We start from the raw sequence: 144,179 nt of genomic DNA, 5'->3' as shown, positions 1-144,179 counted from the left end.
GTTTATAAATTGCGAATCAAAACAAAGAACTTAACCACATGCCCACGCGCATAGTTAACCAAAACTTACGCGTATGCGTAGGTACTGCGTAAAATAAACCAATACTTTAGCAATTTTACCTTTAACAATTTAGACTCAAAAGCTACTGCGTTATTGCTTTGTCATGTTCTAGAGGTGCACTTTAGCTGTATGGTAAGCAACGCAACTAAAAACAAACCAATGTTTTTATACTCTTGAGTTCCTCAAGCAAACCAATGCAAGAGTAATCACGCACAAGCAAACCAATGCTTGTATTTTTAAGTCGACTTGGCAGCCATCTAGTCTGCGTGGCGCTTGGCTAGGGGAAAACCAATTCCCTTCGCCTGTCGTTAATGTCTAGCCTTGTAACCAAACAGGCTTCTGCCGCACGGGGGCTAGAGGACACCCCTTAAGTAGGCAGGAACCGCATACAAAAAGAAATAAACAATAAAAGTATGCGCGAGTAAATATTCATTTGGCATTAATAACGATTACAACCGCGACACATCCAAACGGACGGAAAATACATAGAAAAAATAATGTGCTAAAATAAATTGGAGTGATCAGGTCCATCCAGCTACATATAACATTTTTTCAACAATGTCGCGTGCCAAGTGCGTTTCACCGGTTTTCCATCTAACGTCTCGAGATGGTATGTAGTGACCCGAACTTTTCCATGTTTATATATATTAATTGAGATTGATATTTACATGATTAAATATTTCCAACATGTTAAGCAATCAAACTTGTTAAGACTTGATTAATTGAAATATGTTTCATATAGACAATTGACCACCCAAGTTGACCGGTGATTCACGAATGTTAAAACTTGTAAAAACTATACGATGACATATATATGGTTATATATATAGTTAACATGTTTTTATTATAAGTATGTATCTCATTAGGTATTTTAACAATGAGTTATATACATAAAAATGAGACTATTAATTTAAGAAACTCGAAAACGATATATATAACGATTATCGTTATAACAACGTCTTACTAGGTACATATGAATCATATTAAGATATTGATACACTTGGTTAATTATGTTAAATGATAAGTAAATATATTATTAAGTGTATTAACAATGAAATACATATGTAAAAATAAGACTACTAACTTAATGATTTCGAAACGAGACATATATGTAACGATTATCGTTGTAACGACATTTAACTGTATATACATCATACTAAGATATATTATATATCATAATATCATGATAATATAACAATTTAACATCTAATTTGTTATAATAAACAATGGGTTAACAACATTCAACAAGATCGTAACCTAAAGGTTTCAAAACAACATTTACATGTAACGACTAACGATGACTTAACGACTCAGTTAAAATGTATATACATGTAGTGTTTTAATATGTATTCATACACTTTTGAAAGACTTCAAGACACTTATCAAACTACTTCTACTTAACAAAAATGCTTACAATTACATCCTCGTTCAGTTTCATCAACAATTCTACTCGTATGCACCCGTAGTCGTACTCGTACAATACACAGCTTTTAGATGTATGTACTATTGGTATATACACTTCAATGATCAGCTCTTAGCAGCCCATGTGAGTCACCTAACACATGTGGGAACCATCATTTGGCAACTAGCATGAAATATCTCATAAAATTACAAAAATATGAGTAATCATTCATGACTTATTTACATGAAAACAAAATTACATATCCTTTATATCTAATCCATACACCAACGACCAAAAACATCTACAAACACTTTCATTCTTCAATTTTCTTCATCTAATTGATCTCTCTCAAGTTCTATCTTCATGTTCTAAGTGTTCTTCATATATTCTACAAGTTCTAGTTACATAAAAGCAAGAATACTTTCAAGTTTGCTAGCTCACTTCCAATCTTGTAAGGTGATCATCCAACCTCAAGAAATCTTTGTTTCTTACAGTAGGTTATCATTCTAATACAAGGTAATAATCATATTCAAACTTTGGTTCAATTTCTATAACTATAACAATCTTATTTCAAGTGATGATCTTACTTGAATTTGTTTTCGTGTCATGATTCTGCTTCAAGAACTTCGAGCCATCCAAGGATCCGTTGAAGCTAGATCCATTTTTCTCTTTTCCAGTAGGTTTATCCAAGGAACTTAAGGTAGTAATGATGTTCATAACATCATTCGATTCATACATATAAAGCTATCTTATTCGAAGTTTTAAACTTGTAATCACTAGAACATAGTTTAGTTAATTCTAAACTTGTTCGCAAACAAAAGTTAATCCTTCTAACTTGACTTTTAAAATCAACTAAACACATGTTCTATATATATATGATATGCTAACTTAATGATTTAAAACCTGGAAACACGAAAAACACCGTAAAACCGGATTTACGCCGTCGTAGTAACACCGCGGGCTGTTTTGGGTTAGTTAATTAAAAACTATGATAAACTTTGATTTAAAAGTTGTAATTCTGAGAAAATGATTTTTATTATGAACATGAAACTATATCCAAAAATTATGGTTAAACTCAAAGTGGAAGTATGTTTTCTAAAATGGTCATCTAGACGTCGTTCTTTCGACTGAAATGACTACCTTTACAAAAACGACTTGTAACTTATTTTTCCGACTATAAACCTATACTTTTTCTGTATAGATTCATAAAATAGAGTTCAATATGAAACCATAGCAATTTGATTCACTCAAAACGGATTTAAAATGAAGAAGTTATGGGTAAAACAAGATTGGATAATTTTTCTCATTTTAGCTACGTGAAAATTGGTAACAAATCTATTCCAACCATAACTTAATCAACTTGTATTGTATATTATGTAATCTTGAGATACCATAGACACGTATACAATGTTTCAACCTATCATGTCGACACATCTATATATATTTCGGAACAACCATAGACACTCTATATGTGAATGTTGGAGTTAGCTATACAGGGTTGAGGTTGATTCCAAAATATGTATAGTTTGAGTTGTGATCAATACTGAGATACGTATACACTGGGTCGTGGATTGATTCAAGATAATATTTATCGATTTATTTCTGTATATCTAACCGTGGACAACTAGTTGTAGGTTACTAACGAGGACAGCTGACTTAATAAACTTAAAACATCAAAATATATTAAAAGTGTTGTAAATATATTTTGAACATACTTTGATATATATGTATATATTATTATAGGTTCGTGAATCAACCAGTGGCCAAGTCTTACTTCCCGACGAAGTAAAAATCTGTGAAAGTGAGTTATAGTCCCACTTTTAAAATCTAATATTTTTGGGATGAGAATACATGCAGGTTTTATAAATGATTTACAAAATAGACACAAGTACGTGAAACTACATTCTATGGTTGAATTATCGAAATCGAATATGCCCCTTTTTATTAAGTCTGGTAATCTAAGAATTAGGGAACAGACACCCTAATTGACGCGAATCCTAAAGATAGATCTATCAGGCCCAACAAGCCCCATCCAAAGTACCGGATGCTTTAGTACTTCGAAATTTATATCATATCCGAAGGGTGTCCCGGAATGATGGGGATATTCTTATATATGCATCTTGTTAATGTCGGTTACCAGGTGTTCACCATATGAATGATTTTTATCTCTATGTATGGGATGTGTATTGAAATATGAAATCTTGTGGTCTATTGTTACGATTTGATATATATAGGTTAAACCTATAACTCACCAACATTTTTGTTGACGTTTTAAGCATGTTTATTCTCAGGTGATTATTAAGAGCTTCCGCTGTCGCATACTTAAATAAGGACGAGATTTGGAGTCCATGCTTGTATGATATTGTGTAAAAACTGCATTCAAGAAAATTATTTTGTTGTAACATATTTGTATTGTAAACCATTATGTAATGGTCGTGTGTAAACAGGATATTTTAGATTATCATTATTTGATAATCTACGTAAAGCTTTTTAAACCTTTATTGATGAAATAAAGGTTATGGTTTGTTTTAAAATGAATGCAGTCTTTGAAAAACGTCTCATATAGAGGTCAAAACCTCGCAACGAAATCAATTAATATGGAACGTTTTTAATCAATAAGAACGGGACATTTCAGTTGGTGTCCGAGCGTTGGTCTTAGAGAACCAGAATTTTGCATTAGTGTGTCTTATCGAGTTTGTTAGGATGCATTAGTGAGTCTGGACTTCGACCATGTTTACTTGAAAAATGATTGCTTAACAAATTTTGTTGGAAACTATATATTTTTAACATGTGAATATTATGTGATATATTAATCTCTTAACGCGTTTGATATTATGTGATAGATGTCTACCTCTAGAACAAGTCCCATTGACTCACCTAATAATAATGAAGAGTCAAATGTAAATTGGAATGATTCGTGGACTGATTCACAAGTTCCCGAAGAGGAACCGGAAGAAGAGTCGGAACCGGAAGAAGAATCGGAACCGGAAGAAGAATCGGAACCGGATGAAGAAATAGAACCGGTGGGGGAAATAATAAAACGGTTAAGTAAAAGAAAATCCTCAACCAACCGACCAAGGTTAATTATGGTCAATGGTGTTTCCGCCAAGGAAGCAAAATATTGGGAGGATTACCAATTCTCCGATGAATCGGATTCCGACGAGAATTCCGATGATGTTATAGAAATTACCCCAACTGAATTTAAAAAGGCAAAAGAAAATAATAAGGGAAAGGGCATAAAAATAGAGAAATCTAATTCCAACCCCGATGAACTTTATATGTATCGTCAACCCCCAAAGTCCTTAAGTTGTAACAATGACCCGGGAACCTCTAAACCACCAGGTTTTTCTAAACCAATGTGGATCACAACGGCTCGTATTAGGGGAACATCATATATCCCTAGAAACTTGGCAAAACGAACCAAAACCGAAGAAGAAGAAACGAGCGAGTCGGAATAAGATAGTTGTATTCGTGTGGTGTAATATATGTAATATAGTGTTCGTATGCTTTATGATATATGTAAAAATTGCTTGTATTAATAAGTATTTTTATGAATCTAACTCTTGTCTATTTTACAGTTTAAAAACACAAAATGGATAGACAACCCAATATTTTAAGAGACCTACCCGGAGACATGATTGATGAAATCTTGTCTAGAGTCGGCCAGAATTCCTCGGCACAACTATTTAAGGCGAGATCAGTTTGTAAGACATTCGAAGAACGTTCCAAGAATGTCTTGGTTTATAAGAGACTTTCGTTTGAAAGATGGGGGATATCACATTGGGAAACCCATAAGTTACGATGTGTTTACTTTGACGCATATATTGCGGGGAACCCAAATGCTATTTTACGCAACGGGTTAAGAAATTATTTTGACTCAATATATCCGAATATTGGACTTCGTGATTTAGAAAAAGCGGCTAACATGCAACATAAAGAAGCATGTTATGCTTACGGATTAGTAATGTTCGCTTCTCACCAAAGTGAGAACAAGAACATCGGGCTACAACTATTAAACAAAACGTTTCCACAAGTGACGGAGTCGGTAATTGGGGTAAGAAATGAGGTTTTTAGATTATTACGGGACTGTTGGACATTACGTAACCCTCGTCCCTTTTACGACGCTACAACACGCTGTCTTATCAACGGCCATAACGGTTATGTTGCACAAGACCAAGGATGGGAAGTAGTCCTAGTAAAACCAGAATGCATGACTTGTTTCTGGACGTATGAATTACGTGTCTTTATTGCCTTTGCTGAACGACTTGTGTACTAGCTAGAATTATCTTCACAACTATCTTGTATCAAAGTTATTGTGTGCTATATTTCATGCTTTATGTAAAATAAGCGGTATTGTAAGTTTGTAAAATATTGTATAAAAGTTTGAACGCGAAATATTATTATAATCAGTTTTTCATATAGAATTGTAGTAGTTGAATTGTATATTAGCTACTAAGTATGAACTTAACGGGTAGGTACTACCCGAATTTAAACTTATAAAACGCTAATATGAAGAAAAAGCTTTTATAAATGAGTTCATATTATGCTACGAAATACTATTAACTACTCTTAATATTCTGTATGATTAACTTGTTCCATTTAACTATTTTGAAGGAAATGGCACCGACTACTCGACACACCGTGAATATGAATGAAGAGGAATTCCGTACTTTTCTAGCTTCAAACATAGCCGCAGTACAGGCTGCGCTACATACCAACAATAACCTTAGATCTAGCAGTACAGGAAATCGTGTAGGATGCACCTACAAAGAATTCACTGCCTGCAAACCTTTGGAATTTGATGGAACCGAAGGACCGATCGGATTGAAACGGTGGACCGAGAAGGTCGAATCGGTGTTTGCCATAAGTAAGTGTACTGAAGAGGACAAAGTAAAGTACGCTACGCATACCTTCACAGGTTCTGCGTTAACATGGTGGAATACCTATCTAGAGCAAGTGGGACAAGACGATGCGTACGCACTACCGTGGTCAGCATTCAAGCACTTGATGAACGAGAAGTACCGTCCCAGAACCGAGGTCAATAAGCTCAAGACAGAACTTAGAGGGTTACGAACCCAAGGATTTGATATTACCACGTACGAAAGACGATTCACAGAATTGTGCCTATTATGTCCGGGAGCATTCGAAGATGAGGAAGAGAAGATCGACGCGTTTGTGAAAGGATTACCGGAAAGAATCCAAGAAGATATAAGTTCACACGAGCCCGCCTCCATACAACAGGCATGTAGAATGGCTCACAAACTCGTGAACCAAATTGAAGAAAGAATTAAAGAACAGACTGCTGAAGAGGCCAATGTGAAGCAAGTCAAAAGAAAGTGGGAGGAAAACGGTGATAAGAATCACCAATACAACAGCAACAGCAATTACAACAATAATCGCAACAATTATCCCAACAATCGCAACATCAATCGCAACTACAACAAACGGCCCAACAACAACAACAACAGCAGCAACTACAACAATCATCCCAACAACAATAATAACCGGAACAAAAAACAACAATCAGAAGCAGCTATGCCAAAGGTGTGAAAAGAATCACTCGGGGTTCTGCACCAAATTTTGCAACAAGTGTAAAAGAAATGGTCATAGCGCGGCGAAGTGTGAGGTCTACGGACCAGGGGTTAATAGAACGAAAGGAACAAATGGTGTCGGAACGAGTAATGGCGGAGCAAGTAGTGTCGGAGCAAGTTATGCCAATGTAGTTTGTTATAAATGTGGAAAACCGGGCCACATTATTAGAAATTGCCCGAACCAGGAGAACACGAATGGACAAGGCCGTGGAAGAGTTTTCAATATTAATGCGGCAGAGGCACAGGAAGACCCGGAGCTTGTTACGGGTACGTTTCTTATTGACAATAAATCTGCTTACGTTTTATTTGATTCAGGTGCGGATAGAAGCTATATGAGTAGAGATTTTTGTGCTAAATTAAGTTGTCCATTGACGCCTTTGGATAGTAAATTTTTACTCGAATTAGCAAATGGTAAATTAATTTCAGCAGATAATATATGTCAGAATCGAGAAATTAAACTGGTTAGCGAAACATTTAAGATTGATTTGATACCAGTAGAGTTAGGGAGTTTTGATGTGATAATCGGTATGGACTGGTTGAAAGAAGTGAAAGCGGAGATCGTTTGTTACAAAAATGCAATTCGCATTATACGAGAAAAAGGAAAACCCTTAATGGTGTACGGAGAAAAGGGCAACACGAAGCTACATCTTATTAGTAATTTGAAGGCACAAAAACTAATAAGAAAAGGTTGCTATGCTGTTCTAGCACACGTCGAGAAAGTACAAACTGAATAAAAGAGCATCAATGATGTTCCCGTCGCAAAAGAATTTCCTGATGTATTTCCGAAGGAATTACCGGGATTACCCCCACATCGATCCGTTGAATTTCAAATAGATCTTGTACCAGGAGCTGCACCAATAGCTCGTGCTCCTTAAAGACTCGCACCCAGCGAGATGAAAGAACTACAAAGCCAATTACAAGAACTTTTAGAGCGTGGTTTCATTCGACCAAGCACATCACCGTGGGGAGCTCCTGTTTTGTTTGTCAAGAAGAAAGATGGTACATTCAGGTTGTGTATCGACTACCGAGAGTTGAACAAACTTACCATCAAGAACCGCTACCCACTACCGAGAATCGACGACTTATTTGATCAACTACAAGGCTCGTCTGTTTATTCAAAGATTGACTTACGTTCCGGGTATCATCAAATGCGGGTGAAAGAAGATGATATTCCAAAGACTGCTTTCAGAACACGTTACGGTCATTACGAGTTTATGGTCATGCTGTTTGGTTTAACTAATGCACCAGCTGTGTTCATGGACCTTATGAACCGAGTGTGTGGACCATACCTTGACAAGTTTGTCATTGTTTTCATTGATGACATACTTATTTACTCAAACAATGACCAAGAACACGGTGAACACTTGAGAAAGGTGTTAGAAGTATTGAGGAAGGAAGAATTGTACGCTAAGTTTTCAAAGTGTGCATTTTGGTTGGAAGAAGTTCAATTCCTCGGTCACATAGTGAACAAAGAAGGTATTAAGGTGGATCCGGCAAAGATAGAAACTGTTGAAAAGTGGGAAACCCCAAAAACTCCAAAACACATACGCCAGTTTTTAGGACTAGCTGGTTACTACAGAAGGTTCATCCAAGACTTTTCCAGAATAGCAAAATCCTTGACTGCATTAACGCATAAAGGGAAGAAATTTGAATGGAATGATGAACAAGAGAAAGCGTTTCAGTTATTGAAGAAAAAGCTAACTACGGCACCTATATTGTCATTGCCTGAAGGGAATGATGATTTTGTGATTTATTGTGATGCATCAAAGCAAGGTATCGGTTGTGTATTAATGCAACGAACGAAGGTGATTGCTTATGCGTCTAGACAATTGAAGATTCACGAACAAAATTATACGACGCATGATTTGGAATTAGGCGCGGTTGTTTTTGCATTAAAGACTTGGAGGCACTACTTATATGGGGTCAAAAGTATTATATATACCGACCACAAAAGTCTTCAACACATATTTAATCAGAAACAACTGAATATGAGGCAGCGTAGGTGGATTGAATTATTGAATGATTACGACTTTGAGATTCGTTACCACCCGGGAAAGGCAAATGTGATAGCCGATGCCTTGAGCAGGAAGGACAGAGAACCCATTCGAGTAAAATCTATGAATATAATGATTCATAATAACATTACTACTCAAATAAAGGAGGCACAACAAGGAGTTTTGAAAGAGGGAAATTTAAAGGATGAAATACCCAAAGGATCGGAGAAGCATCTTAATATTCGGGAAGACGGAACCCGGTATAGGGCTGAAAGGATTTGGGTACCAAAATTTGGAGATATGAGAGAAATGGTACTTAGAGAAGCTCATAAAACCAGATACTCAATACATCCTGGAACGGGGAAGATGTACAAGGATCTCAAGAAACATTTTTGGTGGCCGGGTATGAAAGCCGATGTTGCTAAATACGTAGGAGAATGTTTGACGTGTTCTAAGGTCAAAGCTGAGCATCAGAAACCATCAGGTCTACTTCAACAACCCGAAATCCCGTAATGGAAATGGGAAAACATTACCATGGATTTCATCACTAAATTGCCAAGGACTGCAAGTGGTTTTGATACTATTTGGGTAATAGTTGATCGTCTCACCAAATCAGCACACTTCCTGCCAATAAGAGAAGATGACAAGATGGAGAAGTTAGCACGACTGTATTTGAAGGAAGTCGTCTCCAGACATGGAATACCAATCTCTATTATCTCTGATAGGGATGGCAGATTTATTTCAAGATTCTGGCAGACATTACAGCAAGCATTAGGAACTCGTCTAGACATGAGTACTGCCTATCATCCACAAACTGATGGGCAGAGCGAAAGGACGATACAACCGCTTGAAGACATGCTACGAGCATGTGTTATTGATTTCGGAAACAGTTGGGATCGACATCTACCGTTAGCAGAATTTTCCTACAACAACAGCTACCATTCAAGCATTGAGATGGCGCCGTTTGAAGCACTTTATGGTAGAAAGTGCAGGTCTCCGATTTGTTGGAGTGAAGTGGGGGATAGACAGATTACGGGTCCGGAGATTATACAAGAAACTACCGAGAAGATCATCCAAATTCAACAACGGTTGAAAACCGCCCAAAGTCGACAAAAGAGCTACGCTGACATTAAAAGAAAAGATATAGAATTTGAAATTGGAGAGATGGTCATGCTTAAAGTTGCACCTTGGAAAGGCGTTGTTCGTTTTGGTAAACGAGGGAAATTAAATCCAAGGTATATTGGACCATTCAAGATTATTGATCGTGTCGGACCAGTAGCTTACCGACTTGAGTTACCTCAACAACTCGCGGCTGTACATAACACTTTCCACGTCTCGAATTTGAAGAAATGTTTTGCTAAAGAAGATCTCACTATTCCGTTAGATGAAATCCAAATCAACGAAAAACTTCAATTCATCGAAGAACCCGTCGAAATAATGGATCGTGAGGTTAAAAGACTTAAGCAAAACAAGATACCAATTGTTAAGGTTCGATGGAATGCTCGTAGAGGACCCGAGTTCACCTGGGAGTGTGAAGATCAGATGAAGAAGAAATACCCGCATCTATTTCCAGAAGATTCGTCAACACCTTCAACAGCTTAAAATTTCGGGACGAAATTTATTTAACGGGTAGGTACTGTAGTGACCCGAACTTTTCCATGTTTATATATATTAATTGAGATTGATATTTACATGATTAAATGTTTCCAACATGTTAAGCAATCAAACTTGTTAAGACTTGATTAATTGAAATATGTTTCATATAGACAATTGACCACCCAAGTTGACCGGTGATTCACGAATGTTAAAACTTGTAAAAACTATACGATGACATATATATGGTTATATATATAGTTAACATGTTTTTATTATAAGTATGTATCTCATTAGGTATTTTAACAATGAGTTATATACATAAAAATGAGACTATTAATTTAAGAAACTCGAAAACGATATATATAACGATTATCGTTATAACAACGTCTTACTAGGTACATATGAATCATATTAAGATATTGATACACTTGGTTAATTATGTTAAATGATAAGTAAATATATTATTAAGTGTATTAACAATGAAATACATATGTAAAAATAAGACTACTAACTTAATGATTTCGAAACGAGACATATATGTAACGATTATCGTTGTAACGACATTTAACTGTATATACATCATACTAAGATATATTATATATCATAATATCATGATAATATAACAATTTAACATCTCATTTGTTATAATAAACAATGGGTTAACAACATTCAACAAGATCGTAACCTAAAGGTTTCAAAACAACATTTACATGTAACGACTAACGATGACTTAACGACTCAGTTAAAATGTATATACATGTAGTGTTTTAATATGTATTCATACACTTTTGAAAGACTTCAAGACACTTATCAAACTACTTCTACTTAACAAAAATGCTTACAATTACATCCTCGTTCAGTTTCATCAACAATTCTACTCGTATGCACCCGTATTCGTACTCGTACAATACATAGCTTTTAGATGTATGTACTATTGGTATATACACTTCAATGATCAGCTCTTAGCAGCCCATGTGAGTCACCTAACACATGTGGGAACCATCATTTGGCAACTAGCATGAAATATCTCATAAAATTACAAAAATATGAGTAATCATTCATGACTTATTTACATGAAAACAAAATTACATATCCTTTATATCTAATCCATACACCAACGACCAAAAACACCTACAAACACTTTCATTCTTCAATTTTCTTCATCTAATTGATCTCTCTCAAGTTCTATCTTCATGTTCTAAGTGTTCTTCATATATTCTACAAGTTCTAGTTACATAAAAGCAAGAATACTTTCAAGTTTGCTAGCTCACTTCCAATCTTGTAAGGTGATCATCCAACCTCAAGAAATCTTTGTTTATTACAGTAGGTTATCATTCTAGTACAAGGTAATAATCATATTCAAACTTTGGTTCAATTTCTATAACTATAACAATCTTATTTCAAGTGATGATCTTACTTGAATTTGTTTTCGTGTCATGATTCTGCTTCAAGAACTTCGAGCCATCCAAGGATCTGTTGAAGCTAGATCCATTTTTCTCTTTTCCAGTAGGTTTATCAAAGGAACTTAAGGTAGTAATGATGTTCATAACATCATTCGATTCATACATATAAAGCTATCTTATTCGAAGTTTTAAACTTGTAATCACTAGAACATAGTTTAGTTAATTCTAAACTTGTTCGCAAACAAAAGTTAATCCTTCTAACTTGACTTTTAAAATCAACTAAACACATGTTCTATATCTATATTATATACTAACTTAATGATTTAAAACCTGGAAACACGAAAAACACCGTAAAACCGGATTTACGCCGTCGTAGTAACACCGCGGGCTGTTTTGGGTTAGTTAATTAAAAACTATGATAAACTTTGATTTAAAAGTTGTTATTCTGAGAAAATGATTTTTATTATGAACATGAAACTATATCCAAAAATTATGGTTAAACTCAAAGTGGAAGTATGTTTTCTAAAATGGTCATCTAGACGTCGTTCTTTCGACTGAAATGACTACCTTTACAAAAACGACTTGTAACTTATTTTTCCGACTATAAACCTATACTTTTTCTGTATAGATTCATAAAATAGAGTTCAATATGAAACCATAGCAATTTGATTCACTCAAAACGGATTTAAAATGAAGAAGTTATGGGTAAAACTAGATTGGATAATTTTTCTCATTTTAGCTACGTGAAAATTGGTAACAAATCTATTCCAACCATAATCAACTTGTATTGTATATTATGTAATCTTGAGATACCATAGACACGTATACAATGTTTCGACCTATCATGTCGACACATCTATATATATTTCGGAACAACCATAGACACTCTATATGTGAATGTTGGAGTTAGCTATACAGGGTTGAGGTTGATTCCAAAATATGTATAGTTTGAGTTGTGATCAATACTGAGATACGTATACACTAGGTCGTGGATTGATTCAAGATAATATTTATCGATTTATTTCTGTATATCTAACTGTGGACAACTAGTTGTAGGTTACTAACGAGGACAGCTGACTTAATAAACTTAAAACATCAAAATATATTAAAAGTGTTGTAAATATATTTTGAACATACTTTGATATATATGTATATATTGTTATAGGTTCGTGAATCAACCAGTGGCCAAGTCTTACTTCCCGACGAAGTAAAAATCTGTGAAAGTGAGTTATAGTCCCACTTTTAAAATCTAATATTTTTGGGATGAGAATACATGCAGGTTTTATAAATGATTTACAAAATAGACACAAGTACGTGAAACTACATTCTATGGTTGAATTATCGAAATCGAATATGCCCCTTTTTATTAAGTCTGGTAATCTAAGAATTAGGGAACAGACACCCTAATTGACGCGAATCCTAAAGATAGATCTATCGGGCCCAACAAGCCCCATCCAAAGTACCGGATGCTTTAGTACTTCGAAATTTATATCATATCCGAAGGGTGTCCCGGAATGATGGGGATATTCTTATATATGCATCTTGTTAATGTTGGTTACCAGGTGTTCACCATATGAATGATTTTTATCTCTATGTATGGGATGTGTATTGAAATATGAAATCTTGTGGTCTATTGTTACGATTTGATATATATAGGTTAAACCTATAACTCACCAACATTTTTGTTGACGTTTTAAGCATGTTTATTCTCAGGTGATTATTAAGAGCTTCCGCTGTCGCATACTTAAATAAGGACGAGATTTGGAGTCCATGCTTGTATGATATTGTGTAAAAACTGCATTCAAGAAAATTATTTTGTTGTAACATATTTGTATTGTAAACCATTATGTAATGGTCGTGTGTAAACAGGATATTTTAGATTATCATTATTTGATAATCTACGTAAAGCTTTTTAAACCTTTATTGATGAAATAAAGGTTATGGTTTGTTTTAAAATGAATGCAGTCTTTGAAAAACGTCTCATATAGATGTCAAAACCTCGCAACGAAATCAATTAATATGGAACGTTTTTAATCAATAAGAACGGGACATTTCATGGTATGCCCCGGTGTTGCTTGCTTTTGCTACCCTATACGGACCTTCCCAGTGGGGGCCCAATTTCCCAGTATCCTCCGCATGACTTGCGTCATTCTGACGCCAAACTAAGTCCCCACACTTGTAAGAGCGCGAACGCACACGCTGATTGTAGTACTTTGCAATTCTCTGCTTGTTATTTGCTTCGTTTACCGCCACAGAGAGTCTGCGTTCTTCAAGCAGATTAAGATTTTCTCGCAAAGCTTCTGAGTTATTTTGTTCTTCAAAATTCTGTATGCAGAACGTTGGTACCCCAATCTCTGCGGGCACAACAGCTTCTGACCCGTAAACCAAACTGAACGGAGTTTCGCCAGTACTTGCTTTTGGTGTTGTTCTATGCGCCCACAAAACTTTTGGTAGTTCGTCCACCCAACCAACTCTGCCATGGCCCAATCTAGCTTTGATTCCGGCCACTATATCCCGGTTGGTGACTTCGCACTGGCCATTCACCTGCGGATGCGCAACAGAAGTAAATGTTTGCTTAATATTAAGCTCCGTGCACCAACTACGAAAAGGATCCCCCGCAAACTGTGTACCGTTATCACTAACGATTTCGTTTGGTATGCCGAACCGACAAACAATGTCTTCCCATACAAAATTTTGCACCCTCTTTCCTGAAATTTCTGCCAGAGGTCGCGCTTCAACCCACTTAGTGAAATAGTCGATTGCAACAATTAAGAATTTAATGTTTCCTGCACGTGCAGAGTATGCGTAAGATACTGACATAAGTAGCATATGGTATAAAGTAAATGATAATATTACCTCGGCCTTTTGGAAATGGTCCGACTATGTCAATTGTCCATTTGCAGAATGGCCATGGTGAGGAGACCGGTATCATAGGATGCGCAGGTGCCCTGCTGATAGGTGCGTGTATTTGGCAAGATTCACATTGCTTCACTATTCGCGCTGTATCTGCGTACATAGTGGGCCAATAATAACCTAGCCGCATAATTTTTGACACAATAGACCTGTGCCCCGAATGAAGAGCACATGCACCTTCATGCACCTCGCGTATAACCTCCTCTGCTTCTTTCGGACCAATACATCTTAAGTGCGGCCCTAAATAATTCTTTCGATATAGGACGTCACCCTCAAGGGCATATAGTGGTGCCTTGGTGCGGACCTTCTTCGCATCAACGGAATCCGCAGGTGATGTACCGTCCCGCAGGAAAGCAATAATAGGTGTCATCCATGTTGAGCCGGATTCCTCAACAGGTGCCACCAAAGACATCATAACAATGGATTTCGCATGCAGTTGTTCTATAAGAACTTTCTTCCCCAGATGATCAAAAGCCAAAGCAGCCAATTTGCTAAGCGCATCTGCTTTCTTATTTTGCCCCCGCATTATGTGGGAGATTTGAAAAGCTTCAAACTGGTCAGCGAGGTTATGAACAAGCGATAAATATTGCTGCATGGCAATGTCGTGAGCTTCAAAGTCCCCGCTGACTTGACTACATACCAGCTTTGAATACACATAAGCGTGCAGAATTTTAACATTCAATTTATGCGCAATGCGCATACCTGCTAACAGAGCCTCATATTCTGCTTCGTTGTTCGTAACAGCAAAATTAAATCGTAGCGCATATGTATGCTCTTCACCGTCTGGACCAGTTAAAATTACACCCGCACCCGCGCCAGCTGCACTGCAAGCACCATCGGTATATAACTCCCATGGTGACAAAATTGGTGCAGGCATATCTTGATGTTCTGCTGATGCCTCGACATCTGCAGGTAACTCTGCAAGGTAATCCGCAAGTATTTGACCCTTAACTGCGCTTCGCGAAGAAAAATTTATTTCATGCTCTCCTAACTCGACTGCCCATTTAGCCATTCGGCCAGAAATCTCAGGCTTGTACAACACCTGAAAGAAAAATGATTGCATTAATCAATGCGGTAACCCCGGACATTACCGCAAATTAGGCATGTACCAACCTGTTTGATTGGTTGATCAGTTAGAACCACAATTGGATGTGCTTGAAAATATCGGCGCAAACGCCTCGCCGTATGGACCAGCGCGTATACTAGCTTTTCCATTGGTGAATAGTTTACTTCGCTTGATGTCAGCGTCTTGCTCACGAAGTAGACCGGCATTTGCGTATGAGAAAACCTCAGTGTTAAATTTCTGTGAAATAAATAATGTAGATAAAAGTAGATTACCTTTCCGTGGTCTGCGATGAGGACTGAGCTGACTGCCTCTTTCGATGCCGCAAGGTACAGCGTAAGCATTTCTCCTATTACTGGCGCGGTGAGTGTTGGTAATTCAGCAAGCACCTTTTTCATCTCCTGGAAGGCTGACTCTGCCTCCTGAGTCCATACAAAGTCTTTTTTCTTTAAACAATTCTTCAAAGTATTGAAGAATGGCAATTGTCGCTCTGCGGCCTTCGACAAAAACTGCGTGATCGCCGCGAGCTTCCCGGTTAGACTCTGCACGTCTTTCTTTGGCTTCGGAGATGGCAAACTATCAATGGCTTCAATCTTTTTGGGATTCGCCTTGATTCCCCTCGCTGTCACCACATGACCTAGAAACTTGCCTTCTTCTTCCCCAAAACTACATTTGAGGGGGTTAAGCTTCATGTTTATCCTGCGCAGAGACGCAAACGTTTCTAAGATGTCCGCGAGCATTTCTTCCTCAGTGTTGCTCTCAATTACCAAGTCATCGACGCACGCTTCAAGATTCCTACCAATTTGGTGTTTGAATGCCGCATCAATTACCCGTTGATAGGTTGCGCCTGCATTTTTCAATCCAAAGGGCATCTTCGTATAACAGTAAATACCTTGCGGTTTATGGAAAGCAGTCTTGTCCTCATCTTCCGCAGCCATTAAGATTTGATGATAACCCTTGTATGCGTCCAGGAAACACTTGTACCGGAAACCTGAAAATGATTCCACCTTCTAATCTATCTCCGAGAGAGGATAGTTGTCCTTGGGACATGCTTTATTAATGTCTTTAAAATCAATGCACATCCGCCAATTACCATCAGCCTTTTTGACTAACACAGGATTAGCAACCCATGTCTGATAGCGTACTTCCCGCAGAATGTTTGCTTTGACTAAGTTATCTACTTCCACTCACAACCAATCACTACGTTCAAGAGCCATATGCCGCTTCTTTTGCCTAACGGGCGTAAGTAATGGATTAACATTCAATTTATGTTCCGTAATATCTCGCGGAACCCCAGTCATGTCTGATTCGCGCCACGCGAAAACATCTGCGTTTGCGGATAATATTCCATGTAGCTTAGCCTTGGTTTCAGCTGACAAACCTGCGCCGATTTTAATTCTCTTATCCGGATGTAAACGATTCGCTATGACCGCACAGTTTGCGAGCTGTTCCCCCACGCTGGGAGTGCTTATAGGCACAACTGAGCCACACAACTCGGTTGTTTGATGTGACGCAATCGTGGCAACGCCTCCCACTGTAGGAAACTTAATCAAGCCATGCATTACTGACGGTATAATGTTAAAACGCCGTATGAAGTTTCTTCCTAACAGCGCGTTATAACGCGAAGTCGATCGGACCACATAAAAATCAACCAACTCACATCTGACCATCTGTGGATTCCTGTCATTCGCAAGCTCAACCATCAGCTCTATTCGCCCTATCGGCCATGAGCTTTCTCCGAAGAAACCAGATAATGTAATATCAGACTGGCATAGCTGCGTCTTAACTTCTGTAGAAAGGAAACGATAGCAATGCTCGTACATAATGTCAACGCCACTCCCAGTGTCAACATGCATGCGTTTAATTTGTACTTCGCAAGTAGGGATGCGACACTTGATGATAATCGGCTCATTAATTGTGTCGATTGACATGACAGGAGGGAAAGTAATTGGAAGAAGTACCCAATCCTGCTGATCATTGTACTTTCTCCGCTGGCTAACTTTCTCTACGTCGACCATATTGATGGTTAAGTCAGCACTTTTTGTTTTATCAACTTTTTCCATGCGAAAGTTTTAGCCTTTGAACCTTCCTCCGCAGTTTTTTCCTTATCCTTCTTAGGTGGTTTCAAATGATCCAACTTGCCTGCACGCAGTGCTTCGAGCACTCGTTCCATTAAGTTTTTACACCGATTAGTTTCATGACCGTAGTCGTCACGGAATTCACAATACTTTGTTTTATCCCGCTTACCAAATTCTGTAAGCGGAGTTGGAACCGCAAAGGTTGCGCACACTGGTTCGGTTGCCAAAATTTCTTTTGGCGTTTTAGACAAACTTTTAAGCAGCGCATAGTTCTGATTATTGATTCCGCGCTGATTATTGTTTCGATAATTGCCACTTGATTTCCCTTTATCATTCCTAATAGGACCACCGCTAGGATACCTTCCGCGAGAGTTGTTGCCACGATTTTGATCACGCGAACGATCATCATCGTCTTTCCTCTTGTTACGTGAACTAGCCGTTGGAATATCATTATCTTCGCCACTCCGCATATAGTCATGGCATTCATTAAGCGCTTCAGCATAAGTTGTCGGGACCGTATGGCGCAGACGCCTTACCAGTGTTGGATGACGTTCTGAGTTTATACCATGTATGAGTCCGGAAATCTGTTGCTCTGGCTTGAGATTCGGTATGCGCAGACACTCATTAGTATATCTTGTGAGAAATTCACCCAAAGATTCCTTGGACTTCTGCATAATATCATGACATTCGATATGAGTGCATTTGCGTGGCCTCTGATTCTGATATTGCAGCAAGAATTTCATCCGCAGATCCATAAACCCGGCTATACTACCCGCCAGTAGTTTATTAAACCATTCACGAGCAATACCCTGCAGTGTCATTGGAAATATCTGACACGCAACCGGATCCACCCAACCTTGAGTGCGCATTGCGCCCTCAAAACGCTGCAAGAAGTCATCTGGATCAGTTAAGCCATTGTAAGTACCCAACGTATGAGGTATCTTTGGCGCAGATGGAAACGGATACGCAGTTATATGCGGAGGAAACTTATCAAAGGTAGTTGGTAGCTCAAAAGGTGGTTTAACAGGGTCACCTTTGAGCCCTGCGAAGAAACGCCTCATCATATCCTGAACAAAATCAGGTTGTGAAAATAGGTGGACCATGTCAGGAGGTGCTGCCTGCATAAATTGGCTTGCGAGATTCGCCTACCCCTGAATATTTTGCCATGGCTGCCCTGGCGTTTGCGGATACAGCCAAGGCTGATTTGGAAAAGAAGGCAGGCTTACAGGCGCAGAGTATACGGGTATCTGAAAAGGTGCCGAAACCTGTGGCGCAGATGCCTGCGATACCTGAGGATATGCCGCTATAAGCCCAACTGTATGCGCAGTGCTTTGCTGTTCTGCGGTTACCGGCGTCCAATGAGAATTGGCATCCGGAATGACACCAAACCCCCAACTATTAAGTAATGCATGCGCATCCGCAGGAGTCAAAAACTGCGAAATTGGACGCGGTGGTTGCCAAGGTTGCAGCGGTGTAAACGATGAATTCTGCTGCACACTCTGTGTCTGCAGAGGGATTGAAACCGTGGTACTATAAATAGGTACCTGGCCACAGCATACTACGTGCGGACCTACTGTTTCCCCGCTAGGGCCTACCAAGATGACCCTTGGATCCACTGCAGAAAAATCTAACCACGTGGTGGTAATTGGCGAGTTTGCCCTTGGCGGTGTAATTCCATCTGGATATATCGGCTTATACCTCTGAAAAGGCTCGCCGGATACAGGTGGAAGATATGGCGCGTATCCCGCCCCCGTAGTCATAGCCTGTGTATGCTGACTGCCAGATGGCGCGTTCTGATTATCCGTTTGAGTACGTTCCGACGAGTCCCCGGAAGTCATGACACTGTTAAAAGAAAATATTCAAAAAATTTCGTGAACAATAAGCCTTATAATTCAAAACCTTTTAAAATAAAAAGCAATTAAACAGTCTTGAACTAGTTCGGCTCTCAATGAGAGCACCACTTGATCATGCATGTTTTCACCATAGGGTTTAACATGCCTGCTCAATGCGTTAGGGGGTTTAAGGATCTTAGAACGTGGCTCTCCGATCCGGCTACCGTGAATTACCCTGGCCGACATGATGATGTCGGCGGGGTGGCCAAGTGATTAAGTCCACCTCCGATAGTGATCGCTGATCAGAAGGCCCCAAATAAGGTCGTAGGTGCTAGCTTAATGAAGAACTAACCTGTTAACCTTGAAGAGACGAAGAATGATGCTTAATTACGTAAGGCGTGTGGCAGATGGTAGTTACGTAATGTGATGATGTTTAGAATGATAGTTAGGGTTTGTATATATAGGCAAGCCCTAATTCTAGAACCGACTACGATTGTTGCAATCCTTTCCATAACTAACTCCCCCGAATCTCGGATATAATTATGGAAAAGATATTAACTTGATGACCAAGTAACCGCTGCACAGGGAACAAAGGCATTCGATACGAATCCGTATACCGCATGCCGCACGTGACTTAACACGTACGCATGCCTCATTGCGTCTGCGGTCTGCGGTATCATTAGTGATCTACTTTTTTTATTTATTTTTTTATTTTGGTTTGTTGTTTACTTTGGAGGTAGTTATTCCTCTTTTTAATGGTGGTTAAGTGATTTAACAAATGATGCCAAAATACATTATAAGACTTGCATATTGTAGTACGAATCATAATATTAAAACATATATTACCTTTACAATTTACCATAAAATTTTTGAAGGTCTCTGTTTATGACTTCATATGTGACAATAATTAGATACATAATAATTGAAGTACATAAAAAAACTTCTAAATATAAACATGAACCGTTACATATTAATACATCACACAATTGATATAAAATTAATAATTACTGATTTATTAACTATTATAATAAAAATATGTAACACCACCAAGAGTAGTAAACCTTATAAACTTTTCAATAACTGTTATCTTTTTATTTTCCTTAATTTAACTTTAGTTATAAATATTCATTTTTAATAAATAAAATTTATATGTCATAAATTATATGATTAATTTCAAATTTTTCATTTTCTTTATCATAATTTTGTCATAAATTTAAAATTAAGCTATGACATAAATAATAACAACAGTTTTAAAATTTTTATTTTTCATATTTACGTTGATATATATATATATATATATATATATATATATATATATATATATATATATATATATATATATATATATATATATATGATCTATATATTTACATCGATAAAAAAACATTACACCTATAATCATACTTATATGTAAATTATAACTAAAATGTAACTAAAATAAAAATAATTATTGTATTATTAATCATAATCGTAATCATATTCATAATTATAATTATAAATTATAGTCATAATAATTTCATTGCATATATATTTATATATATATATATATATATATATATATATATATATATATATATATATATATATATATATATATATATATATATATATATATATATATAAGTAAACATTATCTATACATTTACATGTATAAAAAACGTTACACATATAATAATCATAGTTATATGAATTATAACTAAAATATAATAATAATAAAAAATAATAATCGTAATCATATTCATAATTCTAATTATGAATTATAACCATAATAGTAATCATAATCTTAATTATTAATCATATAAGTTGTACAAATATACAATATAATAATCATAATATCATAATAGTAACATTAAAAAGAGATCTTTTGATGAATCGATCCAGCATAGAGTCAACCACGTTTCTTTTTGCCTTGTTCGCGGTTTACAATATTTTAAAATTGGTGTTTCTTCGATACCTACAAAAACAAACATATATTATGATTAATAATATATATGTATAAATAAATAAATATATATATATATATACACACACACACACACATTCGGATATATATCATTTCTTCTTCTTTTCATCTTAAAAAAAATCGAGAATACAACATTAGTAATATGGTATGCTCTTTTGTATGATTGGTATGAAAAAATGGAATGGATATGACATATTTATAGGCTAAAAAAAATAACTTACCTTACTTAGAAGATGAAAGATTTATATATTTATTAATCATTAATTACTTAAAATTTATTATGACATTTTTATTTAATGTGGTCTTTATTTTTATTTTTATTTTATTTTTTTACTTTTTTACCATAATAATTTTTAACCTTCTTTATCCATCTATTAAATTACATGGATAAATTTTATTGAGTTAACCGTATTTAATACACCATACTTATGATTCTAGGACTCAATTACTATAGATATATAGATAGATGGATAGATTACTACTCCGTATTACGTTAATCATAAGAATGACATGTTATTAAGCCTGTTGATAGTATTCGATTAGGCAGCCACATCTAAATTTAAAATCACAAAAAACAATAAGTGCACCAAAACAAGCGGTTTCAATGAATTGGGAATGATGGTCATATTTTCGGGATTTGGTTTTTAAAAGTTATGGTCATGAATTGGACTCAAAAATTTGTTATCGAGAAACTTTTCACTAATCGACCTTTTATCTAAGCACATCGTTGTATGTTATGTGAAGTATTCAAGGATCTATACGCGTGTGCATCCTGAAATGGGCTATAATTATAACATCGTGTGTCTTCTAAAAAATCCCCACAACATTGATACTTGTCTAAATGTCTTTAGTTCAGTGTATGTGCCATATTCCAGCGTATGTCATATCTTCCTATATATAAACACAATGTTTTTACTATTGCGTATCTAATAACGAATTTGGGCCGTGCTTTAGCACGGCATAGAACTTCCTAGTATATATACATGATGTTGGCCTTTCATGTTTTTCACAAAAATGTTAATGCATTTTCTTGGATTTTTTTTTTTCTTTCGGAAACTCAACATAAATTATATTCACAATATATATATGATGTTTATAACTTTGAACGCATGAAGTCATGTTGAGAGCGCACATCGATACTACTAGGGTGCTAAAAATCAATTTATAACATAGCATAATGCAATAAGGTAGTTCCATGCTCAAAAAATATTAAGGGATAATAGATTGGAACGGCACTCAAATTCATATGTTGATCAATGTATGCCAACAGTAGAACCAAAAACTTTTTTCATCGGGGTCGATTTTTTTAAAAGCCTTCACGTCCACTACAACTTTTATGGGCAAAATATGGAGGTTTTTGGACAAAATATGAAGCCTTTTGAGCATAGTATGGAGGTTTTGAGTGTAAAATATATAGACTTTGATGACAAAATATGGAGACTCTGATGATAAAATATGGAGACTTTGGAGACGAAATATGAAGCCTCTGAGGGTAAAATATGAAATTCAAAATTCTAGGTCTAAAAATTGCAAATCCACTGATGATAGCGGGCGCCCCAACCCACCCCGCCCCACTCCGTTTCTGCTCCTATATGCCAAATTTGCATAAAAAAATATTCAGATAAATGTAAATACACACAAATTTAATTAACACATTTTTTACTATTTATATTTTCTCCAAATATAAGAGTATTTACATTCTTTCACATTTTTATGATGATTTTTAGCCACATTTTGTATGTATGAACAAAATACAAATTTTGGTAGCCTATAAAATCGTTTTCAAATGTACAATTCTTTTCTGCTCCTATATGCCAACCCACCCCGCCCCACTCCGTTTCTGCTCCTATATGCCAAATTTGCATAAAAAATTATTCAGATAAATGTAAATACACACAAATTTAATTAACACATTTTTTACTATTTATATTTTCTCCAAATATAAGAGTATTTACATTCTTTTACATTTTTATGATGATTTTTAGCCACATTTTGTATGTATGAACAAAATACAAATTTTGGTAGCCTATAAAATCGTTTTCAAATGTACAATCCCAAATATTAATATCGTTTTGGCTGATGAAAGGTAATTTTGATTGAGGTGTCTGATCAATCCTAGATTATCCTATGAAGGCTAATCAAGGATTGAGTGCAATGAGGGGGTATAATGGATGTCGATTAGGATTTTGGGACCTTATTGTCATATTTCGTTAAGTGCTAAACGATCAACAACCATGTCCCGGTCTTCTTAAATTACCTTAACCAACAAAGATCAAGTCTCGGGCAAACTCACGAGAGAGATCAATATGGCTAGAGCAATTCTTCCAGAATCAACAACCTCAAATGAGAGGCCAAGCTCCCTATTTATAGGTTTGAGGCTTACGCGGAAGTAAGATGTGCGTGCACTTAGGCATTCCGCACAAATACTGCGAGAACCCTACGCACTCTTTAATATTCCGCGCAATCTCACCGCATTCAATAGCATTCTCCGCGGTTTACTTTTTTTGCATCATTTGCCTTTGAGTAGCTTTCCGCATTAAAAATATACATATACATATGTATGTATATGATCAGTGTCTTAGTGTCTTACATTTGCAATCGAACTCCTCTAGCTGATTAAGTTTGGTGAAAAAGGTTCATTTTGAGACGGGTGAGCTGGTCTTAATAATAGACACTCAAATTTTGATGATTATCTCTTTTTTTTCTCTTTGTATATTGCTTATGGAGCAGCCAAAGTTAGCAATAAACAATATTGATGCCCTGAAAAATGTTGTGTTGGTGGATGATTCATCAGTCTCTGCATCTATGTATTATGACAGTTTGATATGGAGATTGATAGTTTTAGGTGCAAATGAGATGTGTTTGCCGGTTATTCTCGTATCTTCTGACAGGTAACATTCAATATCAGAACACATAATCACCTAATTATTACACACCATGCTTCATATTGTTTCTCTAATTATTTTCCACCTATTATTCATATGTAACATATATGGATTTTGGATTTCCCGACATTTTCATTTCTCACAATGATATATATATATATATATATATATATATATATATATATATATATATATATATATATATATATATATATATACATACATATATAGTGGTAGGATCAAGAGGGAAGTAACTATTCGGGGGAAGCGAGGGGAAGCCAAAACTTTTTTTTTTTTTTTGAAAAAACTTTGTTCACGAACATTATAGATGAGATGAAAATATGAACATTTAGTAGAGGCACTTTGTGATAAATGTTTTTATTTTGACGGGAAAACGCTCGAATAAGTAATATATAACAATTGTCGTGTTTTTCGAGCGTATTTCGAGGTTTTAGCTATTGGGGTATAGATATTAGGGTTTAGATATTAGGGTTTTTAGGGTTTAGATATTAGGGTTTAGGGTTTAGATTTAGGGTTTAGATTTAGGATTTAGATTGAGTTTTTAACACGAACGGTTTAGAGTTTAGGGTTTAGGGTTTAGAGTTTAGGGTTTGGTGTTTTGGGTTTATGGAATAAACCCAAAACACCAAATTCTAAACCCTAAACTCTAAATTGGGCTAAATTTTACTTCACAAAACATGAAGAAAAAAAACGTTCATATTCTTCATGAACAATATTATCTTGAATGTTATTTTTGTCGATCGTTTTTCCGCCTAAATAATAACATTCATCACGAAGTGTCTCTTCTAAATGTTCATATTTTCTTGTGATCTTGTAACACCCCGGATTTTAGTGTATCAGAAAATGTTCCTGAAAGTGTCAGTAAATGTGCGCAGCAGAAAGCGCCACTAAAAGTGAACCTAACACTTATGCATTTTCAGAATTTACAGCAGAATCAGAGTTAGGCAAGTTCAGTCCCTGAAATTCAGAGTCAAAATCAGACTGTGCAGAAAGTCGCGGCGCGACAGAGAGGGCCGCGGCGCGGCGATTAACTAGTTTCAAAGTCAGGAGGCATGTCAAGGCAACCACCAGACCACGTTATATGTCGCGGCGCGACGATGAGGGTCGCGGCGCGGCGTTCTGGGCGGACTGGTACCAGATTTTAGTAATTTTAAATAAGGTTCAAGGGCATTTTGGTCTTTTCACGTGTGAGCCAGATTTGAGATCTTAATCTCATCCACTCATTTCATTTCTTCATTTCTTTTTCCTTTTCTTCTCATTTTCCTCTCAAAAACTTCAAACCCCAATTGGTTCAAAGGGATTTTTGGAAAAGGAAGAAGCGGGTTTTGATCGAAAGCATAAGAGACAAGTTTGTTCTCCTCGTTCTTAGCTACAAGGTGATACTATCGGTAAGCTCTAACCCCGAATTTCATTTTCGTGTTCATCATTCAAATTTGGGGCTTTTGGCTTGTATGTTCATAGATGGAACCCATTTAGTTGTTAATTGAAGATTAACACCAAGATTCGGGTTTATTGTTGTTATTGGCGGGTTTTGGGTTTGGTGAACAAGTGTAAGTTTGTAAGACTTGCAAATGGGTGTAATCACTAGTATTTAGTGATTATTGAGGTGTTGAAAGCCTTTAGGGTTCATGTGGTTGACTAATTTTGATTAGAGTCAGATGATTATGACCCAATTGTCGATTTAATAAGGTTTATAAACTTAAAATGGATTAAGTTGAAGTATAAACCCGAGTTAAATATGTTTTGGTGTCAAAACTTGTTCATGGCGAAATGTTGACTTCTTATGGGTCAAATTAGGGTTTATGGGCGATTTTGAGAATGATAAGTGTTTAACACTTATGATTGGGTTTAATTGGTGTGTTAGGACCATTGTCACTATTGTTAGTGATTATTGGTTAGTTTGGGCGCGGTTTGAGCTTGGAAGTGCAATTTGGGTCGAAATCGCACTAGTTGTCAATTTGGGTTGATTTGTAAATCCACCCTAATTGTGTTGTTGTATTTGTGATTAATGGAATAGGTACTTTCCATTGACGTGTTGCGAATTTTGGATTTCACTTCATCGAGGCGTTTAAGGTGAGTGTAAATTTACTATGCACATGTGTATGTGTAGAATGGGTGCGTGTGTGTAGAGTAACCCCTGCTTGGGTTTACTCTATGTTGTTGTGGTTGAATGGACTCCTCTTGTGCTTCGGGTCCATGTGATACGCTTATGCGTTGGGGGTTTTTACCCATGGTGTTGTGAATTGGCTAGCGCTTTGGATAACCCTTTTGGCGATGGATTGCTAGCATTGTTGTTGAGGAAATGAATCTCGGTTAGTGCGAATTCATGATGACTCGGGTTGTTTCGGTCATTTTGTTGAAGTGGTGAATTTCGGGTTGTGCGAATTCACTAAGGCTCGGGTAGTTCGGCCAACCTCGGTTGTTGAAGTAGCGAAGGAAGTGAATCTCGGGTAGTGCGAATTCACTAAGGTCCGGGTAGTTCGGCCAACCTTCATGTGGTTTGGGTTAAGGGGTTAACCTTATCGATATTGTTGATTATATACTTATTGTTGTGTTGTAGCTAATCTTGTGGCGTTAGCTTGGTGATTTCGTAGCACGTAGCTACTTTGTGTATTGTGCTCTTTTGTAGTTGTTTACCATGCGGATACGGTATGTGTTATTTTGATGCTTGGTGATGCGTAGCCATTTTATGCATATGTATATGTATAGTATCTTTACATTCACTAAGCATTAGCTTACCCTCTCGTTGTTGATATTTTTATAGGTTCGTGTGATGGCGGCTCGGGTAAGCATGGGGATATATATATTTTCTAAATGTTCATCACGAAGTGTCTCTTCTAAATGTTCATATTTTCGTGTGATCTTGATGCCGGAAAAAAAAAATTCAAAAAAAACAAAAAAAAAAAAAAATTTGCTTTCCCCCGATTGGTTACTTCCCCATTGATCCTGCCCCTATATATATATATATATATATATATATATATATATATATATATATATATATATATATATATATATATATATATATATATATATATATATATTGTTGTGATAAAGTGAGTGGATGACAACTAATTCAATAAGTCAAAAAATGTACAGTATATTATGTATTATAAATACCCCTCATCGGATGTAATCAAAATGTGCACACATATAATATATTTCATATATCACAATTCTTTCTCTCTCTTATTTTAAGTTTATGAGTAGCCTATATTCAAGAACAAACCCACTAAAGGTAGTTATAAGCCTACTGAATTATAACACGTTATCAGCACGATTATCTCAACATTTATACTAAATATGGTTGGCTCTGCCACCTAACTAATATGGTCGGTTATACCACCTAAATGATATATGGTCGACACTGTCGCCTAATTTACATTTTATGTTATCTAACATTTATTTATGTATACTAACATTTACATTTATGTTATCTAACATTTACAGTTATGTTCACTAACATTTATATTTATGGTCGGTTATACCGCCTGAACTATATTTCTGTAATTTAACTATTATTAACTTCACTAACATTTATATTTATGTTATACATGGTCGGTTATACCGCCTGAATTATATTTTTGTAATCTAACTCTTATTAACTTCACTAACATTTATATTTATGTTATCTAACATTTATAATTACTTATGCAATTAATCATTATTTATTTCATGCATACTAATGTTTATTTTCATTTGAGCCTTCGGTGTCACATATACACCGAGACGTCAAATAATATATATATATATATATATATGATGTATATATATTACTCAAGTAACAAAATAGTAAATCGAAATTAATTCATTTACTATTCATATGAATAGTAAATGAAACGAAATTAATTAATTTACTATTCACATGAAAGTGACATGATAGAAATTATTAATTATAAGTTACATAACATACCCCTAAAGTATTTGATAAATACGTCTTTTTAAATACATAAGATTTTCAAAATCAACAAGTTGATAAATTGATCTCATATATATACTCCGTATCTTTTTGAAAGATTTTGTCTTTTGTTCTTTTTTCCTTACGTTTGATATAAAAGAAAAAAAAAAATCTTGTCCTTTATATTACTCATACGCGTTTTGATATAGTGACTTTATTCGTTAACGTCAACTAACGACGTTACAACGCTCATATATACATAAGGGTTGTTAACGTCAACTGACGACGTACAACAACTATATTTTTCAGATATAAAATAAACATCTCCGTTTTCATTTTTTCACAAATCAATCTTCATTTTTTTCAGATTACTACTCTCAAAAAGTTTTTGTAAAGATGATTCACACAAGGATGATTTTTCCTATTGTATTGGTCATATTAACTATCATCATTGTTGCTAATATACCACCGGGTGAACCTATATTCTATCCTGCCCTTGTGGTTTTATTATTTGTAATCATACCATTATTCTGTTGTTTGCTACTTATGAATTTAAAATGATTCTAATTTCATTTTATTATTTGTCTATGAATAGAAGTTGATTATGATTATGATTTATGTTATTCATTTTTTTGATAATAGAAAATGTCGAATTTGAAAAGGCTTAAATTTGCTCCTTTAGAATCAAGTGGGAACAACTACTTAACATGGGTTATGAATGTAGAAAAACATCTCGAGTCAATCGGTATTTTAGAAACCCTGAATGAAAATAACAATTGTTCCGAACAAGAGAAAGCAATGGCAAGTATTTTTCTTAGCAAACATATTGATGAGTCCTTAGAATCTACATATTATATGATCGAAGATCCAAGTGTATTATGGAAAATACTCAAAGATAGATACGATATTAATTATCAAGAAATAACGGTGATCCATGAAAGAATAAAATTGAAGATGTTAGTAGACGCTCTTATAAGAATCCCGGAGATTCTTATTAATGATCTGGTAACATGGATCATCAGTCTAGTATTTCTTGAATACATGAACATCTTGTTTAGCTCTACAAATAAGTCCCAAAAGAAAAGAAAACGAGAGTGAATTTTTTGAAAAAAATCTTGATTAAATAAACCCCGAGCTACCTTGAGACTTGAATGGTTAGAATTTTCTAAGATGCCTAGCTTGTTATATATCACTCATAAATAAATGGTTTTAGACCATAACGCATATGTTTTATTAAGTGTTATCTTTTATGTACTTCAGATTATAACTTGTTTGCAGGTAATATAATTTGATTATCTTGCTGAAATATAACTCATTATTTGCTTATCTTATTTGAAGTTTTAGTATGAATCCTGCTGAAATACAACATCAATTAAATGGTAAAGACCTATGTATTGCAGATAGTGGTAACACACACACTATACTCAAATCTAAGAAATATTTCATTGATTTGAAATCATCTGAAAGAATTATAAATACTATATTAGGTCCTGCAAAAGGAAATGGAAAGATAAAATTCATATTACCAAATGGTACGAATTTTCTGATAAACAATGTCTTGTTTTCTCCCAAATCAAAGAGAAATTTGTTAAGTTTCTCTGATATATATCATAATGGATATGATTATCAGTCAATGATAATCGGAAATGAGAAATATCTATGTAGCACTGAAAAGCTAATATAATGAAAAGCACAGCGCATATGATTAAAAACGCATATGGTGAAAAGGATATATGATTAAAAGCGCATATGATAAAAAGTGCATATGATAAAAAGTGCATATGATAAAAAAGGCGCATATGATTAAGAGCGCATATGATTAAGAGCGCATATGGTGATTAATGAAAAAGCACATATGGTGATTAATGAAAAACACATATGGTGATTAATGAAAAGCACATATGGTGATTAATGAAAAGAATATTGAGAATGAATCACCAATGTTTCTTGAAAGAATTCAAGGTTATATATATGGACCAATTCATCCATCATGTGGACCATTTTGATATTTCATGATTCTAATAGACGCATCTAGCGGATGGTCTCATGTTTGTGTGTTATCAAGCCATAATATGGCATTTGCAAAATTTCTTGCACAAATTATTAAATTGAGAACACATTATTCTAATTACACCATTAAAAGGGTGAGACTTGATAATGCTGGTGAGTTAACATCTCAAGCATTTAATGATTATTATATGTCTACAGGGATTGTTGTTGAATATCCAGTTGCTCATGTGCATACACAAATTGATTTAGCTGAATCAATAGATAAACGCTTGCAGCTAATAACTAGACAATTGGAAATGAGTACAAAACTCTCAATATTTATATGGGGACATGTAAATTTACATGATGCGACATTAATTCGCACTAAACGAAGTGCAAGTCATAAATATTCTCCATTACCAACTTAATTTTGGTCGAGAGCCAAATATTTCCCACCTTAGAACATTTGGTTGTACAGTGTATGTTCTAGTTGTACCACCACAACGCATTAAAATGGGTCCTCAAAGGAGGATGGGAATGTATGTTGGATATGAAACATCTTCAATCATAAGAACCCATGATGGGTGATGTTATTACAGCACATTTTGCTGATTGTCATTTTAATGAAATATTGTTCCCTAGATTAGGGGGAGAAATGAAATATAAATAAAATGATGTTTCATGGTGTGAACATCAATTAATGTATGTTGATCCTCGCACAAAAGAATGCGAAAAGAAAGTTCAAAAATAATGCATATGCAAGAAATTGCAAATCGATTACGTGATGCATTTAAAGATACAAAAAGGAGTGACTAAATCATATATAATAAATACTTCAGCTAGAATTGAAATTTCAAAATCTGGCAATAATGTCACTCATGAGTCTTTGCCACATCTGAAACGTGGAAGATCAATTGGTTCCAAAGATAAAAATCCTCGAAAAAGAAAATCAGCTGATAATGAGGTAAAATAAAGTGTTCAAGAAGAACCAAATATTAATACTCCTTCTGCAGAGGATATTGATAAATGTAAATACATATATTGCGATAAATTATGCAATATTATGGAACCGAAATGGAATGACAAATATTGATGAGAATTTTTCATATAATGACATCATGAATAAAGATGATGAGCTGGAACCAAAATCTGTCATTGAATATCAAAATAGACATGATTGAGCTCAATGGAAAGGAGCAATACGAGCTGAATTAGAATCGCTCGATAAAAGAAAGTTTTCGGATCAATCGTTATCACTTTTAAAGATGTGAAACGTATGGGATACAAATGAATTTTTATCCGAAAAAATGTGCAAATGAAGTTACAAGGCAAAACTAGACTTGTAACTCAAGATTTCCCACAAAGACCAGAAATGAATTAGGAGGAAAACTTATCCTCCTGTAATGGATACAATTACTTATTAGATACTTAATCAACCTGGTAGTTATTTAAATGCATCTCATGAATGTTGTTACTACTTATCTGTATGGATCACTTAATAGTGATATATATGAATATACCTGAAGGGTTAAGGTATCATAAGCATCTAATGCAAAACCCAAGGGAATATATTCCATTAAATCACAAAGATTTCTAAATGGGTTTATACAATCGGGACGTATGTGGTATAACCGATTAAATGACTACTTGATAAGAAAAGGGTATACATATAAACTTATTTGCATATGTGTTTTATAAAAAACAATGTTCGGATATGTGAACATAGTTGTTTATATCAATTATCTTAAATAAAGAAATCTATGAAGTCATTCAACTTCTAGAGAAAGATTTTGAAATAAAAAAAAAATCAAGTAATACGTTGATTTACATATTGAGCATATGACTAATGACTTACTTATACATCAAACAACTTATACCGAAAAGATTTTTAAAACATTTTAATATGGACAAGATAAAAACCATTAAGTATTCCTATGGTTGTTAGATCTCAATATTGATACTGATCCATTTCATCCTCTAGAAGATCACGAAGATCTTCTTGGTTCAGAAGTTCCATATCTTAGTGCAATTGGGGTTATTATGTATTTTACAAATTGTACAAGACCTGACATATCTTTTGCAGTTAATTTGTTGACAAGGTTCAGCTCAACCCCTACCAAAAAGACATTGGAATGAGATCAAACACATATTTTAATACCATCGGGGAACTACTGATTTATAATTATTTTATTCTAACAACTCGAAACAAGATTTGTTTGGTTATATAGATGCAGATTATTTATCTGATCCACATAAAGCTAAATCTCAAATTGGATATGAATTCCTAAATGGAGGCACTCAATATCATGGCGTTCTAAAAAACAAACACTTGTTGCAACATCATCAAATCATGCCGAAGCGATTGCATTACATGAAGCCACTCCGGAATGTTTTTGGTTGAGGTCAATGACACAACTCATTACTGATTCTTGTGGACTAGAACGCGATAAAAGTTCAACAACTATCTATGAAGATAATGCAGCTTGCATAACACAGATGAAAGAAGGGTATATCAAAAGTGACCGAACAAAAACACATACATCCTAGATTATTCTCATACACTCAAGATCTCATTAAGGACAACTAAATTGAAATGAGATATGTTCAATCCAGCAAAAACTCTGACGATCTTTTCACCAAAGCACTTCCAACTGCTATTTTCAGAACGCATGTTTACAATATTAGCATGAGGCATGTTCAAAAGATGTAACGACTCAGCGATGTCTACTTGAGGGGGAGTCAACTCCATGCTGCACTCTTTTTCCCTTAGCTAAAGTTTTTTCCCACTGGGTTTTCTTTAGCAAGGTTTTTAACGAGGCAGTACTAAGTTGCTCTTTAAAACAATTTTGTCATCCAAGGGGGAGTGTTGTGATAAAGTGAGTGGATGACAACTAATTCAATAAGTCAAAAAATGTACAGTATATTATGTATTATAAATACCCCCCATCGGATGTAATCAAAATGTGCACACATATAATATATTTCATATATCACAATTCTTTCTCTCTCTTATTTTAAGTTTATGAGTAGCCTATATTCAAGAACAAACCCACTAAAGGTAGTTATAAGCCTACTGAATTATAACATATATATATATATACATCAATATTTGTTAATATTGATATATATTTAAAAAATTAATGTGTCATCTAAAATTTGCATGCGTCAGAATCTATTGGGTTTACGTATTACGTGGATCACCTTTTAATATATTGATTGATTGATAGGGTATTCAAGTCAAATAACCACCAAAAGCTCTTCTACATTTATAAACGCTACATCAGAAAGCGTTTCCTCCAAGAGCTTATAGGAGCTTTTTGCATCCTAATAAAAGCTCTAAGTTGTGTTAAACAAACAAAGCTATTTGATAAGTAGGAGCTTTTTCTTAAAATTCAAAAGTTAGAAGCTCATAAAAGCTCCTTGACAAACATACCTGAAAAGTATAATTAATGGCTAGTTACTTATTTATATGTTAGCCCCTTATTCAAAATAATATTTCTTCAAATGGGTATATTTTCAAAAAATATTTTTTTGGTTGGCATGAATAATCAAGTGCTAGCACACTTTGGATTATAGGTCCATGTTCCAGCAGTCATGGCGAAATTAAGTGGGGGCAGGGTGGGGTGACCGCCCCAGTGGATTTTCAATTTTCAGTGTGAAAATTTTGGATTTTTCGACTTTGTCCCCGGTGAATTTTTTTTGCCCCAAAACTAGGGATGGCACCCGCGGGCGACGGGCACGGATTCTTAATACCCGCGACCCGCCCATCAAAAATTTTCTTTACCCGCGGGTACACGTTTACCCGCCAACAGGTAAAATGTTCTGCACGTACCCGCGACCCGCGGGTAAACCCGCGGGTTTACATAATGTGCACTTCTAACTAATTTTTAGTCACGGATACACGCTACCCGCGGGTAAACCCGCGAATAATTATGAAAATATATTAAAAAATTAAATTATATAATATATTATTAAGTATATGTATGCGGGTAAACGGGTATACCCGCGGGTAGCTCAAACGGGCATCACAGGTTGACGGGTCGGGTTTTACCCGCGACGGGTATGAAATACCCACGACCCGCCAGCGGGTACAAAATTTTACCCGACCCGTGCACGCGGGTACATTTTTACATAAATACCCGCCCGTCACGGGCACGAGTACCCGCCCGTCACGGGTTTTTTTCCGCCCATTGCCATCCCGCCAAAACTTACATATTTTGCCCCAGAACTTTCAAATTTTGACAAAATTCTTCAACTTTTGTCTTAAAACCTTCAAATTTTGCCCACAAACCTTTAAATTTTGCCCAAAAACCTTCATAATTTTTCTAAAAATCTCTATTTTTTGCTCCCAAAATCTCCATATTTTGCCCAAAAAAATTGCTACCGTTTAAAAAAAAATTTCGCCCCAGATACAAAAGTCCTAGTTCCGCGTCAGCAGTCTTATGCTTTATATTGCAGACATTTGGATGGACCCCACCACAAGCAAAAGTACATATGGTGCCAAGTTATTTAAGCCTGTCAGAGGTGAATTCATATATTATTTCTTTGACTATTTCCTTGGGCTGTTATAGAAAACTTCTGTTGCTTAAGTATTTAGATTTGAACAATTAATAGTTGTTTTTTCGTTTCTTTGTAGTGGGAGTTGATTATTGAGGTCCTTGGTCCCAATGCACGACATCTTTATGAGATATATTCTCTTAAACAGAGCAATTATTACCAAGCGTAAATATTGTATAACTATATGCAAATTCTGCATAAATGTTTGTACAAACTTTTTTATATACATATGTATATGTAATATGCATTTCTCTATGCAGGCTAATGGATGATAAAGAAAGTACATTCGAAGACATCATAAATGCATATCTGGCATATTTGCAAGTAAGATTCAGACCTTATTTGATCTATTAGAAAACATGTGCAAATTGTTAATGATCATCCATCAAGGTAAGAATTTAAAGTTGTGTTTGACCCATTTGTTTAAATCTCTGTTTATAATGGTAACTGTTGTGAATCCCACCATGGATAGAGCACTCTTACGCTTGCAAAAGTTTGCATATGATGCTCAAATGGGAAAAATACCAAAAGATAAGTTAAGATTTGGTGCTCCATGGAGGCATCCGCCAAAAAAGGATGACCCCTTACAGCGTTCAGAATGGGCTAAGCTTCAACTTATGGATTTTATTCAATGTTTAGTCAATGCAGAGTTCGGGGTAATTTATTTATTTTCTTTCTCAATTTTGTCTTTCATGTAACCTGTTTGTGGGTGTGAAGACTACACATATATAGACAAATACATTCTCTGTGTATGATTATTGATTTATTGTGATAAGTATGATTACAAGATCTAGATTATTACAATAAAAATATGATTGTTTCCAAAGATGTAACTTAGTGTATGCGTTGAAAATACTTTTGCCTCATTTTTTAAGCTGAATTTGATGATTTTACCCTTTTTAATTTGGTTGAGGAGAAAATTACATGGGTTGATGCATGTACTGTTTTGCCTCTTATAAAGATATAGCAACTCTAGCTTAACTTGTATGTCATGCACTCGGAAAATCAAACTTTTTAATTTAATTTCCATGGTCATGGAAATCGTATAAAGAAGTTCAATTCAAATGTGTATCTGCATTGCAATCTGATTGGCTATGACTTTTTATTTTATTTAATTTCCCTTGGTTATTAACAGGAAGTGTTGATATGTGAGTGCATTTTTCTATATGCATTATTATTCAGTATTATTTGTACATACTAATTCGTTGCATAAAACAAGTGCAAATTAACTATTTCGCTGATTGTAGTCTTGAGAGCTTTGACGATCCTTCTGTAAATGCAATGATCGAGGTAACCTTTCATTCTTTGCAAACTTGGTCCTTTCATTTATATTGGTGTGTGCTACTCACTTGTGTTGTCTACCGAGTTTCATGTCAAAGGTCCATTTGTTCAAACAAACATGTGCAAAACACATGCAGATTAACTACTCCGTATTTCACAGATTAACTATTGGTTAACGATGTTATGTTACATTATGTTGAATTTTTCAAACATACATAATGTTCATTTTTCTATATTCTATCACTTCAAATGTTAGTACAATCATCAATATCTCTATTCCAAAGACAAAAAATTGCGTTCTAATATGTTTAACTTATTGGTTGTCTTATGGTAAAAAAGTAGGTTAAACTGTCAATTGGGCCGAGTCTCTCCCAAAGTATATTTCCAATACATATATACATATAACTTTAGAAAAAGTTCACTGCATAGTTTGTTAATAAATAATATATCTTTGTAATCAACTTCGAAAACGATAATTCTTAGGGCTAATATGAGGTCTTACTTTTTCAAATTTACAGGTTGGTTTACTTTATGTACAACGTGATCCATCCTTTTTTTTGCTTAATATCTCGGGCTATTCAGCGATGTCTTGTGAGGTGGTAAAAAAATCCATATTTATCTCAAGTTACCTTAAATGAAGCAAAAAGTTACCATAAGCTGACAATCCTTTTTTACTGCAGGCTTGTACAATAGAGAATTCAAATGAGCTTAAAAAATTCCCTACTTTTCGAGTGGCACCGAGTTGTAAGGGGACGCAATTATCGACATCTTATGTTACAAGTAGGCAATAAGTAGAATTCATATATGCTTACAGAAGCTTTATCACTGACCTCAATGAAACAATGTAAGATATCATCTTCCCTTTTTAAGTTTTACAGTATAATACATCAAGTTGTCTTCTTTAATTTAACAAGTACCGTTTGATACAAATTATTAGCACTATTCTGTTGTTTGCAGTTGTGTATTCAAATCTGCCTGGTGATACGACATAAATAAATTGTAACATATAAAACTGCTTGTCCTTATGAATGACAACTATTCTTGTATTACATTCGGGATTTTGCGAAGAACTACTTGTAATGAGTCGAGCTCTAGTTAGTCGTCAAATATATTTTTGTCGAGGTACCTTACGAGTAGGTGACATATTTTTTTGGGTGTTTATGGCGTATCACGGTTTTAAACTAAACAAATAAAGCTCATGTATCACTCTTCTAAGATCTAAGATCTAAGATTTAAGAGTAAGGGGTTACTTTTTTTTTTTTTTTTTTTTTTCCTTCAAGTTTCATATGAATATAGATATAGATGGATGGTAGGATGGATATAGATGACAATGTTTGATTTTATTTAATTAATACTCCATAACAAACTGTAACTTACAAACTAGTTTATTAAAATATACGGAGTAAAATGTATGCAGCAAGTCATTTCAATCCATTATACAAATAAATCCTCACTTACCCCATTATACAATCCACTTCCAACTCATCTTCATCTGCTCTCTTTTCTTGCTTCAACTTTTATATTCATCATATACATACGAAATCATATTTCTAAATCACAAGTTACAATCAAAATTTCATATTCATCTTAATTTCGTTTACACGAACAGATCGGGTATGCATATAGCCCCATTATACAAATCATATTTCTAAATCACAAGTTTCAATCAAAATTTCAAAACCCTAAATCATCATCACTACCAACAGACTACAAGCCCAAATTGACAATCTATTTTAAAATCCCTAGTTTTCTTCTAGATCGGAAACCTAATTTGAAATTAAGAAATGATGTCAACAGAAAATAACAAAGCTTAGAGATACCATACCATTACATCTTAAACTAAAACGTAATTTCTCACATCAACTTTAAATTTCTTGTCACCTTCAAACTTCATTCCATAGATATTAATTATCACACCCAATAAACTAAGAATTAAAACAAAAAACAAAGTTAGAACTAAGAAAACAATTAAAATGAAAATATATGTTAAATACAAGTGTCTCAATTTCAGTTATATATATTTAATTATAAACTGAACTAATACTACCTCTAGGCCTGCCTTTCTGATTGCCTTAATGCAGAAGTTGTTACTTGTTGGCACATGTGTGAACATGCGTTGCATGCCCTCGTCTTTCACAACGGTTACCCCTGTCTTGCAGAGATTAGTCGCCACCCCGTTACCTTTGAAATGCCTATTCGTAACGAGCATGGACAGGTATGCATCACGGAAACCTAACCCGGGTGGGACCCACTCATCACGAGTGTCCTGTACAAAAAAATCGATTAGTATAGTTCCAAATTCATGTATGCATCCTACTTACTAAATTCTAAAACATCAATGCCTGATTGCTAAAATAGCTGCCATTACCGAAAATCTTCCGAAATGTGTCAACAACACGCAAGTAGACAACAAGTCCTCCCGTGCCCTCGAGTATCACAGGTTTTTGATTCTTTCCGATGTCGCTTTTGGGAGTTTTGGCAACCGCAACCAATAGTACACTGTGAAGTTTGTCGTTGTCTGCTTTTCTTAAATGGACAGCCAACTGTTAAATAAATATGAAATATAAGAAGTGTTTTATAATTACGATTAGTAACAATTGGTTATAATCCTATTGGTTATATGTTTCTTTTCACTTTTGTCATGAACTTGTTGAATTTTGTGTGAATTGTTAGAAGAATGACTCTGGAGTGAGATCAGGAAATGTGGTTTTTTATGTGATTAGTTCAGCATCTCTTTTCTTAATTCTTTTGTTCGAAAAATTGGGACAGGAGACTCAACGATGTTTTCGAAACGATAAATGGCTTCCTGGTTCAAATGAATATCTCAAAAATAAATTTCCCAGACTACATACATGCGTTAGACCCTTATGGAGAGAAACTTTAACAGTTGTTGGAAGGATTTGAATAACACACCCAATGGAGTATCCAATCCTATTAGCTCGACTTACTAGAATTCGGGTTCTAAGACGGTAAATCTTTTATGTCTAGCAACATGTTACATATTATTATGGCTTATTTGGAAATGGAGGAATAAAGTGGAGGGGTTCATGCTATAGTTAAGAAAAAAGGAGGACTAATTTAAATGAGGACATAACGACAAGTCTTCGAGTATTATCACATACATCTATGGATCTCAAACAGATGTTCCAAGATTAGTGGAACATCTTGGATGTTGGTTGACTTGATGTCAAATCTTAGTTTTGGTAGGTTTTGTTTTACAAACTTAAGACTGAGCCTGAAAATGTTTTAAAGGAATGAAAATTGATTTCTTTTTTTGAAAAGTTATGAATTTATAAAAACAACACCAAGCCACAAAGAGAAATACACCTCAACTCCCATAGATACATATATGAACGAAGAGAATACAAAAGCAAGGACTTGAAAATACACGATGGCAACAAGGACTTGAAAATTGATTTCTGTCTAATTTTGTTTAGTCATAGATTCAAACTCTGTAGATTAGATTGGTGCTGGTCTCTTAGTGCTAAAGGTGTATTCTCAGTCAAAAATTTATCAGCTTTACGTGATCAGAATTATACCAGTCCTACTCCAGGTTGAGTTTAAATATACTTGTTGGTTATCTTGTTTGCCCATTAAAGTCAATTTCTTTATTTCGAGATTAAGTATGAACAGAATTCCTACTCACTCGAATTTGTTACAGAAAGGGGTTCTTATGTGGCGCCTATATGGAGGAATTGTGAAGGTTAATTGGTGGAATGTTACTATACCATCAACTCGTTTTAATTGGTGGTACGTATGACCGCACTATCTCGTTTTAATGAGCTTTCTTGGCCGGAGGTCTTTTAGGAAGCAATCTCTTGGCTCTCGAGTAGAGGGAGGGACGATCTTATCTAGTCGCGGGTTCTATACCCGCGGGTGGAGTAGTAACTTCCCTCTAATCTAGGGTTCGAGGAATGATTGTCTACACTCCACCTCCCCATACCCTACATTCGTGGGATTGGATATTGTTGTTGTTGTTACTATACCATCAACTGTTAAATTTATAATAAGAAATTAAGATAAGATTAATATTTTATATAATACAGTTTACTCCGTAAATGGCAATCTCAAATAAATATAGAAGTCTAAAGATCAAAATTATAAAAGATTACTTTCTTTTATGCGGTATATAATAATAATAATATAGGTTTAGGGTTGGGGTTGGGGTTTATTTTTCAATTGCATGACTCTTTTTATGTTCATCTGTTTGGGTTCGAAAAATGGCTACTTGATAAGTGTTTCTTTTTAAGAAATTATCATTTTTTTTTCTATTCTATGTGTGATGTGTAAATGAAATTCGATTGTGCTTCAGGTGATAAAGAGTTGGAGATCATGGAGTACACAATCAAGGATGATTATTAGTTGAATTTTTTGGTCAAAAGGCTATTGGCAGGATTGGGATGGCCTATAACTTTGATTTGGTTTATGTTGCTGATATGTGCAGGAAATTCGGGATTTGGTGGTATTTTGGTGCAAATTTTGACTTTTGGTAAACTATGCAGGTTTATTTTGGTGGAAAAAGGATTTAAATTTGATTAATGCTGAGCTTAAATGTATTTAAGTGGTATATGGATGCTATTTTGAGTTTTAGATGTTTTGTGATGGCATTAGTCTTTGATTTGCTAAAGATGGTTATCGGTATTTTGAGCAGTTTCACTTTTAAAAGTCAATCTGTTTTTTGGTGCAATATGAATCATGTGATCGTATGTGAGGATGGGTGTGATGATATTTCATGGATTAAGTGTAATATAGAAAGTGTTTTGAGTTCCAGTTAGTTATATGATGATATTCTCTATTTTTGATTTGATAATGAGAATTTGGGGTTTTTTAAACAGGTTGACTTTTAAAAGTCAAACTGCATTTTGGTACATGGATATTCTTATGTTTTTTTTAGATGTGTGAATGGGGGTATGAAGGGTTGTTTTAATAGTGGTATAAATGCAAGGAATCGAGTGGTTGATGATATGGGTATCTGGCTTACGGTATTGGGCCTAATGGGCCTGTTTGAGCCTAACAGGAAGTGGAAGATGGGCTTGGAAAAAATAAAGAAACTACGGAATTTTTTGGTGTATTTTGATAAATGTAATTGCAATAATCGTTTATATCATTGTATAGGTTTAGAGCTAATCTTTTTTGAAAGTTTTGATGTACAAAAAAAGTCTCCTCGGATAAACCCGATGTAATTGTACAATCTTAGTTTTGATATCTGATATTTTACTGGGGGCTTGTCCCCTTTTTATCAAAACCAAAAAAAAAAAAAAAAAAAAAAAAAAACAATCAAGGATGATTAGGAAGGTACTCACAATCAAATAGAAACATGGATGTTGTTAAGGGGTTCAGGTTTTGATATGCATCAAGTAGTTGGCTAGTATAGAATTGTATACGCAGTATCAATTTTGTCACATATTGAACCTCGATTTGTAAGTTGAGGTGATGCTTAATTTTTGAAGGGCTAAAACATGGAATTTGTTTAATAATATAATAATAATTAATTATAATTATATAAAAAATAAGATAAAATGAATAATAATTAATTATATAAAAAATGTTACGTGTCTTTTGTTTGTGAATTCATTTGTAACACGTGGCAAGATTGCAAGTTAGTCATTTTCTGGAAAAACAAATAAATTAGAGAGAATCAAGTCTTTTTTTCAAAATTATAATATAATACTAACAAAAGATATAACAAATTAATGTCTAAAAACTTACGTCGATATCGGATGGTCCGCTGGCTTTGCGGATTAAGTAGTCAGCGCAATCTTTTATAGTCGAAAAAAGTCTTCCATGATTGGGCATCACACCTCTCATCAATCTAGCAAACATTGTGCCTATGCAAGTCCAAAATAGATATATCAACAATAACTCGAATTTATCATTTATAGTTCATATATAACATTCAATGTGCATGAAACTATAAAATTATATATCTGCGAACTCTAAAAGTTACTCTATGTAAACTGACTTTTTAATCAATCGATCCTAACAAAACAAATATGAAATATAAAGTAATACAGACCCCAAATATCAATATTCGTCTTCTTCAATTCTCATCTACAACTAAAAAATGGGGATTCATAACAAAACTACTTTTTTTAGTTTTTCATTTATATCAAAAACATTAGATCATTATAGATTTTGTAAAAATCCTTGCAAAATTAAGGTACAAATGAGATGGCCGAAACAAAATAATTGAAGGAAGTTCTTTCCAGAAAAACGAGGTGACCGAAACGGAAAATCCAGTGTCGTCAATCTCGTCCGGAAATTAATCGAATAATAATACAGTACCTATGGAGAAACTTTAAGATATTCACCATTTTCAATCTTAGCTGAAATTAATTATAACAGATATAAAATAGTTTCTCCGATATAGATAGATATATAACGGATGAAAACGACCGTTAAAATAGAATATACGAAAAAATATTACAGAGTAAGTACCTGAATGTTGGGAGATATTCCACTGAAGAAAAAGGGTTGCAGAGGACAACAGTAAATGTTGGGTATTGACACTGGCGTCAACTTTTACTTATATAATAAAGCGGTAAGAGAAGTTTGTTGCAGCAAAATACAGGTGGAATTATTTGATTAGCCGAGGGAACGTGCCATTTTAGCGGGCTAGTCACTCACCAGAGTAATACGATCGTACAACAAATTATATATACGAATCTGCTAAAACGTACATGTTTTAATGCATACTTTACAACTAATATTAAGTCACACAAGACGTCATGCAGTTTTTACGGATACTTTACAAGAAATTTTAAGTCTCACACGTAGTGTTATAAAACTAGGGTATTAAATTGTATATGATACGTGATCGAACCAAATTTAACTCGTTCAGTTTCGTCTCGAGTTTTATTGTTATAGCAATATGTTGGACCGATGACCAGATCATATATGTTGGTTTATAATCATATGCCCTAGTTATATAACAGTGACTTAAAATTTCTTATAAAGTATCCATAAAAACTGCACGACGTCTTATGTAACTTAATACTAGTTGTAAAGTATGCATAAAAACCTGTACGTTTTGACATATTCGTATATATTTTGTTGTACGATCGTATCACTCTGGTGAGTGACTAGCCCGATAAAATGGCACGGTCCATCAGCTATTCAAATAATTCAACCTGTATTTTGTATTTTGCTGCAACAAACTTCTCTTACCTCTCTACTATATAAGTAAAAGTTGACGTTAGTCTCAATACCCAACATGTCCTCTGCAACCATTCTTCAGTGGAATATCTCCCAACATTTAGGTACTTACTTTGTAATATTTTTTCGTATATTCTATTTTAACGGCCGTTTTCATCCGTCATTTATCGATTTATATCATAGAAACTACTTATTATCTGTTATAATTAATTTCAGCTGAATTTAATGGATGATTTTAAGATTGAAAATGATGAATATCTTAGTTTCTCTAAACGTGTTGTATTATTTTTAAGTTAATTTTCGGACGAGATTGACGACACCGAGATTTTCGTTTCGGTCACCTCATTTTTCCGGAAAGAACTTCTTTCAATTCTTTTCTTCCGTTTCGTCAGCTCATTTGTACGTTAGGTTTGCAAGGATTTTTACAAAATCTATATTGATCTAATGTTTTTGATATAAATGAAAAGCTAAAAAAGTAGTTTTGTTATGAATCCCCATTTTTAGTTGTAGATGAGAATTGAAGAAGACGAATATTGATATTTGGGGTATGTATTACTTTATATTTCATATTTGTTTTGTTAGGATCAATTGATTAAAAAGTCAGTTTATATATAGTAACTTTTAGAGATAGTTTCATGCACATTGAATGTTATATATGAACTGCAAATGATAAATTCGAGTTATTGTTGATATATCTATTTTGGACTTGCATAGGCACAATGTTTGTTAGATTGATGAGAGGTGTGATGCCCAATCATGTAAGACTTTTTTCGACTGTAAAAGATTGCGGTGACTACTTAATCCGCAAAGCCAACGGACCATCCGATATCACCGTAAGTTTTTAGACGTTAATTTGTTATATGTTTTGTTAGTATTATATTATAATTTTGAAAAAAAAAAGACTTGATTCTCTCTAATTTATTTGTTATTTCCAGAAAATGACTAACTTGTTGGTAGCGGATTACTTGCCACATGTTACAAATTAACTCACACAAATTAACTCACAAACAAAAGACAGGTAACAATTTGTATATAATTAATTAATTATTCATCTTATCTTATTTATTATATATAAGTTAAACATTCACAATTAATATATAAGTTAAACATTCAATCTTCTGTACAAACGAATAAATTTTGGAAAGGCTAGAATTTTATTGCAAAAGCCAAACATATACAACACAAACGCACAAGGAGCTCGTAGAACCAAAACATCTTAAATATAATCACCAGCTTATAATGTTAAAGAACAATGTCAGGCCTCATCTTTATAAAGAGATCGTGGATTTGATCTCCAATCATCGGAACTCTTATGAATCTCCAGCCCTCGATTTGACATCCACAAGTGCGATAGATCTCTTATACAACCAAAAATGTCCTTGTTTAAGATTGAGTTCTTGTCTTCCGACAGAGCATGTATTAGCTTGTGTCGTCATTTCCATATGTACCGTAGTATAACATAACAAGTAGCCCGATATGCCAATTTACTTCATCAGGCCCAATGTTAGGAAATGTAATGTTAATCCAATTCGATGTCCCACCAGTTGATGGTATAGTAACATTCTACCAATTAACCTTCACAATTCCTCCAAATAGGCGCCACATAAGAACATTCTGCAAACAAGTGATCAAGCCCTTCCCCAGAATGGACAGATTATAGAGTCCATAATAACCTCTTTCTTTAACAAATTCGAGTGAGTAGGAATTCGGTTCATACTTAATCTCCAAATAAAAAAATGACTTTAATGGGCAACCAAGGTAATCAAAACAAGTATATATAAATTGAACCTAGAGTATGACTGACATCCAGCAAATTCTGATCATGTAAAGCCAGTGTTGTTAATCTCCCGAGATCTCCCCCGAGATCTCGTTTTTAGAAGACAACCGAGACGAGATGTTCATCTCCCGAGATTTCTCGGTCAACGGGGTCAAACTTAGTCAAAGCCACGATTTCTCGAATTTTCTTGCTAATTTGTAAAAGTTTCTTGTAAACATTGTAATTTCTAAGATTTTCTCGCTCATTTCTCGGATATTTTTGTAAAATCTCGTAAAAACGTATATACATATATTTATGTTTTTATGTATATTTTTATTAAAAAAACTATAAAGTCAACGTCCGAGATCTCCCTAAAAAAGTCCAAACGAGATCTCCCGAGATCCGAATTCTCCAACCTTGCATAAAGATGATAAAATTGACCGATAATACACCTTTAACATTAAGAGAGCATGTATAGTACTGTAATTTTTACTCCGTATTACAAATAAAAAGTTATAATGCGTTTTAGATTCTCCATTTGAACGCAATATACTCCATAATCATGTAGGCCCCCTTCATCCCCGTCATAATATATCGCAACCTACGTACATTAATGTAAAACAAACCTATAAAAATATACATATGTCTATTTTGATGGAAAAAAGTTCAAATTTGTAAACCAAACTTGTAACTTATGCATCAAAACCTGGCCATAGTCTTAAAAAACTACTCGCGTGACTTCATATTTCTTGTAGAATATGCATCAAAACTTGTACGTCAACTGAAATTCGTACACTTTCTGTTGCAGGATGTCACCCTCGTGAGTGACTAACCCATTACAATAACATTTTCCATCAGGAAATGAAGTAATGACATGTCTACATCTTTAACAAACTATACATCCGCTTCTATATAACAAGGTACGTTTACGCCACTTTCATCTATCTTCATATCAAGCATTCCTGTTTTCTCTATGCAGTCTCTCTATCATCACAAAATATCTTGCTTTGAGGTAATTATTCACTGTTTCTTAATTTAATCGTTCGTCACTTACCTCAATGCAAGATATTTTGTGATGATAGAGAAATTGCAGAGAGAAAACATGAATGCTGGATATGAAGGTAGATAAAAATGGCGTAATCTTCCCTTGTTATATATAGTAGACGTATAATTTGTTAATGCACATGTGTCATTACTTTATTTGCTGACGGAAAATGTTATTGTAATGGGTTAGTCACTTACGAGGGTGATATCCTGCAACACAAAGTGTACGAATTTCAGTAGGCGTACAAGTTTTGATGCATATTTTACAAGAAATATAAAGTCACGCGAGTAGTGTTGTAAGACTATGGCCAAGTTTTGATGCATAAGTTACAAGTTTGGTTTACAAATTTAACTTCTTTCCATCAAAATAGATATATGTATATTGTTATAGGTTTGTTTTAGATTGGGGTACGTAGGTTGCAGTAGCTATGACGGGTATGAAGGGGGCCTACATGATTGTGATTATGGAGTATAACGCGTTCAAATGGAGAAACTAAAACACATTATAGTTTTTTATTTGTGATGCGGAGTAAAAATTACGGTAATATACATGGTGTCTCTTAATGCTAAAGGTGTATTATTTGTCAATTTTATCAGCTTTACGTGATCGTGATCAGAAGTTGCTGGATACCAGTCCTACTCCAGGTTCAGTTTATGTATACTTGTTGATTACCTTAATTAACTATTAAAGTCATTCTTTTTATTTGGAGATTAAGTATGAACAGAATTCCTACTCACTCGAATTTGTTAAAGAAAGAGGTTATTATGGACTATAATTTGTCCATTCGGTGGAAAGGCTTGATCACTTATTCGCCGAATGTTCTTATGTGGCGCCTATTTGGAGGAATTGTGAAGGTTAATTGGTGAAATGTTACTATACCATCAACTGGTGGGACATCAAATTTGATTAACATGACAATTCCAACATTGGGCGTGATGAAGTCAAATTGGCATGTCGGGCTTACTTGTTATGTTATACTATGGTACATATGGAAATGGTGAAACAAGCTAATACATGCTCCTTAGGAAGACAAGAGCTCAATCTTAAACAAAGACATTTTTGGTGGTACAAGAGTTATATCACACTTGTGGATGTCAAATCGAGGGCTAGAGATTAATAAGAGTTTCGATGATTGTAAATCAAATCCACGATCTCTTTATAGAGATGGGATCTGGCATTGTTCTTTAGCATTATAAGCTGGTGATTATATATAAGTTGTTCGCGCTCCCTGTGCGTTTGTGTTGTATACAATTGGCCTTTGACACTCTTTATCCGTTTATACATGTGTTGTTTTTGTTATATGGTTATTGACATTTTATGTTTTAAATAAAGGAAATAATATTGTTTCTTTTGATTATAAATTTACTTAAAAGTTAAATGTTATGCAATGATGTTACATTTTTCTTGTCTTAGCTAGTATTTATATCCATGGTTCCAACACTAAAAATGGAATGGGCTGGCCCATCACCACCATCACCAATAGACTTTTTACTATTGTGTTTTGTTGGTTATTGTTATTGTGTTCCATCCATGTATGTTTATTTTCTTAAGTATAAAGAAATTTGATTCAAGTGTAATTACATGTGACTTGCAGAAAGATAGTTAGATGCTCTTGAGCGACTAACGTAGTTCGGGCTGATTGAAATTAATTTTGTTTGCGATGTGTTGCAGTTGCAATCAAATCTCCATGGCTAATTAAATATGGTGAAGAGGTTAATTTTGAGACGGGTGGTTTGTCTTAGTTTTTTCTTTGACGAAAAGACAAGGATTTATGAACAAATCATCACAGTGATGAAATGTCCAAAAATAAAACACGCCAACAACTTGACTTTTACCTCTGGTGAAAATGACCATTTAGAAACTGCAAATTATGCCATATTCATGTGGTACCACCTAAAATCATGTAAATATCTTAAACTCCTCATAGTCTAATCCATCTTATTAAGATTATGAGTAAGACTAAAATAAAGGTAATCTTAAAATCTTGATAGTGTAAATCCATCTAAAACATTAAAAATACCTTATAGCTTAAACTAAAAACCATTATCTCAATTCTATGTAATACACCAAAACAACTTAACTTCATTCAAATTACAAGTCTATCAAAATTCTACTAATAACCATTTTCTCAATTCTATCAAAAGGATCATGTGCAATGCATCTCAAATCAAATTTTAAACTTCTTATCACCTTCAATCTTCTTTCTATAGAGATTAAGTGTCTTGTTGCAGCCTATAAACTAAGAATAAAAAAAAAAGAAACAAAGTTATAACTCAAAAATACAATTAAAATGAACATATATGATAAAAACATGTAAGTCGGAGCTAAGTTGTATTTCATTTATAAATATACATATACACACACACACACACACACACACATATATATATATATATATATATATACATATACATATATATATACATATATATGTATATATATAGCGGTAGGATCAAGAGGGAAGTAACCAATCCAGGGGAAGCAAATTTTTTTTTTCCGTTTTTGAAAAAACTTTGTTCACGAACATTATAGATTGGATGAAAATAAGAACATTTAGAAAAGACACTTCGTGATGAATGTTATTATTTTGGCGGGAAAACGCTCAAAGAAGTAATATATAACAATTATCGTGTTTTTCGAGCGTATGTTGAGGTTTTTGACATTAGGGTTTAGATATTAGGGTTTAAAGGGGTTAGATATTAGGGTTTAGGGTTTAGATTTAGGGTTTAGATTTAGGATTTAGATTGAGTTTTTAACACGAAAGGTTTAGAGTTTAGGGTTTGGTGTTTTGGGTTTATTATCGGGCTAAATTTTACTTCACAAAACATGAAAGAAAGAAAAAACGTTAACATTCTTCACGAACAATATTATCTTGAATGTTATTTTTGTCGATCGTTTTCCCGCCAAAATAATAACATTCATCACGAAGTGTCTCTTCTAAATGTTCTTATTTTTATCCAATCTATAATGTTCGTGAACAAAGTTTTTTCAAAAAACAAAAATAAAAAAAAAAATTGCTTCCTCCCGATTGGTTACTTCCCCATTGATCCTGCCCATATATATATATATATACATATATATATATATATAATGAACTACATTAAAATTAGTTATTTCAATATATATACTAATACTAATCTCTAGTCCTGCACTTTGAATAGCTCAAATGCAGAAACTATTCGTCTTCGGTACGAGGGCGAACACACGATCATCCCCTCTTCTTCACGAGTGTTACCGCGCTTTTGCAAAAATTATATGCCATCCCATTCGCCCGGTAATGTCTTGATGTGACAAGCATCCCATGGTTTGGGATTTCATGATTCATACATGTCGATGCTTGTCACATTAAGACACTACCGGGCGAATGAGGTGGCGTCTAATTTGAGCAAGACCAGTAACACTCGTGAAAAAGTGGCGATGAATCGTGTATTCGCCCACGTACCAAAGACAAATAGTTTCTGCATTGGAGCTATTTGAATTGAATGACTAGAGGTTAGTATATATATTGAAATAACTAATTTCAATGTAGTTCATTATAAATATATAAAGCTAAAATACAACTTGCACCAATTTATATGTTTCTGACATACATGTTCATTTTAATTGTATTTTTAAGTTCTAAATTTGTTTCTTTTTTCTTATTCTTAGTTTATAGGCTGGAACAAGACACTTAATCTCTATGAAAAAGATGATTGAAGGTGATAAAAAGTTTAAAGTTTGATTTGAGATACATTGCACATGATTCTTATGATAGAAATGAGAAAACGGTTCTTAGGTGAATTTTGATAAACTTGGGATTTGAATGAAATTAAGTTGTGTTAGTGTATTACATAGAATTGAGAAGATGGTTTTTAGTTCAAGCAATAAGGTATTTCTAATATTCTAAATAGATTTAGACTATCAAGATTTTAAGTTTACCTTTTATTTTAGTCTTACTCTTAATCTTAATCTTAATCTTAATAAGATGGATCTAGAGTATGAGGAGTTTAAGATATCTACGTGATTTTAAGTATTACCACATAAATATAAATATGGTATAATTTGCAATCTCTAAATGATCATTTTCACCATATTTGATAGCGAGAGGTACAAGTCAAGTTGTTTTGGTGTATTACCTTTTTCAGCATATCTAATTCTTGAGAGGTAAAAGTCAAGTTGTTGTTAGTGTGTTATATTTTTGGACATTTTATCAATGTGATGATTTGTTCACAATCTACATAAAACGAATCAATAAAATTCAATAAGACAGTAAGTGTCAGTTGCAAGGCCAATACCACATAAGTAGATTTTGAGACGATAAACTACAACAAAAAACTTAGCTTGTATGTGAAGATAACTGAATGATGAGAATATTGCAGCTGATTTGAGATACACAGCAAAGAGTATGATTCTTCATTGTTTTCAAAGAGATGATTTGTTTGATTGCTTACTTGAATTAACTGCTTCCTAAGTAAGGACTAATTTACAGTAATAAATATCTCTGTTGTTTTTGTGTCCATGTAAGTATTACTATTTGGGTTTTTATCATATCCATAACATCTAGCGAATTACATTAGATTTTAATAACCTTAATCTTCACAAGTTACAGAGTTTAACTCCAATTTCCAAAACTAAAGAGAGTTTGCTTGATTGCTTAAATTAACTACTTCCAAAGTGAGTGAGGACTACTTCCACAATTAGTTTTGACACACACAAGTTATATAACAATTCAACATCCAACCAAATGACCAATTTACCTCAAATTCGTCATTTCATCAAAAACCACATTCAAGGTTTTCATGCCCCATTACTAGACTCATTAAACCCAAATCCTTAAGATTTAAGGGTTTATTATCACCAATAACTCAAACCCTAACACCAAAATAAAAATCAAATAATAGAATAAAATTCGGATTTAGGGTTACCTCTAGTACCAAAATGATATTTAGTAGCTGAAAACACCAAACTACACACTAATTTGGGTAATAATCACCACCTTCTTCACCAATTAGAGCTTCCTCTCACTAGGTTTTCCTTTCTCTCACTAAAAGGGATGATACTCTAGAATGATTTAGAAGGAATGAGACTTCCAGATCTCATCTCATTTCCTGCTTAAAACCCGTCTTTATCTTTTTTACAAGTTTCAAACTATCAAAACGACCCCATTCAGTCCCTTAAGTTTCAAAACTATCAAAACGACCCAGAACAATTCGGCTTATTAACATTAACACTGATATTAAAATCAGTGGGTGTTACAAACCATCACCACCAACACGACTCCTGATTGGAACTGCAATAATATTTAAAAGAAACACTGAAATGGGGAGCAAAGATTGGCGCATCATACATTCATACCACACCCAATTATGGAAACCATCCTTAACAACCATTCTCTCCGCCACGCAGTGGCGATCTAGGAATGCTAGTCACTGTTGTCACTAGTTATAAGTCTAAATTTTTTTTCTATTAGATAGCTTATATCTAACGGTGGATCCAAAATTTGTAAGGGGGCAAAATATTTACTAAAAGATTTGGACTACAAAAATTACACTTAGTTATTGGAGTTTTACCTATTTAGTGTGTATATAACGATTAGTTATTACCACATAATTTGAAAAATATTATTATTATATTGTACTTTATCTATATTTAACAATTTTATCATATATATTTATATTATATTTTTTTGACCTACATACATACATTCGAGGAATTATTAAACTTTACTCGATGTAAATGCTTAATACTCTATGTAAAACGCACAATAACTATGCATAACATAACCAAATGATTTCGAATTATGAATAAGATTGGTGTAAAATGTAAACTATGCAATGTTCTCTTATTTATTAAAATTTTAAAAAATGTTTTGACTTATAAATTATAAGAGATGTATTTTATTATATTTTACGTTATATTATTTTTTATCATATAATAATAAAATATAAATAATTATTATAATAATAATACTAAGAAAATATTGTTTTAACAATAATAATAATCATAATAACAATAACCATAGCAAAATATCACAAATTTCTACGGAGTAATACTCTTTGGAAATAATTATGGTCTATTAAGTTATGAACACTATTGACCATTTGATGTTATTCCACAAGTAGTACAGAGAAATTATTTATTTATTATTCATTTGCTCGTACAACAAAAGAAACTAAATAATTAACGGGACCCACTAACTTTTATCATACCCTTGACTATCACTTTCCTAATATTATCATCTTCTTCGTCACATTTCCAACCTCCATTAAACCCTAAAATAAAATTTCAATTTTTCTTCTAAAAATTTAAAAAATTGATCTAAAATATTTGATTCTCCTGATTTTGTGATGCCCCATGCTTCCCTACCAGTAGCACACAAAGAAAAACAACAAATTTCAGTGGTAGCACAACTTAAAAATCCAATTTTTTAACACTATACAGATTTCTTTCACTGGTAGCACGTGCTACCAGTCCTTTGCTAGTAGATCCGCCCCTGCCGCCACGGTGTCCATCAACCTCTCATTCTCCATGGTCCATGTGGCGTCGGCGAAACCACACTCATCCTTGAGCGTAATTCAACATTATATACTTTCACTTTCATTTACCGTTGTGTTCGTGGTCGAATTGCGAACCACCGGCTATACACACACTTCGAATGCAGCTTGTGATGGGAAAATAATCACAACACGTAAACTACAAAGCGAAAACTAACCCGTTTGACAAACATTTCCCGACCCGTATGAACCCGTGAGGAAACTAACAAATAAGGTATACCACAATCACCACAAATCAGCCTCAATTCTGTCCCAAATCAGAAAATACGAAATAATCAAGTACACACAATACACACGAGACTTTTTACGTGGAAAACCTCTCAATATCGAGAGTAAAAACCACGGGACTCGTAAGCCACTTAATGTTCCACTATCATCAACAAGAGAGCAATACAATAATCCTTCTCTAGTTCAACTAGAGGTATACAACATCATCATACTCTTGAACAACAATAATCAACAAGTATATGAAATAATTAAAGACAAAAGATGAACAACACTACCCCAAAAAACTGCTACTGACCCAGCAGTGAAATCACGAGCTACAGGCCCTTTTAGACGAATTCAACGGTTGAAAATGTTGGCCTTGATGTCAGGAAGACACAGTCCAAAAATGAAGAAGATTCAACGGTCGGATCTCCGGGGATCGTCGATTTATTGAGCTGCTATATACTGTAGACGGAAATTGGAATATTTCACTCTTTTTCTTGATCTCACACTTTTTGATCTCTCGTGAATAAATGAAGATAGCTGGACACACTTCAAAATAATGCCCTCAAATGTTTGACCAAGTCAACAAACCATTTTGGGCCTAAATTGTTGGGTTTTAGACTTTGGATTAAAGCTTCATCATATTGGAAACCCACTAATAAATCCAAAAAATCTCCCCTTTTCCAATTATGAGGAAGAGTTTGCCATCCCGACGATCGAGCAACATACCTTGAGCTTCTCACTTGCTAAAGCCTTTGTAAACATGTCGGAACCATTATCATCGGTGTGAACTTTATCAAGTTCAAACGAACCATCTTCAAGACGTTCTCTAATCCAATGATACCGCACATCTATATATTTTGTCCGCTTATGATACATAGAATTTTTAGCCAAATGAATCGCACTCTCATTATCACAAAGAACCACATATCGTGATTGCTTAAACCCAAGGTCTTGTAGAAACCTTTTCATCCACAATAGTTCTTTGCACGCTTCTGTTGCTGCCATATACTCAGCCTCGGTTGTAGACAATGCGACACACTTTTGTAACCTTGATTGCCATGAAACTGCTCCCCCTGCGAAAGTCATCAAATATCCAGAAGTGGATTTCATGTTATCTTTGTTTCCTGCCATATCTGAGTCTGTATAACCAACAAGCACCGGCTCTCCATTTCCGAATGTGATACCTAACTTTGAAGTACCTCGTAAGTATCTCATAATCCATTTAACTGCTTCACGATGCTTCTTACCCGGATTTGACATAAACCGACTAACAACACCTATCGCATGAGCTATATCAGGCCTAGTACACACCATAGCATACATCAAGCTACCAACCGCTGAAGCATATGGAACTTTGTCCATCTCCTCAACATCCTCCTTTGAAGTAGGGCAATCTCTATCTGTTAGCTTAAAGTTGTTAGTAAGAGGGGAACTAACCACTTTAGCATTCTCCATGTTGAATCTACTAAGCACCTTTTCAATGTAATGCTCTTGTGATATATGTAACGTCTTAGCACCTCTATCTCTAGAAATCCGAATGCCAAGAATCTGTTTTGCTTGTCCCAAGTCTTTCATAGCAAAAGACTTGCTCAATTCTCGCTTCAACTGCGCAATTCTTTTAATATTTTTACCAACAATTAACATATCATCAACGTATAACAACAATATGATGAAATCATCATCACCAAACCTCTGAAAGAAAACACAATGATCTGAAGTTGCCTTTCGGTAGCCTTGCTTTCCTATAACCGACTCAAACTTCTTATACCACTGTCTCGGTGCTTGCTTCAACCCATATAGACTTTTCTGAAGTCTACAAACATAATTTTCTTTACCCTTAACCCGAAAACCTTCAGGTTGCATCATGCAGATTTCCTTATCCAAATCACCGTGAAGAAAAGCAGTCTTGACATCCATCTGTTCAACCTCAAGATCAAGACTAGCAGCTAACCCAAGAACCACTCGAATAGATCCCATCTTCACGACCGGAGAGAAAATCTCATCAAAATCAATACCCTTTTTCTGGCTGAACCCTTTAACGACTAACCTAGCTTTGTACCTTGGTTGTGAAGTAAGCTCATCTGTCTTCACTTTGAATACCCATTTGTTTCTCAAAGCTCTTTTGCCTTTAGGTAACTTCACCAGGTCATAAGTATTGTTCTCATATAAAGAATTCATCTCATCTTGCATAGCTTCACCCCACTCTTTCTTATGCTCATCTTTCATTGCTTCTAAATAACATTCTGGCTCTCCCCCATCAGTAACTAACACATACTCATCAGCAAAATATCTAACAGAAGGATGACGGTCTCGAGTAGACCGCCTAAGTGGGACAAATGAAGGAACATCTGGTACTGGAATCTCTACCTGCTCCGGAGCATCACCAACATCAGTACCATGTTCATCATTCTGAACATCATCTCCAACATGTTGTGGAATAACTGGATCCAAATCAACAAGATCAGTACTAGGTTGAGGAACTGAATCTGTCTTCTCAACATCTTTTAATATCTGATCTTCTGTAAAAACAACATCTCGACTTCGTACAAGTTTCTTCTGAACTGGATCATATAACCTGTACCCAAAATCATCTTCACCATAGCCGAGGAATACACATGGCTTAGTCTTCATATCAAGCTTTGACCTCTCATCTTTGGAAACATGAACAAAAGCTTTACATCCAAAAACTCGTAAATGATGGTAAGAAATGTAACATCCCGCCTTTTTCCATTTACTTTCCGTTTATTCATTTTAAAGTCCGTTATATATTTATAACATCTCCCGTTGATACGCGTTTTAAATTATCTCGTTTAGGTAATTCACGCACCCGAATGAAAGTTGAGGGACCAAACTCGCCAAAGGATCAAACCTTTGACTAGGTCAAAGGGTCAAACCCCTCTTACCCATTCATTCATCTCTCTCTCATTTTACTACTTCCTCTATTTTCTCTCAACACCCCATTTCAAAGAATCATCATCCAAATCCGAGCTAGCGGGTGTTTTGCAAAACAAATTACATTTTTGGAATCCTTGCAACTTCCTCTTCGATTCCATACCGATTTCATTACATTTGAGTAACTTTCTAAAATCACTAGATTTTGTGTTCTTGATGTTTTAACTTATAAAGTTGTTAGTTAGTGTCTATGACTCAAGTATAACATGAATACATGTTTTGTTTGCTCGATTTGTTGTTTTGAGTAACTAGTTTAAACATTTGAAATGGGTGTGCTTAATCCTTGCTTTTGGTTGATTAAATGTTGTTTAAATGTTAAAGTTCATGTATTAAATGTGTTACTAGCATCATTAGCTTCATTTTGATGTGTAGGTTGATTTAGAAAAGCTTCATTTACAAAATGGTTGAATTCATGATTTTGATTAGGGTTTGATGAACTCTAAAATGAACTTTTAATGCTTTGAATGCCATGAAATGTTATTAGTTAGTGATTAGTTGTATTGTATGTTTCATTACCTTCAAAACGGCGTATCGTATGTGTAAATTGGATTCCCGAGTCAAGAAATGCGTTTTATGAACTTGAAACTTCGATTTTGAATATTTAACGATCATTTATTGAGGTTTTCATTGTTGTTAATGATGGAATTTGAAATGTCCCGTTCTTATTGATTAAAAACGTTCCATATTAATTGATTTCGTTGCGAGGTTTTGACCTCTATATGAGACGTTTTGCAAAGACTGCATTCATTTTTAAAACAAACCATAACCTTTATTTCATAAATAAAGGTTTAAAAGCTTTACGTAGATTATCAAATAATGATAATCTAAAATATCCTGTTTACACACGACCATTACATAATGGTTTACAATACAAATATGTTACATCGAAATCAGTTTCTTGAATGCAGTTTTTACACAATATCATACAAACATGGACTCCAAATCTTGTCCTTATTTTAGTATGCAACAGCAGAAGCTCTTAGTATTCACCTGAGAATAAACATGCTTTAAACATCAACAAAAATGTTGGTGAGTTATAGGTTTAACCTATATGTATCAAATCGTAACAATAGACCACAAGATTTCATATTTCAATACACATCCCATACATAGAGATAAAAATCATTCATATGGTGAACATCTGGTAACCGACATTAACAAGATGCATATATATAAGAATATCCCCATCATTCCGGGACACCCTTCGGATATGATATAAATTTCGAAGTACTAAAGCATCCGGTACTTTGGATGGGGTTTGTTAGGCCCAATAGATCTATCTTTAGGATTCGCGTCAATTAGGGTGTCTGTTCCCTAATTCTTAGATTACCAGACTTAATAAAAAGGGGCATATTCGATTTCGATAATTCAACCATAGAATGTAGTTTCACGTACTTGTGTCTATTTTGTAAATCATTTATAAAACCTGCATGTATTCTCATCCCAAAAATATTAGATTTTAAAAGTGGGACTATAACTCACTTTCACAGATTTTTACTTCGTCGGGAAGTAAGACTTGGCCACTGGTTGATTCACGAACCTATAACAATATATACATATATATCAAAGTATGTTTAAAATATATTTACAACACTTTTAATATATTTTGATGTTTTAAGTTTATTAAGTCAGCTGTCCTCGTTAGTAACCTACAACTAGTTGTCCACAGTTGGATGTACAGAAATAAATCGATAAATATTATCTCGAATCAATTCACGACCCAGTGTATACGTATCTCAGTATTGATCACAACTCAAACTATATATATATTGGAATCAACCTCAACCCTGTATAGCTAACTCCAACATTCACATATAGAGTATCTATGGTTGTTCCGAAATATATATAGATGTGTCGACATGATAGGTCGAAACATTATATACGTGTCTATGGTATCTCAAGATTACATAATATACAATACAAGTTGATTAAGTTATGGTTGGAATAGATTTGTTACCAATTTTCACGTAGCTAAAATGAGAAAAATTATCCAATCTTGTTTTACCCATAACTTCTTCATTTTAAATCCGTTTTGAGTGAATCAAATTGATATGGTTTCATATTGAACTCTATTTTATGAATCTAAACAGAAAAGTATAGGTTTATAGTCGGAAAAATAAGTTACAAGTCATTTTTGTAAAGGTAGTCATTTCAGTCGAAAGAACGACGTCTAGATGACCATTTTAGAAAACATACTTCCACTTTGAGTTTAACCATAATTTTTGGATATAGTTTCATGTTCATAATAAAAATAATTTTCTCAGAATAACAACTTTTAAATCAAAGTTTATCATAGTTTTTAATTAACTAACCCAAAACAGCCCGCGGTGTTACTACGACGGCGTAAATCCGGTTTTACGGTGTTTTTCGTGTTTCCAGGTTTTAAATCATTAAGTTAGCATATCATATAGATATAGAACATGTGTGTAGTTAATTTTAAAAGTCAAGTTAGAAGGATTAACTTTTGTTTGCGAACAAGTTTAGAATTAACTAAACTAGGTTCTAGTGATTACGAGTTTAAACCTTCGAATAAGATAGTTTTATATATATGAATCGAATGATGTTATGAACATCATTACTACCTCAAATTTAGTAGGTAAACCTACTAGAAGTGACAAGAAATGATCTAGCTTCAAAGGATCTTGGATGGCTTGAAAGTTCTTGAAGTAGGATCATGACACAAAAACAAGTTCAAGTAAGATTTTTACTCGAATTAAGATAGTTTATAGTTATAGAAATTGAATCAAAGTTTGAATATGAATATTACCTTGAATAAGAAAGATAACCTACTGTATATAACAAAAGTTTCTTGATCTTAGATGATTACTTGGAATGGATTAGAAAGCTTGGAAGTAAATTAGTAAACTTGAAGGGATTTTTGAAGTGTTCTTGAAGTGTTCTTCCTATGATGATTATAGCTTGATTCTTGAAGTGATTTTTGATGAAGATGATGATTAACTACTGGAAAAATACGTTCATAATAGTGTGTGTGTGTTGAGAGAGAATTAGAAAGAGAATTGGAAGTGAAATGGAGTGAATGATGAGTGGTAAATGGTGAGTGGGGTTAAAAGGAGTTCTAGTTAGTTGACTAGCTCATGGTAGAAGTTAAAATTGATTAGTCATACATGACATAATCAAGAGTGGAATCTCATGCTAGTTCCTATTGGTATATACTCATAGTAAGTACGTTTTGAAGCTGTGTATAATACGGGTAAGAATACGACTAGAATTCTTGATGAAAGAAAAGAATGGAAAAGTAACTGTAACCATTTTCGTTAAGTATGAGTGTTTTGATATATATCTTGAAGTCTTCCAAAAGTATTTTAATACATCTAAATACACTACATGTATATACATTTTAACTGAGTCGTTAAGTCATCGTTAGTCGTTACATGTAAGTGTTGTTTTGAAACCTTTAAGTTAACGATCTCAATTAATGTTGTTAACCCATTGTTTATTATATCTAATGAGATGTTAAATTATTATATTATCATGATATTATGATATATTAATATATCTTAATATGATATATATACATTTAAATGTCGTTACAACGATAATCGTTACATATATATCTCGTTTCGAAATCCTTAAGTTAGTAGTCTTGTTTATATGTATATAACTCATTGTTAATATACTTATGGAGATACTTACTTATCATAATCTCATGTTAACCATATGTATATCCATATATATATCGTCATGTCGTTTTTACAAGTTTTAACGTTCGTGAATCGCCGGTCAACTTGGGTGGTCAATTGTCTATATGAAACATATTTCAATTAATCAAGTCTTAACAAGTTTGATTGCTTAACATGTTGGAAACATTTAATCATGTAAATATCAATCTCAATTAATATATATAAACATGGAAAAGTTCGGGTCACTACAGTACCTACCCGTTAAATAAATTTCGTCCCGAAATTTTAAGCTGTTGAAGGTGTTGACGAATCTTCTGGAAATAGATGCGAGTATTTCTTCTTCATCTGATCTTCACGCTCCCAGGTGAACTTGGGTCCTCTATGAGCATTCCATTGAACCTTAACAATTGGTATCTTGTTTTGCTTAAGTCTTTTAACCTCACGATCCATTATTTCGACGGGTTCTTCGATGAATTGGAGTTTTTCGTTGATTTGGATTTCATCTAACGGAATAGTGAGATCTTCTTTAGCAAAACATTTCTTCAAATTCGAGACGTGGAAAGTGTTATGTACAGCCGTGAGTTGTTGAGGTAACTCAAGTCGGTAAGCTACTGGTCCGACACGATCAATAATCTTGAATGGTCCAATATACCTTGGATTTAATTTCCCTCGTTTACCAAATCGAACAACGCCTTTCCAATGTGCAACTTTAAGCATGACCATCTTTCCAATTTCAAATTCTATATCTTTTCTTTTAATGTCAGCGTAGCTCTTTTGTCGACTTTGGGCGGTTTTCAACCGTTGTTGAATTTGGATGATCTTCGCGGTAGTTTCTTGTATAATCTCCGGACCCGTAATCTGTCTATCCCCCACTTCACTCCAACAAATCGGAGACCTGCACTTTCTACCATAAAGTGCTTCAAACGGCGCCATCTCAATGCTTGAATGGTAGCTGTTGTTGTAGGAAAATTCTGCTAATGGTAGATGTCGATCCCAACTGTTTCCGAAATCAATAACACATGCTCGTAGCATGTCTTCAAGCGTTTGTATCGTCCTTTTGCTCTGCCCATCAGTTTGTGGATGATAGGCAGTACTCATGTCTAGACGAGTTCCTAATGCTTGCTGTAATGTCTGCCAGAATCTTGAAATAAATCTGCCATCCCTATCAGAGATAATAGAGATTGGTATTCCATGTCTAGAGACGACTTCCTTCAAATACAGTCGTGCTAACTTCTCCATCTTGTCATCTTCTCTTATTGGCAGGAAATGTACTGATTTGGTGAGACGATCAACTATTACCCAAATAGTATCAAAACCACTTGCAGTCCTTGGCAATTTAGTGATGAAATCCATGGTAATGTTTTCCCATTTCCATTCAGGGATTTCGGGTTGTTGAAGTAGACCTGATGGTTTCTGATGCTCAGCTTTGACCTTGGAACACGTCAAACATTCTCCTACGTATTTAGCAACGTCGGCTTTCATACCCAGCCACCAAAAATATTTCCTGAGATCCTTGTACATCTTCCCCGTTCCAGGATGTATTGAGTATCTGGTTTTATGAGCTTCTCTAAGTACCATTTCTCTCATATCTCCAAATTTTGGTACCCAAATCCTTTCAGCCCTATACCGGGTTCCGTCTTCCCGAATATTAAGATGTTTCTCCGATCCTTTGGGTATTTCATCCTTTAAATTTCCCTCTTTTAAAACTCCTTGTTGCGCCTCCTTTATTTGAGTAGTAAGGTTATTATGAATCATTATATTCATAGATTTTACTCGAATGGGTTCTGTAGCGACCCGACCAAATCATGTTTGACGGCGCCATCTACTTAGGTCCCGTTACGTGGTCATAAGTCTTTAAAACAACGTTTGACCTAAAGATATGTCGCATTCATTTCAAATGTAAAGATTGTTCAAAGTTTACAAGAATAGTTCCACCACAAGTTACGATACAAAGTTTTAAGTACAAATGAAACTTATGCGACACAATTTAAAAGTAGCCAAAAGACGCTCCATGTATGCATATATACTCGACATCCAATGCAAGTATCAAAATAATGAGCGGAAGCATGTATCATGTATCGTTCAAGGACCTGAGAAAACATAGAAATCTGTCAACGAAAACGTTGGTGAAATCATAGGTTTAAGTAAGTAAGTACAAGTGAACCACAAGATTTGCAACCATGAGATAATAGTAATACATTCCAAAAGTTTGTTTCACGAGCACCCAATTATCAATGCTTAACATTCCTTCCATAGAACCCCATCACAATAGTGTTAGAACATACACTGTTTCTCGAAAATACATTTCATTCGTAAACGGTAGCGAACCGTTTGAATGAGGGTTTGTCAAACCCATATGGCCATATAACATAAGTTCTCGCTTACACCCGGCAAGTGTAACTAATGATAATCGAATTGAGGATTTTTGTTCAAACTCGTATGTAGAATGTTTGTTTTCCTGTACTTGTGTTCACTTAGTAAAAAGAAACGTTTATGTTTTTCTCATCCCAAATGTAAGTGCAAAAGAGTAAAAGTGGGACTATGATCTCACCTTGAGTGCACGTACGAAAAGTACTTCACAAAATAACGTGTGCGAAGGATAGTGCTAGTCTCGACCTAAACAAATAGGTCGTATCAATAACGGTAAACACGATAGGTCAAAGATGTTCAATTAGTCATATGGCTCGTTACGACTCGATTATGTAGCATGTGAAATCAAATTGTCAAGTTTCATGCAAGGTACAAGTATATAAACAAGTTAGGAAGGTTGCATAATCATTTGGTTAAGTTTGACAAAAAGTCAAACTTTGGTCGGTCAAAGTCAACGAAAAAGTCAACACGTTCGGGTCGGGTCCCGAACTATTTTTCTGAGGTTTTTAATCATGTATGAGCATGTTAGAACAAGTTACATGTGAATCGGAGGTGCGTAGCATAGCAAACATTATTCGAAAATTGACAAAGTTGGACAGACCACTTTGGCGCGCCGCGCGGGTATATGGCGCGCCGCGCCATTACCTGTGCAGAGAATTCTGGCAGTTTTTAAGTTTTATGCACGAACCTAACTTCAAACAATCACCATTTATGATCCGCAAACAATCAAGACAAGTATCTTATACCGTTGGGAAGGTAATTTGACGAGGAAACAACTAAACACATTTCATCAATCAATCTACCTAATACAACAACCAAAACCGCACCTAATGCTTAACATTAACCGCATACAAGTTCATAAATGCAATTAAATGATTCGGGCAACCAATTTACATGAATGATATGCCGTTTCGAAGGTAATCAAGCATACAATCCAACTAAACACTTACCAATAATAATCCATGGCATTCAATGCATCAAAAGTCCATTTCAAGTTCATCAACCCTAACCCAAATTCACCAAAATCATAAATCAAGTTCATGAACTTTTCTAAAGCAACCTACACATCAAATTGAAGCTAGTGATACTAGGAACACAATTAGAACATGAACTTTTAACATCTAACAACATATGATCATCCAAAATTCAAGAACAACACACCAAAATTCAAGTTCATGCTAGTTACACTAAAACAACGAGATCGAGCATATAAATTACACACACGACATCACAATGAGCCATAGACACTAACTAACACCATTTCAAGTCAAAAATACGAATTTAGAGAAATCTAGAGTTTTAGAAATGTTACCCAAACGAGATGAAGTTGGTACCAAAATGAAGAGGATGAAGAGAGGATTACGAATATGTAATTTATTTTGTTGTAAGCCTCCTAGATCAGATTTAGATGATGATTGAATGAATTTGGTAATGGTGTGTGTGTTCTTGCTAGAGAGAAAGAGAGAGAGATGGAGATGATAATGAATGGGTGAAAGGGGTTTGACCCTTTGACCTAGTCAAGGGTTTGATCCCTTGTCAAGTTTAGTCCCTCAACTTTCGTTCGGGTGCGTGAATTACCTAAACGAGATAATTTAAAACGCGTATCAACGGGAGATGTTATAAACATATAACGGACTTTATATTAGTATAACGGAAAAGTAAATGGAAAAAGGCGGGATGTTACATTACCTACTCCTTAAAAGAAATTTCGTCCCGAAATTTAAGTAGGCGTAGTAGTCGTTGTTTCTTCCTCGAAATCTTGCGTTTCCGAATTCACGAATAGATGAGGATACTTCCTTTGCATTTGATCTTGTCTTTCCCAAGTAAACTCGGGTCCCCTTTTGGCGTTCCAACGGACTTTAACAATCGGGATTCGGCTTTGTTTCAATGTCTTGACGGAGGTGTCCACAATTTCAACCGGTTCCTCAACAAAATGAAGTTTGTCATCAATAGTAAGTTCCTCGAGAGGGATGACGATATCGGGTTCGGCAAGACACTTTTTCAAGTTAGATACATGGAAGGTAGGATGAACGGAGTTCAATTGAGGCGGAAGATCTAAACGATAAGCAACAGTTCCAATACGCTCCAAGATTTCGAAAGGACCGATATACCGCGGATTTAGCTTCCCGCGTTTCCCAAAACGGATTACACCTTTCCAAGGTGCGACTTTTAACATTACTCGGTCACCGACTTGAAATTCAAGGTCGTTGCGTCTTTTGTCGGTATAGCACTTTTGACGACTTCAGGCCGTCCTAAGCCTATCTCAGATTTGAACGATTTTCTCGGTGGTTTCGTGAATGAGTTCGGGTCCGGTGATTTGCACGTCGCCTACCTCGGCCCAACAAAGAGGTGAACGACATTTTTGGCCATATAGCGCTTCAAAAGGTGCGGCCTCTATACTCGCGTGATAACTATTGTTGTAAGAGAACTCGGCGAGAGGTAAGTGCTTGTCCCAAGCTTTTCCGAAATCAACCACGCAAGCTCGTAACATGTCCTCTAAGGTTTGAATTGTACGTTCGCTTTGTCCATCGGTTTGAGGATGATATGCGGTGCTCATGTCTAAATGCGTTCCCAACGCTTCTTGCAATGTACGCCAAAATCTAGAAACAAAACGGCCATCTCGGTCAGAGATAATCGATAAAGGTACACCGTGTCGGGCTACGATCTCCTTAAGGTAAAGTTGTGCAAGTTTCTCCATTTTGTCCGTTTCTTTCATGGCAAGGAAGTGTGCGGATTTGGTGAGACGGTCAACAATAACCCAAATGGTATCATAACCGCCCGTCGTTTTTGGTAGCTTGGTGATAAAATCCATCGTTATCCTTTCCCGCTTCCATTGCGGGATCTCGGGTTGTTGAAGTAGTCCGGACGGTCTTTGGTGTTCGGCTTTGACTTTGGAACATGTCAAACACTTGGAAACATAAGTAGCTACGTCCCTTTTGATGTTCGGCCACCAATATAGTTGTTTAAGGTCGTGGTACATCTTATTGGCACCGGGGTGAATCGAGTATCGTGACTTATGGGCTTCATCTAAAATAAGGCTTCGTAGGTCCCCATAACTAGGCACCCAAATCCTTCCGGCGTAATATCGGAGTCCGGTCTCCCTAATTTCGAATCGAGAGACGAGAATGTTCAAGAGCTCGTGTGAAAGGTTTTCATCCTTGAGAGCCTCATCTTGGGCTACCCGAATTTGGCTATTAAGGTTTGTGTGGATGGTGATGTTTAAGGCTCGGACACGAAGAGGCACCGTTCTTTCTTTTCGACTTAAGGCATCGGCTACTACATTTGCCTTCCCGGGATGGTAACGAAGCTCGCAATCGTAATCGTTCAAAGTTTCAATCCACCGTCGTTGTCTCATGTTTAGTTGCTTTTGATCGAAGATGTGTTGAAGGCTTTTGTGATCGGTGAAGATAGTACTCTTGGTTCCATAAAGATAGTGTCTCCACATTTTAAGTGCAAAGACAACGGCTCCGAGTTCGAGATCATGTGTCGTATAGTTTCGTTCATGAATTTTGAGTTGTCGAGAAGCATAAGCAATGACTTTCGTTCGTTGCATCAATACACACCCAAAACCATGTTTCGAGGCATCGCAATATACAACAAAGTCATCATTGCCTTCGGGAAGTGACAAGATAGGAGCGGTGGTTAGCTTCATTTTCAAGATTTGGAATGCGGATTCATGTTCGGTCGCCCATATGAATTTCTTTCCCTTGTGAGTCAATGCGGTTAGAGGACATGCAACCAAAGAGAAGTTTTCGATGAATCTACGATAGTACCCGGTGAGACCCAAGAATTGACGAATGTGAGTAGGAGTAGTAGGAGTCTCCCATTTACTAATGGCTTCGATTTTCGTGGGATCGACTTTAATACCTTGATCACTTACAACATGACCAAGAAATTGAACTTCCTTTAACCAAAATTCACACTTGGAGAATTTGGCATAAAGTCGTTCTTGTCTCAAGAGTTCAAGCACAAGTCGGAGATGTTGTTCGTGCTCTTCTTCATTTTTAGAATAGATCAATATGTCATCGATGAACACAATAACGAATTTATCGAGATACGGTTTGCACACGCGGTTCATAAGATCCATGAACACCGCCGGTGCGTTAGTGAGACCAAATGGCATGACAAGGAATTCATAACTACCATAACGAGTTCGGAAAGCGGTTTTGGAGACATCTTCCCCCTTAACCCTCAATTGATGATAACCCGAGCGGAGATCGATTTTCGAATATACACAAGACCCTTGTAGTTGATCAAAGAGGTCATCGATGCGAGGAAGAGGATATCGGTTCTTAACCATCAATTTGTTTAGTTCACGATAGTCAATGCACATTCGTAGGGATCCGTCTTTCTTTTTAACAAACAAAATCAGAGCGCCCCATGGTGAATGGCTAGGTTGGATAAAACCACGATCAAGTAGTTCTTGGATTTGACTTTGCAATTCTTGCATTTCGGATGGAGCGAGTCTATATGGTGCACGTGCTACGGGTGCGGCTCCCGGAATAAGATCGATTTGGAATTCAACCGGTCGATGAGGTGGAAGACCCGGAAATTCGTCGGGAAATACATCGAAAAAGTCACTAACAATTGGCACATCATCGATATGCTTCTCTTCGGACTCGACTTTCTTAACGTGGGCAAGGATCGCAAAACAACCCTTACGGAGTAGTTTTCTAACTTTAAGGCACGAAACGAGGTTGAGTCTGGTGCAACTCTTATCGCCATAAACAATCAAAGGTTCACCATTCTCGATAGGAATTCGGATTGCGTTAAGATCACAAAGGATGTGAGATTTCGTTTTGACTAACCAATTCATACCGATTATTACATCAAAGCTTCCTAGTTCCATGGGTATCAAGTCAATTTCAAATTCCTTACCCAAAATGTTTAACGTACACCCCCGGTAATATGTGTCGGCACTTAATAGTTTCCCGTTAACCACTTCAATGGTATAAGTGGTATCTAATGGAAGAGGTGGAGTGCTAAAAGAATGAGTCAAAGTCTTGGATACAAAGCATTTATCGGCACCCGAATCGAATAAGCAAGAGACATAAGAATTGTTGAGAAGAAACGTACCCGTGACTAATTCATTATCATCTCGGGCTTCCTCGGTGTTGATGTTGAAAGCTCGGCCGCGCGTATTGGTGTTATCTTTCCTCTTCGGGCATGCATTTCTATAATGGCCCGTTTGGCCACATTCATAACAAGTGCCCGTCTTTGGTGCATTGGGCCACTTTCGAGCGACGGGAGTGGCACTTTTACAATCGTTGGCCTTATGACCAACTCCTTGGCACCGGTGGCAAATTAACTTACTACATTCGCCAAAGTGATGTTTGTTGCATTTGTTGTAAAGAGGTAGGTTCCCGGCATAACCCTTCTTGCCGTCGGAGGTGTAAGGCTTCTTAGCAAAGTTGTTGTTGTTTGATTGGGAGGGTTCCCACTTTCTTTTGTTGCCGCCCGATTTATCCTCGGCCTTAGGTGCCGGAACTACGATTTTGTCAACCGTTTCTATCAATTTACGGGCCATGTTCAAAGCTTCTTGATGATTAGTGGGTTTGGATGACATTACTCCGTGTTTGATACTCTTTGGAAGACCATCCATGTAAAGTTCAACCCTTAAAGCTTCGGGGTTCACAAGATTTGGGCACATCAAGGCTAGTTCGGAAAATCGTTGATTGTAAGCCTTGAGATCATTTCCGATCGCCTTTAAAGTTCTTAGCTCTTGTTCGAGCCTTCGGGTTTCTTCACGAGGGAAATATTCGACAATCATCTTTTCCCTCAAGTCGGCCCAAGAGAGGGCGTGAGCTTCATCGGTACCCACCGATTGTACATAAGTATTCCACCATGTAAGAGCGACACCGGCGAAGGTATGAGTGGAGTATTTGACCTTGTCTTGGTCCCGACAACCGCTTATGCTAAAGACGGCTTCCGTTTGCTCAAACCATCGGGTGAGCACGACCGGTCCCCCGGTTCCATCGAAAGTGTGAGGTTTGCACCCCATGAAAGCTTTATAGGAGCATCCCTCGTTTGAGTTACCGGCTCCATTGTTGTTGTTGTTGTTGTGGTTGTTGTTATTATTGTTGTTGTTGTTGGATGAGTGACCTGCCATGGCCGCATCTACGGCGGTAGCTATCATCCGTTCGAGAGCTTGTTCGGGAGTTTCATTGCGGCGTACACGACGAGGAGCCATTGTTCCTTCAAGACACAAGAATATCATTGATTAGTATTCTCAATAATACTAACCGTGATATAGAATAAAGATAAAGAGAAGTTTTTCCTCGACTCGCCTTAAATTCTTTATGCCATAATGTCGGAACGTTCATATGAGTCACCGTAATATAATCCCGGAAATTATATTACCCTGATTCATATGTGCATTCGACATCATTTCATATAGTCAAGGTGGCGCGTCAATCAAATTAAACAACGTGAGATTAAGATGAACTAAGAGTAGATATGAGTAGAAGCGTTCGAGTATAAATGCACAAGTAGTCAAGTAATTCCTACTTCAAGTCTATATGCCGGTTGTAGTCTAGACTCACCAATGTACCCTATGACTCGAGGTTGACACCAATGAACTCTAAATCCCTACAACCAACGCTCTGATACCATCTGTAGCGACCCGACCAAATCATGTTTGACGGCGCCGTCTACTTAGGTCCCGTTACGTGGTCATAAGTCTTTAAAACAACGTTTGACCTAAAGATATGTCGCATTCATTTCAAATGTAAAGATTGTTCAAAGTTTACAAGAATAGTTCCACCACAAGTTACGATACAAAGTTTTAAGTACAAATGAAACTTATGCGACACAATTTAAAAGTAGCCAAAAGACGCTCCATGTATCCATATATACTCGACATCCAATGCAAGTATCAAAATAATGAGCGGAAGCATGTATCATGTATCGTTCAAGGACCTGAGAAAACATAGAAATCTGTCAACGAAAACGTTGGTGAAATCATAGGTTTAAGTAAGTAAGTACGAGTGAACCACAAGATTTGCAACCATGAGATAATAGTAATACATTCCAAAATTTTGTTTCACGAGCACCCAATTATCAATGCTTAACATTCCTTCCATAGAACCCCATCACAATAGTGTTAGAACATACACTGTTTCTCGAAAATACATTTCATTCGTAAACGGTAGCGAACCGTTTGAATGAGGGTTTGTCAAACCCATATGACCATATAACATAAGTTCTCGCTTACACCCGGCAAGTGTAACTAATGATAATCGAATTGAGGATTTTTGTTCAAACTCGTATGTAGAATGTTTGTTTTCCTGTACTTGTGTTCACTTAGTAAAAAGAAACGTTTATGTTTTTCTCATCCCAAATGTAAGTGCAAAAGAGTAAAAGTGGGACTATGATCTCACCTTGAGTGCACGTACGAAAAGTACTTCACAAAATAACGTGTGCGAAGGATAGTGCTAGTCTCGACCTAAACAAATAGGTCGTATCAATAACGGTAAACACGATAGGTCAAAGATGTTCAATTAGTCCTATGGCTCGTTACGACTCGATTATGTAGCATGTGAAATCAAATTGTCAAGTTTCATGCAAGGTACAAGTATATAAACAAGTTAGGAAGGTTGCATAATCATTTGGTTAAGTTTGACAAAAAGTCAAACTTTGGTCGGTCAAAGTCAACGAAAAAGTCAACACGTTCGGGTCGGGTCCCGAACTATTTTTCTGAGGTTTTTAATCATGTATGAGCATGTTAGAACAAGTTACATGTGAATCGGAGGTGCGTAGCATAGCAAACATTATTCGAAAATTGACAAAGTTGGACAGACCACTTTGGCGCGCCGCGCGGGTATATGGCGCGCCGCGCCATTACCTGTGCAGAGAATTCTGGCAGTTTTTAAGTTTTATGCACGAACCTAACTTCAAACAATCACCATTTATGATCCGCAAACAATCAAGACAAGTATCTTATACCGTTGGGAAGGTAATTTGACGAGGAAACAACTAAACACATTTCATCAATCAATCTACCTAATACAACAACCAAAACCGCACCTAATGCTTAACATTAACCGCATACAAGTTCATAAATGCAATTAAATGATTCGGGCAACCAATTTACATGAATGATATGCCGTTTCGAAGGTAATCAAGCATACAATCCAACTAAACACTTACCAATAATAATCTATGGCATTCAATGCATCAAAAGTCCATTTCAAGTTCATCAACCCTAACCCAAATTCACCAAAATCATAAATCAAGTTCATGAACTTTTCTAAAGCAACCTACACATCAAATTGAAGCTAGTGATACTAGGAACATAATTAGAACATGAACTTTTAACATCTAACAACATATGATCATCCAAAATTCAAGAACAACACACCAAAATTCAAGTTCATGCTAGTTACACTAAAACAACGAGATCGAGCATATAAATTACACACACGACATCACAATGAGCCATAGACACTAACTAACACCATTTCAAGTCAAAAACACGAATTTAGAGAAATCTAGAGTTTTAGAAATATTACCCAAACGAGATGAAGTTGGTACCAAAATGAAGAGGATGAAGAGAGGATTACGAATATGTAATTTATTTTGTTGTAAGCCTCCTAGATCGGATTTAGATGATGATTGAATAAATTTGGTAATGGTGTGTGTGTTCTTGCTAGAGAGAAAGAGAGAGAGATGGAGATGATAATGAATGGGTGAAAGGGGTTTGACCCTTTGACCAAGTCAAGGGTTTGATCCCTTGTCAAGTTTAGTCCCTCAACTTTCGTTCGGGTGCGTGAATTACCTAAACAAGATAATTTAAAACGCGTATCAACGGGAGATGTTATAAACATATAACGGACTTTATATTAGTATAACGGAAAAGTAAATGGAAAAAGGCGGGATGTTACAGGTTCTCTGTCCTTCCTGCTCAAGGCATCGGCTACCACATTTGCCTTCCCCGGGTGGTAACGAATCTCAAAGTCATAATCATTCAATAATTCAATCCACCTACGCTGCCTCATATTCAGTTGTTTCTGATTAAATATGTGTTGAAGACTTTTGTGGTCGGTATATATAATACTTTTAACCCCATATAAGTAGTGCCTCCAAGTCTTTAATGCAAAAACAACCGCGCCTAATTCCAAATCATGCGTCGTATAATTTTGTTCGTGAAACTTTAATTGTCTAGACGCATAAGCAATCACCTTCGTTCGTTGCATTAATACACAACCGAGACCTTGCTTTGATGCTTCACAATAAATCACAAAATCATCATTCCCTTCAGGCAATGACAATATAGGTGCCGTAGTTAGCTTTTTCTTCAATAACTGAAACGCTTTCTCTTGTTCATCATTCCATTCAAATTTCTTCCCTTTATGCGTTAATGCAGTCAAGGGTTTTGCTATTCTGGAAAAGTCTTGGATGAACCTTCTGTAGTAACCAGCTAGTCCTAAAAACTGGCGTATGTGTTTTGGAGTTTTCGGGGTTTCCCACTTTTCAACAGTTTCTATCTTTGCCGGATCCACCTTAATACCTTCTTTGTTCACTATGTGACCGAGGAATTAAACTTCTTCCAACCAAAATGCACACTTTGAAAACTTAGCGTACAATTCTTCCTTCCTCAATACTTCTAACACCTTTCTCAAATGTTCACCGTGTTCTTGGTCATTCTTTGAGTAAATAAGTATGTCATCAATGAAAACAATGACAAACTTGTCAAGGTATAGTCCACACACTCGGTTCATAAGGTCCATGAACACAGCTGGTGCATTAGTTAATCCAAACGGCATGACCATAAACTCGTAATGACCGTAACGTGTTCTGAAAACAGTCTTTGGAATATCATCTTCTTTCACCCGCATTTGATGATACCCGGAACGTAATTCAATCTTTGAATAAACAGACGAGCCTTGTAGTTGATCAAATAAGTCGTCGATTCTCGGTAGTGGGTAGCGGTTCTTGATGGTAAGTTTGTTCAACTCTCGGTAGTTGATACACAACCTGAATGTACCATCTTTCTTCCTGACAAACAAAACAGGAGCTCCCCACGGTGATGTGCTTGGTCGAATGAAACCACGCTCTAAAAGTTCTTGTAATTGGCTTTGCAGTTCTTTCATCTCGCTGGGTGCGAGTCTGTAAGGAGCACGAGCTATTGGTGCAGCTCCTGGTACAAGATCTATTTGAAATTCAACGGATCGTTGTGGGGGTAATCCCGGTAATTCTTTCGGAAATACATCGGGAAATTCTTTTGCAATGGGAACATCATTGATGCTCTTTTCTTCAGTTTGTACTTTCTCGACGTGTGCTAGAACAGCATAGCAACCTTTTCTTATTAGTTTTTGTGCCTTCAAATTACTAATAATATGTAGCTTCGTGTTGCCCTTTTCTCCGTACACCATTAAGGGTTTTCCTTTTTCTCGTATAATGCGAATTGCATTTTTGTAACAAACGATCTCTGCTTTCACTTCTTTCAACTAGTCCATACCGATTATCACATCAAAACTCCCTAACTCTACTGGTATCAAATCAATCTTAAATGTTTCGCTAACCAGTTTAATTTCTCGATTCCGACATATATTATCTGCTGAAATTAATTTACCATTTGCTAATTCGAGTAAAAATTTACTATCCAAAGGCGTCAATGGACAACTTAATTTAGCACAAAAATCTCTACTCATATAGCTTCTATCCGCACCCGAATCAAATAAAACGTAAGAAGATTTATTGTTAATAAGAAACGTACCCGTAACAAGCTCCGGGTCTTCCTGTGCCTCTGTCGCATTAATATTGAAAACTCTTCTGCGGCCTTGTCCATTCGTGTTCTCCTGGTTCGGGCAATTTCTAATAATGTGGCCCGGTTTTCCACATTTATAACAAACTACATTGGCATAACTTGCTCCGACACTACTTGCTCCGCCATTACTCGTTCCGACACCATTTGTTCCTTTCGTTCTATTAACCCCTGGTCCGTAGACCTCACACTTCACCGCGCTATGACCATTTCTTTTACACTTGTTGCAAAATTTGGTGCAGAACCCCGAGTGATACTTTTCACACCTTTGGCATAGCTGCTTCTGATTGTTGTTGTTGTTGCGGTTATTATTGTTGTTGGGATGATTGTTGTAGTTGCTGTTGTTGTTGTTGTTGTTGTTGTTGTTGGGCCGTTTGTTGTAGTTGCGATTGATGTTGCGATTGTTGGGATAATTATTGCGATTATTGTTGTAATTGCTGTTGTTGTTGTATTGGTGATTCTTATCACCGTTTTCCTCCCACTTTCTTTTGACTTGCTTCACATTGGCCTCTTCAGCAGTCTGTTCTTTAATTCTTTCTTGAATCTGGTTCACTAGTTTGTGAGTCATTCTACATGCATGTTGTATGGAGGCGGGCTCGTGTGAACTTATATCTTCTTGGATTCTTTCCGGTAATCCTTTCACAAACGCGTCGATCTTCTCTTCCTCATCTTCGAATGCTCCCGGACACAATAGGCACAATTCTGTGAATCATCTTTCGTACGTGGTAATATCAAATCCTTGGGTTCGTAACCCTCTAAGTTCTATCTTGAGCTTATTGACCTCGGTTCTGGGACGGTACTTCTCGTTCATCAAGTGCTTGAATGCTGACCACGGTAGTGCGTACGCATCATCTTGTCCCACTTGCTCTAGATAGGTATTCCACCATGTTAACGCAGAACCTGTGAAGGTATGCGTAGCGTACTTCACTTTGTCCTCTTCAGTACACTTACTTATGGCAAACACCGATTCGACCTTCTCGGTCCACCGTTTCAATCCGATCGGTCCTTCGGTTCCATCAAATTCCAAAGGTTTGCAGGCAGTGAATTCTTTGTAGGTGCATCCTACACGATTTCCTGTACTGCCAGATCCAAAGTTATTGTTGGTATGTAGCGCAGCCTGTACTGCGGCTATGTTTGAAGCTAGAAAAGTACGGAATTCCTCTTCATTCATATTTACGGTGTGTCGAGTAGTCGGTGCCATTTCCTTCAAAATAGTCAAATGGAACAAGTTAATCATACAGAATATTAAGAGTAGTTAATAGTATTTCGAAGCATAATATGAACTCATTTATAAAAGCTTTTTCTTCATATTAGCGTTTTATAAGTTTAAATTCGGGTAGTACCTACCCGTTAAGTTCATACTTAGTAGCTAATATACAATTCAACTACTACAATTCTATATGAAAAACTGATTGTAATAATATTTCGCGTTCAAACTTTTATACAATATTTTACAAACTTACAATACCGCTTATTTTACATAAAGCATGAAATATAGCACACAATAACTTTGATACAAGATAGTTGTGAAGATAATTCTAGCTAGTACACAAGTCGTTTAGCAAAGGTAATAAAGACACGTAATTCATACGTCCAGAAACAAGTCATGCATTCTGGTTTTACTAGGACTACTTCCCATCCTTGGTCTTGTGGAACATAACCGTTATGGCCGTTGATAAGACAGCATTTTGTAACGTCGTCAAAGGGACGAGGGTTACATAATGACCAACAGTCTCGTAATAACCTAAAAACCTCATTTCTTACCCCAATTACCGACTCCGTCACTTGTGGGAACGTTTTGTTTAATAGTTGTAGCCCGATGTTCTTGTTCTCACTTTGGTGAGAAGCGAACATTACTAACTCGTAAGCATAACATGCTTCTTTATGTTGCATGTTAGTCGCTTTTTCTAAATCACGAAGTCCTATATTCGGATATACTGAGTCAAAATAATTTCTTAACCCTTTGCGTAAAATAGCATTTGGGTTCCCCACAATATATGCGTCAAAGTAAACACATCGTAACTTATGGATTTCCCAATGTGATATCCCCCATCTTTCGAACGAAAGCCTTTTATAAACCAAGGCATTCTTGGAACGTTCTTCGAATGTCTTACAAACTGATCTCGCCTTAAATAGTTGTGCCGAGGAATTCTGACCGACTCTAGACAAGATTTCATCAATCATGTCTCCGGGTAGGTCTCTTAAAATATTGGGTTGTCTATCCATTTTGTGTTTTTATACTGTAAAATAGACAAGAGTTAGATTCATAAAAAAAATACTTATTAATACAAGCAATTTTTACATATATCATAAAGCATAAGCACACTATATTACATATATTACACCACACGAATACAACTATCTTATTTCGACTCGCTCGTTTCTTCTTGTTCGGTTTTGGTTCGTTTTGCCAAGTTTCTAGGGATATATGATGTTTCCCTAATACAAGTCGTCGTTGTCCACATTGGTTTAGAAAAACCTGGTGGTTTAGAGGTTCCCGGGTCATTGTTACAACTTAAGGACTTCGGGGGTTGACGATACATATAAAGTTCATCGGGGTTGGAATTAGATTTCTCTATTTTCATGCCCTTTCCCTTATTATTTTCTTTTGCCTTTTTAAATTCAGTTGGGATAATTTCTATAACATCATCGGAATTCTCGTCGGAATCCGATTCATCGGAGAATTGGTAATCCTCCCAATATTTTGCTTCCTTGGCAGAAAAACCATTGACCATAATTAACCTTGGTCGGTTGGTTGAGGATTCTCTTTTACTTAACCGTTTTATTATTTCCCCCACCGGTTCTATTTCTTCTTCCGGTTCCGATTCTTCTTCCGGTTCTGACTCTTCTTCCGGTTCCTCTTCGGGAACTTGTGAATCAGTCCACGAATCATTCCAATTTACATTTGACTCTTCATTATTATTAGGTGATTCAATGGGACTTGTTCTAGAGGTAGACATCTATCACATAATATCAAACACGTTAAGAGATTAATATATCACATAATATTCATATGTTAAAAATATATAGTTTCCAACAAAAATGTTAAGCAATCATTTTTAAAGAAAACACGGTCGAAGTCCAGACTCACTAATGCATCCTAACAAACTCGATAAGACACACTAATGCAAATTTTATGGTTCTCTAAGACCAACGCTCGGATACCAACTGAAATGTCCCGTTCTTATTGATTAAAAACGTTCCATATTAATTGATTTCGTTGCGAGGTTTTGACCTCTATATGAGACGTTTTTCAAAGACTGCATTCATTTTTAAAACAAACCATAACCTTTATTTCATAAATAAAGGTTTAAAAGCTTTACGTAGATTATCAAATAATGATAATCTAAAATATCCTGTTTACACACGACCATTACATAATGGTTTACAATACAAATATGTTACATCGAAATCAGTTTCTTGAATGCAGTTTTTACACAATATCATACAAACATGGACTCCAAATCTTGTCCTTATTTTAGTATGCAACAGCAGAAGCTCTTAGTATTCACCTGAGAATAAACATGCTTTAAACGTCAACAAAAATGTTGGTGAGTTATAGGTTTAACCTATATGTATCAAATCATAACAATAGACCACAAGATTTCATATTTCAATACACATCCCATACATAGAGATAAAAATCATTCATATGGTGAACACCTGGTAACCGACATTAACAAGATGCATATATATAAGAATATCCCCATCATTCCGGGACACCCTTCGGATATGATATAAATTTCGAAGTACTAAAGCATCCGGTACTTTGGATGGGGTTTGTTAGGCCCAATAGATCTATCTTTAGGATTCGCGTCAATTAGGGTGTCTGTTCCCTAATTCTTAGATTACCAGACTTAATAAAAAGGGGCATATTCGATTTCGATAATTCAACCATAGAATGTAGTTTCACGTACTTGTGTCTATTTTGTAAATCATTTATAAAACCTGCATGTATTCTCATCCCAAAAATATTAGATTTTAAAAGTGGGACTATAACTCACTTTCACAGATTTTTACTTCGTCGGGAAGTAAGACTTGGCCACTGGTTGATTCACGAACCTATAACAATATATACATATATATCAAAGTATGTTTAAAATATATTTACAACACTTTTAATATATTTTGATGTTTTAAGTTTATTAAGTCAGCTGTCCTCGTTAGTAACCTACAACTAGTTGTCTACAGTTAGATGTACAGAAATAAATCGATAAATATTATCTTGAATCAATCCACGACCCAGTGTATACGTATCTCAGTATTGATCACAACTCAAACTATATATATTTTGGAATCAACCTCAACCCTGTATAGCTAACTCCAACATTCACATATAGAGTGTCTATGGTTGTTCCGAAATATATATAGATGTGTCGACATGATAGGTCGAAACATTGTATACGTGTCTATGGTATCTCAAGATTACATAATATACAATACAAGTTGATTAAGTTATGGTTGGAATAGATTTGTTACCAATTTTCACGTAGCTAAAATGAGAAAAATTATCCAATCTTGTTTTACCCATAACTTCTTCATTTTAAATCCGTTTTGAGTGAATCAAATTGATATGGTTTCATATTGAACTCTATTTTATGAATCTAAACAGAAAAGTATAGGTTTATAGTCGGAAAAATAAGTTACAAGTCGTTTTTGTAAAGGTAGTCATTTCAGTCGAAAGAACGACGTCTAGATGACCATTTTAGAAAACATACTTCCACTTTGAGTTTAACCATAATTTTTGGATATAGTTTCATGTTCATAATAAAAATCATTTTCTCAGAATAACAACTTTTAAATCAAAGTTATCATAGTTTTTAATTAACTAACCCAAAACAGCCCGCGGTGTTACTACGACGGCGTAAATCCGGTTTTACGGTGTTTTTCGTGTTTCCAGGTTTTAAATCATTAAGTTAGCATATCATATAGATATAGAACATGTGTGTAGTTAATTTTAAAAGTCAAGTTAGAAGGATTAACTTTTGTTTGCGAACAAGTTTAGAATTAACTAAACTAGGTTCTAGTGATTACGAGTTTAAACCTTCGAATAAGATAGTTTTATATATATGAATCGAATGATGTTATGAACATCATTACTACCTCAAATTTAGTAGGTAAACCTACTGGAAGTGACAAGAAATGATCTAGCTTCAAAGGATCTTGGATGGCTTGAAAGTTCTTGAAGTAGGATCATGACACAAAAACAAGTTCAAGTAAGATTTTTACTCGAATTAAGATAGTTTATAGTTATAGAAATTGAATCAAAGTTTGAATATGAATATTACCTTGAATAAGAAAGATAACCTACTGTATATAACAAAGGTTTCTTGATCTTAGATGATTACTTGGAATGGATTAGAAAGCTTGGAAGTAAATTAGTAAACTTGAAGGGATTTTTGAAGTGTTCTTGAAGTGTTCTTCCTATGATGATTATAGCTTGATTCTTGAAGTGATTTTTGATGAAGATGATGATTAACTACTGGAAAAATACGTTCATAATAGTGTGTGTGTGTTGAGAGAGAATTAGAAAGAGAATTGGAAGTGAAATGGAGTGAATGATGAGTGGTAAATGGTGAGTGGGGTTAAAAGGAGTTCTAGTTAGTTGACTAGCTCATGGTAGAAGTTAAAATTGATTAGTCATACATGATATAATCAAGAGTGGAATCCCATGCTAGTTCCTATTGGTATATACTCATAGTAAGTACGTTTTGAAGCTGTGTATAATACGGGTAAGAATACGACTAGAATTCTTGATGAAAGAAAAGAATGGAAAAGTAACTGTAACCATTTTCGTTAAGTATGAGTGTTTTGATATATATCTTGAAGTCTTCCAAAAGTATTTTAATACATCTAAATACACTACATGTATATACATTTTAACTGAGTCGTTAAGTCATCGTTAGTCGTTACATGTAAGTGTTGTTTTGAAACCTTTAAGTTAACGATCTCAATTAATGTTGTTAACCCATTGTTTATTATATCTAATGAGATGTTAAATTATTATATTATCATGATATTATGATATATTAATATATCTTAATATGATATATATACATTTAAATGTCGTTACAACGATAATCGTTACATATATGTCTCGTTTCGAAATCCTTAAGTTAGTAGTCTTGTTTATATGTATATAACTCATTGTTAATATACTTATGGAGATACTTACTTATCATAATCTCATGTTAACCATATGTATATCCATATATATATCGTCATGTCGTTTTTACAAGTTTTAACGTTCGTGAATCGCCGGTCAACTTGGGTGGTCAATTGTCTATATGAAACATATTTCAATTAATCAAGTCTTAACAAGTTTGATTGCTTAACATGTTGGAAACATTTAATCATGTAAATATCAATCTCAATTAATATATATAAACATGGAAAAGTTCGGGTCACTACAGAATTAATTCATGAAATGTGTTTAGTTGTATTCCTCTTTAAATTACCTTTCCAACGATATAAGATACGTGTTTTGAATGTTAACGAGTCAAAAGTTATGATCGTTTGAAGTTGAAATCGTCTAAGTGTTAAACTACCCCAGAATTGCTGCACCAGACACAGATGCGGCGCATCTGCCTTGGATGAGGCGCATCTGCCTTGGATGCGGCGCATCTGAGGCAGACTGCCCAAAAATGTCAATTTTCGCTTAATTCTAAGTATGCTACGCACCCCCGATCAACATGAAACTTGGCCAACATACTCATATATGATTTCTAAGCTCAGGAAAATAGTTCGGGACCCGACCCGACCCCGTTGACTTTTTCGTTGACTTTGATCAAGTTTGAATTTTAGTCAAACATAACAAAACACTTATGCAATCATTCTAATCTTATTTTATACTTGATTCTTGCATGAAACTTGACAACGTGATTCACATGCTATATATTCGAGTCGTAACGAGCCATAGGACTAATTGAACACTTTGACCTATCATTTTTACCGATATTGATACAAACCTATTTGTTTAGGTCAAGACTAGCATTCGTTCTTGCACACGTTTACTTGTTGAAGTACTTTTACATACGTGCACTCAAGGTGAGATCATAGTCCCACTTTTACTCTTTTTGAACTTACATTTGGGATGAGAAAACATAAACGTTCTTTTTACTAAGTGAACACAAGTACAGGAAAACAAACATTCTACATACGAGTTTGAACAAAAATCCTCAATTCGATTATCATTAGTTACACTTGCCGGGTGTAAGCGAGAACTTATGTTATATGGCTATATGGGTTTGACAAACCCTCATTCAAACGGTTCGCTACCGTTTATGAATGGAATATATTTTAGAGAAACAGTGTATGTTCTAACACTATTGTGATGGGGTTCTATGGAAGGAAATGTTAAGCATTGATAATTGAGTGCTCGTGAAACAAATTTTGGAATGGTTTACTATTATATCAATGTTACAAATCTTGTGGTTCACTTGTACTTACTTACTTAAACCTATGATTTCACAAACGTTTTCGTTGACAGATTTCTATGTTTTTCTCACGTCCTTGAACGTTTTGTGATACATGCTTCCGCTCATTACTTTTGATACTTTCTTGGATGTCGAGTATACATGCATACGTGGAGTGTCTTTTGGCTACTTTTAAATTGTGTTGCATATGTTTCATTTGCACTTTAAACTTTGTAATGTAACTAGTTGCCGAACTACTTTGTAAACCTTGGAACATCTTTACTTTTGAAATGAATGCGCCATACTTTTGGTCAAACGTTGTTTTAAAGACTTATGACCACGTAACAGGACCTAAGTAGACGGCGCCGTCAATGACGATTTTGTCGGGTCGCTACAGATGGTATCAGAGCGTTGGTTGTAGGGATTTAGAGTTCATTGGTGTCAACCCCGAGTCATAGGGTACATTAGTGAGTCTAGACTACAACCGGCATATAGACTTGAAGTAGGAATTACTTGACTACTTGTGCATTTATACTCGAACGTTTCTACTCATATCTACTCTTATTTCATCTTAATCTCACGTTGTTTAATTTGATTGACACGCCACCTTGAATTAGTGAAATAATGTCGAATGCACATATGAATTAGGGTAATATAATTTCCGGGATTATATTACGGTGACTCATATGAACGTTCCGACATTATGACATAAAGAATTTAAGGTGAGTCAAGGAAAATTTTCTCTCTATCCTTATTCCATATCATGATTAGTATTATTGAAAATACTAATCAACGGTATTCTTGTGTTTTGAAGGAACAATGCCTCCTCGTCGTGTGCCACGCCATGAGACTCCCGAACAAGCTCTACAACGAATGATAGCCACCGCCGTGTATGCGGCCATGGTCGGTCACTCCTCTAACAACAACAATAACAACAACCACAACAACAACAATCAAGGAGCCGGTAACTCAAGCGAGGGATGCTCTTATAAAGCCTTCATGGGGTGCAAACCTCATACTTTTGATGGGACCGGGGGACCGGTTACTCTTACTCGATGGTTCGAACAAACGGAGGCCGTCTTTAGCATAAGCTGTTGTCGGGACCAAGATAAGGTCAAATACTCCACTCACACTTTCGCCGGTGTTGCCCTCACATGGTGGAACACCTATGTACAATCAGTGGGTACCGATGAAGCTCACGCCCTCTCTTGGGCCGACTTAAGGGAAAAGATGATCGTCGAATATTTCCCTCGTGAAGAAACCCGAAGGCTCGAACAAGAGCTAAGAACTTTGAAGGCGGTCGGAAACGATCTCAAGGCCTACAATCAACGATTTTCCGAACTAGCCTTGATGTGCCCAAACCTTGTGAACCCCGAAGCTTTAAGGGTTGAACTTTACATGGATGGTCTTCCAAAGAGCATCAAACACGGAGTAATGTCATCCAAACCCACTAATCATCAAGAAGCTTTGAACATGGCCCGCAAATTGATAGAAACGGTGGACGAAATTGTAGTGCCGGCATCTAAAGCCGAGGATAAGTCGGGTAACAACAAAAGAAAGTGGGAAGCCCCCCAAACAAGCAACAACAACTTTGCTAAGAAGCCTTACACCTCCGACGGCAAGATGGGTTATGCCGGGAACCTACCTCTTTGCAACAAATGCAACAAGCATCACTTTGGTGAATGTGCCAAGCTAATTTGCCATCAGTGCCAAGGAGTTGGTCATAAGGCCAACGAATGTAAAAGTGTCGCCCTCATCGCTCGAAAGGGGCCCAATGCACCAAAGACGGGCACTTGTTACGAATGTGGCCAAACGGGCCATTATAGAAATGCATGCCCGAAGAAGAAAGATAATCCCAATACGCGCGGGCCGAGATTTCAACATCAACACCGAGGAAGCCCGAGATGACAATGAATTAGTCACGGGTACGTTTCTTCTCAACAACACTTATGTTACTTGTTTATTCGATTCGGGTGCCGATAAGAGTTTTGTATCCAAGACTTTGACTCATTCTTTTAGCACTCCACCACTTCCACTAGATACCACTTATACCATTGAAGTGGCCAACGGGAAACTATTGAGTGCCGACACATATTACCGGGGGTGTACGTTAAAAATTTTGGGTAATGAGTTTGAAATTGACTTGATACCAATGGAACTAGGAAGCTTCGATGTAATAATCGGTATGAATTGGTTAGCCAAAACGAAATCTCACATCCTTTGCGATCTTAACGCAATCCGAATTCCTATCGAGAATGGTGAACCCTTGATCGTTTATGGCGATAAGAGTTGCTCCGGACTCAACCTCGTTTCGTGCATTAAAATTAGAAAACTACTCCGTAAGGGTTGTTTTGCGATCCTTGCTCACGTTAAGAAAGTCGAGTCCGATGAGAAGCATATCGATGATGTGCCAATTGTTAGTGACTTTTCCGATGTATTTCCCGACGAATTGCCGGGTCTTCCACCTCATCGACGGGTTGAATTCCAAATCGATCTTATTCCGGGAGCCGCACCCGTAGCACATGCACCATATAGACTTGCTCCATCTGAAATGCAAGAATTGCAAAGTCAAATCCAAGAACTACTTGACAGTGGTTTTATCCAACCTAGCCATTCACCATGGGGAGCTCTGATTTTGTTTGTTAAAAAGAAAGACGGATCCCTACGAATGTGCATCGATTATTATGAACTAAATAAATTGACGGTTAAGAACCGATATCCTCTTCCTCGCATCGATGACCTCTTTGATCAACTACAAGGGTCTTGTGTATATTCAAAAATTGATCTTCGCTCGGGTTATCATCAATTAAGGGTTAAGGGGGAAGATGTCTCCAAAACCGCTTTTCAGACTCGTTATGGTAGTTATGAATTCCTTGTCATGCCATTTGGTCTTACTAACGCACCGGCGATGTTCATGGATCTTATGAACCTCGTGTGCAAACCGTATCTCGATAAATTCGTTATTGTGTTCATCGGTGACATCTTGGTCTATTCTAAAAGTGAAGAAGAACACGAACAATATCTCCGACTTGTGCTTGAACTCTTGAGACAAGAACGACTCTATGCTAAATTCTCCAAGTGTGAATTTTGGTTGAAGGAAGTTCAATTTCTTGGTCATGTTGTAAGTGATCAAGGTATTAAAGTCGATCCATCAAAAATCGAAGCCATTAGTAAATGGGAGACTCCTACTACTCCTACTCACATTCGTCAATTTTTGGGTCTCGCCGGATATTATCGTAGATTCATCAAGGATTTCTCTTTGGTTGCTCGTCCTCTAACCGCGTTAACTCACAAGGGAAAGAAATTCATTTGGACGACCGAACAAGAATTCGTATTTCAAATCTTGAAAACAAAGCTAACCACCGCTCATATCTTGTCACTTCCCGAAGGCAATGACGACTTTGTTGTATATTGCGATGCCTCGAAACATGGTTTTGGGTGTGTATTGATGCAACGAAAGAAAGTCATTGCTTATGCCTCTCGACAACTCAAAATTCATGAACGAAACTACACGACACATGATCTCGAACTCGGAGCCGTTGTCTTCGCACTTAAAATGTGGAGACACTATCTTTATGGAACCAAAAGTACCATCTTCACCAATCACAAAAGCATCCAACACATCTTCGATCAAAAGCAACTAAACATGAGACAATGACGGTGGATTGAAACTTTAAACGATTATGATTGTGAGTTTCGTTACCATCCCGGGAAGGCAAACGTAGTAGCCGATGCCTTAAGTCGAAAGGAAAGAGCGGTGCCTCTTCGTGTTCGAGCTTTAAACATCACCATTCACACCAACCTCAATAGTCAAATTCGTGTAGCCCAAGACGAGGCTCTCAAGGATGAAAACATCTCTCTCGAACACTTGAACGTCCTCACCTCTCGATTCGAAGTTAAAGAAACCGGACTCCTATATTTCGCCGGAAGAATTTGGGTACCTAGTTATGGGGACTTGCGAAGCCTTATTTTAGACGAAGCCCATAAGTCAAGATATTCGATTCACCCCGGTGCCAATAAGATGTATCACGACCTCAAAGAACAATATTGGTGGCCGAACATTAAAAGGGACGTGGCTACTTATGTTGAAAAGTGCCTAACTTGCTCCAAAGTCAAAGCCGAACATCAAAGACCGTCCGGACTACTTCAACAACCCAAAATCCCGCAATGGAAGTGGGAAAGGATAACAATGGATTTTATCACCAAATTACCAAAGACGGTTGGCGGTTATGATACTATTTGGGTTATTGTTGACCGTCTCACCAAATCCGCACATTTCCTAGCCATGAAGGAAACCGACAACATGGAGAAACTCGCACAACTTTACATTAAAGAAATCGTAGCCACGGTGTACCCTTATCGATTATCTCTGACCGAGATGGCCGATTTGTTTCTAGATTTTGGCGTACTTTACAAGAAGTGTTGGGAACGCGTTTAGACATGAGCACCGCATACCATCCGCAAATCGACGGACAAAGCGAACGCACAATTCAAACTTTGGAAGACATGCTACGAGCTTGTGTTGTTGACTTTGGAAAAGCTTGGGATAAGCACTTGCCTCTCGCCGAATTCTCCTACAACAATAGCTATCACGCGAGTATTAACGCCGCACCGTTCGAAGCTTTATATGGCCGAAAATGTCGTTCACCTCTTTGTTGGGCCGAAGTAGGTGACACACAAATCACCGGACCCGAACTCATTCATGAAACAACCGAGAAGATCGTTCAAATCCAAGATAGGCTTAGGACGGCCCGAAGTCGTCAAAAGAGCTATACCGACAAACGACGCAACGACCTTGAATTTCAAGTCGGTGATCGTGTAATGTTAAAAGTCGCACCTTGAAAAGGTGTAATTCGTTTTGGGAAACGCGGAAAGCTAAACCCGCGGTATATTAGTCCTTTCGAAATCTTGGAGCGTGTTGGAACCGTTGCTTATCGTTTAGATCTTCCGCCTCAATTGAGCTCCGTTCATCCTACTTTCCATGTATCCAACTTGAAAAAGTGTCTTGCCGAACCCGATATCGTCATTCCTCTCGAGGAGCTTACCATTGATGACAAACTTCATTTCGTGGAGGAACCAGTTGAAATTGTGGACACCTCCGTCAAAACGTTAAAGCAAAGCCGAATTCCAATTGTCAAGGTCCGTTGGAAAGCCAAAAGGGGACCCGAGTTTACTTGGGAAAGACAAGATTAAATGCAAAGGAAGTATCCTCATCTATTCACGATTTCGGAAACGCAAAATTCCGAGGAAGAAACAACGACTACTACGCCTACTTAAATTTCGGGACGAAATTTCTTTTAAGGAGTAGGTAATGTAACATCCTACCTTTTTCCGTTTACTTTCCATTTATTCATTTTAAAGTCCGTTATATATTTATAACATCTCCCATTGATACGCGTTTTAAATTATCTCGTTTAGGTAATTCACGCACCCGAATGAAAGTTGAGGGACCAAACTCGCCAAAGGATCAAACCTTTGACTAGGTCAAAGGGTCAAACCCCTCTTACCCATTCATTCATCTCTCTCTCATTTTACTACTTCCTCTATTTTCTCTCAACACCCCATTTCAAAGAATCATCATCCAAATCCGAGCTAGCGGGTGTTTTGCAAAACAAATTACATTTTTGGAATCCTTGCAACTTCCTCTTCGATTCCATACCGATTTCATTACATTTGGGTAACTTTCTAAAATCACTAGATTTTGTGTTTTTGATGTTTTAACTTATAAAGTTGTTAGTTAGTGTCTATGGCTCAAGTATAACATGAATACATGTTTTGTTTGCTCGATTTGTTGTTTTGAGTAGCTAGTTTGAACATTTGAAATGGGTGTGCTTAATCCTTGCTTTTGGTTGATTAAATGTTGTTTAAATGTTAAAGTTCATGTATTAAATGTGTTACTAGCATCATTAGCTTCATTTTGATGTGTAGGTTGATTTAGAAAAGCTTCATTTACAAAATGGTTGAATTCATGATTTTGATTAGGGTTTGATGAACTCTAAAATGAACTTTTGATGCTTTGAATGCCATGAAATTTTATTAGTTAGTGATTAGTTGTATTGTATGTTTCATTACCTTTAAAACGGCGTATCGTATGTGTAAATTGGATTCCCGAGTCAAGAAATGCGTTTTATGAACTTGAAACTTCGATTTTGAATATTTAACGATCATTTATTGAGGTTTTCATTGTTGTTAATGATGGAATTGATTCATGAAATATGTTTAGTTGTATTCCTCTTTAAATTACCTTTCCAATGATATAAGATACGTGTTTTGAATGTTAACGAGTCAAAAGTTATGATCGTTTGAAGTTGAAATCGTCTAAGTGTTAAACTGCCCCATAATTGCTGCACCAGACACAGATGCGGCGCATCTGCCTTGAATGCGGTGCATCTGAGGCAGACTGCCCAAAAATGTCAATTTTCGCTTAATTCTAAGTATGCTACGCACCCCCGATCAATATTAAACTTGGCCAACATGCTCATATATGATTTCTAAGCTCAGGAAAATAGTTCGGGACCCGACCCGACCCCGTTGACTTTTTTGTTGACTTTGACCAAGTTTGACTTTTAGTCAAACATAACAAAACACTTATGCAATCGTTCTAATCTTATTTTATACTTGATTCTTGCATGAAACTTGACAACGTGATTCACATGCTATATATTCGAGTCGTAACGAGCCATAGGACTAATTGAACACTTTGAACTATCGTGTTTACCGATATTGATACAAACCTATTTGTTTAGGTCAACACTAGCATTCGTTCTTGTACACGTTTACTTGTTGAAGTACTTTTACATATGTGCACTCAAGGTGAGATCATAGTCCCACTTTTACTCTTTTTGAACTTACATTTGGGATGAGAAAACATAAACGTTCTTTTTACTAAGTGAACACAAATACAGGAAAACAAACATTCTACATACGAGTTTGAACAAAAATCCTCAATTCGATTATCATTAGTTACACTTGCCGGGTGTAAGCGAGAACTTATGTTATATGGCCATATGGGTTTGACAAACCCTCATTCAAACGGTTCGCTACCGTTTACGAATGGAATATATTTTCGAGAAACAGTGTATGTTCTAACACTATTGTGATGGGGTTCTATGGAAGGAAATGTTAAGCATTGATAATTGGGTGCTCGTGAAACAAATTTTGGAATGGTTTACTATTATATCAATGTTACAAATCTTGTGGTTCACTTGTACTTACTTACTTAAACCTATGATTTCACAAACGTTTTCGTTGACAGATTTCTATGTTTTTCTCACGTCCTTAAACGTTTTGTGATACATGCTTCCGCTCATTACTTTTGATACTTGCTTGGATGTCGAGTATACATGCATACGTGGAGCGTCTTTTGGCTACTTTTAAATTGTGTTGCATATGTTTCATTTGCACTTTAAACTTTGTAACGTAACTAGTTGTCGAACTACTTTGTAAACCTTGGAACATCTTTACTTTTGAAATGAATGCGACATACTTTTGGTCAAACGTTGTTTTAAAGACTTATGACCATGTAACAGGACCTAAGTAGACGGCACCGTCAATGACGATTTTGTCGGATCGCTACAGATGGTATCAGAGCATTGGTTGTAGGGATTTAGAGTTCATTGGTGTCAACCCCGAGTCATAGGGTACATTAGTGAGTCTAGACTACAACCGGCATATAGACTTGAAGTAGGAATTACTTGACTACTTGTGCATTTATACTCGAACGTTTCTACTCATATCTACTCTTATTTCATCTTAATCTCACGTTGTTTAATTTGATTGACACGCCACCTTGAATTAGTGAAATAATGTCGAATGCACATATGAATTAGGGTAATATAATTTCCGGGATTATATTATGGTGACTCATATGAACGTTCTGACATTATGACATAAAGAATTTAAGGAGAGTCAAGGAAAATTTTCTCTCTATCCTTATTCCATATCATGATTGGTATTATTGAAAATACTAATCAACGGTATTCTTGTGTTTTGAAGGAACAATGCCTCCTCGTTGTGTGCCACGCCATGAGACTCCCGAACAAGCTCTACAACGAATGATAGCCACCGCCGTGGATGCGGCCATGGCCGGTCACTCCTCCAACAACAGCAATAATAACAACCACAACAACAACAATCAAGGAGCCGGTAACTCAAGCGAGGGATGCTCTTATAAAGCCTTCATGGGGTGCAAACCTCATACTTTTGATGGGACCGGGGGACCGGTTACTCTTACTCGATGGTTCGAACAAACGGAGGCCGTCTTTAGCATAAGCTGTTGTCGGGACCAAGATAAGGTCAAATACTCCACTCACACTTTCGCCGGTGTCGCCCTCACATGGTGGAACACCTATGTACAATCAGTGGGTGCCGATGAAGCTCACGCCCTCTCTTGGGCCGACTTAAGGGAAAAGATGATCGTCGAATATTTCCCTCGTGAAGTAACCCGAAGGCTCGAACAAGAGCTAAGAACTTTGAAGGCGGTCGGAAACGATCTCAAGGCCTACAATCAACGATTTTCTGAACTAGCCTTGATGTGCCCAAACCTTGTGAACCCCGAAGCTTTAAGGGTTGAACTTTACATGGATGGTCTTCCAAAGAGCATCAAACACGGAGTAATGTCATCCAAACCCACTAATCATCAAGAAGCTTTGAACATGGCCCGCAAATTGATAGAAACGGTGGACGAAATTGTAGTGCCGGCACCTAAAGCCGAGGATAAGTCGGGTAACAATAAAAGAAAGTGGGAAGCCCCCAAACAAGCAACAACAACTTTGCTAAGAAGCCTTACACCTCCGACGGCAAGAAGGGTTATGCCGGAACCTACCTCTTTGCAACAAATGAAACAAGCATCACTTTGGTGAATGTGGCAAGCTAATTTGCCATCGGTGCCAAGGAGTTGGTCATAAGGCCAACGAATGTAAAAGTGTCGCCCCCATCGCTCGAAAGGGGCCCAATGCACCAAAGACGGGCACTTGTTACGAATGTGGCCAAACGGGCCATTATAGAAATGCATGCCCGAAGAAGAAAGATAACCCCAATACGTGCGGCCGAGCTTTCAACATCAACACCGAGGAAGCCCGAGATGACAATGAAACTTGGCCAACATGCTCAATTTTCGCTTAATTCTAAGTATGCTACGCACCCTCGATCAACATGAAACTTGGCCAACATGCTCATATATGATTTCTAAGCTCAGCAAAATAGTTCGGGACCCGACCCGACCCCGTTGACTTTTTCGTTGACTTTGACCAAGTTTGACTTTTAGTCAAACATAACAAAACACTTATGCAATCGTTCTAATCTTATTTTATACTTGATTCTTGCATGAAACTTGACAACGTGATTCACATGCTATATATTCGAGTTGTAACAAGCCATAGGACTAATTGAACACTTTGACCTATCGTGTTTACCGATATTAATACAAACCTATTTGTTTAGGTCAAGACTAGCATTCGTTCTTGCACACGTTTACTTGTTGAAGTACTTTTACATACGTGCACTCAAGGTGAGATCATAGTCCCACTTTTACTCTTTTTGAACTTACATTTGGGATGAAAAAACATAAACGTTCTTTTTACTAAGTGAACACAAGTACAAGAAAACAAAAATTCTACATACGAGTTTGAACAAAAATCCTCAATTCGATTATCATTAGTTACACTTGCCGGGTGTAAGCGAGAACTTATGTTATATGGCCATATGGGTTTGACAAACCCTCATTCAAACGGTTCGCTACCGTTTACGAATGGAATATATTTTCGAGAAACAGTGTATGTTCTAACACTATTGTGATGGGGTTCTATGGAAGGAAATGTTAAGCATTGATAATTGGGTGCTCGTGAAACAAATTTTGGAATGGTTTACTATTATATCAATGTTACAAATCTTGTGGTTCACTTGTACTTACTTACTTAAACCTATGATTTCACAAACATTTTCGTTGACAGATTTCTATATTTTTCTCAGGTCCTTGAACGTTTTGTGATACATGCTTCCGCTCATTACTTTTGATACTTGCTTGGATGTCGAGTATACATGCATACGTGGAGCATCTTTTGGCTACTTTTAAATTGTGTTGCATATGTTTCATTTGCACTTTAAACTTTGTAACGTAACTAGTTGTCGAACTACTTTGTAAACCTTGGAACATCTTTACTTTTGAAATGAATGCGACATACTTTTGGTCAAACGTTGTTTTAAAGACTTATGACCACGTAACGGGACCTAAGTAGACGGCGCCGTCAATGACGATTTTGTCGTGTCGCTACAAGAAACATCTTTGCCGCTCCAAACCCTGTTAGGAACATCAAAACGCAAAGGAACACAAGGGGTTAGATTAATAATATGAACTGCCGTATTTAAAGCCTCACCCCAAAAGGAATCGGACAACCCTGCATGTGAAAACAAACATCTAACTCTCTCAACCAAAGTTCTGTTCATCCTCTCTGCTAAGCCATTCAACTGAGGTGTCTTTGGTGGAGTCTTTGGATGCCGAATACCATTCTCCTTACAGTAAGCATCAAATCTGCCAATGTATTCACCACCATTATCAGTCCGAATACACTTGAGTTTCTTCCCCGTTTGCCTTTCAACTAGTGCATGAAATTCCTTAAACTTCTCAAATACTTGATCTTTTGACTTTAAGGTGTAAACTCACACCTTCCTGGAATGATCATCAATGAATGTAACAAAGTAGGAACATCCACCAAGTGTTCTAGTCTTCATAGGCCCACAAACATCCGAATGAACTAGATCAAGTACGTTCTCCATTCGAAAAGAAGAATGACTCTTAAACACAACTCTGGTCTGTTTCCCTGCCAAACAGTGAGAACACTTACTCAAATTAATACCACTAACACCCGATAACACATTCTTCTTGAACAAGATAGACATCCTCTTTTCACTCATGTGGCCAAGTCTTTTATGCCACAACTCAGTAGAGTCAACATTGTCCACTGCGTTAACAATGTTCTGGATTATCTTCGGACGCGTGATGTATAATCTTGAGTCTTTCTTGCCTCTTCCCACTATCATAGAACCAAAAGTTAGTTTCCAAATACCATTACCAAAACCGTTATAATAACCATCATCATCAAGAATGCATGTTGAAATAACATTAAGTCTCATATTCGGAACATGTTTTACATTATGCAAAACTAACTCCATTCCAGTGTCAAATTTCAAACAAACATCTCTAATACCAACGATCTTTGATAACCCGGCATTACCCATCCTAGCAAATCCATAGTCACCTGGAGTGTAAGATGAGAAGTGATCTCTACAAATTGCAACATGACATGTAGCACCACTATCAACAATCCAACTCGTGTCATCATGAGTAAGATTGATTATATCATAATCAATACAAACAAAGAACTCATATGTGATAGCGTTAACTTCAACCTTATCATCATCACCACCATCACTTTTCTTTTGTTTATTCTTGTCATATGCCTTTTTCTTCTCATTCTTCAACTTTGAACAATACCACTTTGTGTGCCCCTTTTCATGACAATTATAACACTCAACATTAGCAAATTTACCTTTGCGTGAGCTGCTACGATGATTGCCTCTTTTACCCTGACCTCTACTATGACTTCTCCCCGCGTTTATGTGACCAAGATATCTGACTGTGAAGAGGAACCTTGTGACTTTCTTCTCATCTCTTCATTCAAAATACTACCCTTAGCCAATTCCATGGTGATAGTACCATTCGGTGCAGAGTTGGACAAGATGTCCTAAAAGTCTCCCAAGAGTCCGGTAATGTACCAAGTAACCAGAGACCCTGAATCTCATCCTCAAACTTGATACCCATACCTGCAAACTGATTTATAATACCCTGATATGCGTTTAGGTGATCTGTAATAGGAGTCCCATCATGATACTTCAAAGCCATCATCTGCTTAATTAAGAACAACTTGTTATTCCCAGTCTTTCGCTCATATAACTGCTCAAGCTTTTTCCATAAGGCTTTAGCATCAGTCTCCCCAGTAATATGATTCACAACATTATCATCAACCCACTGCCGAATATACCCACATACTTGTCTATGCAAAATTTTCCATTGAGCATCAGATTTTTCCTCAGGTTTATCCTCAGTGTAAAAACAGGCAAATAATAATCTTTCACATAAAGAAGATCCTCCATCTTTCTTTTCGAAACATGATAATTTGAACCATTTAAACTAATCATTTTACTTGTATTAGCTTCCATCTTTCACATAAGTCAAATCAAATAACCTAGCTCTTGATACCAATTTGATGGGAAAATAATCACAACAGGTAAACTACAAAGCGAAAACTAACCCGTTTGACAAACATTTCCCGACCCGTATGAACCCGTGAGGAAACTAACAAATAAGGTATACCACAATCACCACAAATCAGCCCCAATTCTGTCCCAAATCAGCAAATACGAAATAATCAAGTACACACAATACACACGAGACTTTTTACGTGGAAAACCTCTCAATATCGAGAGTAAAAACCACGGGACTCGTAAGCCACTTAATGTTCCACTATCATCAACAAGAGAGCAATACAATAATCCTTCTCTAGCTCAACTAGAGGTATACAACATCATCATACTCTTGAACAACAATAATCAACAAGTATATGAAATAATTAAAGACAAAAGATGAACAACACTACTCCAAAAAACTGCTACTGACCCAGCAGCGAAATCACGAGCTACAGGCCTTTTTAGATGAATTCAACGGTTGAAAATGTTGGCCCTGATGTCAGGAAGACACAGTCCAAAAATGAAGAAGATTCAACGGTCAGATCTCCGGGGATCGTCGATTTACTGAGCTGCTGTACACTGTAGACGGAAATTGGAATATTTCACTCTTTTTCTTGATCTCACACTTTTTGATCTCTCGTGAATAAATGAAGATAGCTGGACACACTTCAAAATAATGTCCTCAAATGTTTGACCAAGTCAACAAACCATTTTGGGCCTAAATTGTTGGGCTTTAGACTTTGGGTTAAAGCTTCATCATATTGGAAACCCACTAATAAACCCAACAGCTTGAGGAGTGTTTAGAATCCATGGTTGAAAAAGGTCTGGAATTAGGAACTATTAGTTCGCATCAGATTTTTTGAACGCTGGGTAAATGGCATAATTTGGATACTAGTTTGAAACGGATAGTTGGTGAAAATGATAAGTTGGATGTGAGGTTGGCGAAACGGGTTTGTCAAAATAGGGGTATCAGGTGGATTTGTGGGATAAGGCAATATGCACGCTAAGTGTTCGATTAAATGCTCAAGAGAGGGTTGAAGTGAGAATGGATCATAAAGAAGGATTAGTTGCTTTGAAATTGGCTAAAGAGGTGATCATGGTTCAACAAGACTGGAGGGTTTTCGAGAAGTTTGGCTAATTCAGATACTGACTGACTGACCTCTATTGTTGTTGGAGTTATTGTCGGGAGCTTCTCAAGCTGATTAATTTCAGGTCCAATTGAATTATGATAAGTTTAATTACTAATTAAATATTTAAACTTCAATTGATGCGACTATTTGAATGCTGCTCAGTGCCATAAATTTGTTGATGGAGTACTTATGCATAAAGTATGAGTACCCAAATAAAGAGTACAAGTTTTTTCCTACCTTCTATAGTAATAATTATTAGTGATAGATATTGCAAACGGAGATGCATTTGATGTGTTTGATGTATTTTAGGGCTTAAACCACTTGACTATATGACATCCTACCTTTGTGGCAAATTTGAGCTGCAATTTGAGAACATTCATCTCCAAATTCAAAGCCGATTATGTGAATAAAGAGCTTCTATGTTTGGCCTATTAAGCTACTACTCTGTATTAGACTGATCTAAAGTTCTTATTTTGTCAAGTCCCAAGTTCTGATTTGAGTTAACAATAGTCTCTAACTTTTGAAATTTTTATGATATCATGATTCAATGTTTGTTCTATTAAGCTACTACTCCTGTATAAAAGTGGGTGTTATATTTTAATAAATGTTTTCAAGAAAAGCTACATTTGAACAAGTTTTGTAGTTTTTTAGTGCATATGCTTATGATTATTTGTTTTCTATCTCTTTGTTTATTGCTTATGGAGCAGCCAAAGTTGATAATAAACAATATTGATGCCCTGAAAAATGCTGTGTTGGTGGATGATTCATCATGACAGTTTGATATGGAAATTGATAGCTTTAGGTGCAAATGAGATGTGTTTGCCTGTCATTCTCGTAACTTCTGACAGGTAAGATTTAATATGATAACACATAATCACCTACATGTTGTGCAGAGCCTTTTTATTTTGATCTATATCATATATGTAACTCGTGCCTTTGTATAGTAGAGTGTCATCGAGCTGATGGATCAAATCATTTAGTTTTGTGTGATATGTTACAAAGTAGTTGCATTATATATAAGCTCTTCGACTTGTAGAATAATGCATATATCACGCACCATGCTTCATCATTGTCTCTCTAATTACTTTGCAGCTATTATTCATATGCAGCTTATATGGATTTTGGATTTCGCGACATTTTCATATCCCGTGAGGTAACGTCAAGTGTTTCCATCTATGCCTCTCGATTCTTGATTTCTCATTTTTTCTAATTATGTAAAATGGAAGCATATGAAAAGTATAATTGATGGTTAGTTACTTATTTATATGTTTTCCCTCCATTCACAGAATATATGTTTGATTGGCATGAATAATCAAGTGCGAGGCATCTTTTGATTATAGGAGCTTGTTCCCAGAAGTCTTAAAATATATTGTATGATTTGTTGCATCTTGCAGACATTTGGATGGACCCCACCACAAGCAAAAGTACATATGGTTCCAGATTTTCTTAGCCAGTGAATTATATCTCTTTGACTATTTCCTAGTGCTGTTATAGAAAGCTTCGGTTGATTAAGTATCTTGAAACCACTTTAATAGTTGTTATTCGTTCCTTTGTAGTGGGATTTGATTATTAAGGTCCTTGGTCCCAATGCACGACATCTTTTTGAGATATATGCACTTAAACAGAGCAATTATTACCAAGCGTAAGTATTGTATAACTATAGGCAACTTTTGCTAAACATTTAAGTAACTTGGAATGAAGGAAGGGGCCTGGTTCTTGTACTGAGTTAAATTTTATTTAAAAGAAATACCTCTTCTATTGTACATGACATTGTATGTATACACATGTATTTCTTCATGCCAAGTTGGATGATAAAGAAAGCACAATGTAGGACATCATAGATGAATATCTGGCATATTTGCAAGTAAGATTTGAGACCTTTTGAACTATTAGAAACATTTAAGAATTGCTCGCTTGTAGGACACTTGAACCCATCTGACATTAGATTGAAATTGGAAGTTATAATGGATCTTAGAAAAGACTTCAGCTATCTTTATTAAAAATATATTTGAAATCAGACTATTTATATGTTTCATTGTTTATTTGATGTCACATGTAAGTAACCATTAGTAATTAACTAATGTTAAAACTAAAAATATAAAATGATCATCCATCAAGTTAAGTATTATAAGTTCTGTTTGTCCCGTTTGTTCTAATCTCCCTTTATAAGTAACCGTTGTGAATCTTGCCATGGATAGAGCATTTTCACTCTTGCATAAGTTTGCATATGATGCTCAAAAGGGAAAAATTCCAAAAGATAAATTAAGATTTGGTGCTCCATGGAGGTATCCACCCAAGAAGGATGACCAGTTACAGCGTTCAGAATGGGCTAAGCTTCAAGTTATGGATCTTATTCGATGTTTAGTCAATGCAGAGTTCGGGGTAATTTATTTATTATCCTTAACAATGTTGTATCTTTCCTGTAACTTGTATGTGGGTGTGAATTATAGACAGACTAATGTTGATTTATTGTTTTATGTTTTAAGTATGATTACAAGATGTAGATTATTACAATAAAAATGTGATTGTTTCATATCACGCGACTTATAGCATGTTTTGAAACTACTTTTGCCTCATTTCATTTGAAGCTGAATTTGATGATTTTACCCTTTTAAATTGGTTGAGGAAAATTTACATGGGTCGATATTGCCACGTGTAGCGTTTACCTCTTAAATAGATTTTAAAATTAGCAACTCTAGGTTAACTTGTATGTTTTTCACTTGGAAAATCACACTTTTTAATTTAATCGCCATGGTTATGGAAATCGTATAGAGAAGTTTCCATTTAATTGTGTATCTGCAATGTGATTGGTTGTGACTTTTTATTTATTTCCCTTAGTTATTGAGAGAGTCTTGATATGTGAGTTTATTTTTCTATATTCATTATTATTCAACATTATCTTATAGTATGTTGATCTATCAAACAAACTTAGTGTCCATTTTTTTTCTATATTCTACCTCTTCAAATTGTTATTGCAATTATCAATATCTCTGTTCCAAAGACAAAAAATTACATTCTAATACGACGTCTTACTTTTTCAATAAATCTACTGGTTGGTTTACTTTATGTCCAATGCGATCCATCCTTCTTTCGCCCAATATCTCAGGCTATTCAGAGATATCTTGTGAGATGGTAAAAAAGATGCATATTTTCTCGATTTACCCTTGAATGCAGCAAAAAGTTACCATAAGCTGAGAATCCTTTTTCTACTGTAGGCTTGTCCATGAGAGAATTAAAATTAGTCTAAAGAATTCTCTACAAGTAGCAAGTAGGGAATAAATAAAATTCATATATGCTTATAGAAATTTCATCACTGACCTCAATGAAACAATGTAAGAGATCATCTTCCTTTTGAAGTTTTACAATATAATACACCAAGTTGTCTTCTTTAACATACTAAGTAGCGTTTGATACATGTTATTATTCACGTTATTAACACTATTTCGCTCTTTGCAGCTGTTGTGTATTCAAATATGCCTGGTGATTGGACATAAATTGTAACTATTCAAATTGCTCGTCCTTCTGAATGACGACTATACTTGTATTACATTCGGGATTTTGTGAATGACTCCTTGTAATGAGTCGAGCTCTAGTTAGTCAACACGCTCAAATATATATTTTTGTCGAGGTACCTTACGAGTAGGTGACATACTTTTTTGGGTGTTTATGTTCGTATCACGGTATTGATCCAAACAAACAAAGCTCATGTATCACTCTTCTAACATCTGAGATTAAGATTATGAGTAAGGGGTTACTTTTTTCTATTTTCTATAAAGTTTCATATGAATATGAATATTAGAATATAGATATAAATAGGTTTAAAGCCAAAAATAGGCTACAAACTTATACAAATGTACCGATGTCGCCCACAAACTCATTTCCGTCCTACTGTCGCCTACAAACTTTCAAAAAGTGTACCGATGTAAACAAAAACTTTCAAAAAGTGTACCAATGTAAACAAAAATGACTTGCTACCGGCTAAACTGGTTAAAATCAACATGTGTCGTTCGTGGATTGGATCTTAATTCTTAAAAAAAAAAATTAATAATAATAAAAAATAAAAAAATAATCAGGTCAAAATTAGTATGTAACAGGTCAAAACTATAAAATGTTGATATTAGCAATTTTTTGGAAGTTTGTAGGCAACAGTAGGACGGAAATGAGTTTGTGGGCGACATCGGTACATTTGTGTAATTTTGTAGCCTATTTTTGACTTTAATCCATATAGATGACTACGACTATATGAGTAACCTAGGAATAATTTACATTAAATAATTACAATGTTTGATTTTATTTAATACTTCATAGCAAACTGTAACTCATAAACACTAGTTTATTAAATATACGCAGTAAAATATATGGAGCAAGTCATTTCAAACATATTTTATAAATCCTCACTTCTAAATTCTTTAATACATTCTCTAAATCCTCACTTAGCCAATTATACAATCCACTTCCAACTCATCTTCTGATAATGCTTGAATAAGCTTCAATTCAGTGTTTTCATATGATCCGATTAATAACAGTAGGTCATATGATGAATATATGATGTTGAAGATGATATGAACAAACACACATATGTGAATGAACTGAAGTTGTTTATTGAATCTGAGTTTGTGATTTGTACACTGAAAACCTATAGCCAATGGATTAATCTAAGATTAAATCCACGGCTTTCTTCAACAATCAATTCGATTAGGATCAAATTGATAGTGACAACTAAACTCAAGTCTCTCAATGTGTTTGAGAGAGTTTGGGGAAAACACGTTGAAGGTGTGTGTAATTGTGAGCTAGGGGAGGTCTTACTTTTTCAAATTTATAGGTTGGTTTACTTTATGTACAACGTGATCCATCCTTTTTCGCCCAATATCTCGGGCTATTCAGCGATGTCTTGTGAGATGGTAAAAAAATGCATATTTATCTCAAGTTACCTTAAATGAAGCAAAAAGTTACCATAAGCTGACAATCCTTTTTTACTGCAGGCTTGTACAGGAAAGAATTCAAATGAGCCTAAAAAATTCTTTACTTTCCGAGTGGCACCGAGTTGTGAGGGGACGCAGTTATCAACATCTCATGTAACAAGTAGGCAATAAGTAGAATTCATATATGCTTACAGAAGCTTTATACTGACCTCAATGAAACAATGTAAGATATCAACTTCCCTTTTTAAGTTTTACAGTATAATACACCAAGTTGTCTTCTTTAATATAACAAGTACCGTTTGATACAAATTATTAGCACTATTCTGTTGTTTGCAGCTGTTGTGTATTCAAATCTGCCTGGTGATGGGACATAAATAAATAAATTGTAACATATAAAACTTATTGTCCTTATGAATGACAACTATTCTTGTATTACATTCGGGATTTTGCGAACTACTTGTAATGAGTCGAGCTCTAGTTAGTCAACACAGTCAAATATATTTTTGTCAACGTACCTTACGACTTACGAGGAGGTGACATATTTTTTTTTGGGTGTTTATGTCGTATCACGGTTTTAAACCAAACAAATAAAGCTCACGTATAACTATTTATCCAAACCCAAAACGGGGCACACACGTGACCTTTACTGAAGGTGCAATATCAGTTGGTAAATAATCTTGTTTACCTAATGTGCTAAATAAATAGTCTAAATGATATAAATGACAATTTTACCCCTTTAATCAAAGTAACTAATCGCCATCAAATTATTACGAAGCAAAAAATAAAAAATATTACTCCTTTAGACATTACAAATGACCAAAATACTCTTATGACTACATTTTTTCATTTCCCATTAACAATATTTATATAATATTCCTTACACCTCTGCACTTCATCACAAGAAACTTCTACTTAACGATATCCACCGTGGAATAGAACCATATTCTACGTGTCATTCAATCTACAGCTTTCATATAGTTAAACCATACATACAACCAAACATCACTCAAATAATTAAAAGACCATCAATTAACCATTAGCACTCATCCAAACCACCACTACATAAAACTGTAATCTATTAAAATCTTTCACAGACGAACAGTTATCCATTAAATCATCCACAGACTTTAAATTATTATTATCATTGACAAACTCTAATCCATTACAATGATTCACTAAGAATTATCCATCAAAATTAATAACAAGAAGTGACGACAGTGGAAGATAATGAATACATAGAAACCTTTCTGGTTATTGTGATTTTGGGTAATAGGTAAACAAGATTTTCAATTTTCAACAGGCCATGAGTTTTAACCGGGTCTCCATATCTTGATGATGGGTAATTATAAAATTTGAACTCGAGTTACTGTTGGCTAAATTTATCTTGATGGATAAAAAAAGACGATGAAGAAAATGGAGAAAGAAGATGAAGAAAAAAGGAAAAGAAGATGAAGATGAAGATAATGGGATATGGCTGGCTATATATGAAAAGAAGATGAAGATAATGGGATATGGCTGGCTATATATGGAGGACATACCTTTAATCATAAATCTCGGCATGTAGCTCAAATTAATCGGTAACGCAAAAGTAAACGTGCATATAAAATGACCGAGTAATTCATTTGGACCATTCAACCCAATAATTCAAAAGTAAACACAAGAGTTGGACTAAATAAAAGGTAAACTTAAAATCTTGATGGTCTAAATCCATTCAGAACAGTGAAATCTAAATCCATTCAGAACAGTGAAATACCATACGAATTAAACTAAAAACCATTTTCTTCAAAGTGGATACCAGTCCTACTCCAGGTTCATTGGGTTGTGTTGGTTCATTTTATGCTTTTGTAAAATCGACCAAGGTTAAACATATACACGATTTGATTGTCGTTGATTTGGAGGACAAGGTTCGTTCGAGATGTGATGTGTGGGTTTCGAAAGTCTCAGATGTTGCTACCTTGAATCGGGTCCTTTGTCATTCGTTTGATCAACACTTGCTCAAAGCTACTAACCGTTTTGTGGTTTCATGTGTGCCATTAATTGTAACACCCCCAGCTTAACATGACCACAGTGTTGTCTGCTTTGCCCGCAGGCGGACGGCTTTTTCTTGGCGACCCACACACGAGAAGCACTTTCCCAGGAGGTCACCCATCCTGGTAGTGCTCTCGCCCGAGCACACTTAACCACAACGTACTCGCTCATCCGCTCTGCCTGTGGTCCCAAAACGCGTTGTGTCATTTAAGCGTGAGTATTACCTTATAATCTCATGATCACTCATGTCCGTGGGCGATGTGGGATTTGCCTAGGGTGTTACATTAATGGTCGGTGAAGATACTAGTAACGGGGTTGTACTTTCGAACAGAGCTCATGTATCTCCTAAGGATTCGGGTTATCGCAATAACCTTGATTCGGCTACTATTAAGTTGAAGGGGCCGAGCGATGTTGTTGATAATTGTCCCTCTAGTGGAATTTCTGCTCATCTTCCTATTCGTGATTCATCTTTTTCACTTAGGTACCGAGTTGTATGATAGAGCTGGTAAGGATGCGTTATGTTCAGGTATTAAGTTCGGATCGATGGATGTAGACGATCTTGATATTTCTATTGGTGTAATTACCGGTCCCATCGAGCCGTTTTCTGGTATTGGCCCTACTTCGAAAACCCATGTTTCTGTTCATGGGCCCTACTCATTTCTAAGTGATGGCCCGGACAAGGTTAGGCCGGATTGTGGGCCATAATTGCAGTTGTTGCTACTGTTTGTTTGATTACTGTTAAAGGTGTGCAAGGCCCAAACGATGTTGTCAATGCGGTATACAGAGTTGATTTGGAGCCAAACGATGATAACATTACGTTTGCCGAAAGCTGTTGATTGATAAAACAACTATATTAAAGAAGGATGTTTTGTTGATGAGTTGCAGTTTTTGCGCGCTCCTTGTGCGTTTGTGTTGTATATGTTTGGCTTTTGCAATAAAATTCTAGCCTTTCCAAAATTTATTCGTTTTTACAAAAGATTCAATGTTTAACTTATATATTAATATATTAATTGTGGATGATGAATTTATTGCTCTAGTTTCAGACTTTCATAGCGGTTGATTTTTAATATTGTATATCGGCAAAAGTTAGAATTTAGCTTAATTTTTTAAGTTTTAGAGTTCGCATGAGGTTGAAGTATAATTTAAGTTCAAAATTTTAAGAAAAGTTTTACAAAGGGCCCTTTATTTTAGTTTAACATTAGTTTTAATCACAAACTTAAAAATATCTAACATATTTTTAGTTTTATGACTTGTTTTATACTCACTTTAACATTTGTTTTGTACTTGCTCAGGTACCTTGTTTATGCGAGCCTAGCAAATCATGAGAGGCTTTAAGGCCCATCAAACAAAATTTATTTTTTCCTACCAGGATTCAAGAGTTCGAAAAGTACTACATAAGGAAAGCAAGTAGTCAATCTGATATTGATGTAAGTTACGAAGTATTATTATACTTTAATAGTAGCTAGTTTATTATACTTTAATAGTAGCTAGTTTATAGCTTATTAATTATTGCTAGTTTTTTGTACACACAAAATGACTAATTTGTTGGAAGCATTAACTGTAAGTTGAACAACCATCATCTCAACCAACTTACAAATACAGGTTCAATATACCCAAATATATAATCGATCAGCCACACACACCATAAACTGCGAGTTGTACACATATCATCAATTTGTGTCTGATCGATTATAAATTTGGGTATATTGAACCTGGATTTGTAAATTGAGGTGATGCTTGTCCAACTCATACTTAATGCTCCCAACAAATTAGTCATTTTATGTGTACAAAAACTAGCAATAATTAATAAGCTATAAACTAGCTACTATTAAAGTATAATAATACTCCGTAACTTACCTCAATATCAGATTGACCACTTGCTTCTCCGTATGTAATACTCTTCGAACTCTTGAATCATGGTAGGAAAAAATAAATTTTGTATGATGGGCAAGGCCCCTCATGATTTGCTAGGCTCGCAAAAACAAGGTACCTGCGCAAGTATAAAACAAATGTTAAAATGAGTATAAAACAAGTCATGAAACTAGAAATATGTTGATGTTGCAAGGCCAATACCACATAAGTAGATTTTGAGACGATAAACTACAAGAAACTTAGCTTGTATGTGAAGATAACTGAATGATGAAAATATTGCAGCTGATTTGAGATACATGATATAAACATGTGATCCTTTGACATATCCTCATCATTAGATTTGCTAACAGCCGACTTAGAAGAAGAAGCAGCAAGCCAGCAACACATGAACAATTTGTCTTCAAAGATAGAGAGTACCAACTACAAGCTGCGAAAAACACTAGAAACAGAATTATTCAGTTACACAGCAAAGAGTCTGATTCTTCATTGTTTTCAGTTTGCTTGTTTGTTTACTTGAATTAACTAAAGATCTCTGTTGTTTTTTTTTAAAGAAAAAAGATACACTTATGCACTCCTTACATACTTGTGGAGATGAAAGTTTAGAGCTTTTTATTCTTTTGTGTCCTTGTAAGTATTACTATTTGAGTTTTTATCATATCCAAAAACATCTAGGAAATTACAGTAGATTTTAATAATCTTAATCTTCACAAGTTACAAAATTTCACTCCTCAACTTCAAAATTGAAAGCTCAAGCACCAAAACTAAAGAGAGTTTGCTTGCTTGAATTAACTACTTCCAAAGAGAGAAGAGTTTGCTTGCTTTAATTAACTACTTCCAAAGAGAGTTTGCTTGCTTGAATTAACTATTTCCAAAGATGAAAGTTTAGGAATTTTATTCTTTTATGTTTTGATTAAGAGCTGAGATATTGTATGGGTCAACTTAGCATTGAATTCTCCAGCTCTAATATTTAACTTGTAATTATTAAGGTGAAATAAAAACTAATACTCATACTAATTAACATAGCACAAACCAAGTAATATATACCTAATGATAATAATGGTGACGAAAAAGATTGTTCACTTTGTTCAAACCAATCAGGGAGAGAAACATATGGAGGTGTTACGGTTAGGAGTATATACCCTGAATCGGGAAGCTGATGAGATGATAGGTCAAGGCTTCATAGCGGCGCACACATCAGGTATAAGGTTTGTGATAGTCATCTGAAACCCTTGTAACCCTATTTATATACTAATGATGAAAATGACCTAAACTAGCAAACATAACAATCCCAAATGATATTGCAGTGCATGACTGGTACACAAAAAAAAAAAAAAAAAATGAAATATACATAATAAAGTTACCTCTTCGATGCTACCATCATCAATCTCACTATTAAGAGAACATAAAATCATCAAGCAAATTCTCCAAGTCATCCACATATAATGCCTCTGGAAACACATGGATATTAAGAATAACAGTAGAGCCTGAAAAAAAAAAGAGATCAACCTTTCATGAACATAATACAAGAAGTCAAAGTCAAATATTAGTTAGAATTCCTTTTCTAAATACACAATTGCAACTTGAAAAATCATAATCAGGATCATTTGCATCTTATAAATTGTAATTATCAAAACAAAAACCAACTATAACTCATCAAATTGCCATTTATTATATACATATATACACATAAAAATTTATATTCCAAACAAACGATAATAAAGTTTTATTGTAAAATATACCAGCAGGTCTAATTAGCCAATGATAGATATCAGCAGCAAACTGTTGAGCTTTCTAGCGGGTATCACGCCCACTCCATTCATTCTGAATAGCCATCTGAAGTGCACTCCATCTACCTAATAGCAGATCAATTCCTTCTTTAAGCTGATTAACAGACTCAGCTGTCAGTTGTGCAGGTACCACCATTGCAGTAAAACACCTACAAAAACCTAACAAAACCTTGTCATTAACAAAACCATACACTAATATACTAATTGATTGATATAAATAAGTGTCCAGTAAATTAACAATCATACAGTAATCAATGTGAAATAATTGTACAACGAAATAGCTTAATACTTATAACCTAGCCATTTATACGTTTACCAATATACTACGTACATAGTGAATTTCATAAGTAATTAGCTACAAACGTAAATAGTGACTTACTGATAATTTCAAATTGTGGATTAGGGTTTAAACAGGAGTTGATCGAAGAAAGTGGAAGCAACAATGTCATACCCCATATCTATAAAGTGATCGTGGATTTGATCTCCAACCATCGAAACTCTTATGAATCTCCAGCTCTCGATTTGACAGCCACAAGTGCAATAGAACTCTTTTACCACCAAAAAAGTCCTTGTTTAAGATTGAGTTCCTGTCTTCCGAAGGAACATGTATTAGCTTGTTTCGCCATTTCCATATGTACCATAGTATAACATAAGAAGTAGCCTGACATGCCAATTTTACTTCATCATACCCAATGTTAGGAAGTGTCATGTTAATCAAATTCGACCAATTAACCTTTCATAATTCCTCCAAATAGGCGCCACATAACAACATTCGGCGAATAAGTGATCAAGCCCTTCCACAGAATGGACAGATTATAGAGTCCATAATAACTTCTTTCTTTAACAAATTCGAGTGAGTAGGAATTCGGTTCATACTTAATCTCCAAATAAATAAAAATGACTTTATTGGGCAACCAAGGTAATCAACAAGTATATATATACTGAACTTGGAGTAGGACTCGTATCCAACAACTTCTAATCACGTAAAGCTGATAAAATTGATCGATAATACACCTTTAGCATTAAGAGACACCATGTATATTACTGTAATTCTTACTCTGTATTACAAATAAAAAATTATAATGCGTTTTAGTTTCTTCATTTGAACGCAGTATAGTCCACAATCATGTAGCCCCCCTTCATAATATACCGCAACCTACATACCTCAATGTATAACAAACCTATAATATATATATATATATATATATATGGAAAAAAAGCTTAAATTTGTAAACCAAACTTGTAACTTCGGCATCAAAACTTGGCCATAGTCTTGCAACACTACCCGCGTGACTTTATATTTCTTGTAAAATATGCACGTCAACTGAAATTCGTACACATATGTTGTAGGATATCACCTTGTTGAGTGACTAACCCATTATAATAACATTCTCCGTCAGGAAATGAAGTAATAACAGGCGTACATCTCTCTAACAAATTATACACCCGCTCTATATAACAAGGGAAGTTTACGCCATTTTCATCTATCTTCATATCCAGCATTCCTCTGCAGTCTCTCTATTATCACAAAATATATTGCATTGAGGTAATGATTCTCTGTTACTGTATATTCTTAATTTAACCGTAAATTATTCTCTGTTACATTGTGATTTTTAACGCTAGTTTCACATATGACAGGTGAAAACGGTTAAATTAAGAATATAAGAGTAACAGTAATAACAATAACAGAGAATAATTACCTCAATGTAAGATATTTTGTGATGATAAAGAGACTGCATAGAGAAAACGGGAATGTTGGATATGATGGTAGATGAAAATGATGTAAACTTCCCTTGTCATATAAAGCAAGTGTATAATTTGTTAGAGAGATGCACATGTGTCATTACTTCATTTGCTGACGGAGAATATTATTGTAATGGGTTAGTCACTCACGAGGGTGATATCCTGCAACAGAAAGTGGACGTACATGTTTTGATGCATATTTTGCAAGAATATAGTCACGCGGGTAGTGTTTTAAAGCTATGACCAAATTTTGATGCATAAATTACAAGTTTAGTTTACAAATTTGAACTTCTTTCCTTCAAAATAGATATATGTATATTATTATAGATTTGTTTTACATTGCGGTACGTAGGTTGCAGTAGCTTTGACGGGTATGAAGGGGCCCTACATGATTATGATTATGGAGTATGATGCGTTCAAATGAAAAAACTAAAACACATTATGTATTTTTTATTTGTAATACGAAGTAAGAATTACAGTAATACACATGGTGTCTCTTAATGCTAAAGGTGTATTATCGATCAATTTTATCAGCTTTATGTGATCAGAAGTTGTTGGATACGAGTCCTACTCCAGGTTCAGTTTATATATACTTGTTAGTTTATATATACTTGTTGATTACCTTGGTTGCCCATTAAAGTCATTTTTTTTATTTGGAGATTAAGTATGAACCGAATTCCTACTCAATCGAATTTGTTAAAGAAAGAGGTTATTATGGACTCTATAATCTGTCCATTCTGTGGAAAGGCTTGATCACTTATTCGCCGAATGTTCTTATGTGGCGCCTATTTGGAGGAATTGTGAAGGTTAATTGGTGGAATGTTACTATACCATCAACTAGTGGGACATCGAATTTGATTAACATGACACTTCCTAACATTAGGTCTCATGAAGTAAAATTGGCATGTCGGGCTTACTTGTTATGTTATACTATGGTACATATGGAAATGGCGAAAAGCTAATACATGCTCCTTCAGAAAACAGGAACTCAATCTTAAACAAAGACATTTTTGGTGGTACAAGAGTTCTATCGCACTAATGGATGTCAAATCGAGGGTTGGAGATTCATAAGAGTTTCGATGATTGGAGATCAAATCCACGATCTCTTTATAGAGATGGGGTCTGGCATTGTTCTTTAGTATTATAAGTTGGTGATTATATTTAAGCTGTTTTGGTTTTGCGCGCTCCTTGTGCGTTTGTGTTGTATACGTCTGGCCTTTTGACACTCTTTATTCGTTTGTACATGTGTTTTTTGTTGTATGGTTACTGACATCTTATGTGTTAAATAAAGGAAATAAAATTGTTTTTTTTTATTATAAATTTACTTAACGTTAAATGTTATGCAATGATGTTGCATTTTTCTTGTCTTAGCTAGTATTTATATCCATGGTTCCAACATTAAAAATGGAATGGGCCAGCCCATCACCAATAGGATTTTTACTATTGTGTTTTGTTGGTCATTATTATTGTGTTCCATCCATGTATGTTTATTTTCTTAAGTATAAAAGAAATTTGATTCAAGTGTAATTACATGCGACTTGTTTTATAATTTAAGATTGTTTATGGTAACAATTATGAAAAATCTACTAATAAAGTATTGGCCTTGCAACTAACACTGTTAATGTGTGTAGGCTTCGGTAGTTTAAGCCCAGGAAAAACGGGCCAGGAGTTTACTTGGTGACCAAGTTAGGGTTTGGCCAACCCTAATTGCTTGGGCTGTTTTTTATTGAGGGTCCTACGTCTATATATAGTCTCTCAATTGTACATGTATTGTATCACCTCCAAATTAATAATACTCTCTAGTTCCAAAGTGGATGTAGGTTTCACATCGAAACTGAACCACTATAATTCTCGTGTTCTTTTCTTTTTCTGTGTTTATTATTCGGCTATTGTGTTTTGTGATTATTAGGGTTTCTACTCTGATTAGGCAGATTAAGCCATAACAACTGGTATCTAGAGCTCAGGTTCTAACCCTAGCCGATTACAGACAAGATCAAGTCTGCTGCTGTTTTTTATAGATCAGATCAGATCTACCGCTGCTGTTGCTGCTGTTTTTTTTTCTGAACAGATCTTGCTGCTGTTTTTCAATAAAAGGTGCAGTCGTCACCCTTCTCTTATTGTTTACAGCTGCTGTAAATTGCAGGATCAACCCTAGCCGCCACCAAACACGTGCTGTTGCTGCTAGTACGATTAAAATTGCATATCAGGCTGTTGCTGCTGTGCTGTTACAGATCAGGTTCACCACAGCTGCTACTATTCCTCAGATCTAAGCTAGTTCAATGGCTGAAGAAGGGAGGATTAAAATTGATAAGTTTGATGGGCAAGATTTTGGGTGGTGGAAGATGCAGGTTGAAGACTTGTTATGTCAGAAGGATTTGATTGATGCTTTGAGTGAGAATAAACCAGAAAAATTTAAAGACGATGAATGGAAGACGCTTGACAGGAAAGCCCTAGCTGTTGTCAGGCTCACACTAACAAAAAGTGTTGCCTTTAATATTGTGAATGAAACCACTACACATGGTTTGATGAAGACCTTATCGAATATGTATGAGAAGCCGTCTGCTTCAAACAAGGTGTTTTTGATCAGACAGTTGGTAAACACCAGGTTGAAAGAAGGTGCTTCGGTAACAAACCATATCAATAACTTCAACAATATTATCTCTCGATTATTGTCTGTTGATATCAAGTTTGATGGCGAAGTTAAAGCTCTTTTGTTATTATCTTCATTACCTGAAAGCTGGTCAGGTTCAGTCACAGCTATCAGTGGATCCACAGAGTCCTCAAAGCTAAAGTTTGAGAGCATTCGTGATTTTATTTTTGGAGAAGATATAAGAAGAAAGAGTTCAGGAGAACCATCAGGAAACTTGCTGAGCACAGAAGAGAGGGGTAGGAGAAAAGGCAGAAGTAACACCACCAGAGGGCAGGTCAAAGTCAAGGAGGAGGAGTGTGTCGAGAACGAGGAATGATATTAAATGTTGGAATTATCAGGAGACTGGACACTTCCGAAACCTGTGCACTAAGCCAGTAACATCATGTTGCAGTTGCAACAGATGATTATGATAACGTCCTTGTTTGCTGCATTGAGAATACAATTGATGAATGGGTTATGGATTCAGGAGCATCGTTTCATGCTACCCCAAGTCCACATTTGATGAAGAATCTACGAACAGGTAACCTTGGTAAAGTTCGTTTGGCTAATGATCATTGTCTTGACATTACAGGGATTGGAGACTTAGAGCTGAAGACCTCTTTGGGCACTAATTGGACCTTGGAAAATGTCCAAGTTATTCCTGGCCTAAAGAAAAAACTAATCTCTGTTGGACAGCTTGATGATCAAGGATATAGTGTGCTATTTGGTAAAGGTCAGTGGAAAGTAATAAAGGGGAACTTAGTAATAGCTAAGGGTAAGAAGAGAGGCACTCTTTATATGGCAGAAGTTCCAGCTAATGAAGTAAATACAGTTTCCAATTATCGTAGCTTAACCAGTCAGTGGCACCAACGTTTAGGTCACATGAGTGACAAAGGAATGAAAATGCTGGTTTCTAATGGTAAAATTCCTGGTCTAAAGAGAGTTGAATCGGACTTTTGCGAGTCATGTGTTCTAGGAAAGAAGAAGAAGGTCACCTTTGCAAAAGCAGGCAGAACTTTAAAGGCTCAGAAGTTGGAGCTAGTACACACGGATGTGTTCGGGCCTACTCCTGTTTCTTCATTGGGAGGAGCACGCTATTATGTTACTTTCATTGACGATTCAACACGCAAGGTATGGGTTTACTTTCTTAAAAATAAATCTGATGTATTTAAAGCTTTTAAGAAATGGAAATCTGCTGTTGAATTATCTTGTGATTTAAAGGTAAAATGCTTGAAGTCGGATAATGGAGGAGAATACATCAGCACCGAATTCGTTAACTATTATGCTGATCATGGTATTCGGATGATCAAGACGGTTCCAGGTACTCCACAGCAAAACGGAGTTGCAGAAAGAATGAATCGCACTTTAAATGAGAGAGCACGTAGCATGAGACTTAATTGTGGGCTACCAAAGACTCTATGGGCTGATGCAGTAAGCACTGCCGCTTATTTGATCAACCGTTCTCCATCAACTCCGCTTGATTTCAAAATACCCGAAGAATGGAGAGGTAAAGCAATCAGTTATGAGCATCTAAAAATCTTTGAGTGCAGTGCATATGATATTAATAAAGATGGTGACAAACTTGATGCAAAAGCAAAGAAGTACGTGTTCATTGGTTATGGGGGAGACGACATGGGTTACACGTTATGGGATAACAAGGGAAAACATGTTATCAGAAGTAAACATGCCACTTTCAATGAAGCTAAACATGCCACTTTCAATGAAGCAGAATTGTACAAGGATTTCAACTCAACACCAAAAGAAAAAGAATCAGTTGAATTTGAGGTTGACACAGAGACAACTAGAGAAGATGAAAGGGAAACTCCAGAGGATGAAACTGAAGTTCCAGTGGGAGTTCCTAACAGTGAAAGCTCGGAGTCTGATCACGAGCAGACTTCAGATAGTGGGAGCTCAGAGTCTGATGATGAGCAGACCCCACAGTCCCCACCATAATCTGACCAGTCCAATTGGGTCAGGAGATCTACACGAGTCACAAGACAGCCAGTTAGGTTTAGTCCAACAGTTAACTATCTTCTCTTGACAGAAAATGGGGAACCAGAAAGTTATTCTGAGGCAATGAAGGTGAAAGATTCGTTCCAGTGGGAGCAGGCTATGAAAAGCGAGATGAAATCTTTATTGAAAAATCAAACTTGGAGGTTAACCAAGTTACCACCAGGAAAAAGGGCCTTACAGAATAAATGGGTTTTTAGAGTCAAAGATGAAGGGGATGGTTCTAAACGATACAAAGCAAGATTAGTTGTCAAAGGATTTCAACAAAAGAAAGGAGTCGACTATGCTGAAGTCTTTTCTCCAGTAGTGAAGATGACTATCAGATTGGTTCTAAGTATGGTTGCAACCGAGAAGTTACACTTAGAACAGTTGGATGTTAAAACAGCCTTCCTGCATGGCGACATTGAAGAAGACATTTACATGTCTCAACCAGAGGGGTTTCGTGTCAAAGGAAAGGAGAGTCTTGTGTGTAATCTAAAGAGAAGATTGTATGGTTCGAAACAAGCTCCCAGACAGTGGTACTTGAAATTTGATAATTTCATGGAGAAGACAGGATTCGTGAGAAGTTCTACAGATCATTGCTGTTATTTGAAGAAGTTCAAAAGCTCCTATATTATATTGCTTCTTTATGTCGATGATATGTTAATTGCAGGTTCTGATATGGTTGAAATACGCAATTTGAAGAAGCAATTATCTAGAGAATTTGAAATGAAGGATCTCGGGCCAGCTAAGCAGATTCTCGGTATGAGTATATGCAGGAATAAAGATGGGTCAGTTTCTTTATCTCAAGAAAAGTATATTCGCAAGGTTCTTGAAAAGTTCAGAATGAATGGTGAGTCTACAAAGCCAAGAAACACACCGTTGGGAAGTCATCTAAAGCTTTCTAAACATCAGTCTCCTAAAACTGAAGTAGAAAAAGCAGAAATGGCTAAGGTTCCTTATGCATCCGCAGTGGGTAGTCTAATGTACGCTATAGTGTGTACAAGACCTGATATAGCACATGCAGTTGGGATGGTTAGTCGCTTTATGTCAGCTCCGGGGAAAGAACATTGGGAAGCAGTGAAGTGGATACTGCGGTATTTAAAGGGTACTCCTAAAGTTGGGTTATGTTTCAAGGGCAGGGATACTACTCTCAAGGGTTATTCTGATGCAGATCTGGGTAGATGCAATAATACCTTCAAGAGCACCACCGGGTATGTAGTCACTATATGAGGAACAGCAGTGAGTTGGATGTCTAGGCTTCAAAAGAGCGTGGCTCTATCTACTACTGAAGCAGAATACATGGCCTTGACTGAAGCCAGTAAAGAACTAGTGTGGTTGAAGACATTCATGAAAGAACTGGGTAGCAAACAGACAGAATTTGTCTTATATTGTGATAATGAGAGCGCAATCAAGTTAGCAAAGAATCCAGTCTATCATGCTAAGACGAAGCACATTGGCATGAAGTATCACTTTATCAGAGAACGGATAAGCAAGGGAACATTTAATCTGGAGAGCATTCCAGGTTCAAAGAATCCAGCAGATATGTTCACCAAACCAGTAACGCTGGATAAGTTGAAGTTGTGCATAGCTTCAACTGGCCTTCAGGAACATTGAAGAGAAGGCAGGAACTAGAAAGAGAAGAGACGAGCTAGGTCTTGCATTGCAGAAGTTAAGAGTGCAGATCGATGTATTCGAAGCCTCCAAGTGGGAGATTGTTAATGTGTGTAGGCTTCGTTAGTTTAAGCCCAGGAAAAACGGGCCAGGAGTTTACTTGGTGACCAAGTTAGGGTTTGGCCAACCCTAATTGTTTGGGCCGTTTTTTATTGAGGGTCCTAAGTCTATATATAGTCTCTCAATTGTACATGTATTGTATCACCTCCAAATTAATAATACTCTCTAGTTCCAAAGTGGATGTAGGTTTCACATCGAAACTGAACCACTATAATTCTCGTGTTCTTTTCTTTTTCTGTGTTTATTATTCGGCTATTGTGTTTTGTGATTATTAGGGTTTCTACTCTGATTAGGCAGATTAAGCCATAACAAACACTTCCTGTCTTATTGAATTTTATTGGTGCTTTGTATTTTTGGACAGTTCTATTGAATTTTATTGGTGCTTTGTATTTTTGGACATTTCATCAATGGGATGATTTGTTCACAATCTACATAAAACGCATCAATAAAATTCAATAAGACAGGAAGTGTCAGTTGCAAGGCCAATACCACATAAGTAGATTTTGAGACGATAAACTAGAAGAAACTTAGCTTGTATGTGAAGATAACTGAATGATGAAAATATTGCAGCTGATTTGAGATACATGATATAAACATGTGATCCTTTGGCATATCCTCATCATTAGATTTGCTAACGGCCGATTTAGAAGAAGAAGCAGTAAGCCAACAACACATGAACAATTTGTCTTCAAAGATAGGGAGTACCAACTACAAGCTGCGAAAAACACAAGAAACAGAATTATTCAGTTTACACAGCAAAGAGAGTCTGATTCTTCATTGTTTTCAGTTTGCTTGTTTGTTTACTTGAATTAACTAAAGATCTCTGTTGTTTTTTAAAGAAAAAATATACACTTATGCACTCCTTACATACTTATGGAGATGAAAGTTTAGAGCTTTTATTCTTTTGTGTCCTTGTAAGTATTACTATTTGAGTTTTTATCATATCCAATAACATCTAGGAAATTACAGTAGATTTTAATAATCTTAATCTTCACAAGTTACAAATTTCACTCAACTTCAGAATTGAAAGCTCAAGCTCCAAAACTAAAGAGAGTTTGCTTGCTTGAATTAACTACTTCCAAAGAGAGTTTGCTTTCTTAAATTAACTATTTACAAAGATGAAAGTTTAGGACTTCTATTCTTTTATGTTTTGATCAACAGCTGAGATATTGTATGGGTCAACTTAGCATTGAATTCTCGAGCTCTAATATTTAACTTGTAATTATTAAGGTGAAATAAAAACTAATACTTGTACTAATTAACATAGCACAAACAAAGTAATATATACCTGATGATAATAATGGTGACAAAAAAGATTGTTCACTTTGTTCAAACCAATCAGGGAGAGTAACATATGGAGGTGTTACGTTTAGGAGTATATACCCTGAATCGGGAAGCTGATGAGAAGATAGATCAAGGCTTCATAGCGGCGCACACATCAGGTATAAGGTTTGGGATAGCCATCTGAAACCCTTGTAACCCTATTTATTTACTAATGATGAAAATGACCTAAACTAGCAAACATAACAATCCCAAATGATATTGCAGTGCATGACTGGTACACACAAAAAATAAAATGAAATATATATAATAAAGTTACCTCTTCGATGCTACCATCATCAATCTTAGTATTAAAAGAATAAAATCATCAAGCAAATTCTCCAAGTCGTCCACATATAATGCCTCTGGAAACACGTGGATATTAAGAATAACAGAAGATAGAGCCTGATATACATAGATTAACCTTTCATGAACATAATACACTTTCTTCAAGTAATATACCTGATCAGTAATAATGGTGACGACAAAGATTATTCACTTTCTTCACACCGATGTGAGAGAGAAAGATATGGAGGTGTTAGGGTTACGAAGATGAGAAGATTAGGTCAAGGGCTTCATCTCAAACCCTTGTAACCATATTTATCTACTGAAGATGAAAATGACCTAAATATCCTTAGGATGGAAATTGACAAAGGAAGTAATTAAGCTTGAAAATCATTGTGAACTTCAACAACACCGAAATTAACTAAATCAAACACGTATTACTACTAGATCGAAGCATTAAAACTCTGTTACTATCATCACCAACAACAATAACCCATTCTAAAAACGGAGATCTTATAGAAAAAAAAAAAGAAAAAAAAGCATAAACCCTAGAAATACTAAATCGAAGAAAAAAGTTAGAAAAAGAAATAACCTGCAGAATGCAGATCTATGGTGTAGTAGTGGTGACTGGTCCGGTGGCGGTGGTGACTGTTGCGGTGGATGGTGGTGACTAGACAGACAGGTCACGATCTCGACCCGTTACGCCCAAATTGAATAAGCGTAGGTCAATGTCGGGCAAATTCAGTCAAAGGCGGTCGGAGGCAGACCTGGATCTGGATAAAAACGGCAATTGTAGCTAGATCTAAACAGAAACAGCTATAAAAAAAGAACAAACCTAAATCGAATAAATGATGTATTTACGGAGTATAGAAAGATAAAAAAGAAGAAAGGAGAGTTGTTGATGAATTGAGTGAGAGAAAGAATAATAAGAGTTGTTACCGAATATGTTAGTACAAAACTAGAAAAAAAATTGATCGTGGGGTGTTCATATTGTATTCAACGCGCGGTTGAATTTGAATATACGTTGTTTGGTACCTAATACATTTAGTATGTTGGGTTGTTTGTTTGACATGTATGTATATGTATGAAATACAGCCCGAAATATTTAGTGTTTTTTAACGATGTTCGTTTCGCATATAGTTAGTCTCGTTGTGTTCGTAAAATTATTTCGAGTTGAACGGTGCTCTCGGAAAAATTTAACTCGCACCGAGCGAGAATATAAGGCCCGTTATTTAGTGTTTTTAACGATGTCCGTTTTGCTTATAATTAGTCGGGTTGTGTTAATCAGATTTTTTCGAGTTGAACGGTGGTCTCGGGAAAATTCAACTCGCACCGAGCGAGAAGATAGGACCCGTTAAAATTTCGGGTGGAGATAGTTTCTTTTATTTTAATAAAATTATATAATTACGCTTTCTACCTCCGAAAAAATGTAAACTCGAGGGGTTTTTGTATAAAGTAGGCCGGAGTTGAGGGGCCGATTGTAGTGTGAACGCAAACTCAAAACGACAATTGGATATAACTAGTTGTTTACCCTCACTTCGCGTCGGGAATTCGGTTTGCAATGTATTTTATTGCGTTTAGTTTAACGATGATGTCGTTGAAGCGCAACTCGAGTCGAACTAAAAGGTAAACCGTCAAAGATTTAAATGTTACTTTAAATTAATAATATAGGTGCATCTCTGCGGGTGGAGAAAAATATAAAGGAAACCAAAAAATAAAAAAATTGTTACAACAGGTATAGAAAAATATAAAGGAAACAATCGGTATTATTCATATTTTTTGCTTAGTAGATATTTGCTGCTGCTAATTATAAAGAAACCATCGGTACTATTCATATTTTTTGTCTAGTAGATATTTGTTGCGGGTGAAGAAAAAAATAAAGGAAACCAAAAAAGAAAAAAATGGGAAAAAAAACTGTAAAAATAAAAAATAAAAGTTGTTACAGTACCGTGAATAGTACTGTTCACGTGAATAGTGAACGGTGTACAACCGTTGCTGCGCGGTGTACAAGTGATTAGAGCGTGCGGGTAGTACTATTCATGAATTTTGTCTAATGTCCAAATAATAGTACTCATAAAGTTTGTGTAATAGTACATATGCTAATGGTAATGGTAATGGTAATGGTAATAGTTTGTCAAATGTGCAATTAGTAATATTCTTAAAGTTTGTCTAATAGTATGTATGGTAAAATAAAATGGTAATAATAATTGAAACGACATATTTGGTCACACGTTTCTGTATCGTGAATAGTATTGTTCACATGAATAGTGAACGGTGTACAACCGTTGCTGCGCGGTGTACAAGTGATTAGAGCGTGCGGGTAGTACTATTCATAAATTTTGTCTAATGTCCAAATAATACTATTAATAATAAAGTTTGTGTAATAGTACATATGGTAATGGTAATGGTAATAATTTGTCAAATGTGCAATTAGTATTATTCATAAAGTTTGTCTAATAGTATGTATGGTAAACTAAAATGGTAATAATAATTGAAACGACACATTTGGTCACACGTTTTAGTATATAATGATAATGATAATGATAATGATAATGATAATGATAATGATAATGATAATGATAATAGTATGTATGGTAAAATAAAATGGTAATAATAATTGAAACGACACATTTGGTCACACGTTTTAGTATATAAGGACAAAAGGATAATAGTATGTATGGTAAAATAAAATGGTAATAATAATTGAAACGACACATTTGGTCACACGTTTTAGTATATAAAGATAATAATAAGATAATATGACTGGTCAAGTGGGTATATAAGCCTCCATCAAACAAAATACTTGTGACTTCCCAGTTCCCACATTATGCAAGTTTCATGCCAAATGTATGTTTAGGCTTTCATAATGCCTTCCTTTGTAACTGGGCCAGTCCATTATTTTGATAGGCCTGGCCTTATTTTAATTGATTCATGTTTTTTTTTTCAAAAACAAAAAAAATTAAATTTTACTCTCGGTATCACAAATGGGGTGTTTTACCATGGAGTGTTTTACCATAAGGTATACATAATGTTTCAAATATTGTACATATGATCATGAGATGTTTTATCATAAGGTTGTACATAATGCTTTATAAATTATACAATTAACATGTGGGATAATATTTTTATTAAATACAATTAATTATTTAATGACTAGTTTTAACGCGGCGTCAGAAGGTAACGCGTCAGACGAGCTGGACCAATCTGACGTCTCTGATGCATATATCGCAGCGTCAAAAACTGACGCGTGTGGGCGTCAGTTGGATATTTGACTAAAAAAATGGGGCTTCACCGGCCATGTGTCAGTATTTGGTTGGTTGGGGAATTATATCCGTTACCCAACAGATATATACCCGTTTTTTTCAAATTTTTTTAAATCAATTTTTTCCCCCTATATAAACACCAAACACCAATTCATTTTTACACCTATCATTCTACTAGTTTTCTCTTTATATTTTTTTTATAAAACTTTACAATTTTATAAATGGGTTCGACGTTACGGGGGTCTAATTCTGACTCCGAAGATTTGCGTATTGTTCAATTAATACAAGATTTGCGGATTTTTAAATTCTTATGAAAAATTTATTTATATATATTTTTATTTAATATGTAATTTTTTTTTATTTTGTTGTATTTATTTACCATTTTAATTCATTTTGAAAAATACAAAACTGGTGAACCCTAATGAATTTGACACTTTCATTTGACATTTGGGGCTATTGAGGGTCAAAATCTGACACTGCTATGTCACAGGCAAATGCACTTTTTGGGGCAAAAAGAACAAATATGTTTGTGATGTTACAGACAGGGTTAAGAACAGTCTCAAACAAAATACTTGTGACTTCCCAGTTCCCACATCAATTACATGCGAGTTTCATGCCAAAGGTATGTTTAGGCTTTCATAATGCCTTCCTTTGTAACTGTGCCAGTCCATTATTTTGATGGGCCTGGCCTTATTTGAATTGATTCATGTTTTTTTCGTTTTTTTTTTTTTTTAAATTACTCTTTATGTCGCAAATGGGGTGTTTTATCATGGAGTGTTTTACCATAAGGTTGTACATAATGTTGCAAATATTGTACATATGATCATGGGTGTTTTATTATAAGTTGGTACATAATGCTTTATAAATTATACAATTAACATGTGGGATAATATTTTTATTAAATACAATTAATTATTTAATGACATCATCATGGAGCTTACATTTTTTCTATTTATTTTTGAATTCTTTTTAAGATTGAATAATCCTTATTTATGACATCATCATTTTATAGATTTATATGATACTATATATGACCCGTGGAACCACGAGTTTGTTTAAACGAAACAGTATAATGATATATTCTAGATATTAAGTGAATGTAAATGCTAAAGTCATTTAGTTTAATGACCCGTGGGACCACAGATTTCGACTAAGAAACTTGTCGTTGTTAACTTGGTCAGAATAAATGAACTACATTCATTCTCCCACCATATTCCTCTAATTTTCATTACAAGTTTCCTTGTCATAACTGGTACTTATTTAACATTAAAAGAGATATTGAAAATACCTGGTCAAACCTCGCAAAAATCATGATTATTTTTTGAATTCTTCTATGATACTATATACCTTCATTTTAAATAATCACAACATGATATGACGTATATTATCGATTTTCAGATTCTTGTTGTTTAACAAACATACAATAATAAAACATTCAGGGTGTGATAAATTTCATCATCAAATAACGCATAAAAGAAAATAATTTTTTGGAAAATTCATTAACAATGACATGGATGTTTGTACCTGCTTTTTGGAAACAAAAGGTTATTGAATGATATGGTGAATATTGAGAAAAATAGTTGTAAAGGTTTGTTCATATTGAGAAAAATAGTTGTGATAATATATGGTGGAGATGCTCTGAGATACATATTTATAAAACAAAAATACCGTATTAAATATTAAATGATATTTTATTAATTATTTTTGCCTTTCAATTATATTATTGGCGTTTATTTATTTTTATTTTGTATCTTTTTTAATTAGAATTAATATTAATATAAAATAAAAACATCATCATTATGAAAATTAAAGTGTAATTAGTGAAAGGATAACATAATCATTTTAGAGCTTTATATTTATTTTTATTTTGTATCTTTTTAAATTAGAATTAATATTAATATCAATATAAAATAATGAAATCAACATTATGAAAATTAAAGGGTAATTAGTGAAATGATGACATCATCATTTTAGAGTTTTATATATCTGAAATAGAAAATTACGGAGTTATTTACGTTATTAAATAATTGGTTATCATATGTACAAATTTTTTTAATTATAAAATACTTCAAATTAATGACATCATCTAAGTGACGTAGATCTCTTTATGTTTATTTTTAATTTTTTATTAACAATGAAATTAGCCTAATAATGACATTATCATTATAGGATTTTAATAGAAACTATAGATGGACCTTAAGGATTAGATAAATGGTTGTGCTTGATGGTACAAATTTTAAAGGATACGGTACAAATGTTTTAATATGGTACAAATGTTCTAAGACCAAAAACAATGCAGCGTTAAATCCAATCCGTCACACAACCTGGCAGCTCTTGGCGCCCCCTGACGGCCCCAACGCAGTGTCACGACTGACGCGTATGGGGCCAGCCCGAATCAATTTTCACTTATTTTCATCTTCATCTATCACTTCAAAAAATGACAAAGCCGAATCAAAGGCCACCAAATCTGAACGATTCTGGAAACCCGAACCTAAGACCCCAATATCAAAATGAATGGAGAACCTACGCCGATATGTTGAGGTACGGATCATATGTCGGTCAAGGTTCATCTAACCCGAGCGTCTTACATCAAATTCCGATTATTATGCCTCAATTCGTCCGATGACTCCCGAAGAACAACATCAAATTTGGTTGCAACAAAACCAACTGTTAGAACAATCTCGCAATTTATATACTCCGGTGACTCTGAATACTCGGGTTACTCCAAAAACACCGATGTCACCTCGTACGGAGACTGAAAGTGACACGGTTATGGAAACACAACCACGCAAACAACGAAAACACAAAAAATAGGTATATTCGGCTTTTTCCGAGTTCTGTTTTTTAAACGTTTTTTTCGGATTTATATTTGTATATTTTAGATATATATTTGTGTAATATGGATTTATATTTGTTTATTTTGTAGTTACCGAACAAGTTTCGATTACAAAAAAGTGCAAAGCGTGGAGAACTCAAGAAGAGGCGTGGTTGACTCAATGTTGTATCGATTCTTCCGAGGATTCCTGAAAAGGGAATTCGCAACAGCTTGCCTCGTTGTGGGGTACGATTTACATGAAATTTAATAACAATAACAACGAGTGGTCAAGAGGCGATGACCAATTGTCCTCAAAAGGGAGAAACATCAACAAACATTGTATGGAGTTTCAAGCCACTTACAACGAGGCAAAACGCAATTGGAGAAGCGGAGAGGGCGATGTCAACGTCGAGAGTTGAGCACATGAAATTTATAAACTAAATAACAACGGGAACAAATTTAATATGATGGATGATTTGCATGTTTTGAAAGAAAAGTCAAAGTGGTACGTTCCCAGCTAGGGCAGTCCCGTTTCTTTAGATGCCGACGATGAGGGGTTTGAGGTTCCACTTTCTCAAAATGATCTTTTAGATGACGATCCTTTTCCGAGACCAATGGGCTTAGAAAAGGCAAAAAAGAAGGCCCTATCAACTAGCACCGCCACAACTCGTTCATCAAAGGCAGGCGAGGCTTTGGCAGATGTTTCAAAGCATAAAGCGGAAAGAACATTGGGTATTCAGCATGCGAAAAAAGAAAAAGAAAAAACCCTCTGTACCGATTTTCAAGGTGTACCATTTTAGTTATCGATCCCTCAAGAATTAATGACCAAACTCTCAAAGAAATGATAGAAGGGCTTCAAAAAAATGTTCCTCTACAAATACCAATATTTTCTCTAACCAACGCCACCACCACAAAACGACGACTCCTTCAAAAACGATGAATATTTTTTTAAACGAATGTTTTTTTTCTATTTTTTCCGTTTTTTCAAATTTTATGTAGTTTTCTATTCTATGAATATTAAGTTTTTACTTTATATTAAATAATGTATTAAATTAAAATAATAAAATGTTAAAATACAAAATATGTGGTCCATACTCGAATTTGACACAAACACTTTACATTTTAGGTTAATGATACAATTTCTAACCGTGACTGTGACGTCACATTCAGTTTTGACACTTTTTAACCAAAAAGTGCAATCTGACTCTGACTGGGCATTGTCAGTTTCTGACATTTTTTAACCCTAAATGTCAGTTTTCAGTGTAAGTTTTAGTATGGTCCACCAGTTTTTATTTTTACGTTTTTTATATAATTTAACACATTATTTAATATAACTAATAATAAGATATTTATTAATAATAAAACAAAATACAAACCATTAAATAAATAAGTAATACAAAAAAAAAATTACAATCTAAAAATAATAATATTAAAGATTACATAATTAAGGACTAATTCGTAGGTCGAAATGACGTTGGAAGATTCTAAATATGCTCGGTTAAATCTTCAGTGAGTTGGTCGTGCACCGCCCTATCCCTTATTATTCTTGTGACAATGTCTTGATCACGTCCTCTATTCCTTACTCGTTTGTAACATCCCGTTTTCCCCGAATGTGACTTAAGGTGCGTATTTATCCTCGTGTACGTTTAATATTGTATCTATGGTTGTTTGTATATAGTTTAGGTGTTTTTAAAGTTGAATTTGTGGGGTTACTGGGAAACTGTCGCGTTTCAAGGTGCTATGTCGCGACTTGGCGTGTCGCGGAACGCGACGAAATGGGTTCAAACGCGATGGGATTCTGGAACCCTCCCTCTTGTTAATCTGTCGCGTTCTGATGTGTAATATCGCGAACTGACGCGTCGCGGATCGCGACGAAGTACATCCAAATGCGATGGTTAAAAATCCTGACTTCTGTTCAATTGTCGCGTTCAAAAAATGGTTGCCGCGTTTCAGTCATCGCGTAACGCGACATGTCGTCGCGGATCGCGACAATAGTCGCTGATTGACAAATTTAGCCATATTAAATGGCATCTTTTGGGGGTGTTTTGGTCTTTTCACAATGAGGCCGGTTTTGGGGAGTCTAAAACTGGTGCAACCTTATCCCAATCCTCATTTATCACATCTTCATCTACCATATTCAATTTTAGAGAGAGAGTTGAGTTTCTAGTGAGAGAGAGCTCATTTGGAGAAGAAGGAGACCAAATCTCACCCAAGTCCAATCTTTAAAGTTGTTCCCTACGTCTCTAGTTACATTTTGGTAGTATTGGTAAGTCTTAACTCTATGTTTTGAGTACTAATTGGTGTATGGCTAGGGTTTGGTTACTAGAGACTTGTATGAGCCATTTGGGGGTTAAATGGGCGAATTTGGGTTATACTGTTGTAAGGAACCCCAAATGGTCATAATCTAGGGTTTGGTCATGAATTTGATGTTTGTAAGTGTTAATTTGTTGTTAAAACACTAGTAGACTTGTAAATTAGTGAAAGGTTGTTAAATGGGTTAAAGTTTGACCAAAGTTGTTAGTCTAAGTGTTGAAATGGGTCAAATGGGTAATGGTTGGCCTAATTGGGTGAAATGGGTATGAAATACCCTAAGTTTGTGTTAGTTAGAGTTAGTAGACTTTAAATCACCAGCTTTAATGATTGAAGATGTGTCTTGGCCATTAATGGGTGGTTTTGGTGTAAATGAGTTATTTAATGCAATCGGGTCATTAAATGCTCAAGTGTTAAGTGTGGTGGTTAGTCCACTAGATTGTATGTTAATTAAATGTATAATGTGATAGGTGCGTTACATTGAAGATTTTCGAGCTTGATTTCCTAATTCACCAAAGGCGATAAGGTGAGTGGAATAATTATAGATGTGTGTATATAATGTATTTACTTGTGAAAATACGATGTGGGTTTTAAGTTCGGGTATGCGATACCACATCGTGTTGGCATGGGATAAGGGTTTAAAGTTCGGGTATGCGATACCTCATCATCATGTGTGTGTGTGCGGGCGTGAAGTGTGGGTTCTAAGTTCGGGTATGCGATACCACATTTCACGTGATGGGTGGGTTTAAAGTTCGGGTACGCGATACCACCCAAGGGACTAGTGATGCATGCTAGTGGCGTCTGTGTGGCTAATGGTTCAATCGCGAGAATCGTTCCCTTTGTGTTTTAGTTAACCATGATTATTTGTGTTGTAGTGTAAGCATATAATATTATTCGATATATATATATATATATATATATATATATATATATATATATATGCTATTGTTATGCTAGCTTGTGGTATTGGAGGTTAGTAGCCTTATATTTGAGTTGATAAGCTAATCGTGTTTCTAGCATGTAAACGGTATTTGTGTAAGTGTTTGCAAGTAGGTATATTATATATGTATGTGTATAATTATTGCATTCACTAAGCGTTAGCTTACCCCTCTCGTTGTTTTCTTTTTAGATGCAGGTGAGGATAAAGGGAAGGGGTTGTTGGACATTAGATTCCCGTGGTGATTGCTAGTTGAAGCTTTTGGAAGTCGACCTAGCGTTTTGGGTAGTTTAGCCCCAAACCATGCTCGAGTGTAGTTTGGATTAAAACTATCATTTTAAATGGGTCGAACTTGTATTACCTATGATTAATGGCATTAGTGCCTTTTGTAAACATTAAACTCATCATATGTTTAAACAAGTTGTTGTGAGCTTTAACAGGTTGTATTGATTGGGTTAAATCTTTTGAATGGCGCGTAATGTTTTAATTACTTTAAAAAAAATTATTTAGTTGATTACGGGTTGGGTTGTTTCAAGTGGTATCAGAGCATGGTCTAAGTGGTTTAGGCGACTTGAGATAGGTGCCTAGACTTAGACTTTATTGTGTGTGCGCTTTATGCTGGACTTGTAGGACTTCGGGTCGGATCGGGATTGGTTAGTGCGTAAGTTTATGTGAACTAACCTTGCGCTATTTGTTTTGTGTTATATTTGCAATCATCAAGCGAGATAGACGTGGTACTATTGAGTTAATGTGATGTGCTCGCGTAATAATGATTAGCTACCATTGTTACGGGTGCAAATCGTGTCAAACAAGCAATGTACGACGATTGTCAAGCAAGATGGGGCGGTGAGGTGTATATGCGTATATATGTGTCGTTTCTTTTCGTTTCGTTGTTTAACCTCTTCCGTTTTATAGAATGAAGATGAGAAACGGACATGATACTGATAACCGGGGTACGAGTGAAGACTCCGATTTCACGGCCAAGGTTGAGGCCATCTTTAAAAGTCAAAAGACTAAGTTTCTCGAAGATGTTAGAAATGTCTTCCAAGAATCGGTTGATGAGCAAATAACCGAGTTAATCAATGAATGAATGAATGCCGCGATCAAAGAGGCATTTGAAGCTAGAAACATTTATCCTCGTGGCGAAAGGGGCGATGATAATGGTGGGAATGGAAGGCGGGACTTCCATTACAAAAACTTCAAGGATGCTCAACCTCCTATGTTTAATAGGGTGAGGGATCCTTTGAAAAGCACTTGTTGGATTTCCGATATCGAGGGGGCCTTCCGTACCGCCAATGCCCTCCCGAGAAGAAAATAAGGTATGGTTCTAGTATGTTGCGTGAAGAAGCTAAGTTGTGGTGGGATGATAAGATCCAATTGTACAGTGAGGAGCAATGTATGAGCTTGACGTGCGAAGAGTTTAAGAAGGAATTTTTCAAAGAATACCGAACTTCTTCCGACCTTGATAGAATCCGGGACGAGTTGCATAATTTGCGACAAGGTTCAATGGACTTGGTTACTCTCAAGTCTACCTTCTTGGCAAAGACTCATTTTTGTCCGGAATATGTTGGTGACGATCACAAGTTGATGAAAGATTTCTACTGTACCATGAATAATGAGTTGAAGGGCAAGATTAGTCGGGGAATGGCTAAGTCTTTTGAAGAGTTATTTGAATTAGCTCGGGGTTTCGAGCCGGAGGTTCCAAGAAGAAGTGATTTTTCTCTTTCCAAGAGAAAGTTTGAAGGTTCTAGTCATTCGAACTTTTCAAACAAAAAGAGCAAGAAGGGTTCCGAAAGTGTTAATAGCGTGAAGAATGGTGGTTCCGGAAGTTTTCTCCCAAATTGCTATAATTGTGGTCAAAAGGGTCATATCTCTCGTGAATGCCCAACGCCAGCTACGAACACACTCACTTGTTTCAATTGCCAAAAGCAAGGACACCGGAAGTCGGAGTGTCCCGATTTGAACAATGATCATGTTAAGAGGTTAGAGAGGGCAGCGGGTACGGCCCGGGGGCGAAATTATTTGATGACCAATGATGAGGCCAAGCAATCCAATGAATTTGTCTTAGGTACTTTCATGGTTAACTCTAATCCGGCAAGGATATTATTTGATAGCGGTGCTAATTTGTCTTTTGTGTCGCCTCGATTTGTGTCTAAGCTTAACAAACCGCTAGCTAATTTAAGTCGTCCGGTAGAAGTCGAAATAGCGGATGGCAAGACGGTGCTAGGGGTTGATGCGTGTAAGGATTGTAATGTTATGTTGGGTACCGAAACGTTTAAAATTGATCTCATTCCGATGACTTTGGGTGAGTTTGATATTGTTGTTGGTATGGATTGGCTCGATCGTTATAGAGCCGATATTGCATGCCATGATAAGTTCATTCGTGTGAAGACCCCAAGTGGGGGGGAGTTGATTATTCATGGCGATAAACGAAGAAGACTCGTGCCATTATGCACTTATGCACGGGCGCGACGTTTTCTTAAGAGTGGTGACACGGTTTTTCTTGCCCATGTGGTTGATACTCGTGATGAGCCACCATCCATTCGTGAAATTCTGGTGGTTAATGAATTTAAAGACGTTTTTTCGGATGAATTACCGGGTGTTCCGGCGGAAAGACGAGTTGAATTTCGCATTGAGTTGGTTCCGGGAGCTACTCCCATTGCTAAAACTCCTTATAGTTTAGCGCCGACGGAAATGCAAGAGTTGTTAAATCAAACCCAAGAGTTGCTTGAAAAGGGTTTCATTCGACCGAGTTCCTCGCCATGGGGTGCTCCGGTTTTGTTTGTGAAAAAGAAGGATGGTAGTATGCGAATGTGCATCGATTATCGGGAGTTGAACAAAGTGACGATCAAGAATCGTTATCCATTGCCTCGGATTGACGATTTGTTTGACCAACTCCAAGGTGCAACGTATTTTTCTAAGATTGACTTACGGTCCGGCTATCATCAAGTGCGGGTCCGTGAGGAAGACATAGAGACAACGGCTTTTCGAACGCATTACGGGCATTTTGAGTTTGTAGTTATGCCTTTTGGTCTTACGAATGCACCAGCGGCATTCATGGATCTTATGAATCGGGTGTGCCAACCTATGTTGGACAAGTCGGTAATTGTGTTCAGTGACGACATACTTGTTTATTCTAAGAGTATGAAGGAACAAGAACACCATTTGCGTAAAGTGTTGAAGACGTTACGGAAGGAGAAGTTGTATGCTAAATTCTCCAAATGTGAATTTTGGCTAAGGGAAGTTCAATTCCTTGGCCATATTGTGAATAAAGATGGTATTCAAGTAGATCCGGGGAAGATAGAAACGGTGAAGAATTGGGGAAAACTGACTACGCCTACGGAAATTCGAAGTTTTCTCGGATTGGCCGGTTATTATCGACGGTTTATCCAAGATTTTTCCAAAATTGCTTCTCCATTGACGAAGTTGACAAGGAAGAACGCCAGATTTAATTGGGAAAACGAGCAAGAAATTGCTTTCCAATTATTAAAGGAGAAATTGTGTCAAGCTCCGTGTTGGTATTACCGGAAAGAATCAAAGATATGACGGTTTATTGTGATGCCTTGGTAAATGGAATCGAGTGTGTTCTAATGCTAATATTGCTCAATTAATGCATATTCTTAGTCGCAATATCAGTCCCAAATGTTATGATTTTATGTGTTTCAGAGTAGTTTTCAGGTTTGTAATTGGTTAAAATGTCCAAAGCGTCGAATGAAGTGTTGTTATGAATTTTCAATGATATAACGATCAAAATAAAGATAAAATGAAGATTTCTAATGAGCAACAAAAGACTACAACATCGCGCCTCAAGACTACAAGTTAAAATGATCGAAATCACGAAATCAGCGAGCCTGCACAAAAAAAATCATAACTAAATCACACGGACTCGAAAAAAGGCGAATCAGGTGTCCAGACGTCCGTAACTCAAAAATCTACAACTTTCATGAAGATGCCTTACGCGAAACGCATACCTATCTACGCGAAATGCGTAGTTTTTTGAGCAGATTTAGATTCCAAGTTAACATGGGGCGGTACACTTTATGATATAAAATTTGCTACTTTCGGCTGGACCAAGAGAACATCTCAGATTCATATGCAGTTTAACATATAATAATAAATACAAAATATAATAGTAATTAATTTAATCTTAAATCTCATGATTTGAGATTATATAGAAAGAGGTTTGCACCAGTTGAAAAGGGGATACAGAGATAGAAAGCAGAGAGTCAAGAGACATCAACTTACTCACAAATTAATTTCAAGATACTATCATATGATTTTCTTTTACTCCGTATCAATTATTTTAAGTTTCGTATTCCGTATTATTTTTAATTCCAAGTTCAAGTTAGATAGTTTCAATATTGTACGGGTATTATTGTTCGTGTGCACGGGTGCTGTCATTTCCATTTCTTACCATTTCCAATCAATAAATTGAAGCTTTGTTTGTAAGTTGTTATATTTAAATTTCATTATCGCTACTATCATTATTATTGTTATTAGTTGTAGTTTTTTTTTGTTACTATCATTTTGCTAGAATTATTATTATTGCCATGTTTATTATTTTATGTTTGCATTTTTACTCCCGTCCTATTATTATGATTAGTTAGTTTACTCTCGTGTTTGCTTAGATGTAGAACCCCTCGATTATGGATTGTTTTCATTTAGAATACTAAAATGTAACTTAGATTATTTTTAATATTGTGCCTAGTTGAAAGAACCATTGTTATATAATTAGATATTTAACCCTATCACTTAATTTATTAGATAAAAATAGCGAAAGTTATTTTTATTGATATAGATTATGCTTTAACACTAAAAGTGATTTAGACGAACTTATGGATAAATTATTGACACCAATTTAGAAATAAGATTCGGTGGTTTGGGTAATATTATAGTTTATATAATCGTGAAATCATAAAAAGGGAAACCGTTATGATTTAAGTTTTGGCGAAAGTCAAAACTAGACTAAGTCTCAATTTAGATAATCGGGGTATAGTTAACTATCTAAAATAAGATCCAATGAAAATTAGATTGAATTTAGTTAGTTAAGATGTTATTTAGATCATTTTAGATATTGTGTTCTATCAAAAGATCCATTATTATATAAATTTAATACTTAATCCCCGTCACATAGTTTATTGAATCGTTTAGCGAAAGTTAAATTGGTGATATATAAAATATGCTTCAACACTATTTGTGATCTAGACAAAACGTAGGATTATATTTCTAACAAAAATATAAGAATATGGATTTGGTGATTGGGTGATATTTATATTTACATAGTCGTGAAATTGTAAAAAAGGGGAACCGTTACGATTTAGGTTTTAGTGAAAGTTAAAACTAGGTTGAATCACAATTCGAATGATCGGGTATAGTTTGCTTTGTTAAGACGAGATTAGCGAAAGTTAAGTTGAATCTTAGTAAATCGAGACTTTATGAAATCGTGAGGTTTTCACGAAGTTATATACTATATAATATTGTAATCGGACTTAACAACAATCCATAGTAAATTGATTATGAATTGTCTATGATTCATATCAACGAGGGGGCGAAATCTAAGTAAATACACTTTCTTATATTTTTATTTATTGTAATTTTTATTATTGTTTTAGTTAATTATATTCAAAATCAAAACCAACTAAAACCCCATTTTCTAGTATAATTAATTGTAGTTAAATTCTTAAATACGCTTCTCCCTGTGGAACGAACTTGACTTACCAGTATCTATTACTGCACGATCGGGACCAGTTGCCTGTAGTGTGATAATATTTATTAGCTAGTTTTGTTGTAAAATTTAAAGGTCAGTTTTGTCACATCAACTTTCTGGCGCCGCTGCCGGGGAGAAATTGTTCATTCAGGAATTTAATTACTTTTAGTTATTTGATCCTTTCGTCGGAATTTATTTTCCTACGAAAGTTCTGTTTTATTTTTCTCTTTGTTCTTTTTAAAATTCAACTAGGTTCCAGTCATACTGTAATATGGATGATTTTGAGAATATGACCATGGAAAATCTTTTTAATGCCCAACAATTTAGTCACTACTCTCAAACAAGTTTTGATGATAATTGGTGCGTTTCATCTATGTTTAATAGGGTTGAAACTACATATATTTGTGAAAATTGTGGAGGTTACCATTTGACTTGGGAATGTGATTATCATATTTCCATGGATCAAATGGAGAGTTATGAATTCATGAACTATATATGGAATGAATATCAAGAGAATAACTCGAATCCAGATTTTTATTATCCAAACCAACCTTATTACGATTCCCCACAAAATTATCAACAATACCAATTTTCTAACCTAATGCCACAAAATTTTCAACAAACTCAAAATGAAGAAAATTACTCGTATGATTTTCAAAATATTATGATGAGTTTTATTGAAAGTCAAACCAAAACTAGGGAATTACTAAATCAACAATGTCAACAAAATCAAACATCTATTCAAAATCTAGAAAGAAAAATGGAGTGTTTGTTTACTATTCTTTCGGAAAGACAATCGGATGATTCATCGGTTGAGTCTTCATATTGTTATCCTAACCCTATTTTACAGGTTCCAAATGAACAAACAGTTGAGGACAAGGTGCAAATTGAAATTGTAAAAATAAATTCACAGGAACCTCTTGAATTAAAAGAATATGAAACCTCTATGAAATATATAAATAGGATAAGTCAAAATGAATATGTAGTGAATGGAAAGAATAATGATGAGGATTCTAATTCCGAGGTCGAAGTGGTAGAACCGGTTATTCATACACCCGAGAACTTTTCAGTTTATAATAATTCACTCAGGTATAATTGTGATAATGAGGAGGCCGAGTTGATGAAATTATCAGGGATCATTAAGGATGAGGAGTTTAATATATTAAAATCACTTGAGGAGTCACCTTCTCATGTTGAATTCGTATATCCTCAAGAGGTTAACACTTGGAATACCTTGAAAGATGATCCATTTGGGCAGGATCCACCTAGGAGAATAAAATTTTTATTGCAAGCCACACTTAGAGAAGAGTTGTGCGTTGACTCTCGGGTTGAGTCATTTTTTTTCGGTCAACTGAAAAAGGATTTATCTGATATATTATATACCACCCGAGATGTAAATGAATGGCTCACTCTTTTGATTTGTGGAACTTTCTCCACTAATTTTACATGTCGTCCGATAAATATAGAAAAATTTGACCCCGCTAGGCAATAAAGTGTGGGGTCGAGTCGAGAAAACGACTTGTAAAAAAAAAATTCACTATTTGTGTGCCTTGTATTCATTACGTGCTTTATAAAATAAAAGTAAAAAAATAATATAGAGTGCATTTAATTCTTATTAAATTTGTGTGATTTTTAAAAATCTAAAAAAATATTTAATTTTTTAATACATTAATTTTTAAAAATTGAATTTTAAAATTTATAAACGGATAAAGACTAGGTTTTACAACCGAACTTTTCGTTATAAGAAATATAAATTTTATAAATGATATTTTAAAAATTTAATTAATTACTAAGTTGAAAAAAATAAATAATTGTGCTTTTAGTTTATTATATTTTTGTTTGTTTATATATGTACAAAAATTTTAAGTGTGGGGTAAAATTTTTGGTACTATTGAAGTACAACCCCATCTTTTGTGTGATTAACATGATTGTCGATAGGTACTTACGATTATGATGCATTCGACATAACGAAACACCGGATTTATATTGTGATAAAGGGATTGGATATATTCATACGATAAGCATTTTATAATGTCCAATTACTTAACAAAAGGAAGTTCCAAATACTTTACACTTTTTGTCCTCTCAAATTTATACATTTAATATGATTTTATGTAATGAGGGCATTACATAATCTTAAGTGTGGGGTGGGAATATATAAATTCTCGAGAACTTATAACTTGGTGGTTTTTACGAAAATTTTGAAAATTTTTAAACAAATATATCTAGTCAATTTTTAAGGTAATTACAAGCAATTAAAGATTAGGTGTCAAAAACCGAAATTATTGTCTCCATACATTAAAAATACATAAGATTATTTGATTAAAACCTATAAAAGAAAACCAAGTATAACAGAATTTATAAACCCATATGTTTAGAACCATTTATCACATGTTTCTATTAAGTTTATTGCAGATATCATTGATTTGGAATGTATAAACCTGTTTATTCCATTGATACGAGTAATAAAGGATGAATCAAGTCCATCCCTTAAGGAAGTAAAGTCTTCCAAAATGACACAGTTGCTAACTTATGTTAGAAGATGTAGTCCAGAACAGCTGTAGGTTGACGAAAAATCTTGAAAAGTCATCTCTATCATCAGCTGGAAATCCACTTCACCTCAGCATTAAACAGGGTTTTTGGTGGTCAGACTAATCCTAACCATGAGATGGATATGTCTCGTACAATGGGGGGGGGGGCACATTGCAAATTAGCTTTTAAGACTAATGAATCTAATCCCCAGATGGATGATCTCCGTAAAGATCAACCGCATCTATGTTTGACCGCGGTCAACATACATATGCCATAACAAATTGAGGTGTGCAAACTCATGGTTCACCGATGATTTTTGGACACGATATAAGTTTCTTCTAAAACTTATGCTATTTTGTGAACTATATTGTGTAAAACCATTTTTAGGACATTCGGTTTCAAGTTCCATGATACTTCAATCATGGGGGCGGATAGCTTGCTAATCGCCGAATGTGACTTCAGTTTTCAGTTACCCACAACCGGAATTTGAGGTTAAAACCGGAAAACGTGTCTAGTGTAAAAACTAGCATGACATTTTAAAAAAATTATAAAACGTTTTCACAAGGTCCAATTTTCCCTAAGGATCCAAATTTTTAACTTTTCGTGAGACTTTAATCACGAAATTTCAACTTCGTTTCTGTTGCCAAAATTTCATTTCGTGTGGTGTGTGTGATCCAATAAATATCGTGTGGTGTTTTCAAGTCATTTCATAAAGCGTGTGTTTTCGTTTCGTGTGGTGTGTGTGTGTGATGAATGATTGATATGGAAAATTGTGTAGTATTCTGAGTCTATTAAAAAGTTGTTATTGCTTGAGGACAAGCAATGTTTAAGTGTGGGGTAATTTGATATTGCTCAATTAATGCATATTCTTAGTCGCAATATCAGTCCCAAATGTTATGATTTTATGTGTTTCCGAGTAGTTTTCAGGTTTGTAATTGGTTAAAATGTCCAAAGCGTCGAATGAAGTGTTATTATGGATTTTCAATGATATAAAGATCAAAATAAAGATAAAATGAAGATTTCTAATGAGCAACAAAAGACTACAACATCGCGCCTCAAGACTACAAGTTAAAATGATCGAAATCACGAAATCAGCGCGGCTGCACGAAAAAATCATAACTAAATCGTACGGACTCAAAAAAAGGCGAATCAGGTGTCCAGACGTCCGTAACTCAAAAATATACAACTTTCATGAAGATGCCTTACGCGAAATGCGTACCTATCTACGCAAAACGCATAGTTTTTCGACCAGATTTAGATTCCAAGTTCACATGGGGCGGTACACTTTATGATATAAAATTTGCTACTTTCGGCTGGACCAAGAGAACATCTCAGATTCAGATGCAGTTTAACATATAATAATAAATATAAAATATAATAGTAATTAATTTAATCTTAAATCTCATGATTTGAGATTATATAGAAAGAGGTTTGCACCAGTTGAAAAGGGGATACAGAGGTAGAAAGCAGAGAGTCAAGAGACATCAACTTACTCACAAATTAATTTCAAGATACTGTCATATTATTTTCTTTTACTCCGTATCAATTATTTTAAGTTTCGTATTCCGTATTATTTTTAATTCCAAGTTCAAGTTAGATAGTTTCAATATTGTACGAGTATTATTGTTCATGTGCACGGGTACTGTCATTTTCATTTCTTACCATTTCCAATCAATAAATTGAAGCTTTGTTTGTAAGTTGTTCTATTTAAATTTCATTATCGCTACTATCATTATTATTGTTATTAGTTGTAGCTTTTTTTTTGTTACTATCATTTTGCTAGAATTATTATTATTGCCATGTTTATTATTTTATGTTTGCATTTTTACTCCCGTCCTATTATTATGATTAGTTAGTTTACTCTCGTGTTTGCTTAGATGTAGAACCCCTCTATTATGGATTGTTTTCATTTAGAATACTAAAATGTAACTTAGATTATTTTTAATATTGTGCCTAGTTGAAAGAACCATTGTTATATAATTAGATATTTAACCCTATCACTTAATTTATTAGATAAAAATAGCGAAAGTTATTTTTATTGATATAGATTATGCTTTAACACTAAAAGTGATTTAGACGAACTTATGGATAAATTATTGACACCAATTTAGAAATAAGATTCGGTGGTTTGGGTGATATTATAGTTTATATAATCGTGAAATCATAAAAAGGGAAACCGTTATGATTTAAGTTTTGGCTTAAGTCAAAACTAGACTAAGTCTCAATTTTGATAATCGGGGTATAGTTAACTATCTAAAATAAGATCCAATGAAAATTAGATTGAATTTAGTTAGTTAAGATGTTATTTAGATCATTTTAGATATTGTGTTCAATCAAAAGATCCAATATTATATAAATTTAATACTTAATCCCCGTCACATAGTTTATTGAATCGTTTAGCGAAAGTTAAATTGGTGATATATAAAATATGCTTCAACACTATTTGTGATCTAGACAAAACGTAGGATTATATTTCTAACAAAAATATAAGAATATGGATTTGGTGATTGGGTGATATTTATATTTACATAGTCGTGAAATTGTAAAAAAGGGGAACCGTTACGATTTAGGTTTTAGTGAAAGTTAAAACTAGGTTGAATCACAATTCGAATGATCGGGTATAGTTTGCTTTGTTAAGACGAGATTAGCGAAAGTTAAGTTGAATCTTAGTAAATCGAGACTTTATGAAATCGTGAGGTTTTCACGAAGTTATATACTATATAATATTGTAATCGGACTTAACAACAATCCATAGTAAATTGATTATGAATTGTCTATGATTCATATCAACGAGGGGGGCGAAATCTAAGTAAATACACTTTCTTATATTTTTATTTATTGTAATTTTTATTATTGTTTTAGTTAATTATATTCAAAATCAAAACCAACTAAAACCCCATTTTCTAGTATAATTAATTGTAGTTAAATTCTTAAATACGCTTCTCCCTGTGGAACGAACTTGACTTACCAGTATCTATTACTGCACGATCGGGACCAGTTGCCTGTAGTGTGATAATATTTATTAGCTAGTTTTGTTGTAAAATTTAAAGGTCAGTTTTGTCACATCAACTTTCTGGCGCCGCTGCCGGGGAGAAATTGTTCATTCAGGAATTTAATTACTTTTAGTTATTTGATCCTTTCGTCGGAATTTATTTTCCTACGAAAGTTCTGTTTTATTTTTCTCTTTGTTCTTTTTAAAATTCAACTAGGTTCCAGTCATACTGTAATATGGATGATTTTGAGAATATGACCATGGAAAATCTTTTTAATGCCCAACAATTTAGTCACTACTCTCAAACAAGTTTTGATGATAATTGGTGCGATTCATCTATGTTTAATAGGGTTGAAACTACATATATTTGTGAAAATTGTGCAGGTTACCATTTGACTTGGGAATGTGATTATCATATTTCCATGGATCAAATGGAGAGTTATGAATTCATGAACTATATATGGAATGAATATCAAGAGAATAACTCGAATCCAGATTTTTATTATCCAAACCAACCTTATTACGATTCCCCACAAAATTATCAACAATACCAATTTTCTAACCTAATGCCACAAAATTTTCAACAAACTCAAAATGAAGAAAATTACTCGTATGATTTTCAAAATATTATGATGAGTTTTATTGAAAGTCAAACCAAAACTAGGGAATTACTAAATCAACAATGTCAACAAAATCAAACATCTATTCAAAATCTAGAAAGAAAAATGGAGTGTTTGTTTACTATTCTTTCGGAAAGACAATCGGATGATTCATCGGTTGAGTCTTCATATTGTTATCCTAACCCTATTTTACAGGTTCCAAATGAACAAACAGTTGAGGACAAGGTGCAAATTGAAATTGTAAAAATAAATTCACAGGAACCTCTTGAATTAAAAGAATATGAAACCTCTATGAAATATATAAATAGGATAAGTCAAAATGAATATGTAGTGAATGGAAAGAATAATGATGAGGATTCTAATTCCGAGGTCGAAGTGGTAGAACCGGTTATTCATACACCCGAGAACTTTTCAGTTTATAATAATTCACTCAGGTATAATTGTGATAATGAGGAGGCCGAGTTGATGAAATTATCAGGGATCATTGAGGATGAGGAGTTTAATATATTAAAACCACTTGAGGAGTCACCTTCTCATGTTGAATTCGTATATCCTCAAGAGGTTAACACTTAGAATACCTTGAAAGATGATCCATTTGGGCAGGATCCACCTAGGAGAATAAAATTTTTATTGCAAGCCACACTTAGAGAAGAGTTGTGCGTTGACTCTCGGGTTGAGTCATTTTTTTTGGTCAACTGAAAAAGGATTTATCTGATATATTATATACCACCCGAGATGTAAATGAATGGCTCACTCTTCTGATTCGTGGAACTTTCTCCACTAATTTTACATGTCGTCCGATAAATATAGAAAAATTTGACCCCGCTAGGCAATAAAGTATGGGGTCGAGTCGAGAAAACGACTTGTAAAAAAAAATTCATTATTTGTGTGCCTTTTATTCATTATGTACTTTATAAAATAAAAGTAAAAAAATAATATAGAGTGCATTTAATTCTTATTAAATTTGTGTGATTTTTAAAAATCTAAAAAAATATTTAATTTTTTAATACATTAATTTTTAAAAATTGAATTTTAAAATTTATAAACGGATAAAGACTAGGTTTTACAACCGAACTTTTCGTTATAAGAAATATAAATTTTATAAATGATATTTTAAAAATTTAATTAGTTACTAAGTTGAAAAAAATAAATAATTGTGCTTTTAGTTTATTATATTTTTGTTTGTTTATATATGTACAAAAATTTTAAGTGTGGGGTAAAATTTTTGGTACTATTGAAGTATAACCCCATCTTTTGTGTGATTAACATGATTGTCGACAGGTACTTACGATGATGATGCATTCGACATAACGAAACACCGGATTTATATTGTGATAAAGGGATTGGATATATTCATACGATAAGCATTTTATAATGTCCAATTACTTAACATAAGGAAGTTCCAAATACTTTACACTTTTTGTCCTCTCAAATTTATACATTTAATATGATTTTATGTAATGAGGGCATTACATAATCTTAAGTGTGGGGTGGGAATATATAAATTCTCGAGAACTTATAACTTGGTGGTTTTTACGAAAATTTTGAAAATTTTTAAACAAATATATCTAGTCAATTTTTAAGGTACTTACAAGCAATTAAAGATTAGGTGTCAAAAACCGAAATTATTGTCTCCATACATTAAAAGTACATAAGATTATTTGATTAAAACCTATAAAAGAAAATCAAGTATAACAGAATTTATAAACCCATATGTTTAGAACCATTTATCACATGTTTCTATTAAGTTTATTGCAGATATCATTGCTTTGGAATGTATAAACCTGTTTATTCCATTGATACGAGTAATAAAGGATGAATCAAGTCTATCCCTTAAGGAAGTAAAGTCTTCCAAAATGACACACTTGCTAACTTATGTTAGAAGATGTAGTCCAGAACAGCTGTAGGTTGACGAAAAATCTTGAAAAGTCATCTCTATCATCGGCTGAAAATCCACTTCACCTCAGCATTAAACAAGGTTTTTGGTGGTCAGACTAATCCTAACCATGAGATGGATATGTCTCGTACAATGGGGGGGGCACATTGCAAATTAGCTTTTAAGACTAATGAATCTAATCCCCAGATGGATGATCTCCGTAAAGATCAACCGCATCTATGTTTGACCGCGGTCAACATACATATGCCATAACAAATTGAGGTGTGCAAACTCATGGTTCACCGATGATTTTTGGACACGATATAAGTTTCTTCTAAAACTTATGCTATTTTGTGAACTATATTGTGTAAAACCATTTTTAGGACATTCGGTTTCAAGTTCCATGATACTTCAATCATGGGGGCGGATAGCTTGCTAATCGCCGACTGTGACTTCAGTTTTCAGTTACCCAGAACTGGAATTTGAGGTTAAAACCGGAAAACGTGTCTAGTGTAAAAACTAGCATGACATTTTAAAAAAATTATAAAACGTTTTCACAAGGTCCAATTTTCCCTAAGGATCCAAATTTTTAACTTTTCGTGAGACTTTAATCACGAAATTTCAACTTCGTTTCTGTTGCCAAAATTTCATTTCGTGTGGTGTGTGTGATCCAATAAATATCGTGTGGTGTTTTCAAGTCGTTTCATAAAGCGTGTGTTTTCGTTTCGTGTGGTGTGTGTGTGTGATGAATGATTGATATGGAAAATTGTGTAGTATTCTGAGTCTATTAAAAAGTTGTTATTGCTTGAGGATAAGCAACGTTTAAGTGTGGGGTAATTTGATATTGCTCAATTAATGCATATTCTTAGTCGCAATATCAGTCCCAAATGTTATGATTTTATGTGTTTCCGAGTAGTTTTCAGGTTTGTAATTGGTTAAAATGTCCAAAGCGTCGAATGAAGTGTTATTATGGATTTTCAATGATATAAAGATCAAAATAAAGATAAAATGAAGATTTATAATGAGCAACAAAAGACTACAACATCGCGCCTCAAGACTACAAGTTAAAATGATCGAAATTACGAAATCAGCGCGCCTGCACGAAAAAAATCATAACTAAATCATACGGACTCAAAAAAAGGCGAATCAGGTGTACAGACGTCTGTAACTCAAAAATATACAACTTTCATGAAGATGCCTTACGCGAAACGCGTACCTATCTACGCGAAACGCATAGTTTTTCGACCATATTTAGATTCCAAGTTCACATGGGGCGGTACACTTTATGATATAAAATTTGCTACTTTCGGCTGGACCAAGAGAACATCTCAGATTCAGATGCAGTTTAACATATAATAATAAATATAAAATATAATAGTAATTAATTTAATCTTAAATCTCATGATTTGAGATTATATAGAAAGAGGTTTGCACTAGTTGAAAAGGGGATACAGAGATAGAAAGCAGAGAGTCAAGAGACATCAACTTACTCACAAATTAATTTCAAGATACTGTCATATTATTTTCTTTTACTCCGTATCAATTATTTTAAGTTTCGTATTCCGTATTATTTTTAATTCCAAGTTCAAGTTAGATAGTTTCAATATTGTACGGGTATTATTGTTCGTGTGCACGGGTGCTGTCATTTCCATTTCTTACCATTTCCAATCAATAAATTGAAGCTTTGTTTGTAAGTTGTTCTATTTAAATTTCATTATCGCTACTATCATTATTATTGTTATTATTGTTATTAGTTGTAGCTTTTTTTTTGTTACTATCATTTTGCTAGAATTATTATTATTGCCATGTTTATTATTTTATGTTTGCATTTTTACTCCCGTCCTATTATTATGATTAGTTAGTTTACTCTCGTGTTTGCTTAGATGTAGAACCCCTCGATTATGGATTGTTTTCATTTAGAATACTAAAATGTAACTTAGATTATTTTTAATATTGTGCCTAGTTGAAAGAACCATTGTTATATAATTAGATATTTAACCCTATCACTTAATTTATTAGATAAAAATAGCGAAAGTTATTTTTATTGATATAGATTATGCTTTAACACTAAAAGTGATTTAGACGAACTTATGGATAAATTATTGACACCAATTTAGAAATAAGATTCGGTGGTTTGGGTAATATTATAGTTTATATAATCGTGAAATCATAAAAAGGGAAACCGTTATGATTTAAGTTTTGGCGAAAGTCAAAACTAGACTAAGTCTCAATTTAGATAATCGGGGTATAGTTAACTATCTAAAATAAGATCCAATGAAAATTAGATTGAATTTAGTTAGTTAAGATGTTATTTAGATCATTTTAGATATTGTGTTCAATCAAAAGATCCATTATTATATAAATTTAATACTTAATCCCCGTCATATAGTTTACTGAATCGTTTAGCGAAAGTTAAATTGGTGATATATAAAATATGCTTCAACACTATTTGTGGTCTAGACAAAACGTAGGATTATATTTCTAACAAAAATATAAGAATATGGATTTGGTGATTGGGTGATATTTATATTTACATAGTCGTGAAATTGTAAAAAAGGGGAACCGTTACGATTTAGGTTTTAGTGAAAGTTAAAACTATGTTGAATCACAATTTGAATGATCGGGTATAGTTTGCTTTGTTAAGACGAGATTAGCGAAAGTTAAGTTGAATCTTAGTAAATCGAGACTTTATGAAATCGTGAGGTTTTCACGAAGTTATATACTATATAATATTGTAATCGGACTTAACAACAATCCATAGTAAATTGATTATGAATTGTCTATGATTCATATCAACGAGGGGGGCGAAATCTAAGTAAATACACTTTCTTATATTTTTATTTATTGTAATTTTTATTATTGTTTTAGTTAATTATATTCAAAATCAAAACCAACTAAAACCCCATTTTCTAGTATAATTAATTGTCGTTAAATTCTTAAATACGCTTCTCCCTGTGGAACGAACTTGACTTACCAGTATCTATTACTGCACGATCGGGACCAGTTTCCTATAGTGTGATAATATTTATTAGCTAGTTTTGTTGTAAAAATTAAAGGTCGGTTTTATCACATCAAATGCAAAGAGGTAAAGTCATCTCTTACGCCTCTCGACAATTGAAGGAACACGAAAAGAGATACCCGACTCATGATCTTAAGTTGGCGGCAGTGGTACATGCGTTTAAAATTTGGCGCCACTACTTATATGGTGTCAAGTGTACGATTTATTCGGATCATAAGAATTTGAAACATCTCTTTAACCAACGAGATTTGAATTATCGTCAACACAGGTGGATGGATGTGGTAAAGGATTATGATTGTGAAATACTTTATCACCCGGGTTAGGCGAACGTGGTCGTGGATGCGTTGAGTCGAAAGAGTCAACATCCGGCAATACGAGTAGGATCGTTACGCATGATCATTACTAACGATTTTCTTGCAAAGCTTGGTGAGATTCAAATAGAAGCATATGTTCACAACAAACATGAAGAGCAGATTGTGGGGCAAACAGAGTCTATTACTTTAGGCCAGCATGGTTTATTGTCTTTTCAAGGAAGAGTGTGGGTGCCTAAGATGGGTGGTTACCGACAAGTGCTGCTTGAAGAAGCACATAAGTCAAAGTATTCCATTCATCCGGGTGCAACAAAGATGTACTATGATTTGAAGAAAGAGTATTGGTAGCCCGGTATGAAACGTGACGTTGTTAAGTATGTTAAACAATGTGTCACGTGTTTGTAAGTTAAAGCCGAACACCAAAAGCTGTACGGTAAGTTACAACTGTCGGAAGTTCCAAAATGGAAATGGGAGCACATTACCATGGACTTCATTACCAAGTTACCAAAGACGGCGAGAACCCAATATGTACGATTTGGGTGATAGTTGATCGATTGACGAAGAGTGCTTTGTTTTTTCCATTCGAGAAACGATATCGTCGGAGACTTTGTCCAAGTTGTTTATTAAGGAGGTGATATCAAGACATGGGGTTCCTATATCTATTGTTTCGGATCGAGATACTCGTTTCATTTCTCGGTTTTGGAATAAGTTTCATGAAGATATGGGTACTCAATTGAAAATGAGCACGGCGTATCATCCTCAAAAAGACGGTCAAACCGAGCGTACGAATCAAACGTTGGAAGATATGTTAAGGGCGTGTGTTATTGACTTTGGTGGTAGTTGGGATGAGCACTTACCATTGGTGGAATTCTCGTACAATAATAGTTACCACACTAGTATTGGAATGCCACCTTATGAGATGCTTTATGGGCGTAGATGTCGAACTCCTATTTTTTAGGGTGAAGTGGGTCAACGAGAAATCGGGAGTACCGATTTGGTTTTAGAGACGAATAGTAAGATTGAGATGATTCAGGCTCGACTAAAGGCGGCGCAAGATAGACAAAAATCTTATGCCGATAAAGGTAGGAGACCGATTGAGTTTCAAGAAGGTGACATGGTGATGCTTAAGGTTTCGCCATGGAAAGGTGTTATTCGGTTTCGAAAGCGAGGAAAGTTAGCTCCTCGATTTATTGGTCCTTTCAAGGTTTTGGCTCCTGTTGGTGAGGTTGCTTAGAGACTAGAGTTGCCCGAAGAGCTTGCGGGGATTCACAATACGTTTCATGTTTCCCATCTCCGTAAGTGTCTTGCGGATGACTCGACTTGGGTGCCGTTAGATGAGATTGCGTTGAGATTGCGTTGAACAACAAATTAGAATATGTTGAAGAGCCGATTGCAATTCTTGATGAGAAGGTTAAAATGTTGTGGAACAAAGAGGTTAGAACCTTTAAAGTGCATTGGCGACATCGAAAGGGTTCCGAGTTTACGTGGGAATCCGAAGAGTTCGTTTTGGTTTATCTTCCGGCTTGTCATGCGGCTTGGATCGCGAGGACGCGCTCCAATTCAAGTGGGGGTGAGTTGTAACATCCCGTTTTCCTCGAATGTGACTTAAGGTGCATATTTATCCTCGTGTACGTTTAATATTGTATCTATGGTTGTTTGTATATAGTTTAGGTGGTTTTAAAGTTGAGTTTGTGGGGTTACTGGGAAACTGTCACCATTCAAGGTGCTATGTCGTGACTTGGCGTGTCGCGGAACGCGACGAAATGGGTTCAAATGCGATGGGATTCTGGAACCCTCCCTCCTGTTAATCTGTCGCGTTCTGATGTGTAATATCGCAAACTGACGCGTCGCGGATCGCGACAAAGTACATCCAAACGCGATGGTTAAAAATCCTGACTTCTGTTCAATTGTCGCGTTCAAAAAATGGTTGTCGCATTTCAGTCGTCACGTAACGCGACATGTCATCGCGGATCGCGACAATAGTCGCTGATTGACAATTTTAGCCATATTAAATGGCATCTTTTGGGGGTGTTTTGGTCTTTTCACAATGAGGCCGGTTTTGAGGAGTCTAAAACTGGTTCAACCTTATCCCAATCCTCATTTATCACATCTTCATCTACCATATTCAATTTTAGAGAGATAGTTGAGTTTCTAGTGAGAGAGAGCTCATTTGGAGAAGAAGGAGACCAAATCTCACCCAAGTCCAAGCTTTAAAGTTGTTCCATACGTCTCTAGCTATATTTTAGTAGTATTGGTAAGTCTTAACTCTATGTTTTGAGTTCTAATTGGTTTATGGCTAGGGTTTTGGTTACTAGAGACTTGTATGACCCATTTGGGGGTTAAATGGGCGAATTTGGGTTATATTGTTGTAAGGAAACCCAAATGGTCATAATTTAGGTTTTGGTCATGAATTTGGTGTTTGTAAGTGTTAATTTGTTGTTAAAACACTAATAGACTTGTAAATTAGTGAAAGGTTGTTAAATGGGTTAAAGTTTGACCAAAGTTGTGAGTCTAAGTGTTGAAATGGGTCAAATGGGTAATGGTTGGCCTAATTGGGTGAAATGGGTATGAAATACCCTATGTTTGTGTTAGTTAGAGTTAGTAGACTTTAAATCACTAGCTTTAATGATTGAAGATGAGTCTTGGCCATTAATGGGCAGTTTTGGTGTAAATGAGTTATTTAATGCAACCGGGTCATTAAATGTTCAAGTGTTAAGTGTGGTGGTTAGTCCACTAGATTGTATGTTAATTAAATGCATAATGTGATAGGTGCGTTACATTGAAGATTTACGAGCTTGATTTCCTAATTCACCAAAGGCGATAAGGTGAGTGGAATAATTATACATGTGTGTATATAATGTATTTACTTGTGAAAATACGATGTGGGTTTTAAGTTCGGGTATGCGATACCACATCATGTTGGCATGGGATGAGGGTTTAAAGTTCGGGTATGCGATACCTCATCATCATGTGTGTGTGCGGGCGTGAAGTGTGGGTTCTAAGTTCGGGTATGCGATACCACATTTCACGTGACGAGTGGGTTTAAAGTTCGGGTACGCGATACCACCCAAGGGACTAGTGATGCATGCTAGTAGCGTCTGTGTGGCTAACGGTTCAATCGCGAGAATCGTTCCCTTTGTGTTTTGGTTAACCATGATTATTTGTGTTATAGTGTAAGCATATAATATTGTTCGAGATATATATATATATATATATATATATATATATATATATATATATATATATATATATATATATATATATATATATATATATATATATATATATATATATATGCTATTGTTATGCTATCTTGTGGTATTGGAGTTTAGTAGCCTTGTATTTGAGTTGATAAGCTAATCGTGTTGCTAGCATGTATGCGGTATTTGTGTAAGTGTTTGCAAGTAGGTATATTATATATGTATGTGTATAATTATTGCATTCACTAAGCGTTAGCTTACCCCTCTCATTGTTTACTTTTTAGATGTAGGTGCGGATAAAGGGAAGGGGGTTGTTGGACATTAGATTCCCGTGGTGATTGCTAGTTGAAGCTTTTGGAAGCTGACCTAGCGTTTTGGGTAATTTAGCTCCAAACAATGCTCGATTGTAGTTTGGATTAAAACTATCATTTTAAATGGGTCGAACTTGTATTACTTATGATTAATGGCATTAGTGCCTTTTGTAAACATTAAACTCGTCATATGTTTAAACAAGTTGTTGTGAGCTTTAACAGGTTGTATTGAT

At 35.4% G+C, this 144,179-nt stretch overlaps 1 pseudogene; it reads left to right on the top strand.

Moving 5' to 3' along the window:
• The first annotated feature begins 40,151 nt into the window (after window positions 1-40,151).
• Window positions 40,152-98,837, top strand: LOC139887962 (uncharacterized; annotated as a pseudogene).
• The last annotated feature ends 45,342 nt before the right edge of the window (window positions 98,838-144,179 follow it).

This window comes from Rutidosis leptorrhynchoides, chromosome 2 (genome assembly GCF_046630445.1).
Source record: "Rutidosis leptorrhynchoides isolate AG116_Rl617_1_P2 chromosome 2, CSIRO_AGI_Rlap_v1, whole genome shotgun sequence".
NCBI classification, from domain to species: Eukaryota; Viridiplantae; Streptophyta; class Magnoliopsida; order Asterales; family Asteraceae; genus Rutidosis; species Rutidosis leptorrhynchoides.
The sequence above is the reverse complement of the archived record's forward strand: the minus strand, read 5'-3'. Positions and strand labels throughout refer to the sequence as shown.